Raw genomic sequence first — 115,473 nt, forward strand, 5'->3', positions numbered from 1 at the left:
AATATGAGGGGAGGGAAAGAGAAAGGATGAAAGGAGGGAGGAAAAGGCTGCTCCGACACCTGGACAATGCCAGGTAGGCAGGCTGGTATTTTATAAAAGTGAAAATATATGTGTATGTGTATATGTTTCTTCCAGAATGGCTCCTACATGGCATGACCAATCTCAACCAAACTTGGAACACATACCCATCACAATCCAACTTTTAAAGTATCAGGGCTTGGGGGTGTATCTTGACCAAACGTGCTACACATACCGTTAAAATATTGGCAGTGTTTGGGGAGACTGATAGATGATGGTAGCTGGAAAGCAGCCACATCCTGAGAGCTGTGGAAATTCCACCTGCAATAGATAGGAACAAAACAAGATACACATATCCTACATGATTCAATTCAAAATATTGTTGGGTTTGGGGGCGGGGGGTCTGATAGAGGATGATGGGTGTTGGGAGTCCAGCCACTTCCTGACTCAATGGATCAACAAGTGTTAGTGGGGTGGGGCTATATATTTATAGCCAAAAGATTCATTCTGATAAATCCATGTCCATTTCAGGTCTGTGTGTGTTCTTTCCAAAGTATGCCGACTCTGTCATAAGATTTTAATGGCAGTATTTGTTCAGGGCAAATGTGTCATGGTTTTCCTCTGAGGCTTAGAGTGCATGACTCACCTAAGCTCACTCAGTGGGTTTTGACAGCCAAGCAAAACCTTGGTCTGCAGAGCTACAGTTCAACACTCAAATCTACTGCACAACACTGGCTTCATGTTTACACAGAAGGAAATCCTCCTGAATTCCATTTTAAATACATAATTATTAGTGTTATTAAATTGGAATAAACTCATTTCCCAATTTGAAAGAAGTAAAATTGCCAAATTAGCTTATAGCTGTAACATTTCAAGCTCACATTCAACAAGCCTAGATAACAAGACAGCAGGACATTTTGGCTTTGTAAAAAAAACCCTTGTATTTTGTAAGGCAGAAATACTGGTGGCCATTTCTTAAGATAAACATGAATACTTTCAGAGAAAGATATCAGGTTATTAAGTTTTTAAGTCAATATTTTGAACTCAGTGACTCTGATGTAAAAAAGGGAACTTGTCATCCTCCAGCTTTACCTGCACCACCATGTGACAGATTTGATGGTTAATAAGGTTTCTCTTCTGACTGAAACTCTTTCCGCACTCCAGGTGGAAATGGTTTGTCTCCTTTGTGAGTTGCCTGATGTCGAACAAGGTATGCCTTCTGACTGAAGCACTTTCCACATTCTGAGCACTTAAAAGGTTTCTCTCCTGTGTGAGTTCCCTGATGAATAACAAGGTGTGACTTCCGTCTGAAGCATTTTCCACACTCAGAACATTTAAATGGTTTCTCCCCTGTGTGAGTTTCCTGGTGAATAATGAAGTGTGACTTCCGTTTGAAGCTCATTTCACACTGCAAGCATTGAAATGGTTTCTCCCCTGTGTGAGTTGCCTGATGATGAACAAGTTCAGCCTTCTGACTGAAGTTTTTTCCACACTCTGAGCATATAAAGGGTTTATCCCCGGTATGAGTTGACTGATGAAGAACGAGCGATGTCTTCTGACTGAATGTCTTTCCACACACTGAGCATTTGAATGGTTTCTCTCCTGTGTGAGTTCTCTGATGGAAAATAAGGTGTGACTTCTGGCTGAAAAGCTTTCCACACTCTGAGCACATAAATGGTCTCTCTCCTGTGTGAGTAGACTGATGACGAATAAGGTGTATCTTTTGACAGAAGCTTTTTCCACACTCTGAACATTTAAAGGGTTTTTCTTTGCTGTGAGTTGCCTGGTGAACAACAAGGTTTGACTTCTGACTGAAGCTCTTTCCACACTCAAAACATATAAATGGTCTCTCTCCTGTGTGTATCGCCTGATGAACAACAAGATGTGATTTCTGATTGAAGATCTTCCCACACTCAAAGCATATAAACGGTTTCTGTCCTGTGTGAGTTGATTGATGACGAATAAGATGTCTCTTGTGACAATAGCTCTTTCCACACTCCAAACATTTAAATGGTTTATCTGGTCTGTGAATTGCTGGATGACAGGTGAGCGGTTCCTTCCAACTGACATTCTTTCCATATTCCAAAGATTTAAATGGTGTCGCCTCTGTTTACATGGTTTGAGAATGAGAGAAGTGTGGCCATGCAATTAAAAGAAAAGGTCATATTAAAATCATCCTTGCCTGGTTGAAAAGCATACAAATTGCAATATGCATTTAGGCAAGTTATCCCTTTCCCACACTGGCTGTTAATTAAAGAAAAGATCTGTTCTGTCATAGAATCATAGAATAGTAGAGTTGGAAGAGACCACATTGGCCATCCAGTCCAACCCCCTGCTAAGAAGCAGGGGGTCTCCTTTGCTCCAAAAATTATCTTGTCTTTGCTCCAAAAATTATACAAAGATAGAAGTGTAAAAATAAATCATATCTAAACCAAGGCTGGGAAAAATATAACAGTTTACTCCTAGTCTCTCAGAAATCCCCTTACTTCTGGCACAAGAAAGCTAAAAACCTTGCTAAAAACTTAATTTCATTGCATCATGTGTAGGAGAAACACTGTGGAAGACTACTGCTATCTCAAAGAAGCAAGCCAGGTCGCATACACAGTGGCAATCAGTGGAAAGGAATGATAAGAGTTGGGTGTTGGCCACATAAATTTGACAATGAACTCCAAAGCTCTGGATGATCTCTCCCAGCAGTTTCATGTAAATATTAAACAGCATGGAAGACAGGACCGAACAGTGTCCTTGGCATTCAGTGGAAAGAAATGATAGGGTGTTGGCCGCATAAATTTGACAATGAACTCCAAAGCTCTGGATGATCTCTCCCAACAGTTTCATGTAAATATTAAACAGCATAGAAGACAGAATTGAGCCCTGAGGGACCTTGCAGGCCACAGGTCACGGAGTCGAGCAGGAGTCTCTCAGCTCTACCATCTGGGTCTGGCCCTCCAGGAAGGACCGGGGCCACTGTAACACAGTGCCCCCAAACCCCATCCTGGAGAAACAGTCCAGAAGGATATCATGGTCAATGTTATTGAAAGCCACTGAGAGGCGCAGGAGAACTAGTAAGGACACACTCCCTCTATCTAGCTCTCTTCCTAGGTCATCCACCAAGGCGACCAACACCGTCTCTGTCCCATAGGTAGGCCTGAAACCAGATTGGATACTAGCTTATAATTAATCAATTAAGTGGGATACAGTGCAGGTTTCTTCAGTAAGGGTCTAACTACTGTCTCCCTGAAGCTAGATGGCATTATTCCCTGAGTCAGGGAGGCGTTTACCAGCACCTTCACCCACTCTGCCAGCTCCTCCCTGGCTGATTTAATGAGCCAGGATGGGCAGGAATCTAGAGAGCAGGTCGTCGGTCTCATTCCACCCAGGATCTTATCCAAATCCTCGAGCTTGATAGGTTGAAAGGAATCCATAGAACCATGGCAAACAGATGCCTGAGTTACATCCACTGAGACTGCATTAACATTGACACCAATGTCAGAATGGATCTGAGCGACTTTATCTGCAAAGAACCTAGCAAATTTTTCACAAGGAGCTGCCAATTGGTCAGGGATTTCTGGCTGAGCAGGAATTAAGTGTCCTGACCAATCAAAACAACTCTCTTGGACAGTTCTATGCAGATGCAATGTTGGCAGCATTTACTTTTGGTTTCAGCAAGGTATAAAAATCTATACATTGAGCTAATGCTGAACCTTGATGCAGGCTGAAACAAGAAAGGGAGTGCTTGCTGGTGTCCTTGTTGCTGATCCAAGGGTTCCCAGCAAAAGTGAGGAAAAAATCATTTGTTTTGATGGCAAATAATTTGCTCAGAATTCAAACAATATGGCAACCTTACCCATGTGTCAACTCTCTCCATGTGGAAAATGAATGAATGCTTTCTATGGCTTCAGAGGAAAAAACCTGAAGCATCAAATGATGAACACTTGTAAATAAAATAGGTTTACCCATAAAGGACATGATCCTCAAGTTCTGCTCCTTGACTTGCTGGTGCAAGGCTCTTTGTTCGGGATCCAAGAGGGCCCACTCCTCCTCTGTAAAATCCACAGCCACATCTTCAAAAGTCACCTAAAGACAAAAACGGTTATCTGCGAGGAGGAAATGCAACCCAAGTTGGAAAGGAAAACCAAGCTATTCGTAATTGACCTCTCCTATGAAGTTTTAATTGTAACATCTTGAATGGAAGGAAAGAAAAAGAAGGGGGTTCAGTTAGACCGGGCAATACTCACAGAACATGGTTATTCATTCTTCTTTCAGGGACGCTCCTACCTACCTGATCTGGTCTCTCAGAGTCTCTTCTTAGTAAGGAATCGTGAAAAGATGTGCTACTACCACTTGGCCATGTTTCATTGCCTAAGAAAGAGATGAAACACAATGGGGAGGGTGAGACTAGGCTCCTTTCCAAGCTGGTCTCACAGTTCTTAGCCTTGGACGCCTGCCACCCTCCCTTGCTTCATGGTCCTCTTTTAATATTCCCCCCTTGGGTTTGGTTCCTAAATCTTTAAGGTGGACTACCTCGTTTTAAAAATGGTTTCCTTGCTGTGAAGCATGACCTACCCTATAATGCAGGGTTCAATATGCTGGTTAGAGTCACTTTTAGTAGACTAGCATGAACTTTCTTAGATCATGCAGAATAATTAATAATGAAACAAGTTACAGTTTGTAATTGCGAAATAAATGAGAGAATGTATTGGGACTACTACACAAGCCAGTGCTCAAACATAAGGAAAGAATCTTCCTGTACATGACTACAGCAGCAAGAATTGAATACACAAAACTATGGAAGCAACAAAGAATAACAACACCTAATGAATGTATTACATTTTTTAAATGGCTGAAATGGACAAATTTTCTTTCATTCTGCAACAAGATAATACACAAAAACTGCAAGAATGGAAACCTTTTATGGATTTTATATAAAAAAAACAGAAGGTGACTGCAATGCGATTTGTGAACTAAAAGTATTACATAATAATGAATGTATATAAACTATATAATTTGTATATCTAAGAGTTTAAAAAAGTTTTAGAAAATTGATGAGTTAATATTTTTGAATTAGAATAGAAAAGTGTATAACTTCAGGGAGGTTGAGACTATAGATATTTATTTATTTACAGCATTTATATACCGCCCTTCTCACCCTGAAGGGGACTCAGGGCGGATCACATTGGACACATAAAGGCAAACATTCAATGCCATAACATAGAACAGAGACAAGACGCAGGCACGGGCTGGCCTCGAACTCATGACCTCTTGGTCAGAGTGATTTGTTGCAGCTGGCTCGCTTTCCAGCCTGTGCCACAGCCCGGCCTAAATATAGATATATACATTTATGTAAGAAGATTTGATATGTGTAGATTCTAAGTGAATGATAGATATAATTATAATAAATATTTCCATGTATATTACTAATCTACTAACAAAAGAAATTAACTTTAGTTGGTCGCCATCAAGAGTAGGAAAATAAAATTTGAATAAGTTAATTGAAAAAATAAGGAGAAGAAATACTCAGTATGCAAGTTTGGTCTTTTCTTCTTACACAAACCAGGTTTCAAATGGCTGGTTAGGACATATAAGCTCACACAGATCTGGAAGTCACACAGCTCAGCCATTTAAGGACAATTCCCCCCAATACCTTACCAACTGTGATGTATTCTCCGTCTCCAACCACGACAACACAAATGGTGTCCGAAAGAGACTTCTCCACATCATTGTTCTCATAAGCAAAATATTCCTGCACCTAAACAAGTAGCAAAGTTTACAAAAAAGCAAGATTAGAAAAGAAGGCTTTTGGTAACAATTTCTAGCATACTCAGACTATGGTTGTGGAGCCAATTCTGATTTTGCTCATTCTATACATTGGTCTTGGTGGGAGATTTCTGGCTTTGGGGCATTCTGCTCAGCTGTATGTCTTGGACTGACCAAAAGTGCTTTCTTGTTTAAAATACAATATAATATGATATTTATTATTTACTGAGCAAAATATGTATTGTTATACAATTTGCATTAAAAATGGAATTCCCACCTCAAAGGTAAGCATTGAAAATACTCCACTAACATCTTATCTTGCCATCCTGTTAACTTATCTTAGCTAACTTTGTTATCCTACCTTGCTATCACGATATTTTTCTTAATCTTCAAAATCCACAAGCATTCTTACATTTAGTTTTTTAGAAATGCTTTTTTACTACACAGCTAACCAGCTATGATTCCACTTTATTGCCCTAACTGGGGCCTCTGGAATCATGGGATTTATTATTTGAGAGGGTGGTGTATATATGTACCTTCAAATCCCTGTTGACTTAGCCCAACCCTGTGGATTTTATTTGGTTTCTTAGGTAAAGAACACTCAGAGTTGGTTCTGCCAGATCCTTCCTCTGAAATACAGTCCACTGCAGTCATCAAGAAGTTATTGTTGTTATTGTTATTATTATTATTATTATTATTATTATTATTATGCTTAGATACAACCCACTTTTTCTCTCCACAAGAAGACTCAAAGCGGCTTACATTAAAAGCATTTCAGTACAGTTTAAAATCTACAAATATATAAACATTAAAACAGAATTCAGTATCACTGGTATTTCAAAATTAAAATCAATAAATACATAGTAAAAGTAAAAAAATCACAGCACCCTCTGGCCTGATTTCAAAAACCTTTAAAAGCTTGCCTGAATAAAAAGGTTTTAGTCTGCGCCAGAAGGACAGCAGGGAGGGGGCCATTCTTCAATCCCTGGGAAGAAGAAAGGAGTTCCAGACTCGAGGGGCATTTGCCACTCTTTCTCATTTCCACCAAGTTTGAGATGGAGGTGGGATCCTGAAGGGGATCTCAGGGTCCTGGCAGGTTCATATAAGGACACACGGTCAGCCAAATAACCTGGACCTGAACTGTCCAGGGCAGTGGTTCTCAACCTGTGGGTCCCCAAAAGTTTTGGCCTTCAACTCCCAGAAATTTAACAGCTGGTAAACTGGCTGGGATTTCTGGGAGTTGTAGGCCAAAATACCTGGGGACCCACAGGTTGAGAATCACTGGTCTAGGGCGTTAACAGTCATAACCAGCATGCTGAATTGTGCTTGGAAACAAACTGGCGGCCAGTGGAGCTGCTGCATCAGGGGGGTTCCCTGTTCCCTGAAGCTGGCCCCAGTGACCAACTGGCTGCAGCTCTTTGGACCAGCTGAAGTTTCTGAACACTCTTAAGTCAGCCCAACATAGAGTGTGTTACAGTAATCCAGACGGGATGTAACTAAGGCATGAACCACCCTGGCCAGATCTGGCTTCTTAAGAAATGGCCGCAGTTGGTGCACTCCCGGAGTCAGACCCGGCTGGACTTAATGTCAGGGGAAAACCTTTACCTACAATATAGGATACTAGCTGTGCCCGGCCACGCGTTGCTGTGGCGAAGTATGGTGGTATGGGAAATAAAGTATTGAGGAATTGCTGGTAGTTAAGGTAAAGGGTAAAGGTTTTCCCCTGACATTAAGGGGTTCTATAGCTGTGTGGAAGGGCCTTGAGTCTACACTGCCATATAATCCAGTTAAAATCAGATAATCTGTATTTTATAGGCAGTGTGGAAGAGGCCTAAGTGAGGCCTAACTCTGCTTGTCCCCTGGGCTGAGTGGGTTGCTAGGAGACCAAGTGGGTGGAGCTTAGCCTTCTAACTGGCAGCAATTGGATAAAAACAATTATTCCTCTCCCTCTAATTAGGACTTAATTTTTCTTTTCTTTTTGTTGTATGAACGTAGAGGCATGGATGAGGGTTGTGCTGCCAAGTTTAGTGTTTCTGGAATGTGTAGTTTTGTTGTTTTGTGCTAGGCCGAAATTTCATTACCCTTTTATATATATAGATTGTTAGTATATAATTAGATCCATATATTAGATCAATATATTAGATCCATAACAAGCAGAGAAGTCTGTTAGAAGTTCAAATTATCTTTCAACACAACTGTTTTTGGCTTCTTGGAATTACTAAGGTGAATCTGTCTCACCTGTCCTTCCAGCCTCTTGTCCTCTGCCCGACTCAGGAGGAAGCCTTCCGCCAGGGCCACCGCCTGGGAAGAGGTCTCTGCCCCACACTCTCGGACCCAGCTCCCCATCTCTGGGGGCAGGAGGCTCAGGAACTGCTCCAGGATCACCAGGTCCAGCATCTCAGCCTTGGTGTGTTGCTCTGGCTTCAGCCACTGGCGGCAGAGATCGTGGAGGCGGCTGCAAACCTGTCTTGGCCCACCGGCCTCCTTATAGCGAAAGCGCCGGAAGAGTTGGCACTGAAGGTCTGAGTGGAGCAGACTGTTTCCATTGCCTTTCTTCCAAGTGTCCTCTGTCTTAAAAGCAGGATAAAAGGTTTCTAACTGGGAACCAGATGACTCTTGCTCCTCCATCTTTATTCTGTGCATCTCAGAGGCCTCCAAAGTGGAAGGAGAAATCATTTACTCTTCTGCCAGATGTGACCAACAAAATGGACTGGGCCTACAAACAAACTAACAAAACAAAACACAAGATGAAAGAGCTAATGACTTTCCACATTTGAGTTTTCATTGAGAGCTGAGACTGCAGTGTCTTCCTCCTTCCTTCTCCTCCTCTGAGAAAGGAGGTTCACAGTTGCCATATCCACAGTTGCCATGGCGACACTGCCAGGAAAGCCTTCTCTCAGAGAGGCCGGAAGGGGCGGGGCTTCGCTTGTGGGCGCCACTGCTGCTTCTTCCCCTCTAGGAATATCCTCTCGTTGGCTTTAACCCTTCAGAGGTAGGCAAGAAATTAGTTTCTCTGAACTTTTTAAGGCAGAAAGGCTGTGTTGTGTCGCTTTCTCTTCCCATCCCATTAAAAAGGTAAAGGTTTCCCCTGACGTTAAGTCCAGTCATGTCTGACTCTGGGGGTTGGTGCTCATCTCCATTTCTAAGCCGAAGAGCCGGCGTTGTCCGTAGACACCTCCAAGGTCATGTGGCTGGCATGACTGCATGGAGTGCTGTTACCTTTCCGCCAGAGCGGTACCTATTGATCTACTCATGGCCGCCATGACGACCATGGGACTGTCCCAAGTGATATCTGGTCCCACTCATCAAGCTGGACACACACTTGACCTGGTTTTTGTTGCGGCAGATGGTGAGGTCGGAGTGGAAGAGCAAAATATTCTTCCGTTGTCATGGTCCGATCACCACCTGATCAGTTTAAGACTCACTGTGACCTCAAACCTCCGCAGGGGTGGTGGACCCATTAAGATGGTCCGCCCCAGGAGACTGATGGATCCAGATGGATTCTTGAGGTCTCTTGGGGATCTTCCTGTCATGGAGGCTGACGATCCTGTCGATGCCTTGGTAGATCGCTACAATAGCGAGATGTCCAGGGCAATTGACATGATCGCCCCCGAACGTCCCCTCTCATTGCGAAGAGTCACTTCGGCTCCCTGGTTCACGGAGGAGCTGGCAGTGATGAAGTGCTCGAGGAGGGGACTAGAGTGCCACTGGCGGAAAACTTGTAGCGTTTCTGACCAAGCACGGGCTAGAGCCGCTATTAGGGCCTACTCCGCGGCTTTGCGGGCAGCCAGGAAGACCTTCACGACTGCCCGCATAGCGTCTGCAACTAACAGACCATCGGAGTTGTTTCGGGTCGTCGGGGAGCTCCTTCACCCTCCTGAGGGGGGAGGGGCACCCGAAGACTCGGCAACTCGGTGCAGCGAGTTCGCGCACCACTTTGCAGACAAAGTCGCTCAGATTCGCTTCGACTTGGATGCTAGTTTTGTTGCAATGCCAAAAGAGGTAACTGAGGCACCTGTCTGTTCGAACTTGTGGGATTCGTTTCAGCTTGTTCGCCCGGATGACGTGGACAGGATCCTTGGGGCGGTGAGAGTGACCACTTGCTCTGCAGACCCTTGCCCCTCGTGGCTAATTAAATCGGCCAGAGGAGGGTTGGTAGAGTGGTTTGTGATGATAATTAATGCCTCTTTGGATCAAGGCAAATTTCCATCAGTCCTCAAACAGGCCATAGTGAGACCTATATTGAAGAAGGCCTCCCTTGATTCGGCCATTCTAAACAACTACAGACCAATCTCGAACCTCCCTTTCTTGGGCAAGGTCCTGGAGCGGGTGGTTGCCTCGCAGGGTTTCCTGGATGACACCGATTTTCTGGACCCATCGCAGTCTGGCTTTAGACCTGGTCACAGTACTGAGACGGCTTTGGTCGCCTTGGTGGATGACCTCCGCAGGGAGCTGGACAGGGGGAGTGTGACCCTGATGGTTCTCTTGGACATCTCAGCGGCTTTCGATACCATCGACCATGGTATCCTTCTGGGACGGCTCTCCGGGATGGGCCTTGGGGGCATGGCTCTGTCGTGGCTTCAGTCCTTCCTAGAGGGCCGTTCCCAGTTGGTGAAGCTGGGGGACACCTGCTCGGACCCCTGGCCTTTGACCTGTGGGGTCCCGCAAGGTTCCATTCTGTCCCCCATGCTTTTTAACATCTACATGAAACCGCTGGGAGAGGTCATCCGGAGTTTTGGAGTTCGGTGCCATCTCTATGCAGATGACACTCAACTCTACTACTCCTTTCCACCGAACTCCAAGGAAGCCCCCCAGATACTGAACCAGTGCTTGGCAGCTGTGATGGGCTGGATGAGGGCGAATAAGCTGAAGCTTAATCCCGACAAGACAGAGGTCCTCCAGGTCAGTCGTATGTCCGATCAGGGTATTGGGTGGCTACCTGTGCTTGACGGGGTCGCACTCCCCCTGAAGGCGCAGGTCCGCAGTTTGGGGGTCCTCCTGGACTCAGCACTGACGCTTGATGCTCAGGTGTCGGCCGTGGCCGGGAGGGCCTTTGCACAATTAAAACTTGTGCGCCAACTGCGACCTTACCTCGTGAAGTCTGATCTGGCCACGGTGGTCCATGCCTTAGTTACCTCTAGACTGGACTATTGCAATGCACTCTACGTGGGGCTGCCCTTGAAGACGGCCCGGAAACTCCAACTAGTTCAACGTTCGGCAGCCTTGCTTCTAACTGGAGCAAATTATAGGGAGCGGTCAACCCTCCTGCTTAAGGAGCTCCACTGGCTGCCGTTCACCTTCCGGACCCAATTCAAGGTGCAAGTGATCACCTACAAAGCCCTGAACGGTTTGGGACCCTCCTACCTAAGTGATCGCCTCTCCCCCTACGAACCTGCACGATCTCTTCGTTCGTCGGGGGAGGCCCTCCTCTCGCTCCCACCTCCGTCACAAGCACGGTTGGTGGGGATGAGAGAGAGGGCCTTCTCCGTGGTGGCCCCCCGGCTCTGGAACTCGCTCCCCAGGGAAATCAGGCAAGCCCCCACCCTGGTAGCATTCAGAAAGAGCTTGAAAACCTGGCTCTTTACTCAAGCCTTTAGATAAAGATTGCTAATCCAGAAGCAATCTGTATCTGTGACCATTCTTGTACCGGTTTGCACCTTTTACCTTTGTCAACTCGATATAGACACAGGGTCTATTCCCATCCCAATTTGCACTTCCAGAATTTGCAGCACTTTATCAGTCACCTTGTGTTTACAATATTTATATGGTGCACCTTACCCAGTCTACTTTTACAATCTCTCAGTTTTAATCCATGTTTTTATTAGTTCTTGTTTTTATTGGCTAATGTTTAATTTTTTTTTTATTGTGCAAGTTGTTGTCTATTGCTGTGTTTTATACTACTACTGTTTTTATTCGGGCTTGGCCCCATGTAAGCCGCCCTGAGTCCCCTCCGGGGAGATAGAGGCGGGGTATAAAAATAAAGTTATTATTATTATTATTATTATTACTCACATTGGCATGTTTTCGAACTGCTAGGTTGGCAGAAGCTGGAGCTAACAGCAGGCGCTCACTCCGCTCCCGGGATTTGAAGGTCTGCAAGTCCAGCAGCTCAGTGCTTTAACGCACTTCGCCACGAGACCCCAGGCAAAGGCCCCAAAGGGGTGCGGGGGGGGGGGGGCGTGGCTCACCAAGTGCCTCCAGACCAGGGAACCCCCAAAAAGAGGGACGGAGAGGAGGAACGGCAGCCTCACGGGGACCCCCAAAACCCCTGAATGGAAGCAGGGTCCCTCGAGGTCTTCCCAGCCACGAGACCCCAGGCAAAGGCCCCACAAGGTCCAGGGGGGTTCAGCCCCCGGCTTCAGAGAAGTCTCCATCCCGGGGACATCAAGTCAAAGAGCTCAGTGCCTGCCTCTGAAGGACTCCGGTGTACAAAGAAAACTGTCCCTGTGGAAGAAGATAAAAATGTTTCCAAAAGTCTGGTGGAGAAAGAATCGCATCTCATCACAGCAAGCAGGGAGCCACTTAGCACCCCCCCCCCCAATTTATGGCGGGGGACAGGAAAGGGGTCCAGTTTGACCAGCGAGAGACCTGATCCAACTTCAGGGAACCTCAGAAAGCAAGGAAGAGAAGGGCCCTGAACATGTAAATATGTTCATAAGTAAATCAGAGCATTTAGAGAAAGTATGTGGAGGGTACATAGTCTGTTTGTGAAGTTAATACAGAGGATATATAGAGTGTACCTAGAGTAATAATCATAATAAACCTTTGTTTTGTTTCTTCTGGACACTGGCTACTTTGCTTGGTTTCCTTCAGACCATAGGAATTTATTGGGCACAGCTGGGCTGACCCCACCTTGGGACCCAAAGGCTGCCCCTCCTCTCCCCGTGGAGAATTGGGTACCAGAAGCCCCCCACGCCTGGGCCCAAATTGGCTCAAGAATAGAGCAAGGGATCTCTTGGCTTTTGGACATTGAAGTTTTCCCTGATTAAAAAAAAATGTAACAAAGAGGGGGCGGAGAAAAGGATTCCCAGCGCAATGGTTCAAGACGTGGGTAAGAACGGGTGAACGTGTGATGGGAAGACGGAGCTTGAAATGGAGCAATTGGGGATCTAACGGCATGGACCTCACCAAGCAGCAGCAACGGAGGCACAATGGTTCCTAATGGTGAGGCTGGGCCACCCGTTGCTTTCTGCCCCACCTCGCCACGTTTTGCCAGCCTGACATTGGCATTGCACAGCCGGAAGGGATGCGCACATGCAGCAAGACATGCCCGGGGGCTTCCGTTCCTGCCGCCGAGCGTACAACCAGGTCCTAGGATTCCCTTTGCTAGACAGATCATCCCAAAGCTTCTCAAGGTCCGTGTGATGAGGTCCCTAGAGGTGCATTGAAAGGGGGTTAGGCTGACATTTGCACATCGCATTGGCTTCTCAGGGCAACAGTTTTGGATTGTACTGGATTGGAAGAAACCCCGTCCACTCTACCCCCATTCTGTCAAACAGGAAGATATAATCCAAGCACTCCTGACAGGTGGCCATCTAACCTCTGTTTCAAAAAATTCCTGTGTGAGCATATTTCACTGCTGAACAGCATTCACTGTCAATGCCAGCGGTCACCAAACTTTTTAAACAGGGGGCCAGTTCACGGTCCCTCAGACCGTTGGAGGGTCAGACTATAGTTGAAAAAAAAACCCTATAAACAAATTCCTATGCACAATGCACATCTCATATTTTGAAGTAAAAAAAAAAAACCAGACGGGAACAAATGCAGCCTCAATGTTAATAATATAATCATAATAAAAATAATAAAGAGGGTTGGAAGAGACCCCTTGAGCCATTTAATCCAACCCCCTTCTACCTTTGTGTCGGAACACAGGCGCCTTAAAGAGCCACACACACAATACTCAGTTTTAACAAAACTGTGGTGAGCAGCCAGCTGCAGCCAGCTGAGACCAATCACTCTGACCAAGAGGTCATGAGTTCGAGGCCAGCTCGGAGCCTGTGTTTGTCTTCTGTCTTTGTTCTATGTCAAGGCATTGAATGTTTGCCTTATATGTGTAATGTGATCCGCCCTGAGGACTCTTCGGGGTGAGAAAGGCGGAATATAAATACTGTAAATAAATAAATAAATAACTGATTTTAGTGTTTACGTATATAAACACTAGTGTTTATATACATATTAGTGTTTATGTATATGTTTAGTGTTTATGTATATTTATTATGGTTTATTTTATGTTCCGGCATATATATGTTGTGCTCTGCCCTGAGTCCTCCTTGGGGTGAGAAGGGCGGAACATAAATGTTTTAAATAATAAATAAATAAATAAATAAATAATTTATCCAGTTCCCTACCTAAACTTTAGACTTAAGGCTGCCTTAAGTCTGAAACGATTTGAAGCCACACAACAACAACAATCCTAATTAACTTCACTATCTCATCAGGCAAAAGGAGGCTCACACTTCCAGTTGAAATACTGCTAAGTTTATGTTGGTTAAAATTGTTCTTCATTTTAAATATTGTATTGTTCTTTCAGTTTCCACAATAAGATATATGTAGTATGCATAGGAACTTGCTCATTATTTTTTCAAACTATAGTCTGGACCTGCAACAGTCTGAGGGACTGTGAGCTGGCCCTCTGCTTAAAAAGTTTGAAAACGCCTTCTCTATGATAAAGATTTGTGCCCCTTCCAAGTTCCTTCATATAAAGCACTGGTTCTCAACCTGTGGGTCCCCAGATGTTTTGGCCTTCAACTCCCAGAAATCATAGCAGCTGGTAAACTGGCAGGGATTTCTGGGAGTTGTAGGCCAAGACATCTTAGGACCCACAGGTTGAGAACCACTGATATAAAGCAAAGGAGGTTTTTTTACACCATCTCTACCTGCATTCTGAAGAATTAAATAGTTGTTCCCCTGCGCTGGACACTTGATTTCTTCCCTGTGTGAGTTAACTGGTGAAGAGTAAAGTATTGTTGAAGAATGAAACATTCCTTACACTTCAGACCTTTACATGCTTTTCCACCTGCGTGGGTTGTCTGATGGAATTAATGTTTTCATCCAACTGCAGCTCTTTCCAAACTACAAGCATTAAAATGGCTTTTTTGCTGTGTGACATCTTTGATGATTAATAAGGTTTCTGTTCTGGCTGGAGCTCTTTTCACACTCCAAGCACATGACTGGTTTCTCTCCTGTGTGAGTTGACTGGTGACGAATGAAGTGTGACTTCCGACAAAAGCTCTTTCCACACTCTGTGCATTTGAACGGTTTCTCTCCCATGTGAGTTCCCTGATGAAAAACGAGGTGTGCCTTCTGACTGAAGCTCTTTCCACATTCGAAGCATATAAATGGTTTCTCCCCTGTGTGAGTTGACTGATGAAGAACGAGGTATACTTTCCGACTGAAGCCCTTTCCACACTCGGAGCATTTGAATGGTTTCTCCCCTGTGTGAGTTGACCGATGAAGAGCAAGGTGTGCCTTTCGACAGAAGCTCTTTCCACACTCTGAGCACTTGAATGGTTTTTCTCCCGTGTGAGTTTTCTGATGACAAACAAGGTTTGATTTCTGATTGAAGCACTTCCCACAATCCAAGCACACAAACGGTTTATCTCCTGTGTGAATTGCCTGATGAACAACAAGGTGCGACTTCTGGTTGAAACTCTTTCCACACTCGAAGCATATAAATGGCTTCTCCCCTGTGTGAGTTGACTGATGACGAACAAGGTCTGCTTTCTGGCCAAAGCTCTTTCTACATTCCAAGCACATAAATGGTTTCTCTCCTGTGTGAGTTGATTGATGCCGAACAAGTTTTGCCTTTTGATTGAAACTCTTGATACACTCTGAGCATTTGAATGGTTTCTCTCCCTTGTGAGATGACCGATGATGGACAATTTGTTTCTTGGGACAGAAGTTCTTCCCACACTCCAAGCATTGTGTGTGACTTGCTCGGCGACAGGTGAGCACATCCTTCTGGCTGAATGTCTTTCCATATTCCAGACATTTAAATGGAGTTGCTTCTATTTACATGGTTTGAGAACAAGGGAAGAGTGACCACGTGTTTGAAAGAAAAGGTTATGTTAGATTCAAATTTTACTTAAATGATTTAAAAATATACATTGCAATATGTATTTACTCAAGACAGCCCTTTCCCACACTGGTTGTTCATGAAAGAAAACATCCATTTTGCCTCTTCTATAAATATTATACTCAGATGGGATCTCAAAATAAATAGTATTTAAACCAGGGCTGGGGAAAATATAGTTGCTTACTCCATGTTTTTCTGGCATCTCCTGTAAAAACCCTTGATCTGCTTGATGATATGAAGTCAAGGAAACTTAACTTCATAACTTTAGGCAATAGAACAAACGTTTAATTCAGCTTTGAGGGTGGTATTTTAACAAATTATTAAATGAACTGCACAGATCTGGAGTTTGATATTTTCTCTTTGTTTTGTCACTCCTTTCCTTTTCCAATAAATGTTATCTCTCCATCTTTGTTCCTTAGTCTATTATAAAAGAGCACTCTTGTAGTGGGTTGTTGTGAGTTTTCTGGGCTGTATGGCCAAATTCCAGAAGCATTCTCTCCTGACATTTCACCCACATCTATGGCAGGCATTCTCAGAGGTTGTGAGGTCTGTTGGAAACTAGGCAAGTGGGGTTTATATACCTGTGGAAAGTCAAGGGTGGAAGAAAGAACTCTTGTCTGCTTGAGGCAAGTGTGAATGGTGTAATTGGCCACCTTAAAAGTGTTGAATGGCCTTGCAGCTTCAAAGTCTGGCTTCTTCCTCCCTGGGGGAATCCATTGTTGGCAGGTGTTAGCTGGCCCTGATTGTTTCATGTCTGGAATTTCTGTTTTCTGAGTGTTGTTCTTTATTTACTGTCCTGATTTTTTTTAAATACTGGGAGCCAGCTTTTATTCATTTTTCATAGTTTCCTCCTTTCTGTTGAAATTGTCCACATGCTTGTGGATTTCAATGGCTTCTCTGTGTCATCTGACATGGTGGTTGTTGGCCCAGCATTTCTGTGTTCTCAAATAATGTGCTGTGTCCAAGTTGGTTCATCAAATGCTCTACTATTGCTGACTTCTCTGGTTGGATTAATCTGCAGTGCCTTTCATGTTCCTTGATTCGTGTTTGGGCAATGCTGTGTTTGGTGGTCCCTATGTCAACTTGTCCACAGCTGCATGGTAGACTCCTACAGAGGTGAGAGAATCCTATTCTAGAGCATGGCCATACAGCCCAGAAAACTCACAGCAACCCAGTGATTTTGGCCATGAAACCCTTCGACAACACTCTTGTAGTGTTGAACTTTTCTACTTCATATGTAGTAGAGTCGGGAGGCAAAAATCTCAGTTTTCTAGCATAAGCATTGATTTTATTTCTGTATGGAGCATATGGATAAATACATTTTTAAAAAACTAAACAAAAATGCTTATAGAATCACAAAATCACAGAGTTGGAAGAGACCTCATGGGCCATATAGTCCAAACCCATTCTGCCAAGAAGCAGGAAAACTGCATTCAAAGCACTCCTGACAGATGGCCATCCAGCCTCTGCTTAAAAGCCTCCAAAGAAGGAGCCTCCACCACACTCTGGGCAGAGAGTTTCACTGCTGAACGGCTTTGCCTTCATGAACATAATATAGCACATAAACCAAGACATCCAGACCAAATCATTTTTTCTACATTGAGAAAAAAGTATTTATTTATTTATTTACTATTTTTATACTGAAAAATAGCCTGCAGAAGAGAAGGCTGAGAGGAGACATGATAGCCATGTACAAATATGTGAGGGGAAGTCATAGGGAGGAGGGAGCAAGCTTGTTTTCTGCTGCCCTGCAGACTAGGACACGGAACAATGGCTTCAAACTACAGGAAAGGAGATTCCACCTGAACATCAGGAAGAACTTCCTCACTGTGAGAGCTGTTCGACAGTGGAACTCTCTCCCCGGGGCCGTGGTGGAGGCTCCTTCCTTGGAGGCTTTTAAGCAGAGGCTGGATGGCCATCTGTCGGGGGTGCTTTGAATGCGATTTCCTGCTTCTTAGCAGGGGGTTGGACTAGATGGCCCATGTGGTCTCTTCCAACTCTACTATTCTATGATTCTATGATTCTATGATTCTACCCCGCTCTTCTCACCCAGAAGGGGATTCACAGTGGCTAAAAAGTAGTATTGTGGAAGAACTTAACTTCATGGCATCAGGTAATAGAACAAATATATCTATGTGTGAACCACTTTCAGTAAGACTAACAGCCTAATTTCCACACATTAGTACATAATCATTCAAGTATCAACCCCCTCCAAAAAAAAAACCAAACCAAAAACAAAACAAACACAAAACAAAACAAAAACAAAGCAATGGATCCAGGACCAAATCAGGACTGAACTCTCTCTAGAAGCAAAAATGACCAAATCAAGGATGTCTAACTTCATATATCACATCTAACTGAAAAAGACAATATTTTTTTACAAAGTGGAAAGCAGTAGGAAAAGAGGGAGATTGAATTACTGTGAGTTGATCCACTTGAGGAAATCATGGTTATTAATGCATTTGAATTTAGTTTCAAGGCCTGCTTATGGGAAAGAGATGGCTTTGATCCCCTTGGTGGATGACCTACAGAGGCAACTAGATAGAGGCAGAGAGTGTATCTCTAGTGATTCCACTGCATCTTTCAGCACTTGTGGATACAATTGACCATGATATCCTTCTGGATCAGCTCACTAGATGGGAATGGAGAACACTGTTTTTACAGTTGCTCTGTTCCTTCCTGGAGGAGCAAACCAAGAAAATAGTGCTGGGGGATTTCTGTTCAAGCCTGTTGGGGTCCCTCAGTGTTTTCTCCCCCATGCTATTTAACATACCTATAAAAACATGGCAGAGGTCATCTGGAATTTTGGCATGTCATCTATGTGCAGATGTCACCCAGCTCTGCTACATCTTTCCACCTAAAACATTACCTGTCATCAGTTATGGGCTGGACAAGGGCCAACACATTAAAAAGGCAGAGGTATTCCTGGTCAGTTGCAAGTCTGATCAGGGATTAGAAATTCAGCTGCTGCTAGATGAGTTACACCCACCCTGAATACACAGGTCTGCAGTTTGGGGCTATTCCTGGACACTAGATTTGACCTGGAGATTTCCCCAGAGGCCAGGTGTGCCTTTGCATATTTATATATTGTGCATCAACTGTGTAAGTTTCTTGAAATTCTACATCTGGCCATAACAGTACATGTCTTAATTACATCCAATTTTGATTTATTATGATGTGCTCTACTTGGGATGCCTCTGAAGAGTTTTGAAATAAGTTTCTTGCTCCAAAGAGCTGCAGCAAGGTTGCTAGGCAAAACCGGAAATAGAGAGTGCAAAACTCCTTTGTTGCCACAGCCTCCACTGCATGAGAGGTAGTAAAAGGTAAAGGTTTTCCCCTGACATTAGGTCTAGTCATGTCCAACTCTGGGGGTTGATGCCCATCTCCATTTCTAAGCCAAAGATCTGGCATTGTTCATAGACACCTCCAAGTTCATGTGGCCGGCATGACTGCATGGAGCACTGTTACCTTCCTGCCGGAGGGGTACCTATTGATCTACTCACAATTGCATGTTTTCGAACTGCTAAGTTGGCAAAAGCTAGGGCTAACAGTGGGATCTCACCCCGCTCCCTGGATTCGAACCGCTGACCTTTCAGTCAGCAGGTTCAGCAGCTCAGCTGTTTAATCCGCTGCGCCACCGGGGGTCCAATATACCAGGTAGTATCCAAGCACAATTCGAATTGCTGGTTATGACCTATAAAGCCCTATACAGTTCAAGTTCAGATTATTTGGCAGATTGTATCCACTTATATGAACCTGCCTAGGGACTTAGATCTTCAGGAGAGATTCTTCTCTCAGTCTCACCACAAACACATGCATGGTTGGTGGGAAAATCAAGACGGTCTCCTCGACAGCTGCCTCACAACTCTGGAACTCTCTGCCTATGGAAGCCAGATTGATCCCTTCCCTGTTGTCCTTCTGGAGGCAAGCTGAAACCTTTCTATTGAGGAAGGTTTTAAAGAAGACAGTTTATAGGAATTGGGGAGAGGGAATGCGTGCTGTATAATGTTTTAATTATGTTCCTAGTTTTTAATGTGTTCATGTTTATACATTGTAGACTTTAAATCAGGCATGGGCAAACTTCAGTCCTCCAGATGTTTTGGACTTCAACTCCCAGAAATCCCAATCAGTTTACCAGCTGTCAGGAATTGTGGGAGTTGAAGTCCAAAACACATGGTGGGCTGAAGTTTGCCTATGCCTGCTTTAAATTGTAGATGGTATCATATATAGTGTTGCAAGCTGTTTTGAATCTCCTTTAAGAGAAATAGGTGAGATTAATAATAATAATAATAATAATAATAATAATAATAATAATAATGCCTTAATAGTACTATTAATAATAACCTGAAAAAAGCAGCTGATAACTATGACTCACAGAGATTTCTAGCTCACAGAGTTGCCAGAAGTTGAAGTTATTTTGATGGTAAATAACAATTTGCCTAGCATTCAAATAACAAAGCAATCCCATTCAATTGCCAATTCTCTTCTGGAGCTGGTATCCATGTGGAAAGTGGAGTGAGATTGTTTTCCATGGCTTTAGAGAAAAAGAACTGAAACAGTGGATTATTGCTAACCATTGCAAACTGATTTGGTTTACCACAAACAAAAAGGATATTTACCCAGAGAAGACATTATCCCTAAATTCTCCTCCATGACTTGCTGGTGCAAGGCTTTTTGGCTTGAATCCAAGAGAGCCCACTCCTCCTCTGAGAAATCCACAGACACATCTTCAAAAGTCACCTGAAGACAAAAAATGTTATCCGCAAGATGGAAATACAATCCCAGTCAGAAAGGAAAATCAGGCCATTGATAATTGACTTTAAAAAAATATTGGATGGAAGGAAAGGAAGGAAGAAGAAAAGAAAGAGGTTCAGACAGGACCGGGACAATATTCAAGGAACACGGTGATTCAATGTTCCTCCCCTAGGGATCCTGCTGCCTACCTGATCTGGTCTTGCAGAATCTCTTCTTAATAAGGAATCATTAAAAGATGTGCTTGGCCATGTTCCATTGCCTGTGAAAGAGAAGAGACATTAGCCCCACAGTTCTTAGCCTTGGATGCCAGCCACTTTCCCCTTGCTCCATGGTCCTCTTTTAAAATCCCTGCTTGGATTTGGGTCATAGGTCTTTAACGTGGACTAATTTGCATTAAATGGTTTGCTTGCTGTTAAGTGTGATCTACCCTATCATTCAAGGTTAAGTATGCTGGTTAGATTCAGTTTCGGTAGACTACAAAGGGAGTTGAACTTCCTTAGACTACGCAGAACATAATTACAAGAGGTGAGGAAACAAACTGAACAATATCAGCCTTCCTCCTTCATTCGCTCAACATTATCCAGTATCCATCCACTTCTACTTGACTCTCTTAAATATCGCCAACTAACACCATTAGTCAAAAACAAACCCCATTTTTAATTTTCCCCTCTTTCACAGAGCCCCCTCCCTGCCATCATAATAATAATACTTTATTTATACCCTACCACCATCTCCATAGGGACTCAAAGTGGCTTACAAAATAGCACATAAAGATGCTATATATAAAATACATAATACATAAAATAAAATACATCAACATGACAACAATAATTACATTACATAAACCAGGTATATAAGTCCTCGAGCACAAATCTAAGGAACTCTGGAGAAATGTAGAAAAAAACGAGTTTGTTACTTGCAGTTTTTGCACTTTTATGGAATTCTGTGACCTAATCGAAGAGAAGTAGAGGGTTGACTATATTTCTTAATCAAATCTTTCTATATTTGTGCTGAAAGAGTACCCATCACCATAAACACCCAAAGAGAAGCAGAGGAATCAATTATCCTTGAAAGTGGCACAGATAAATGTTGTAGGGAAATGTCTCCTATCAACACCATTCTTAAGCTCCCAGGCTCCCCACTCTTTTTACAATAATAACTACAAGTGTCCCGTAGAGAGTAAGACTGTATTCCAGAACCCTGATTCGAGGTCAGTTCAGGTCCAGGGGTACCATGGACCTTAGAATAAAACAAAATGTAAAATAATTTGTGGGGCCAACAGGGATCCCGAAAAACTCACAGTATCCCAGAACCACCACCCCCAATCCCTTACCAACTGTGATAAATTCTCTGTCTCCAACCTGGATAGTGCAACAGGTGTCCAAAGAAGACTTCTCCACCGTGGTGGTCTCATCTGCAAAAGAGGCTGGCATCTGAAAAAGAAGCAAGGCGAGACAAACATGGATTTTGGGCCCGGGCTGTGGCGCAGGCGGGAGAGCAAGCCAGCTGCAATTAACTGCAATGAATCACTCTGACCAGGAGGTCATGAGTTCGAGGCCCGCTCGGAGCCTATGTTTGTTTGTCTTTGTTCTATGTTAAAAGGCATTGAATGTTTGCCTATATGTGTAATGTGATCCGCCCTGAGTCCACTTCGGGTTGAGAAGGGCGGAATATAAATGCTGTAAATAAATAAATAAATAAATAAATAAATACATGTTTGTGGGGAAGCCTAGATATTCTATTTTCTAATTAATTTTCTACTAGACTCTGCTTAAATGGATAAGGGAAATCATGCGTTGGAGTGTTTTGTGTTCTTGCCAGAGGGTGTGGATAGCTACAACTGCAGCAGGTGCAAGTTAGTAGCCTTCTTGGAAAAACAGGTCAGGTGCCTCAAGGCTCAAGTATCCACACTTTTAGGGAGGAAGACATTGCCTTGGACCCAGCAGAAACATGGGAAACACACAGGGAATCTCTCTGAGGAGGAGGCCATACTCCATACAGAGAAGGTAGATAGTTGGAGGAATATTACATACAGGAGTAGAAGGACCATGAATCATTCTGTATGTTTGGAACTACATAATCAATTTGAAGTTCTCTCCAGCATGAGTGGTGATGCAGAACAAGAAGTGCAACAGAGTTTGTCCTCAGGGAATGTGCAGGTGCCACTGCAAGACTCAGCACATGAAATGGCCCCTGGCAAAACCTCAAAGAAGACCAGTGGTGATGGCAGGGGACTCCTCGCTGAAGGGAACAGAAGCAGTGGTTTACAGAACTGACAGCATGGATCAAAATCCAAGATGCAACAGAGAGGCTGACAAGGACTGTCATATTCACAGACCATTATGCTTTCCTTTTGGTTCATGTGTAAACTAATAACATTACAAGGAATAGCCTTCAAGGGACTACAATTTCAAAGTTATGGGCAGGTTATCACTTGGTGTCTCTTCCTAGTTCAAGAGTGCAGCCCAGAAAGCAAGAGAAAGATAATAAGAGGTGAATAATTGGCTTCCCAGATGATGATGCCAGAAACACTTTGGCTTCCTTGATAATGGTCTGAAATGTAATGAAGTTGGGCCTCTGGCAAGAGATGGCTTACACCCCACAGGAACGTTTTTGCTAAAAGCTTCACAAACCTGATCAGGTTGTGAGTATCTGGGTAAAATTAAGAGGGGAAGAAAACAACAGGGATGTCATTGTAGGGGTCTATTACAGACCTCCAGGCCAGAAATTCAGAAAGGGAAGATATAATGGTAATGGGAGATTTTAACTATCCTGATATTTGTTGGGAGACAAATTCTACCAAGAGTATCAGATCCAACAAATTCCTCACCTATCTTGTGGACAATTTCATAGTCCAGAAGGTCAGCTCTTTTATCTCATCCTAACCAACAGTAATGACTTAGTAAATGGGATGGATGTAGTGGGTTCCTTAGTGGGGGTGACCATGTTCTACTAAAGTTTGTTATGCAATTGAAAAGGGAATTCAAGCATATTCTGACACACACTCTGGACTTCAAGGAAGCTGACTTCAGTAAATTTAGGGGAAACCGAGCATGATCCCATGGCCAGGAATACTAAGAGAGAAGGGGGTTCATGATGGATGAGTGTTTCTGAAAAGTGAGGGCCCTTCCAACACAGTTGAATAAAATCCCACATACAGCCCCAAAAATGCACGGCACCCTATACAGCTACTGGAACATGGAGATACAACCTGAAAAACTCACAGCAACCCTGTGAATATGGCCATGAAAGCCACGACAATACATTTTACAATAAAGGTCAAAACTATTATTCTTGGCAACTTGAAACTACCAAGATGAATCTCTCTCTCACACACACACACTCACTCACACACACACCTGATGGTTCTTCCACTTCCTCTCCTCTTCTGCCCGACTCAGGAGGAATCCTTCAGCCAAAGCCACGGCCTGGGAACTGGTCTCTGCCCCACATTCCCTCACCCAGTGCTCCATCTCCGCAGGAAGGACGGCCAGGAACTGCTCCAGGAGCACCAGGTCCAGCATCTCCGCCTTTGTATGTTCCTCAGGCTTTAGCCATAGGCGGCAGAGAGAGTGGAGGCGGCTGCAAACCTCTCGGGGACCCTGAGCCTCCTGATAGCGGAGCTCCCGGAAAAATCGGTGCGGAATATCTGAACGGAGCAGATGGCTTCCCGAGTCTTTCTTGCTAAGTTTCTCTGGAAATGCTTCATTGTTCTTTGCCCAAAAAGAGGAAGAGTAATTTCCTAACCGGAGACCAGCCGATTCTCGCCCTTCCATCTTTATTCTGTTCTTCCAGGCTGCTTGCAAAGTGAAAGAATTCCTCCTTCTTCTGCCAGGTGTTATCTGAAGGTTTGGGAGAATTGATGGATTCTACAAAGAAAAACAAGATGAATGAGGTCATAGTAATCCTGTCGAGGCTCAAATAGAGTACTTCTGATATAGAGCAGGCCTGGGCCAACTTGGGCCCTCCGGGTGTTTTGGACTCCCAACTTCCACAATTCCTAACAGCCGGTAGCAAATAGAAAATTTTTTGGAAACCACTTTATTTGTTCTTCTTTGATAAAAGTTTGGGAAAAATACAAAAAAATTATATACGATAAGACTCCGTTATGGATATCACCGATAGAAAAAAATAACAGGAAAATTTTGGGATGGCTAGAATGGCCAACATACAAAGAACTTTTAATTAAGAAAAATAGTGGATTCCAGGTAAAACCCCTCGAAGAAATAAAAAAGAAAATATAGGAATTTAACATGGTGGAAGTGAGGAGTGCCAATTGGAAGAATGGTATAAGGAGATTTGGGATATTGCGATAAATGATAAATTGACATTTAAGATTAAAATTAAAAGAGGGTTATTAAAAAAGGATGATTTTGAGAAGATATGGGGAAAATTTATAGAGTTTGTATATGTAGAAGGTAAGGGGAAAAAACCTGTAAAAGAAACAATGGAATTTTGGAAATAAATATTGTAATTGGCTGGTCTGGGGTGAAGGGATAGCACTAGGTGAGGGGTAACAAAAGGTAAATAATATGAGTATGTAATATAGAGAGTGAAAATACTATGAGCTTGATATACATAACTCTGTATTGCAAATTTGTTAAAGAATGTATAAGTTTCAAGTATAGGTAAAAATTATTAATAGGAACTTAACATGGTTACAATATGCCCAAATAAAGCAAAAATTTTCGATAGATAGTAAAATTGGCTTCAGTTTAAATGAAAATTTCTGGGATAAGATTCTCCAAAATGATAAGAAGGAAATAACAAAAATTTATGCGAGACTACTAAGATGGACGAATGCAACAAAAAAGGTAAAAATTGCATGGTAAAATGTGCCCAAAATATTGGTCGAAATATAAAGATGGATGAATGGGTGATATTATGGAAAAAGAAAAGAAAATATACCTATGCTTGGGACTTAAAGGAAAATTGGCTAAAATCGTTTCACAAGTGGTATATTACACCGAAAAAATTAGGGGAAATGTATAAGGGAACTCAAAACACCTGTTGGAAATGTAAAGTCATATTGGATCGTACTACCATGCCTGATGGATATGTCCTGAAACAAGAAAATATTGGAAGATTTTACACGCCGAGTCTCAAAAAACTTTCCGCTGAAACCAGAATATTATTTATTAGGTTTGACAGATTCAGAAGCAAACTTTAATTTAAACGAAGACAAATTATTTATGTACATCAGTACGGCAGCAAGGATTATATATGCGAAACATTGGAAATTGCAAGATATTCCGAATAAGGAAGAATGGCAAGAAAAAATTGAAGACATTAGAGATATGGATGAACTAACATTTTTTATTAAGAGCACAGAAAGGACATTCAATAAACAAGACTGACTGGAAATTATTTAGAGAGTATATTGTTAATCAGTAAAAAGAAATCTTTGATAGCGTAATTAGATGATCAAATAGATGAGATAGTGCAACCAGGGCTAAAATTATTTCAATGCAAATTAATAGGCCCCCATAAGGGAAGAATGGAAGTACAAATCATGTTTTATGTTCTTTATGTATTTTAGTATGTAGTTTGTTTGCTGGTTTCTTTTTTCCTTTTTTCTAGATTTTATGTAAAATGTATTGCTGTAATGTGATGTCAGAAACTTTAATAAAAATTATTTTTAAAAAATAAATAAATTGTGAGGTAATATTATTTGTTAAATAATAAATAAATAAATTAGACCTTAGGAGAGAGCCAGAAAACACGAGTGATTCATAACACCACCAGCAACACTTCCTGACAACCTTGACATCACCTTTCAAGGCAAGAGATTAAGACTCTCCAAATGGATTCAATTTCTTTGACCCTGACCTACCTCACAGGTGTGTTGTTGTTGTTGTGAGGACTGAAGGAAGAAGCAGGGGGGGGGGGGGGGGAGAGAGAGCGAGACCAAGACAGGCCGGAAGCGGAAGAATAGGATTCTTCCCGTCTAGGAACTCCTCTCGCTCGCTTTAACCCTCAAAGAGACAGCGGTGCAGGGAGTCCTCCAAAGGAGGAAGAGGAAGTGAGGGTGCCGCTTCCGGAAGGGAGCCAGTTGCCTGGAGACAGAGACAGAGGTGGGTCTCTTTCCTTTTCTGTCCAGAGGAGGGAAAGAGGGGGACTTCCTATATATATATAGTTTATACATATATGTGTGTGTATAGGAACATATAGTACAGGCATGGGCAAACTCGGGCCCTCTCTCCAGGTGTTTTGGACTCCAACTCCCACCATTCCTAACAGCCTCAGGCCCCTTCCTTTCCCCCCTCAGCCACTGATTGAGGTTCTGGATTTTAACCTGCCACTTTTGGGCTCTCGCTTGCTGAGGTGTTCCTGTGAGCATCTCTGTAGATGTTAGAAAGTTATTTCTTGATTTAAAGCGTTGGCATGCTATCTGACATCCGAACAGGGCATGGGACGGAGATGCCAATGCTTTGAGAGAAGCCTCCCCGCAGGATGGTACCACATCCGGGCATCCCTTGGGCAACGTCTTTGTAGATGGCTGATTCTCTCCCACCAGAAGCGACTTGCAGTATGCAACCAAACAAACAAACAGAATAGGTAAAGAGGCAGTACAATAATATATGACTACTCTAAATGAATTACAGTCTCTGGACCACTCAAATTACATTTAAAGGTATGAGAAGAACCAGCAGGAATAATTTAAAAACCACTGGCTATTATCATATTTGAGAATTCCTTGTCCCCATCTCCAAAAAGGGAGAAAAAAAGAGGAACCAAACAATTACTACAAATACCAGGAAAGATTCTGGAGCAGATCACCAAATACATACAGTAGAGTCTCACTTATCCAACGTAAACAGGCTGGCAGAACGTTGGATAAGCGAATATGTTGGATAATAAGGAGAGGTTAAGAAAAAGCCTATTAAACATCAAATTAGGTTATGATTTTACAAATTAAGCACCAAAACATCATGTTATACAACAAATTTGACAGAAAAAGTAGTTCAGTACGCAGTAATGCTATGTAATAATTACTGTATTTACGAATTTAGCACCAAAATATCACGATATATTGAAAACATTGACTACAAAAATGCATTGGATAATCCAGAACGTTGGATAAGTGAGACTCTACTGTAATTTGTAAATTTCTAGAAAGGAAAAAAAAAGCAACATGGTTTTCTCAAAAAGAATCAAGCCACACTTACCTCTTTTTGTCAATGGTCCCATCAGACAAGGTGTGTGTGTGTGTGCAATACATACATACATATATATATAGATATAGATATAGATATATTAATTACACAATTTGTTCAGAGCTACAAGCTTGATAGAAAACTGACTGAAATGTTAGTGTTACCTTGATTTCAGTAAGACGTTTTGACAAGGTTCCCTATAATGATCTTGCAACAAGCTAGTAAAATGTGGCAGAGGCAATCCTGCTGTTACATGGATTTGTAGAATCATAGAATAATAAAAGTGGAAGAGCCAGCATGGACCATCTAGTCCAATCATGGATTGGAGTTGTATGGGCCTACACGTATTAAAAAAATAAATAAAACAACCTCTACTACAGTAGACAGCTATCTTGAAAGACATGATTTGAAAAGACAGAATGAACTGGAGGAATACATAAAGAATGATAGATTTAAGAAGATTGGTAAAGGGAAGCATTCTGTAGATAATTTTGCCCTGTGAAAAGGAGAGTACCCGTCTCCCTGAATCTTAGACAAGAATCTAGTTTCAGATCTTAGTTTCTGGTCATTTCTTAAAACTTATAACATGAGTTCATTCATGTTATTTTCTTTCTAGGCCCCATGAATATTGCCACTCCTAATTTCTGGATAAAAACTGGCAAGAGAAGGAAGAATTTCTTCATTCACTCTGGAGACAGCCTAAGAAGAACAGAACCAAGATGGAAAGGCAGGAGTCAACAGTTTTGTGGTTAGGAAAATCTTCTTGCACCTTCCAGGCGGAAAGCAGTGGAGCCTTCTGGGAGAAGCCTAGGAAGAAGAGCCTGGAAAGCAATCTGCTCCATTCAGATGTTCAGAGACAGTATTTTAGACAATTCTGCTACGAGGAGGCCCAGGGGCCCCGAGAGGTTTGCAGCCGCCTCCACTCTCTCTGCCGCCTGTGGCTGAAGCCAGAGAAGCACTCCAAAGCCCAGATGCTGGACCTGGTGATCCTGGAGCAGTTCCTGGCCGTCCTTCCTCCGGAGATGGAGCATTGGGTCCGGGAATGTGGGGCAAAGACCAGTTCCCAGGCTGTGGCTTTGGCTGAAGGGTTCCTCCTGAGTCAGGCAGAAGAGGAGAGGAAGCAGAAGAAGCATCAGGTGAAAGAGATATTCATCTTGGTAGTTTCAATAAACCAATAATGATTTTATATTCATTGTCCAAATATGGATAGTCTGCCTAGCAAAAAAAAGGTAGATCCTATTTATCTTTTATGCCAGGTGCACTATCCACAGGAGCCTAGTTTCTAAGCTGAGGCAAATAATAATAATAATAATAATAATAATAATAATAATAATAATAATAATAATAATAACAACAATAATAATAATAATTTTATTTCTTATCTGCCTCTCCCGGCTGCTTGAGGTAGGTCACAGCACAGTTAAAAACACAAATACTAAAAGAATTCTATAAACACACATTACACTTCAGTTCCATTAAAGATACAGGTCAAAGCATTTCTGTAAAATACAAATTAATCACACAGGACAGAGACCAAAACAGATGACATGAGTTTAAATTCATGCTTAAAGACTGGTTGGGTAGGCCTGCTGGATGAGATGGGTCTTTACATGGTTTTTAAATTCCACAACTGATCTAGCTGTCGGAGCTCTAGCAGTAGGTTGTTCCACAATCTTGGGGCAGCTGATGAAAAGATCCTCTGGGTGGTGGTTGCCAGTTGAATTCTGGAAGGCTGGAGCAGGCTCCCCCAGAGGGCCTCAGCATTTGGGATGGATTGTACCGAAGAAGGCAATCCTGTGGGTAACCTGGACCCAAACCATATAGGGCTTTAAAAATCAAAACCAACACCTTGTACTTTGTCCAGAAACTAATTGGCAGCCAGTGGAGTGACTTTAGGGGCTAACATTTGGAGGGACTAATTCAGGAGCACTCCCCAAGCTGTGGACATAGTCTTTCAGGGGGAGTGTAACCCCGTCCAGGACTGACTGACACACCTCCATCCCCAGATTAGGACCCTTGATGGCAATCACCTCTGTTTTGTCTGGATTTAGTTTCAATTTGTTTATATTCATCCAGCCCATTACCTCCTTCAGACATTTATTCAGAGGAGACACACTATCCTTCGCTGAGGCTGTTTTTGAAGGCATGGAGAAATATATTTGGGTGTCATCAACATATTGATAACAACCCACCCCATGCCTACAGAAATATCTCTCTCAGCCAGCTTCATGTAAATATTAAAGAGCATTGGGGATAGAATGGCACCATGTGGGATACCACATAACAGCTCCTTTTTTGAGGAGCAGCTATCCCCAAACACCATCATTTGGAACCTGCCTGAGAGGTATGACTGAAACCACAACAGCACAGTGCCTCTGATTCCCATCCCCTCCAGGCATTCCAGAAGGATACCATGGTCAATGGTATCAAAGGCTGCTGAGAGATCTAGAAGCACCAAAAGGGATATATTTCCCCTGTTGGTGTTAAGACTGAGATCATCCACTAAGGCGACCATAGCAGTCTCAACTCAATATCCTGCTCTCAGAGTTGAAATGAGTCAAGGAAGGGTGCGTCATCTAAGACTACCTGGAGTTGGACACCAACCACCTTCTCAATCCCCTTGCCCAAAAGAGGAAGACTGGTCTGTAGTTGTTAAGGTCCAGGGGATCCAGGGAAAGCTTTTTCAGCAGCAGTCTGACTACAGCTTCTTTTAAACAGGATAGAAAGTTTCCCTCCATAGGAAATGCATTAATAATTTGCTGTATTTGAGATTGAATTGTATCTCCTCCCTACATGACCAGCCAAAAGGACAGGGATCAAGAAGGCAGGTTGTCCTCCTTACCTGCCCCAGCAGCTTGTCCACATCAACAGTATTTGCCAATTGAAACTGATCCAGTGTAATCCTTCTTACGGAGTTGCTGGATACCTTCTTGTTAGCTTCTGCTCCAGTGACCGCATCTAAGTCAGCTCTTATGCAAGAGATTTTATCTGCAAAATGGTTGTTAAAAGCATCACAGTGAGGAACTGAAGGATCTAGCAATGGGTTTGGAGGGGAGGGCACCTGGATTAAGCTTCTCACCACTCCGAACAGCTCAGCTGAACATGAATCTGCAGGTACAATGCTTGCAGAGAGGAAAGCTTTCTTCGCTGCAAGTATTGCCACCTTATGGGAGTAAAGGTGCCCTCTATACTGCGTCTTGTCATACAAAAGTCAAGTTTTACACTATCTGTGCTCTAGTCATCGTCCTTGTTTCATTTCCCTGCCAGGGAGCCTATTTTGTCACGGGCCAGAGAGGACGTTTGGGAATGATTGTGTCAATAGCTCTAGTTAGATTTTGATTCCAGGGATTCAACAGGTTCATCAGTGATGCCAGCTATGGAAGCCTCTAAGTTTATGCTGATCTTTTTCTTTGTGATCCTTGTTCCATCTTCAGGAGCAGGACTCTTTTGTACTTGAGACCGGAGAAGTGGAAAAGTCTTCCTCCCTAATGAAATGGCTTGTTCAGGATGGGAACAGAATATCCATCACAACTGGTAAGAGCTAGCTGGAAACCTTTTTGCTTTTCTCCTTCTCTCCATGAATTTAAGACCATGTATCTATGGGATATATGTTCCCAATCATACTGCAACTACATAAAACTGCAGATATACTATTGCATTGCATTGGAGAACCTGGAGATTCCTAGAGGGGTGTTCTCTTTTGGAATTTTCTGCAAATTCCAATGCCACTCTTTGGTAACTTCTGGGGGATGTATGACATAGAATCGCACACAGTACTTAGAGATCCTTTCCTTGCATGGTTAAGTAAACCACATATAAGTTCAACTGATTATGGGGTCTTACTGAACACCTACAACCTCTGGGTTGTGTGGACTACAGCACAATTGAAAGTTTTCTATGTCCTAGTCGACACTTTGAACCATGATGTGTGTAAGGAAAAAAATAGTGGAAGGATTTACTAAATCGTCTAATTGAAGGCTCCATCTTTCCTGTTGCTACCACCTTCGAGTAGATGGTGTGTATTACATTGTTTTAGCTATATTTGCAGACGTGTGGAAAGTTCTGAATAGAAACTAGGAAAGTAGTTAATAACCCTGCTTGTTGCCTTTTCATTCCTCACAGGAGATGACACGTGGCCTACACATACTAATCCATTTCTTCATTCAGATGCACCCACAAGAGCTGCAAGACTGGTAGGTGACAGATGTCAAGAACAGGGACCTCCACAAGTTTAGTTTTCCTTTCAGATAGGGTGTAGAGTTTCATGCATCCCAACTGCCACTGCTTCAGAGGGAGAGGAAAAGAGGCAGGCACAGCGCCACCATGCCTTGGTCCAGAAGCAGATCAGAGCTCTCCAACCCAACTTAAAAAATGAACCTATTCCAACACATACAAATTCAACTTAAGAACAAACTCTCAGAACCTCTCTTGCTTATAACCTGGAGATGGCCTGTATTGTTCATATGTTTGCTTATGTAGCTATAATTATATAATATACTTTATATTCTGCTCTATTTCCTGAGGGGATTTAAGGCAGTTACAGTCCATTATGCCCATGCTCAGAAGCAGATAAAAAGCCCTCCATCCATCCTTACTGCCACTACCTTAGTCACAAAGAGAGCGAAAATATCCCCCTCCCATACTGTCATCCCCTTTTCTTTTCATGCCATGCCTTAATTAGATTGTCAGCCTGAGGGCAAGGAGCTAGGGAGCTTTTTAGTTGGTCTTTTATTTGCAAAGCACCAATACCCTGATGGTGCTATAAAATAAACAATAACAATGACAGTAACATCATTTATTTCATCAGGTGACCTTTGAAGAGGTGGCTGTGTATTTCACAGAGGAGGAGTGGGACCTCCTGGATCCTGAGCAGAGAGACCTTCATAGGGAAGTGATGGAGGAGAGTATGGAGGTTCTGTCCTTTCTTGGTAAGGCTCCCTCTTTCTTGTAGTTCATGAAATCACTTTACATGTGCTCAAATCACTGTGGCCTATACTTCTGCCAGTTGAGGCATTCTATGCCATACAGATGTAATGGAGAGTCTAGAGCAGTGGGTCTCAACCTGTAGGTCTGCAGGTGTTCTGGCCTACAACCTCCAGAAATCCCAGCCAGTTTACCAGCTGTTAGGATTTCTGGGAGTTGGTCAAAACATCTGGTTGAGCACCACTGCTCTAGAGATTCTTAGGTATTCACTCAGATAAAAAATAGCACTTTTCGTATTCATGGTTTTTTGTGTTCACAGGGACCTTGTGCCACTAGCCCCAGCACATGTGGATGGTGGCTGACTGTATATCTTAACTTTTGGCAATGGATTTCAGAGGTTAAAAGTTGAACCACAGCCACTATGGATAGAATCCCTCTTGATACAAATGTGTGATTTCCCAAAAATACCAGCTAGCACAAAACATTCTTTGTAAATGGGGAGAACAAAGAAAACTCTACAGAAGTGTCACTAGTTGACTAATGTCAGAAAAATAAAACAGACAAAACTTGGAGTGGTCACATTTGGGTTAGAAAAACAAGGTTTAAAATATAAAAAAGAATGGAATGGGACCATGACATTTCTAATGGCCCTTCCACACAGCCGTATATCCTGGAATATCAAGGCAGAAAATCCCACAGTATCAGCTTTGGTTTATCTGAGTCCACACTGCTATATATTCCAGTTCAAAGCAGATAATGGGCTCGAGCTGTGGCACAGGCTGGAGAGCAGCTGCAATGAATCACTGCAATGAATCACTCTGACCAAGAGGTCATGAGTTCGAGGCCCGCTCGGAGCCTATGTTTGTCTTGTCTTTGTTATATGTTAAAAGGCATTGAATGTTTGCCTATATGTATAACGTGATCCGCCCTGAGTCCCCTTCGGGGTGATATGGGCGGAATATAAATGCTGTAAATAAATAATAAATAAATAATGTCGGATTTTATTCCGCTGTGTGGAAGGGGCCTTAGAAAGGAAGTTGCTGTACTGGAACCTTTCAGGACCGAGATGTTCTTCTTTAGCCAGAAAAAAAGACAGTGCAGGGGAATCCTGCAGAAGCTCAGCTAAATTAATATTTGTACATTTCCCAGGCTGGATCTATACTGCCCTATATCCCAGGATCTGATCCCAGTTTATCTGCTTAGAACTGGATTATATGAGTCTACACTGCCAGATAATCTGGGATAATCAGATAATCCGGAATCAGATCCTGAGATATAGGGCAGTGAAGATACAGTCCTGGTTTATAGAATATTTCTTCTCAGATTTCAATCTTGGTAAAACGGAGCCCCCAGTGGCACAGTTGGTTAAACCCTTGTGCTGGCAAGGACTGCTGATTGTGAAGGTTGGGTTGCTGACCTGAATGTTGCCAGTTCAAATCCAACCTGGGGAAGAGCACGGATGAACTCCCTCTGTTAGCTCTAGCTTCATGCGGGGACATGAGAAAAGCCTCCCACAAGGATGGTAAAACATCAAAACATCAGGGCGTCCCCTGGGCAACGTCCTTGCAGACGGCCAATTCTCTCACAACTGAAGTGACTTGAAGTTTCTCAAGTCGTTCCTGACATGAAAAAAGGTAAAATGTTTGGTGCTATGACAAAACAGTTTTTTAATTAATAGTGTAGAAAGAGGCTCATTCTGAAGCTCCTGGTTTGTCCAAAAATGCATGTTTGTGTGTTTTCTAAATATTTTAATGAGAACTTTAAACTGACATAACATATTCATTTTCCTTCCCCCCCCCCCCCCCCCCCCCCATGGTCACACTTTCCTCATTGTCCAGAAACTCACAAAGATGAGAGGCCATTTAAATGTTTGGACTGTACCAAGAGCTTCCTTCGTAAGGAACACCTCACTCGCCATCAAGCGACACACGTAGTGGAGAAACCGTTCCAATGTTTGGAGTGTGGGAAATGTTTCAGTCAGAAGACCCGGCTTACTCGTCACCAAGGGACTCACACCGGGGAGAAACCATTTAAATGCTTGGAGTGTGGGAAAGGCTTTGTTTGGAAGAGGAGCCTCATTTGTCACCAAGCAGCTCACACAGGGAAAAAACCATTTACATGTGCAGAGTGTGGAAAGAGCTTCATTCAGAAGATACATCTGACATATCATCTAGGAACTCACGCCAAAGAGAAACCGTTTAAATGTTTGGAGTGTGGAAAGAGTTTCAGTTGGAAGGGAAGCCTCACTTTCCATGAGACAACTCACACTGGAGAGAAACCCTTTAGATGCCTGGAGTGTGGAAAGAGCTTTAGTCAGAAGATCTACCTCACGGCCCATCAGTCAACTCACACCGGAGAGAAATCGTATAAATGCTCAGAGTGCGGAAAGAGCTTCAGTCGGAAGATGAACCTTACTTATCATCTAGCCTCTCACACTGGGGAGAAACCATTTAAATGCCTGGAGTGTGGAAAGAGTTTCTGTCGGAAGACACACTTTGTTTATCACCAAGCGATTCACACCGGAGAGAAACCGTTCAAATGCTTGGAGTGTGGAAAGAGCTTCAGTCGGAAAACACACCTCACTCGCCATCAGGCCATTCACACAAGGGAGAAACCATTCAAATGCCTGGAGTGTGGAAAGTGTTTCAGCCGGAAGATACACCTCGCTGGTCATTACAAAACCCACGTTGGGGAGAAGTCATTCAAATGCTCGGAGTGCGGGAGAGGCTTCTGGCAGAAGCAGCATCTTATAGATCATGAAGCGACCCACAGAGGTGAGAAACCCTTTAAATGCTTGGAGTGTGAAAAGAGCTTCACTTGGAAGAAGAGCCTCACTCACCATCAAATGACACACACCGGGGAGAGATCATATAAATGTCTTGAGTGTGGAAAGAGCTTCTTCCAGAAGACGCGGCTCACTACTCATCAAGCCATTCACATGAGAAAGAAACAGTTTGAATGCTTGGAGTGTGGAAAGTGTTTCACCTGGAAGAAAAACTACATTCACCATCAAGCAACTCATATGGGAGAGAAACCATTTAAATGCCTGGAGTGTGGAAAATGCTTCAGCTTCAAGAGATACCTCACTCGTCATCAAGTAACTCATGCAAAGAAAAAAACATTTCAGTTAATGGAGTATGCAAAGAACTGTCCGCAGATTTATCTCACTTCTGATCAGGTGATTCATGTAGGTGAGCAATCTTTTAAATCCTCAGTGGAAGAAGAACTATACTAAAACGAGTTCCCTTTCAGACCCAGTCAAAAAAGCATTTAGTTATTGGAATGGCTAAACTCCCTTTCTGAAAATATTCACAGGTTTATTTTGGTGGAATACAAAAGAAAGTGTAATTTTGGTAATGCTGAGGATGAAAGAATATTACATGTTTTCCTTACCAGTCTGTGCACAATAGTTACCAAACAATATTTATTGCCATGCCTATAATAACAGGCATGGGCAAACTTCGGCCCTCCAGGTGTTTTGGACTTCAAATCCCACAATTCCTAACAACCTACCCACTGGGTTGTGGTGTGTTTTCCGGGCTGTATGGCCGTATTCCAGAAGTATTCTCTTCTGATGTTTCGCCCACATCTATGGCAGGCATCCTCAGAGGTTGTGAGGTATATCATCCTCAGAAGTTGTGAGGTGTACACCTCACAACCTCTGAGAATGCCTGCCATAGATGTGGGCGAAACGTTAGGAGAGAATACTTCTGGAACATGACCAGACAGCCTGGAAAACACACAACAACCCTGTGATTCCGGCCATGAAAGCCTTCGACAGCCCACCAGCTGTTAGGAATTGTGGGAGTTGAAGTCCAAAACACCTGTAGGGCCAAAAGTTTGCCCATGCCTGTTATAAGATGTAAACAGCTAAAATAGTAATGCCCAAAATTGTTATATACTAGAAATAATACACTTTGTGTTGTTTTTGTGAAAGAGTCAAGTTGTCATTTTATCTAGTGTAGCCTGAACAATGTGTGTGTGTAAATGTCTGACCCTTATTTACATGTTGTGATCTTAATGCAATCTTTTTGCAATGACTATGTGCTCAAATTAAGAGAACGAAGCTAATCATTAACAAATACCATAACTATTTGAGATGATTGATCCTTCTGTTAAGATCCCAACATAATGGGGCAGATATATTGCAGTCCATTTCTGGTTCCTCAGCATGAAAGTTGATGTTGAAAATGAATTAGATATTGTTCTTGCTTCAAAATTAGACAACGCATATCATTCTCATATACGCTAGTTAATCACCAGCTGCATTAAATCTCACTAATCGAAAGGTTGGTAGTTCAAAGCCCGGGTCGGGGTGAGTGCCCAACCTTCAGCCCGGCTCACTGCCCACCTAAGCAGTGAGTAGATAAATTAGGTACTGCTTAAGTGGTGAGGTATTTTATGGCACCATAAAGGAAATACCAGAAATTCCCAGCGATCAAAGAAAGGAAGTCTGTAATCGTGGGCTCTTTGACATGGAAGATGGAGTGACAGCACCCTCCTGTGGCCGGAATCAAGCATAACTTCCAGGACGCCGAAGAAGGGAAATGCCTATAAATACGTCTATCTGTTGTCTGTCTTGTCTGTATAACGGCATTGAATATTTGCCATATATGTGTTCTGTGATCTGCCCTGAGACCCATTTGAGGTGAGAAGGGCAGAATATAAATGCTGAAAATAAATAAATAAAATAGTACTCTTCTTGTCCTTTAGAAGTGTCTTTCCCAACCTGGAAACCTTTTCTTAATCAACCATAAAGTATATAATACAGTGTTTTCAAGGGAAAATTGGAACTTCACAATATCTAAAAACTTCTAAATTGGAAATGGCTGACCTAAAGTATAGGGACTCGTATTGAAGTCAGTTTAATTACATTTCTGTGACTGAATGTTATGTTTCCAATGCTTTCTACTTGCTCCCATCGTCTCCATCATAGATGCAGTTTTTGTATTTAAGATGATCAAGAAGTGGTATTAAAAGGCTAGTGAGGCATGGTTTAGTGATTTCAGATATAGGATATACAGCTCTTCTGTAAACATATGAATCTAACTACTTGTTTAGTGCTCCAAGAGTGGGATATGTTTATATTTGTGAGAAGTACAAAGCAGGAGAACAGGAAATTTGGTGCACAGGTATGTTAATGACTGCCAAATCTGCTTTGAGTTATGGTGACCCTATGAATGATAGACCTTCAAGTCATCCTGATATCAACCCAGGGCTAGATCTTCCTTGACCAAGTCTATCCATCTGAAATATGGTTTTCCTTTTTTCTTCCATCCCTCTACCTCGTCAAATATTATTGTCTTTCTGAATATGCCATGTCTTCCTATAATATGTCCAATGCACAACATACGCAAGTTAATCATCTTGGATTCAGTCTTAATTTGTTCATTATTTTTAGCAGGCGACAGTATTCTACTGAAGCACATTATTATCAGCTTTAATTCCTCTCCATCTGTCACAGCCATGCATAGAAAGTGGAAATTGAACGGCATGGACAATCTTGGCTTTGGTGTTCAATGAGACACACATTTTCACCATACTTCTACATGTGCCTAACAGTGGATAAGCAACACTAAGTCCAGCTAAGCATTGCAGGTGGTTTTAATGGGATTTACTGATGTATATTGTGGTAGAGTGGTTTAAGTGTTAGACTATGAATCTGGAGATGCGGGTTTGAATAGCCATTTAGCCAAGAAAACCAATGACTGGCCTTGGAAAAGTCATTCTCAGCCTCAGAAGAAAGCAAAGACAAACCCTCTTTGAATAATTATTGCCAAGAAAACACTGTAATAGGTCCTCCAGCGCAGGAGGTTAGTAGCCAGCTGTAATAAATCACTACTGACCGAGAGGTCATGAGTTCGAAGCCCAGCTCGTTGTTGGCCTAAGCAACCCGAAAGATAGTTGCATCTATCAAGTAGGAAATTTAGTTATCGCTTTATACGGGGAGGCTAATTTAATTTACAACACCATAAAAATCGCCCAGCAGCATGCAGAAAGGAATGAGGAAGTATCCATTAAGGTGTCACAGTGGATGATGAAGCAGCAGCTCCCCCTGTGGCGGGAATCGAGCATACCCTCATGAAGCCAGAAGCTGGAAAATGTTAAATTGCCTCTGTGTCTTTGTCTCCTTCTCTGTCTGTATGTCATATGGCATTGAATGTTTGCCATGTATATGTACATTGTGATCCGCCCTGAGTCCCTTTCGGGGTGATAAGGGCAAAATATAAATACTGTAAATAAATAAACAAATAAAACATGACTTGATGGTACACTGCAATAGACATGAAGAGGGCATGTCCTTAGCTAAATTAATAATCTTTTGCCTTTTGAATCTAAACAAACAATTTTGGGTTTGTGTCTAGATTTTAAACGAGTCATAAAGGGGAGAATGCACTAAACTACATTCTATCCAAAACAGGAGAAACCAAAAAAAAAATGTTTGCAACTAGATGTTGTGCACTCATGATTCTAAAATATAAAAAGGAAAAAAGCCCTTTCAATTTACATACAAAACTGTATTTTATTTGTCTCGTTTGAAACAAAATCCATTTGATCTGCTGCCATGGACGTCGCCTTCTCAGCTGTAAAAGGGCAGTGCTTTTGTTTGTTAGCACAAAATAAAAGACGCGTTGGCACCGAGGACCGTAAGATAGGTAAACATCACAAAATATTTTACTAAATAAGGTATTTTCACAAAAATAGTGCGATCTCTTTTAAGCCGTCACTTCCAAATCAGTCTTTTATTATGGATTTTGCCATCAAGAAGAGATAACCTAAATAAGATGAAAAAACAAGAAGCGTCAGAAGTGATGTATCTTCCAAAATAAGTATAATAACAACATAAAATTTCTCAGTATAGTTTTATTATTTGGGCGGAGGCCACAAGGGGGTGCTAGAGAGAGAAGGATAGTCCAATTTACAAGGGGGAAGTTGAAGAAGGAAAACCATTTCCCCCATTTTCACTGGTTATTCCCTCTCCCCACTTCCCATTTCATAAACAAGGGTTGTTTCCATGATGGGGACATGGGTAGGGGAATTACAGGAAAACGGGGAAATGGATTTCCTCCTTCAACCCACCCTCCACCCCAGTAAAATGGATTATCCTCTCTCTAGCACCCCCTTGTGGCCTCCGCCTAGATCAGTGATGGCCAACCTATGACACGTGTGTCAGCACTGACACGCCTAGCCATTTTTGCTGACACACTGCCGCATGCAGATTGATTGGATGACTTTGTCTTTTGTGGCCAAATTTGGTGTAATTTGGTCCAGTGTTTTTGTTGTTTACTCCATGGGAATTATGCATATTACATTTTTATATATATTATATCATTCTATTATTATTGTAGTATATTATCATATTATTACTATTGTATTATTATTATATTATTCATTACTCATGACTACACTGAAACTAGAATAGAGAGAAATCAGCATGGAAACTGCAAGAGGTACCATAGATTGTTGTACATGGAAATAATGATAATAAATAGTTTTTGATTTATTAAATACAGTTATATATTACAATTATACATTTTTGTTATTTAAACTATACATATTGCGAAATTATGTTTTTTTTCTCAAAATGACACACCACCCAAGTCATGCTAGGTTTTTTGGTGAATTTTGACACACCAAGCGCAAAAGGTTGCCCATCATTGGCCTAGATCAGTGATGGCCAACCTATGACACGCGTGTCAGCACTGACACGCCTAGCCATTTTTGCTGACACGCTGCCGCATGTAGATTGATTGGATGGCTATGTCTTTTGTGGCCAAATTTGGTGTGAGTTGATCCAGTGGTTTTGTTGTTTACTCCATGGGAATTATGCACATTACGTTCATTCATATATATATATATATATATATATATATATATATATATATATATATATATAATTATTCTATTATTATTCTATTATTATTATAGTATATTATTATATTATTCATTATTCATGACTACATTGAAACTACAATAGAGAGAAATCAGCGTGGAAACTGCAAGAGGAACCATAGATTGTTGTACATGGAAATAATGGTAGTAAATAGTTTTTGATTTTTGTAAGCCGCTCCGAGCCCTAGGGGAGTGGCGGCATATAAGTTTGAAAAATAAATAAATAAATAAATAAATAAATAAATAAATACAGTTATATATTACAATTATATATGTTTTGTTATTTAAACTATATATATTGTGAAATTATGTTTTTTTTCTCAAAGTGACACACCACCCAAGTCATGCTAGGTTTTTTGGTGAATTTTGACACACCAAGTGCAAAAGGTTGCCCATCATTGGCCTAGATAATGAAACAGCACCAATTATTATATTAATTGTTCTGTTAATACTTCACTATAAATCTCAGGTTGATCTCACTACTACTTCAAATAAACAATGTAACTTAAATAGGAAAGGAAGCACTTTTTTCCACTGTAATGAAAGGGATTCTCTTGATGGGTGTTAACATGTGCCTGTATCTAAAGTCAATAACACCTTGCTCTTAAAAGACTCCCTCTTTCTGAATTTCAGCTAGGAATAAAAACAGATTTTCTACACCCACACTGCGGATACTTCCAGGCAGCACCAAATTGCAGGTTTTATAAGTAGGACAAAAAAACCCGGGACCTCAACAGATCCACACACAGACCTGTTGGTCCAAGGATTTATGCCTGTGACATCCAGGCTTGCTGATTTGTTCCAGGAATTCGAAGCCTGCCATGGAACATCAACCAGAAATTTCGGCATTTTTTTTAAAAAAACTTTAAATGTGCAGATTCGAATATGCACATCTTTCATACGAGTTTTGTTCCTGGGTCATACATATCTGTTCCCCATTTGCTTTTATTCCGAAAGTTGACTAGAGAGCGAAAACTTTGTCCTGGCAAGAGAAACTTTGTCCTCCACATGTCGAATGAAGTTTGTAACACACAAACAAAGTTTGTGGAGTAGAACCACTACTTTCAAAGTCAGTACTACACCTTTAAATAGGAACTGACACTTTCAAGCTGGGTACATAACTTTGTCATTACAGTAGTCTCTCACTTATCCAACATAAATGGGCCAGCAGAACGTTGGATAATATGAAGGAATTAAGGAAAAGCCTATTAAACATCAAATTAGGTTATGATTTTACAAATTAAGCACCAAAACATCATGTTACAACAAATTGACAGAAAAAGCAGTTCAAGACGCAGTAATGCTATGTAGAAATTACTGTATTTTCAAATTTAGCACCAAAATATCATGATGTATTGAAAACAGTGGCTACTAAAAGGTAGACTGCATTGGATAATCCAGAACGTTGGATAAGCGAATGTTGAATAAGTGAGACTCTACTGTATTATCATCATTCAGAAGCTGCATGGCCATCTATCTAGACAGGTATGGTTGTGTACTTCGGCCTGGGAACAACGGGGTGATGTTCTTGGGTTATACATGTTTGTTCCTCATTACTTTTATCACAAAAACATGAGGAAAGTTGATTACATGGCAAAACCTTTGTTTGTGTGTCAGAAAAATTCATTAAACATGTGGAGGGCAAAGTTTTTCTTGCCAGGATAAAGTTTTCACCCTCTAGTCAACTGTATTCATATTTTTAGGATACAATCAATCAGGAACCTGGGAACAACCCAAAATTAAAAATCCCGTATTTTCCAATTGTAAGGACAAAGATTTGAATATCTGCATTTTCCGATCAGAACCAAGATATTCCCACAACTGAAACTTTCGCGTTTTTAGCGCTTTGTAGCAATTCCTCCCATGTTTTCAGGGGATGTCATTTGGACACCCTTGATTTTGAAGGGAGCTCCTGGGATAAAGGTACTGTGTGGATGGGTCCTAAACTATCATAGCTTTACCTTTTAAAAAAATCAGTTTTATTATCTTGCCAAATTGGGATCTGATCGGTTGTTGAGTGCCTAAATCCACTAACCTGCTCATAGATTTTCCTCTGTAATGTAACTATTCTTTAACAGGTGTTCTTTCACTTCCTTACTTTCAATGTAAATCTCGGATACCATATGGCAAGGAATATACCCTTGTTTTTCTTCGCATTCGCCTCTATAAAATCCTTTGGCGTCTTCGTCTCCAAACACCTTTAGGATTTGTCCCTCTTTAAAGGATAATTCCTCTCCAGCAGCCTCGGAGTTAGGAGACATTGTTAGAGGATCATAGTCAACAAGGGCTACAAATAATCTTTCTGAGTCATCCTTAAGCGTACTTCCTGACATTAAGTTCCCTTGAGGGCTTGAATTAGGCAGCGAGGGAACGGTTTGGCGGGTTATCATTTCGTTTTCTGCCGCTTCTCCAGGAGACATGGGCCTCCCCTGCATCCCAGCAGCTTTTGAGCAAGTGAAATGTATTTTATACTCTTCCTCTTCCGAGGAATCAGAATTATTATTGTGGTGACCACGAGGAGACCGCCAACTTCCAGGTCTTGATATTTGCTCTGTTTCAGCTGTAGCCTCCTTCGTGTTAGAGAACGCTTTGCACAACTGCTTTATCTGTTTACTGTGTTTCCTCTCCAACAAGCGATCAGGTTCTTCCTCGGGACAGATATTGCTTGGTCCCGTGCGTCTCGAACCACCTTTTTGGGGTAGAAACTCTACTGAAGGAACACTGGACTTGGGGGTCCAAAAACATTTGCCAGAATTCTCGACGTAGCGTTGAGAAAATGAATCTTTTGAAATATTCACTGGATGAACACTGCCCTTTTTGCTGCCTGGTTGGCTTTTAAGTGTGGGAGTTTTTTTACTCAGTAAATACTTTTTTGACCTTTTCTTTTGAGAGTCTTGTGATTCCGCTTGGGCGTAATGGGCTGATTTGTCCCACCTTGACGCTGGAAAAACACACTCGGAAGACTGCTTCCAAACAGAGGAAGACAGATTGGAAAACACGTTATCTTCGTTTTGAAGAGTTGCCCAGGTTGACAAGGACTCCTGATTCTGAGAAACGTCCACTGGCGTGGAAGGGTCCGACTCTTTGCAACTTGAAGTAAAGTGAATGGTGAAATTGTTATCCTCGTTGGACGTAGACAGGTGGGAGTGAAAAGGCAGAGATGCATTGCTTGCCGTAGCAATGTGCCCATCGTCATGCTCAGCAACAGGGATTGGCAACGAAGAATGAGTGGAGTCCAACAGAGCGGCTGGGATTAACGCTGGCACAGACCCCACAGATTCTCCATATGGGGACAAGGTTTTTACAAACACCATACAGGGTCCGTGAAACATAGGTAGCTGAGTTGTTTCTAACGAGACGCTTCCAGCTGTCGGTGACATGACTTCTGTTACCTTCCACCCATTTATATAAACAGCATAGCCAGTGACCTTCACTCCATTGGATGATCCTGCTGCATCGATTGTTACTGGCAACCAGTTAATATTCAGAAACTCTGCAGAAGAACCTGGATGAACCTGGACATCGAGGGGAGGATTTGGCAGTCCTACTAATAAGGTAGTAAATGTCATTTCTCTTGATTTCTGTTCCAGCTCTTCAAAATGAGCCCGAGCTTCCACTTTGACATGGTACTGGCTGTTAGGTTTCAGGTTCCGGAAAGTGTACCAATAGACCCCCGTTTCTGTGACATCATATTCTTTCTCATTGAGATAAACGGTATGGGTATAGTTGCTGCTGCTTGGCAACCAAGTGATTTCTGCTGACGTTGCCGTGACACTCCGAAGCTCCAAGAGGGTGGGTGCAATACGGAAACCGTGTCCTACGAGGAAAGTACATTGCAGCTTATCAGAAAGTCCTTTGTCGGTCACACTCTGTACTGATATCCGATAGGAATGGAACTTCAGAGCCAGGTTTTCAATCATGGCTTTCATCTGCCTGCGGTGCTTGACATTACAACATAAATCGGCATTGACATAAATATTATAGCTATGTACCTCTCCGCGGTTATTTGGTGCCTGTGGTGGATCCCAGCCAATAATGACAGATGTATCAAACTTCCTGATAAGAGTCAGATTCCGGGGATAAGGCACGACTGCCTGGTCATCGCACATTTCCCCTCTGAATTCGTTAGACAAGAGATTAATGCACAGATCTTCCTCAGTGTTGTCATTCCCTTCCTCGCTGCTGGCATTTCGGTACGGGCAGCCTATTTCATGGTAACAATGATAGGATGCCTCCAAAGGATGGAAACTTATTAGATCGTTACCCGAAACTTCCTCGACCAGATTGGAGGGAATCATCCCTCTCCTGCCATCCATCAGTTCCCCTTCATAGAAGCCATCTTCGTCCATTTCCCCACAGATGTAAACATATTCTCCGGCTGTAAGCGGAAGCTCCGTCTCCGGATTTTTATTTGGGCCGTCAAAAGGGTCGTAGCTGTAGCGTGCTAGAAAGACACGAAGTTTTGTAGGATCTCGATTTTCTAACTCAAGATTCATGGATATTTTATCAGTTTCTGGTTCTTGTATTTCATCTGTTGTGTCTTCTTTTGGATTCGAACGAGACCGGGAGCTATTTTGTATGGAATCTGATTTAGATGCACTTGAGTAAGTTTCAAACACTTTGGCGTTTTGCAGCAAAGCAACTGGAGGGCTTTTATCACAATTTTCACTTTTTCCACTGATGTGAAAATTGTCTTCATTCCCTTTTGGGGGATAGGTTATTGATTCGGAAGTGTAGCTTGCACGTGATGACTCCAGTTCTAAGATTTCAGATTTCTTCTTTTGTAATTGCCCATGTGCTCGGGACAGACGGTGAAAGCATTCGGTTTGGCTGTGACGTTGGTTTTCTAATTCTTTCACTCGAGCTTTAAGCTGTTCTACCGTTTCTTCATTTTCTTTTTTCGTTTTTGCCTGGATTTGTTGGAGCTGTTGTATTTCTTCATCTTTTGTCTGCAGCACTAGCAGGGTTTGCTCGTGTTCGGAGACTAGCTGTTGCCTTCTTTCCACGATTTCTTTTAAATTTCTAATGATTTGTTCCAAATTCTCCACTTTGCTCTCAAGTCCCTTGGTCAACTGAACAGCAGAATTACGAGCATCAGTTGCCTGCATTAGTTTCGCATTGATCTCCGTGTTTTCATTTTCCATTTTCTGTGCCATTTCACTCTTCTTTTCGAGATGGGAATTTTCCTCAGTAATCCTTGCATTTTCGTCTAGTACTTCTTTGAGCTGTGTTTCCAGATCATCACATCTCTTTTGCTTCTCCTCCATTTCACGTCCGAGGATTTCACACTCTTTGCTTTTACTAGAAAGCTCTTCTGTTAATACTTGAAGGCGATATTCGGTATCTGGGTCTGTTTTTAAAAGGCTGTTGCCTTTGTTCTCGATGCCATTTCCCGCTGGCAGCGATTCTGATTCTACATTATTTACCAATATATTTTGTGTCTCCTTTGGCAAAGACGTCTTCTCTAAAAGTGTATCTAGTGAGGTTTCCTGTGTGCTAACAGATGAAGATATAGAATCTGAATTCATTTTAGAGTGCTCAAGAGAGTCCCTCAGGTTCTTAAGCATAATCTGTCGCTGTAATCGCAGAACTTCTTTCTGAGATTCCCGCAGCAAGCGCTCAAAATCGCAGATACTCAGCATATACTGGCTCTCTTTGCCTGCAGATCGCTTGGAATGAAGCTCCCAGCATTCCCTCCGTAAGGCTTCTAACTGTTGATCTTTAGCCAGGATGACACTGGTTTGTTCGCTCAAGTCTTTGGCCCTTTGCCGAGCAAACGATGTCTTGTACAGTTCCATATCCGAGCGACTCATGGCCACTGGGATGGAGCTGCTGCCAAATTTGAGGCTGGATTCTTGGAGCCGCTTGGCTCCTTCCTCCAGCCTCTTGGCAATGCTTGCCAGCTCCACATTCTTCTTCTTTAGCCGCTTCACTTTGTCCTGCATTTCTGGGAAGCTGCTCTTCCTCAGTAAGGTGTTTTCGTTCTTGAGGTGAGTGCATCTTTGCTCCAGAACCACCAGCGCTTTCAAAAACTCTGCGTTCTGCTTCACCAGCTGGTCATAACCACTTCCAGACAGCACTTCTTGCGCCTGCTGGTCTTGAGGTTGCTCCTGTCCTCCAGTTTCTTCACTGGCTTCTTTCTCTTCAAGAGGCACATCCTCACCCTCCCCTTTATTGACTCCATTCTCCATGGACATCTCTTCTCCCAAAGTAATGTGAGGCGTCTTCTGTTGTTCCTGGGAGCTGCGGTTGTTGGTCTCCATGGACGTCTCCTTTTCCAAAATATGTTTGGGTATCTCTTGTTCCATGGGCTTCTCCATGGGCTTCTCCATGGGCATCTCCATGGGCACCTCCATGGGCTCCTCCATGGGCATCACCATGGGCACCTCCATGGGCACTTCCTTTCCCAAAATATTTTTCAGTGTCTGTTGTTCCTCTGGAAAGTGGCTCTTGTCCTCCACGGTCGTCGGCTTTCCCAAAGCATTTTCAGGTGCCTGCTGTTGCTGCTCCCGGGAGCTGTGGCTCTTGCTCCATGCACAGCAGCTCCGTCCTTGCTTTTTGGGAGACTCGCAGCTGTGGTTCAGGCCGCCTTCCAAGGAATGAGACCTGGAGGCTCGGCAGGCGGCCATGAGGCTGCTCAGGGAGTGAGGCCCGCTCTTGGGGCCCCTCGGCGAGAAGCCCAGGGTGGGCTGCTCCCCCTCGAAGCGCTGCAGGATGTATTTGAGGAACAGGCTCCGCTCCAGCTCCAGCTCGGCCTTGAGGTGGCGGATGCGGGCGGCCTGTTCACCGTCGACCTCCCAGCGGAGCTTGCCCAGAACTTCCTGGAGCTTAGCACGGCCTTCTCCGCTCAGGCCTTGTCCTTGTCCTTTGCATCGGCCCACCAGCTCCTCAGCCAGCTGGCGTTGGAGGTCCCGGGCTTGACGCATAGCAGCGTCACGCTCCCGTTGCAGCAGCTCCTGGGCCTGGCGTAGCTCGGCTTCCTTCCAGCGGAGCAGCTGCCTGATCTCGGCCTCGCGCTCCCGCAGCCCAACCTCCTTGAGTTGGTGAAGCTCGCGGGCCCGTTGCTGCTCCCACTTGGAGCGGAGTTGGTCAACCAGCAGCTGCCGCTCCTTTTCTGCCGCCTCACGCAGCTCCCTGGCCTCCAAGGCGAAGCGGCGCCGGGCCTCCTGGGAACGGAGACGCTCGGCTTCGAGCTCTGTCCTCAACGCCTCCAGCTCCCGGCGGTGGTCTTCGTGGAAAGGGGCCGAGGGTGAAGGCCGAGGCGGGGGAGGCGGCGGAGGGCAGCCACCTCCCGCTCCATTACCTCCTCTGCGAGAAGAAGGGCCGGGCGAGGCCTCAGGCACAGGCCCCTCGCCATTTTTGACGAAAGGACCATCTTTGGTCATGATCTCAGGGGGAAGATAGCTCCTGAGGAGAAATTGGTGGGAAGACCCTCTATACACGTGCAGCCACCAGCTCGCACATGTTGGCCTTCAAAGCAATGGAACATTCAGGATCTCTCTTTTCTATGACCTCAACTTGCCATTGTCTCTTCCTCCTCCATTCTGCTCTGCCCACAACTCCATTATAGTTGTCATGGCATGCTCTAGTTGTCACGGGCTCTCTTATTGAATCACAGAGTTGGAAAAGGCCCCAAGGTGCCGTCTATTGGGGCATCTTTATCCCAGTGTTTGTGTTGCCAATTTTAAATCAGTCATGGGCAAACTTTGGCCCTCCCTCCAGGTGTTTTGGACTTCAAGGCAGATAAATATTTTCTAGGGCTGTTATTTTTCTGAAACATACACACACACATATATGTTTTTTTCTGAATTAAAAAATATTTAAAAGAAAAAAGAATACAATGCTGGGTACCCAAGCTAGTAAATAAATAAGGAATAAATATACTGTAATACCGTGTTTCCCCAAAAATAAGTTAATTTTGCTCCCAAAGATGCGCTAGGTCTTATTTTCAGTGGATGTCTTATTTTTCCATGGAGAAGAATTCACATTTATTGTTGAACAAAAAATGAATATTTATTAAATACTGTACAGTATAGTAGAGTCTCACTTATCCAGCATTCACTTATCCAACGTTCTGGATTATCCAACGCATTTTTGTAGCCAATGATTTCAATACATCATGATATTTTGGTGCTAAATTTGTAAATATAGTCATTAATACTTAGCATTACTGCGTATTGAGCTACTTTTTTGTCAGATTTGTTGTATAACATGATGTTTTGGTGCTTCATTTGTAAAATCATAACCTAATTTGGTGTCTAATAGGCTTCTCCTTAATCCCTCCTTATTATCCAACATATTCGCTTATCCAACGTTCCGCCGGCCCGTTTATGTTGAATAAGTGAGACTCTACTGTAGTTGTCATCACAAACCAGCATAACCAGACAAATTGTGAATCCTATCAATAATTTCTTGTTACTACCACTATTTCAATGTACATTGAATGTACATTTACGTACATTGGCTAATCCTGCATGCTCTGTTTGGCAGGCATGCTTCCAAACAAAAACTTTGCTAGGTCTTACTTTCGGGGGAGGCCTTATATTTAGCAATTCAGCAAAACCTCTACTAGGTCTTATTTTCTGGGGATGTCTTATTTTCGGAGAAATGGGGTAGTAACAACACTCTAATCCAGTTTTTTACCCAGTCCTTAAAGGAGCTCTCCAGGGTGCTGAACCTTATTCTTAACCTACTCCTGGGAGGAAAAGGGACCTTCTGTTCCATTGTAAAATCTCAGTCAACTATGGCATGATGAATTTTTAGTACCACATTAGCAATGTGTTTGTTTATGGGGGGAGACCACACACAATGCAATCTGGCTCTGAAATAGGCTTCAGGCAACATAGCAATTAAATACATTTCGCAGAATAAATAGTAAAGGTAAAGGGTTAGGGTTAGGGTTAGGGTTCCCCTGACGTTAAGTCCAGTCGTGACCAACTCTGGGGGTTGGTGCTCATCTCCATTTCTAAGTTGAAAAGCCAGTGTTGTCCATAGACACCTCCAAGGTCATGTGGCCAGCATGACTGCATGGAGTGCCCTTACCTTCCCGCCGGAATGGTACCTATTGATCTACTCACATTTGCATGTTTTCGAACTGCTAGGTTGGCAGGAGCTGGGGCTAACAGCGGGCACTCATTCCGCTCCCGGGATTTAAACCTGGGACCTTTCGGTCTGCAAGTTCAGCAGCTCAGCGCTTTAACACACTGCGCCACCATGTAAATCAGAAAACCAAAAGCAGGAAACTCGTCCCTGCATTCAGAATACATATACACACACTCTGAACAAGGGTGAGCAACTGCAGCCCTCAAAGTATTATTGGTCTGTAGCTTTCCAGAAGCTCTATCCAGCGAAACCAAGGTTGAGGAATGCCGGGAGCTACGGTTCAAGAGCATTTGGAGCGTCATCAAGATTATGGATTTAGAACAACAGAAGCAAGGCAATAACATGCTTCTTGCCATCTTGGACTTGAGCAAAGGTTTGACGTGACTACAAGAAGAGAGAATATCAAGCAGTCATAGAAGCAAGTTGAAAGAGACCTCATGGGCCATCCAGTCCAACCCCATTCTGCCAAGAAGCAGGAAATCACAGTCAAAGCACCCCCAACAGATGGCCATCCAGCCTCTGTTTAAAAGCCTCCCAAGGAGGAGCCTGCACTACATTTTGGGGCAGAGAGTTCCACAGCTGAACAGCTCTCACAGTGAGGAAGTTCTTCCTAATATTCAGGTGGAATCTCCTTTCCTGTAGTTTGAAGCCATTGTTCCGCGTCCTAGTCTCCAGGGCAGCAGAAAACAAGCTTGCTCCCTCCTCCCTATGACTTCCCCTCACATCTTTATACATGGCTATCATGTCTCCTCTTAGCCTTCCCTTCTGCAGGATAAACATGCCCAGCTCTTTAAGCCTCTCCTCATGGGGCTTGTTCTCCAGACCTTTGATCATTTTAGTCACCCTCCTCTGGACACATTCTAGCTTGTCAACATCTCCCTTCATCTGCGGTGCCCAAAATTGGACACAGTATTCCAGGTGTAGTCTGAGCAAGGCAGAATAGAGGAGCAGCATGACTTCCGTGGATCTAGACTAGTGGTTCTCAACCTTTGGGCCTCCAGATGTTTTGGGCTTCAACTCCCAGAAATCCTAATAGCTGGTAAACTGGCTGGGATTTCTGGGAGTGGTAGGCCAAAACACCTGGGGACCTTTGGGTTGAGAACCACTGATCTATACTCCTGCAGACCAAAATCCCATTGGCTTTTTTAGCTGCCACTGCACATTGTCCTCCTTCAAATGTTGTGGGACCATAAGTCACAGAAAGCTTAGCTAGTATAGTAGTGGCAAACAATGATGGGAGTTGCAATTCAAAAACATCTAAATGGTCACATGTTGGCCAAGCCCTTTAGTTTAGGATTGTAGAACATGCAGCCTTCTGAATATTACTGTGCGTATATACTTGAGTATAAGCCTAGTTTTTCAGCCCTTTTTTTCAGACTGAAAAAGCCCCCCTCGGCTTATACTCGGGTAAGGGTCCTGGTTGGCTTATATTTGGGTCAGCTTATACTCGTGAATATGTGGTACATTTACTATATTTCTCTATTATTATTGGTATTATTACATTTATTATTTTTATTATTGTTGCTACTATTATATTTATTTTACTCTATTTTTATTATTACAGTAGAGTCTCACTTATCCAAGCTAAACGGGCCGGCAGAAGCTTGGATAAGCGAATAACTTGGATAGTAAGGAGGGATTAAGGAAAAGCCTATTAAACGTCAAATTAGGTTATGATTTTACAAATTAAGCACCAAAACATCCTGTTATACAACAAATTGGACAGAAAAGGTAGTTCAATATGCAGTAATGTTATGATGTAATTACTGTATTTACGAATTTAGCACCAAAATATCATGATATATTGAAAACATTGACTACAAAAATGGCTTGGATTATCCAGAGGCTTGGATAAGCGAGGCTTGGATTTGTGAGACTCTACTGTATCATGTCAGACTACACAGAGAAGCCATTGAAATCCGCAAGAATGTGGACAAGTTCAACAAGTTTAACAAGCTTGTTAAAAATATATATTTATAGCCTTACCCACCAAAATGAAACCTTCAAAGGGTTTCTAGGAGGTCATAATGCTTTATTCATGCAAGACTCGTTTTTTGCATTTGATACGTGTCTTTGTAAGAGGCGGTCCATACAGAAGAATCACAAGTCTTACGATCAACTAATGCCAGAGCAACCTGACATTAGTGATAAGCTCTTGGCTACCATGTTAGTAAAGCAGTGAACCTTCATTGGGCATCAGTCTGAGCCTGAACAGAGCTGGTCAAATGCACCTAACTTTATCCAAACAATGTCAGGGAGGAGCGTGGTCATTGTGCCATGGTTGTAAAAGTCAATGCAGAACAGTCACAAGGCTGTAAATCTAATTCACCTCATTGCTAACTGCATGAGAAGATGGTACAGATAGCAATAGCAGTAATAACTACTACAATGTTATTGCGTTGTGTTGCCATGCAGTTCTATAACTTGGGTTGGCTACCATGTAGAGGTTCAGCATTGTATTGATTATACTGGCAAGGAATGCTGTGATTTGTAGTCCAACATACAATACCCAACCGTACTGATCATATTGAAGTAGAAGTCCCATTGAATGTTAGTTGGTTGCAGAGAAGAAAGGAAACCCAAAATAAGGCTGGATCGTTGTCCCAGAGCTGGGATTAGAGCCCTGCTTAATATAATAAAAGGTGAAGGTTTTCCCTGGACATTAATTCCAGTCGTGTCTGACTCGGGGGGTTGGTGCTCATCTCCATTTCTAAGCCGAAGAGCCGGCATTGTCCGTAGACACCTGCAAGGTCATGTGGCTGGCATGTCATAAAATATCTAATGTTATGAAATATATATTATGTATCATTTGAGTGAGAAAGGTGTATGAATGTGGCCTAATTAGGCTGAAGATACCATCCTAAGGAATAAGGCCTGGAAACTACAATTCATGGACTTGCTGATGAGACCTGTGACAAATGATTAACTCTTGACATTGCTGGCTTGATTAACTCTTGGTGGAAAACCAACTTGTTTACATTGTGAAAGACAATGGTTCTTTTAAGTAAGGAGGTCAACATGGTGGCTCCTTATGTTTGTCAACATTATTAAGGAAGCAAACAAAGCTCCTTGATAAGGAAAGCTAATTAAGCAATGTAAACATCTGTCCAGGAACTGATAGAATCAACAGATTTTAGCTGTCACCTTCCTGCTGGAACAGTACCTATTGATCTACTCACATTTGCATGTTTTCGAACTGCTAGGTTGGCAGAAGCTGGGGCTAACGTGGGTGCTCACTCTACTCCCCGGATTCGAACCTGCAATCTTTTGGTCTGCAAGTTCAGCAGCTCAGTGCTTTAATATGCTGTGCCACCGGGGCTCTGGTATTATTATTATTATTTTATTATGACACAGCAAACAAGATAGATATGTTGGATTTCGTATCACAAAATCACAAGTCGAACACTTCCCAAGTGTCTAGGACTGTGCGATGTATTTTCGGATGATGCCTGCAGATCCCAGTAGGGTGGCCTTTTGCAGTTGGCAGATCGTGATTTTGTCAATGTCTATTGTTTCCAAATGCCGGCTGAGATCTTTTGGCACGGCAACCAATGTGCCAATCACCACTGGGACCACCTGTACTGGTTTCTGCCAGAGTCTTTGAAGTTCAATCTTGAGGTCCTGATAGCGGCTGAGTTTTTCCTATTGTTTTTCGGCAATGCGACTATCACCTGGGATGACAACATCAATGATCCAAACCTTTTTCTTTTCCACAACTGTAATGTCTGGTGTGTTGTGTTCCAGAACGTTGTCAGTCTGCATTCGGAAGTCCCACAGTATTATATTATTATTATTATTATTATTATTATTATTATTATTATTATTATTATTATATATATTTATCTGCCTCTCCCCATGGTTCAAGGTGGGTAATAAAAGCCAGAGGGTCCTTTATGAAATGGATCACACCAAACTAAATCTTTCAAGCTCAGCTAAACTCTGTTGTCTGTGTTGGCTCCAATCATGGTATCTACTTACCCAAACCTATGTTATTACAAGACATTGGAAAGATGTGATAAGCTTGTTTATTCATGCTTTTTTTGTCTCAGGATTCTACAAATCTACCCAACGGGGCTTACAAAATAATAAAAGAATGTGTGCTATACAGCAGAGTCTCGCTTATCCAACATAAATGGGCCGGCCGAACGTTGGATAAGCGAAAATGTTGGATAATCAGGAGGGATTAAGGGAAAGCCTATCAAATGTCAAATTATGTTATGATTTTGCAAATTAAGCACCAAAACATCATGTTTTGCAACAAATCAACAGAAAAAGCAGTTCAACACATGGTAATGTTATGTAGTAATTACTGTATTTACGAATTTAGCACCAAAACATCGCAATGTATTGAAAACATTGACGACTAAAACATTGACTATTAAAGGCAGACTGCGTTGGATAATACAGAATGTTGGATGAGCGAAGGTTGGATAAGTGAGACTCTACTGTATTATTTTTAAAAGTCAGAATTGAGCTGAAGGATGGTCCAATCAAAATCACAAATAAAAGAAGCAAGCGACTGCAGGAATGCGACAAGCTAATTTATGTTAATGTAGGATTTGTGTATTGATAGTGTTTAAATGCAATTTGTGCCGTGCTTGTATTGCAACTGATTGCATCATCCAGAATGTACCATAGTATGGAAAGAGTTAATTGCCAAGAAGCTATGATGACCTTGATGCGTGGCTGGAACTAGGGAGTATCCAGACACAAGTGTTTGTGCATAACGATTGCGTCAGTTCAGTTCAGTTGAGTTCTGTCTGCCTAGAGTTCAAGTCAAGTTCTGTTGGAGAACAGAGCAGTCCTGTGTTCGTCTGTCGCCTGCAAGTTTGTTTGTGTTGATTATTGCTGCATACAGTAAAAATTTGTAAATAGTTTTACCAACGTCTCTGAGTGTCTCTTCGTTTTGCGTTCCACTGCTTCCATCCAACTACTGCTGCGCTGCAAATACTCTGACAATTTACAAACTCATTGAACAATAATACAGATTAGCTGGATCAACAAAGGGCAGCTGGGAGGTTATTTAATCTCTCTTTGACAGGGCAGTCTGTACAGTGTCTTAATGCCACCACACTCAAATGCCACATTGTACCACCTCAGAAGATGATGTGAAGGGTTGGCAAATGGGATTCTTATGGAAATCTAGTGGAAAATGCTAAAACACATGGCTAAACACAATACTATCAGAGAGCAGGCTGTATCTGGTACCTCCAGTACAGGGGCTCTCAACCTGTGGGTCCCCAGGTTGCTAAACAATATCGTCTTTGGGTTGTTGTATGTCTTTCGGGCTGTGTGGCCATGTTCCAGAAGTATTCTCTCCTGACGTTTCACCCACATCTATGGCAGGCATCCTCAGAGGATAATCTAGGCAAGGAAAGGAAAAATATATATCTGTGGAGAGTCCAGGGTGTGGCAAGAGTCCTTTGTCACTGGGAAGCCAGCATTAATGTTTCAGTTAATCATCCTAATTAGCATTGGAAAGGTTTTGTCTCTTGCCTGGGGGGCATCTTTTGTTCAGTCATTAGCCATCCTTGGGGCTCCTCTGCCCTCAGAGTGTTGCTTCCCATCGACTGTTTTGATTTTAGAGTTTTTTTTTTAATACTGGTAGCCAGATTTTGTTCATTTTCATGGTTTCCTCCTTTCTGTTGAAGTTGTCCACATGCTTGTGGATTTCAATGGCTTCTCTGTGTAGTCTGACATGATAGTTGTTGGAGTGGTCCAGCATTTCTGTGTTCTCAAATAATATCCTGTGTCCAGGCTGGTTCATCAAGTGCTCGACTATGGCTGACTTCTCTGGTTGAGTGAGTCTGCAGTGCCTTTCATGTTCTTTGACTCTTGTTTGGGCAATGCTGTGTTTGGTGGTCCCTATGTAGACTTGTCCACAGCTGCATAGTATCTGGTAGACTCCTGCAGAGGACAGACAAAACCTCCTCTGCAGAGGAGAGACAAAAGCTCTCCTGTCGCCACTGCCGATATCCCAGACCCGCCTTGTGGGAACAAAGGAGAGGGCCTTTTCTGCTGTGGCCCCCCGATTGTGGAACTCACTGCCCATTGAGATTAGGCAAGCCCCCACATTAGTAGCCTTCAAAAAAGACTTGAAAACATGGCTCTTCCGTTGTGCCTTTGGAGAATAACTATTTTATATTTCTTTTCCGTTGCTCCCTCTAATATCTATCCTCTAGGCTACACCACTTCCTTATGACCCTGTTCGCTATGGTTTTTATTCTTATGTCTTTCTCACCCCGAGTTTTAACTTAATGTTCATGTGGTCCGCCCTTGTTTTCATTGTTTCCTTGATTTGTATTGTAATGGATATTATTATTTATTGTATTGTTCACTGTGTTGTGATGTGTTGTTCTTTTATATGCTGTTTATATTGTATTGTTCTGGGCATGGCCCCATGTAAGCCGCCCCGAGTCCCCGTTGGGGAGATGGAGCAGGGTATAAATAAATTATTATTATTATTATTATTATTATTGACACAACGATGTTGTATGACACAGCAAACAAGATAGATATGCTGGATTTCATATCACAAAATCACAAGTCGAACACTTCCCAAGTGTCTAGGACTGTGTGATGTATTTTCGGATGATGCGTGCAGATCCCAGTAGGGTGGCCTTTTGCAGTTGGCAGATCGTGATTTTGTCAATTTCTATTACTTCCAAATGCCGGCTGAGATCTTTTGGCACGGCACCAGTGTGCCCATCACCACCGGGACCACCTGCACTGGTTTCTGCCAGAGTCTTTGAAGTTCAATCTTCAGGTCCTGATAGCGGCTGAGTTTATTATTATTATTATTATTATTATTATTATTATTATTATTATTATTATTATTATTATTATTTCCACACAGCCTGAAAGACATACAAGAACCCTGCGATCCCGGCCATGAAAGCCTTCGACAACACAATATAGTCTTTTGTAACAAAAGTAACATCTTTTGAATCAAATTTTGACAAAAAGTCAAACCCTGAAACGTGAAGGGCTGACAGTACAATCCTTGGACGCTTATGATTTCTCCTCTGTGGATTCTGTAATATCTACTGAAGATTTGGCTTCAGCGGAAGAGCTTTCTACAATCTGCGCACTGATGGACTGATGTGTCTTTTCCATGTGTTGGGTCCTTTGATGCTTACGGAGACTGGTGCTCACACCAAAGCCCTTCCCGCACTCCAGGCACTGGTAGGGCTTGACTCTTGTGTGCGTCCTCTGATGATTGCTAAGGTGTGCCCTGTGCCCAAAGCACTTCCCGCACTCCGGACACTTGTAAGGTTTTTCCCCAGTGTGGGTCCTCTGATGCGAAGTCAGGTTTGTTTTGTGGCTAAACCACTTGCCACACTCCAGACACTTAAATGGTTTCTCCCCAGTGTGGATCCTCTGGTGAGAAGTGAGGTTCGTACTCATGCTGAAGCTTTTCCCACACTCCAGGCATTTGTAGGGTTTCTCTCCGGTGTGAATGCGCTGGTGGGAAGTCAGGGATTTTTTGCTGCTCAGGCTTTTTCCACACTTGAGGCACTGATACGGTTTGGCCCCGGTATGGATGGCTTGATGCGAAGTCAGGCTGGTGCTCTCGCAAAAGCTCTTCCCGCACTCTAAGCATTTGTACGGTTTCTCGCCTGTGTGAAGCCGCTGGTGTAAAGTAAGGGAGTTCGCCCAACAGAAGCTTTCGCCGCACTCCGAACATCTGAATGGTTTCTCTCCAGTGTGGATTCTCTGATGATAACTCAGGTATTTGCTCGTTGTGAAATCCTTTCCGCACACCAAACACTTGTAAGGTTTCTCTCCCGTATGAAGCCGCTGGTGGTCGGTGAGACTCACAATGTGTCCAAACCTTTTCCCGCACTCTGAGCACTGATAGGGTTTTTCCCCCGTGTGGATTCTTTGGTGATACGTCAGATTAGTCTTCTGGTGGAAGCTCTTGCCACACTCGGAGCATTTGTGCGGCTTCTCTCCGGTGTGGGTCCTTTGATGACAAGTGAGGTTTGTCTTCTGGCTGAAGCACTTTCCACACTCTGAGCATTTAAAGGGTTTCTCTCCCGTATGAGTTCGCTGATGGACACTGAGGGCTTTGCTCGTACGGAAGCCCTTGCCACACTCAGGACACTTAAATGGCTTTTCGTCAGTGTGGATTCGTTGGTGGAAGCGGAGGTTTCTGCTGGTGCGGAAGCACTTCCCACAGACGGGGCATTTGTATGGTTTTTCGCCCGTGTGGATTCTTTGATGCGAAGTCCAGCTGGGCCGCTCACGGAAGCTCTTCCCACATTCCAAGCAGGTAAACGGTTTCACCACTGTGTGAATAATGGAAACACAGAGTAAGTCAGTACAAGTTACTGTATATACTCGAGTATAAGCCGACCCGAATATAAGCCGAGGCACCTAATTTTACCACAAAAAAACTGGGAAAACATTGACTCCAGTATAAGCCGAAGGTGGTAAATTTCAGAAATAAAAATAGATACCAATAAAATTACATTAATTGGGGCATCAGTAGGTTAAATGTTTTTGAATATTTACATAAAGCTCAAATTTAAGATAAGACTGTCCAACTCTGATCAAATCATTATTCTCATCTTCTTCAATGTAAATGTGCTTATGTGTCCTTTTAATAATAATAGAGTAAAATAATACATGTAATAATAATCATTATATATTATATTTTACATGTAATATTACTAATAATATTACAATATATTGATACAGTACAATATAGTAATTTATTGCCAGTATTGCACTGACACCCTGCTCCCCGCATTCGAACCGCCGACCTTTTGGCTGGCAAGTTCAGCAGCTCAGTGGTTTAACCCACTGCGCCATTGGGAGCTCCATGGTACACATTATTTTCATAAATACCCCTATTTAAATGAATTCTCTTCTGTGTGATTTCACCTGGAAAAAGAACTACTCCCTATTCCTGAGGATAAAAACATAGATACATAGAGTTGGGCCAAGGTCCATGCAATGTATCTCCTTGCTCTTGTGCAGGAATGTACAATCCGAGGACTTCAGTGCACTGCCAGACAGCAGCCAATTTCATTGCAGAACAACTCTTACTATCAGGATGTTTTTCCTAATGTTTAGGTGGAATCTCTTTTTCAGCAATGTAAATAATTTGCTTCATGTCCTAATTGCTAGAGCTGCAGAAAACAAGCTTGCTCCATTCTGCCAAGTCCTCATGGAATCCTCATGGACAACAAGTTAAACATGAGCCAACAATGTCATGCAGCAGCAAAAAAAGCCAATGGGATTTTGTCCTACATAAATAGAGGTATAGCATAAATAGGGGCCGGGCTGTGGCACACCTGGCTAGTAACCAGCTGCAATAAATCACTACTGACCGAGAGGTCATGAGTTTGAAGCCCGGGTCGGGTTAAGCCCCCGACCATTAAATAGCCCGGCTTGCTGTTGACCTATGCAGCCCCGAAAGACAGTTGCATCTGTCAAGTAGGGAAATTTAGGTACCTTTTATGCAGGAGGCTAATTTAACTAATTTACAACATAATAAAACTGCCAGCAAAACACGAGGAAAGGAATGAGGAAGTACAGCCACTAGTGGATGGTAAAGCAACAGCTCCCCCTGTGGCCAGAATCGTGAAGCTGGAAAAATGTTAAAATGCCTCTGTGTCTATACTGTATGTTGTTTGTCTGTTGGCATTGAATGTTTGCCATATATGTGTTCATTGTAATCCGCCCTGAGTCCCCTTCGGGGTGAGAAGGAAGGGCAGAATATAAATACTGCAAATAAATAAATAAATAGCATCTAGATCTAGGGAAGTCATGCTCCCTCTCTATTCTGGGTGAAACATCAGGAGAGAATGCTTCTGGAACATGGCCACACAGCCCGAAAAACTCACTGCAACCCATTTGGGGTAATTTTAACCATTCCTAATCTGATTCATATCCATTCTAGTTAAAAGACCATCACTTTGCTATGGAGAGTAACAAAATAGAAATGACATCACTGGAATGGAACAATACACTCCTATGTCTGTTAATATAATAATCGATGTCATGGCCACTAAGAGTCAGCATTTCCCAGCATTTTTAATTTTCAGGAGGCTGGGAAAGGATTTAACAGAACATGTTGAAATGAAATTGGGTTTTCTTCACCGGATACTCATGTTTAGGTTCTCATCCGAGGGTCAAGGGGAGCTTACCCACTGGCACCACAATCTCTTCTATGTCTTCGTCTTCCTCTTCTGTCTTTGGGCCCTGGTCTCCAAAATTGTCTAGATGATCGGGACGATCAAGCTCTGAAAAAAAAAAAAGGAATATATTCAGTGAAAGGACTTATTCATCTCGTTGAGACAGGACAATATCTTGTTATTCTATTCCAGGGAGTGACTAGATTTTTCTTCCCAAACAAAAAAGGAATTGATGTCACTGTTAGATGGAAATAGCAAAGCATTTCTGATCATGGAATAAAATGCTGTTTGATGAACAGTATCCTGTATGGGACTATTTCATGACTCTGATTGTTTGCAAGTATAGTAGAGTCTCACTTATCTAAGACTCACTTATCCAAGGTTCTGGATTATCTAGTGCATTTTTGTAGTTAATGTTTTCAATACATCGTGACATTTTGATGCTAAATCCGTAAATACAGTAATTACAACATAACATTACAGCGTATTGAACTACTTTTTCTGTCAAATTTGTTGTATAACATGATGTCTTGGTGCTTAATTTGTAAAATCATAACCTAATTTGATGTTTAATAGGCTTTTCCATAATCCCTCCTTATTATCCAAGATATTCGCTTATCCAAGCTTCTGCCGGCCCGTTTAGCTTGGATAAGTGAGACTCTACTGTACAAGGAAAGTGGATCTGCATATCCTGCAATTTGTATATTTGGCAACTGTGAAAAAAATTTTTAAATACTTTTTATTAAGATTTCTTGTATAATACAATAATAATGTAATAGTAATAAAGAAGAAAAAGGAAAGAGAAAAAGAAAGATTAATATATAGATATGAAAAAAGAGACATAAATAGAACCGATTTAAGACTGCAAGTTAGAGTATCTATTTTGCTATGTGTATTACCTACACTAAATTGTGTATATTCTGGAAAAAATTAATTAAAATTTTTGTCATTATTGTTATAGTTACTTAATCGCAGTATATAGAAGAATATATCTATATATATAAAAGAGTGATGGCATCACGGCGACCCACAAAACAACAAAACTACAGGCCCCCCAACCTCGAAATTTGACAACACAACCCGTCATCCACGCCTCTAGGTTGATACAACAAAAAGAAAAGAAAAATAAAGTCCTAATTAGAGAGAGAGGAATAATTGCTTTTATCTAATTGCTGCCAGTTAGAAGGCTAAGCTCCTCCAACTTGGTCTCCTAGCAACCCAATAAAAATAATAAAAAACACTAAACATTAATACAATAAAATACTATAATAACAGAAAATAACTAAAAATAATACAAGAAAATAATAAAATATAATAAATAAAAATATAACTTACAATAAAATTAATAAAAAATTACAAATAACATCAAATAAAAATTACACAACAATTTTTAACCAATACCACCACCACTTTGCCACAGCAATGCGTGGCCGGGCACAGCTAGTATATATATATATATATATAGCGCATAGGCAAAGAAGAAATTGAAATATAAACATAGGTTAAAATTATCAGGATAGAGAAACAATGTTACATAGAAAAATGATTAGTTGTTTTGACTTCCTGGTATCTTCCAGAGGTCTATTCCTTTTCTATTTTTCTGTTCTATTCTTGTTCTTTTCTCCCTTTCTTCTCCTTTGTTTTTGTACATAGTTTTGTTTTTACGAATAGTTCTTATCATATCAATTTTTTTTTATTCTTTAACATTAGATATTCATTTACTTGTTTCCAGTTGGTTTCCTTTATTTTCATTCCTTTATTCTTAGTCATGGCAACTGTGAAAATGAAAGCCTTCAAGTATTTTGGATGAAACCTGAATCTGTGAGTTTACTAAACAGTGTGTGTAGCTAAGGTGAGATGCTGGCAGATGGACTCTGCTGATAGACATGTTTTGTTGTAAAGGACTCTGCTGTGTTTTTGCTTGCTTCTGCGACACTTGCTATCCAGCTTGCAGTGGTTTGGAGAGGTTGTGATTTGGAAACTATTAATCATTTCACATAGCGGTCAATCCTGCAGCACTCACTGCTGCACACTGTTCTGACGTATGTCAGCCCTAAGGTGAGGTTTTCCTCAGAGAGGGTTAGATTTGCCTTCCTCTGAGGCTTGATCAAGGACACCCAGTGAGTTTCCATGGCCAAGTGGGGATTCAAACCCAGATCTGCCAGTCTTACACTGAAACAACTATATCAAACCTAGGAAAAAGAAATTTATACCAGCATGAAGAAAAATGAGAGACGGCCTTCTTGGTGGCTTCCTGCAGACTGTGGGATATTATTCTGAGAGAAGCTCAAATACCTCTCTGCTTGCTGTACATTTGTTGACAGCTGAATGTTATTTCATTCCAATATGCTTTTGAGAACAGATTGTATTTACAGGGGAAAGATTTTTTAGTCTATCGTACTACGAGGGTTGAATGAAAAGTAATGCCTCCACCTTCGTTACTTGGGTTTGGATGGGAATATTTTAATAAATCAAACACAGAAATAATCCTTAGAATGTGCTCTTCAACTACCACTATTCACTTTTTCACATGATCACCAGACAATTGGATACATTTCTGCTAACGATGAACAAGTTTTCTGAAACAGTCACAGGAGAAGTCGACACTCTGTTTCTGCAACCGGCGTCTCACAGGACCCATTGTGCACAGATCTTCCGATAGCCATGCAAAGCAATAATGTGACCCACATGTTCTTGTTAAATGCCGATTATGCTTGAAATTTCTCTCTGAGTGATACGACAATCATCCTGAATCAATCTGTCAACCTTTTGCTTGTGAAACTCGGTGGTTGCTATCACAGGACGTCCAACTTTGTTTGTTACACAAGTCAGATGTTCTCACCTCAACATCTTTAAACTTACTCACCCAATGACACACAGTACTCACATCAACACCATCACCACAAACAGCTTGCATTCTCTGATGAATCTCCTTTGGGGTGACACCTTCTGCTGTCAAGAATTCAGTGGCTGCACGTTGCTTAAGTCACATTGACCGACCGTCTGTGCAGGATTCTATACTTTGCACTTTAACAACACAACCGTTCAATGCTAAGGCTTCCCGCCAAAAGGGACTGTAGAGGAGAGTCTACTGAACTAGCCAGGACCTGCCGCAGACCAGGACTGCCATCTGTTGAGGAGTTACGAAGGTGGAGGCATTACTTTACATTCAACACTTGTACTTTTTCTTTGAATAGAGATAGATTAGGCAGTTTTAATTCTGTTGATCATTATGCCATTTTTTCATATTTAAAAAAATAATTTTACGTGTACAGTCAGGCCTTCAGGTTTACTGTATTTGGGATGGAGGTGGTGGTGGGGGAGAGGAATGCTCAGTAATTTGGATAGTGCTTCTAAAGTGCAGCCTAGAATCCAAAGTGGATTTGCTGCCCATGGTAGGTGAACTATCTACTGTTGCTGACTCTATGGTTTTTTTGTTTGTCAGTTCAATATTCTTTTATACTTGCAAAGAGTGTATTTATCTGCTGAGAAGAAGACCCTACCGGATGAGCTGACCATCCCAGAATTCTCCTCCATGACCTCCTTTGGGTCTTCCTGGTCCATCTTTGGTCTGTGATCTGAAAGAAATGCCACCAATTGGATCAAACCCTGTGGGGGGTGCATCAGTCACAATTAACTCTCTTAAGTGAGACAAGGTTTAGGAAGTGCTGGTTACGTCCAAAGTACCTGAAGGGCCAAATAGATGATCCTTAAAGGCAAATAACAACTAATGTCTTTGGATGCAGGCAGTGATATCTCATTTGACAGGTACAAGTCTTGAATGGGCAGGATGAAGGTAGATGAATATAAATGCAAAAGTTTGTTATCTTAACACTGATAGTTGAACAATTTGTCCCTTCAATTGTCATTTAATGAAGTTGATGCTTTTAAGATAACCTTCCATGCTTTGTCTCTTTGGCTACCCTCATTGAAAGCAAATGTATCATCTCTAATATATAAAAATTCCAGTACTGATAGGAGTCTATATATAATCTCTAGCTGTCTCCAAACTCTATGGGTTTATCTATACTACACAATTACCACAGTTTGGGACCACTTTAATTGCCTTGGATCCATGCTATGGAATTCTGGGAGTTGAAGTGTGCTAAGGCACCAGCACTCTTTAGTAGAGAAGGATAATAATAATAATAATAATTATAATGCATCACACAGTCCTAAATGCTTGAGAAGGGTCTGACTTGTGATTTTGTGATGCAAAATCTAGCATATATATCTTGTTTGCTGTGTCATACTGTGTTTTTGTGTCAGTAAGATAACAACAACAACAACAACAAGTTTTTGTGTCAGTAAGATAAGAATGATAATAGTAATGATTATTATTTGCCGATACATCACACAGGGAAGTGTCCGACATGTGATCCAATACAACATCCAGCAGAGTGTCTGTGGAGTCATCTTGTTGTGTTTCAAAAAATAATAATAATTTTGGTTCTTATCTGCTTCTCAAGAGGTTACAGAATAATTAAAACACATAAACATTGTAAAAATACCACAAATACACATATTAAAATGCATTTCTACAAAAGTTACATATTAAAACGTATTTCTATAAAATGAATGAAATAAAATACACAAAACAAAGAGATTAAACAAAGGAGGTAAGTTAAAAATTCATGCTAAAGACCTTGATTCCCATGATTCCATAGCACTGAGCTATGACAATTAAAGTGAAGTCAAACTGCATTCATTCTAGTGTAGATACACTGTATGATTTCACTTCTCACACACACACCCCGAAACAGCTACCAATTACAGCAATTTTCAATGCTTCGGATAATGAGCTACAACCCGCAAAAGTTTCTGCCAGAATAAAAATAGGAGATTTTTCTACACAGGCAACTCTATGATGCAAGAAGGCAAAAATGTAAACATTTCTTGGTTCCCTAAAGACACACAGGAGACAGAGAAAAGCTTACCTGGATTGGGGTCTTGTTTACTAAATGCCTATCAGGAGCTGCACTGGGCCTAGAAGGAGGCAACAGACACAAGGCTTTTTTGCAGCGGCACATTGAAGCAGCCCTGATATTGCAAAAATAAGACTTTATCTAAAGCTCAGACATCCCCATCTGGAATTTTCCCAGCCTCGGAAACCCCTGCCTTTGTTCCTTTTAAGCATTTCCAGACGACAAACTCTGCTGGCTGTTTCTCTTTGTTCCTCCAGGTCTAATTTACATCATAAATAGAAGGTTCCTGCTCCTAATGGTTTCCCCCCAAACAGACCCCATTGCTGTACCCCGTTTCCAACCTGAAAACATTTCCTGATTTTTTGGGGGAAACCTTGAGTAAATCTTTCAATGTCCCCTGGCATTGATATCTCGGACCCAGCCTCTGTTTGGATATCAGCCAATGCCTTAAATCAAGAAATGGCTTCCTAAGATCTACTTGCAGGAACACCTCAGCAAGCGAGAGTCCAAAAGTGGCAGGCTAAAACCCAGAACCTCAATCAGTGGCTGAGACTGGATGAGAAATTTCCTCCCGAGCACACAGAAGACGGGGCAACTTGGAAGGCGATGAACAGACCATGAGATGCAGAGCCAACCTTAAGAAATGGGGCCACAAAGTGGAGTCCGCAACATGTGAGTGTAGAGAAGAGCAAACCACAGATCACCTATTTATTGTTTTATGAAGTTATAATATTTTTAATTTATTGTTCTGTGTTTTAACTTGTGTTGTTGGGCTTGTCCCCATGTGAGCCGCCCCGAGTCCCTTCGGGGAGATGGAGGCGGGAAACAAAAATAAAGTTGTTATTGTTGTTATTGTTATTATTATTATTATTATTATTATTAATTATGCAGTCTGAGCCCTGCCACATGCACTCCAAGTGGCCAGCTTCTGGTCAAAGGACATTTAGTATAATGACAAGATTTTAACTTTGTGGTTTTTCTATACATTATAAACTGTATTCTCAATTTGATTCTGACACAAGAAATAAATAAAATCCCCAACCCAAAAGGATAAGGCAAAGTGCTGGAGGCATCTGAGCTCCAGGGTGGATATAAATAAAGTAACTTCTCCAAGGATTGCTTGCATAACCTTTAGTATTACAAGATAATCAGCAAACCTTCAAAACAATGAAGGTTTCATAAATATGTGAGGGGAAGTCACAGGGGACCCCCAAATCCTAGCTCGATATCAAAACAATCAGAGCCAGCTAACATATGGCTGTGTGGAAGGGCCCTAAGAGTTAACTCAGGCCCCTTCTAACACAGCTGTATACAATCCTGATTATCTGTTTGAACTAGATTATATGAGCCTACATATAAAGAGCAACACTCTGAAAACAGGGGGATTCCAGACATGAAACAATCAGGACCAGCTAACACCTCCCAAAACAAAGGATTCCCCTGGTCAGGAAGCAGCCAGGCTTTGAAGCTGCAAGGCCATTCAATGTTGATTCACTCTTGCCTCCAACAGACAAGAGTTGTTTCTCTCACCCTGGACTTTCCACAGATATATCAACCTCATGTACAGTAGAGTCTCACTTATCCAAGCCTCGCTTATCCAAGCCTCTGGATAATCCAAGCCATTTTTGTCGTCAATGTTTTCAATATATCGTGATATTTTGGTGCTAAATTTGTAAATACAGTAATTACTATATAACATGACTGCATATTGAACTACTTTTTCTGTCAAATTTGTTGTATAACATGATGTTTTGGTGCTTAATTTGTAAAATCATAACCTAATTTGATGTTTATTAGGCTTTTCCTTAATCCCTCATTATCCAAGATATCCGCTTATCCAAGGTTCTGCCGGCCCCTTTAGCTTGGATAAGTGAGACTCTACTGTATTATCATGATAAAGGGCTATAGGGACTATTGAAGCTGCTTCAATAAATGCTAATCAGGTGATTAATTGCAACATCCACACTTGCCTCAGGCAGACAAGAGTTCTTTCTCCCACCCTGGACATTATGCCACAGGTATATAAAACCTCCCTTGTGCAAAATCCCCCTGCCATAGATGTGGGCGAAACGCCAGGAGAGAATGCTTCTGGAACATGGCCATACAGCCTGGAAAACAACACAACCACCTTGTGATCCCAGCCATGAAAGCTGTGCATTCCTTGCCTAAGACAACCCCTCTTTGGACTTGGGTGCAATTGCAAATGGGTTCCAACAATGCCCAGTTTTGCACCCACCTGCAATTGGGGACCTCACACACCTCTGAGGGTGCCTGCCACAGATGTGGGCGAAACGTCAGGAAAGAATGCTGCCGGAACATGGCCATACAGCCTGGAAAACACACAACCACCTTGTGATCCCAGCCATGAAAGCTGTGCATTCCTTGCCTAAGACAACCCCTCTTTGGACTTGGATGAAATTGCAAATGGGTGCAAACAATGCCCAGCTGCAATTGGGGACCTCACAACCTCTGAGGATGCCTGCCACAGATGTGGGCAAAACGTCAGGAGAGAATGCTTCTGGGACATGGCCAGACAGCCTGGGAAACATACAACAACCCTGTGATACCGGCAATGAACGCCTTCGACAACACAATGCACAGCCTGGCCTTTCTCTCCACCTTTTTCGTTCTTTGATCCCAAAGGATCGACTCACCAGATCTTTCCAACCCAAGGGATCCTTCCTTCTCCCCCCAAAAATGGGGGTGAAGCCCAGCAGGAAGGAAGGAAAGAGCTGCTCCTCCAGCCAGTCTCCTCCTCTCCTCTCCAAGGACCCACCTCTTCTCATCACCCACTATTATCCCCCCTCCTCTCTTCGCCTTCCTCCCAACCTCTTGAACTACAACTCCCAGAATTCCTCGCACGCCACTCCCCCACGTTTCCTCAGCAGGGGCTGATGGGAGATGCAGTCCAAGCCTGGGAGAACAAAGCCTTGGGAAGGAAAGTCGGGTTTAAAGGGTTGTGGTATGTTTTCCGGGCTGTATGGCCATGTTCCAGAAGCATTCTCTCCTGACCTTTTGCCCACATCTATTATTATTATTTTATTATGACACAACAAACAAGATAGTTATGCTGGATTTTGTATTTATTATTATTATTATTATTATTATTATTATTATTATTATTTTATTATGACACAGCAAACAAGATAGATATGCTGGATTTCCTATCACAAAATCACAAGTCGAACACTTCCCAAGTGTCTAGGACTGTGTGATGTATTTTCGGATGATGCGTGCAGATCCCAGCAGGGTGGCCTTTTGCAGCTGGCAGATCTTAATTTTGTCAATGTCTATTGTTTCCAAATGTCAGCTGAGATCTTTTGGCACGGCACCCAATGTGCCCATCACCACCGGGACCACCTGCACTGGTTTCTGCCAGTGTCTTTGAAGTTCAACCTTGAGGTCCTGATAGCGGCTGAGTTTTTCCTGTTGTTTTTCGTCAATGTGACTGTCACCTGGGATGGCAACATCAATGAGCCAAACATTTTTTTTCCACAACTGTGATGTCTGGTGTGTTGTGTTCCAGAACTTTGTTAGTCTGGATTTGGAAGTCCCACAGTATCTTTGCGTGTTCATTCTCCAATACTTTTGCAGGTTTGTGATCCCACCAGTTCTTTGCTGCTGGGAGGTGGTACTTGAGGCATAAGTTCCAATGAATCATTTGAGCCACATAGTTGTGCCTCTGTTTGTAGTCTGTCTGTGCGATTTTCTTACAGCAGCTGAGGATATGATCCATGGTTTCGTTGGTTTCCTTGCACAGTCTGCATTTTGGGTCATCAGCTGATTTTTCAATCTTGGCCTTAATTGCCTTTGTTCTGATGGCTTGCTCCTGGGCTGCAAGGATCAGGCCTTCTGTCTCCTTCTTCAAGGTCCCATTTGTGAGCCAGAGCCAGGTCTTCTCCTTATCAACTTTTCCTTCAATTTTGTCAAGGAACTTTCCATGCAATGTTTTGTTGTGCCAGCTGTCAGCTCTAGTTTGTAGTGTGGCTTTCTTGTACTGGTTTTTTTGTATTATTATTATTATTATTATTATTATTATTATTATTATTATTATTATCTACATTTCTATACCGCTTTTCTCACCCCTGGGGGGACTCAAAGCGGTTTACAACATATTAAATGGCAAAATTCAATGCCTTACAAATATATAAAAATATATAACATGTCTAAATAAAATACATACAACTGTAGATTAAATCCATTAAAACTATAAAAACATCAAACAAAGACATATGCATAATATTGGGGTGCAGTGAAAGGACTGGGTGTGAATAATACCTCATAATAACAATATCATAATATGTTGTTGAAGGCTTTCATGGCCTTGTATGTATACAACATGGTTGTTGTATGTTTTCCGGGCTGTGTGGCCATGTTCCAGAAGTATTCTCTCCTGACGTTTCGCCCACATCTATGGCAGGCATCCTCAGAGGTTGTGAGGTATGGAGAAACTAAGCAAGGAAAGGCTTAATATCATAATATATAATACTCATATTATCATATACAGTAGAGTCTCACTTATCCAACATAAACGGGCCGGCAGAACCTTGGATAAGCGAACATGTTGGATAATTAGGAGAAATTAAGAAAAAGCCTATTACACATCAAAATAGGTTATGATTTTACAAATTAAGCACCAAAACATCATGTTATACAACAAATTTGACAGTAAGTAATTACACATTAATGCTATGTAGTAATGACTGTATTTACGAATTTAGCACCAAAATATCACGATATATTGAAAACATTGACTACAAAAATGCGTTGGATAATCCAGAACGTTGGATAAGTGAGTGTTGGATAAGTGAGACTCTACTGTACTAATAATATAATATATTATATATGCATATAGTATTGATAATAATGTTATAATGTAATACAGCACCCTCAGAGGTTGTGAGGTATATTGGGAAAAACTAAGCAAGGAAGGTTTATATATCTGTGGAATGAGGTCCAGGGTGAGAGAAAGAACCCTTGTCTGCTTGAGGCAAGTGTGCATGTTGCAATTAATCACCTTGATTAGCACTGAATAGCCTTGTAGCTTCAAAGTCTGGCAGCTACCTGCCTGGGGGATACTTTGTTGAGAGGTGTTAGCTGGCCCTGATTGTTTCCTGTCTGGAATTCCCCTGGGTTTGTTTTTTAGTGTTGCTCTTTATATTGTTGTTTTAATTGATATATTATATTACTGTTTTATCTTTTTATGTTGTGATTTGTACTATATTTGTTGCTTATATTTTGCCCTTTTGTTGTTTGGGCCGTTGCCCCATGTAAGCCGCCCCAAGTCCCCGCGTGGAGATGGTGCCAGGGTATATAAATAAAGTTTTATTTATTTATTTATTTATAATCCAGTTCAAAGCAAATAATGAGCTGTGTAGAAGCTGTATACTCTTAGGACCCTTCCACACAGCTATACAACCCAGAATATATCAAGGCAGATCATCCACAATACAGTATATGCTTTGAACTGGGTTATCCGAGTCCACACTGCCATATAATCCAGTTCAATGTGGATTGTATACAGCTGTTTGGAAGGGGCCCATGTAGATTAGAGCTTGGGAAACGACTATGGGTTAAATCTACACTGTTAATGTTCACGGTTCAATGCTAAGGAGTCCTGGGAGTTGTAGTTTTACAAGAACTGCAGCCTTCTCTGCCAAAAAATGCAGGTGCCTCGCCAAACTACAGCTTTCAGGCCCGGGCTGTGGCGCAGGCTGGTGAGCAGCTAGCCAGCTGCAGCCAGCTGCAACAAATCACTCTGACCAGGAGGTCATGAGTTCGAGGCCTGCTCGGAGCCTATGTTTGTCTTGTCTTTGTTCTATGTTAAAGGCATTGAATGTTTGCCTTATATGTGTATTGTGATCTGCCCTGAGTCCCCTTTGGGGTGAGAAGGGCGGAATATAAATACTGTAAATGAAATAAATAAATAAATTCAGGACTCCATAACACTGAGCCATGGCAGTTCAATTTTAGTTCAAATTCTGCATTAATCCTGCACCTTGTAACTTCCAGAATCAGTTGGAGAAATCTACGTTTTGGAATGAAAAGCAGCAGTTTTATTCACAGCTCATGGGTAACATCAACATTAGCTAAAATGTTTTCCACTTGTCGAACATGGCACCCTCCCACCCTGGAGATGTATAGTTCTCCAGGGGCACCAAACAAAAATGTGTCTTTTCTCTCCTTTCCACTGAACTCCGGCGATTCTGGCAAAGGACTATATCGGCAGATGAATCAGTCGCCACCAACCTCCCTCAAAAGTTCATTTATATATATTTTTTATTTAAGGTCTGCAGATATGCGCTGGTACACATTAGCACACCTATGGACCAGATCTGCAGCAGCAAATCTCATCCAAACTATTTATTGTTCTCCAACTATTTAATAAAATGTATCTTTCCTTGCAACTTTTGCCTCTCTTGTATCCTTTCTATCCTATCAAGTTATGTATCAAATACAGTAGAGTCTCATTTATTCAACATTCTCTTATCCAACATGCCTTTTAGTAGTCAATGTTTTTGTAGTCAATGTTTTCAATACATCGTGATATTTTGGTGCTAAATTTGTAAATACAGTAAAAAAAAAGGTAAAGGTTTCCCCTGACATTAAGTCCAGTCGTGACCGACTCTGGGGCTTGGTGCTCATCTCCATTTCTAAGCCAAAGAGCTGGCATTGTCCGTAGACACCTCCAAGGTCATGTGGCCGGCATGACTGCATGGAGCGTAGAGTCTCACTTATCCAAGCCTCGCTTATCCAAGCTTCTGGATTATCCAAGCCATTTTTGTAGTCCATGTTTTCAATGTATCGTGATATTTTGGTGCTAAATTTATAAATACAGTAATTACAACATAACATTACTGCATATTGAACTACTTTTTCTGTGCAATTTGTTGTATAACATGATGTTTTGGTGCTTAATTTGTAAAATCATAACCTAATTTGATGTTTAATAGGCTTGTCCTTAATCCCTCCTTATCATCCAACATATTCGCTTATCCAACATTCTGCTGGCTCGTTTATGTTGGATAAGTGAGACTCTACTGTATGTAAATGAGCTGGCAGAACGTTGGATAACTGAAAATGTTGGATAATGAGTTATTAAGGAAAAGTCTATTAAATGTCAAATTACATTATGATTTTACAAGTTAAGCACCAAAACATGATGTTTTACAACAAGTCTGCCACTTGTTTGGGAGCGTGGCTACACTAGGAGCCGGGCTGTGGCGCAGGCTGGTGAGCAGCTGCTGCAATAAATCACTCTGACCTTGAGGTCATGAGTTTGAGGCCAGCCCATGGCGGGGTGAGCACCCGTCAATTAAAAATGGAAAAAAAATAGCCCCTGCTTGTTGCTAACCTAGCAACCCGAAATATAGTTGCATCTATCAAGTGGGAAATAAGGTACCACTTATAAAAGTGGGGAGGCAAGTTTAACTAATTTACGATGCCGGAATGAGGAAGTGAGGAAGTGCCATCAGAGTGGATGATGAAGCAGCTGCTCCCCCCTGTGGCCAGAATCGAACATCCCTCAGGAGAAGGTTAAATTGCCTCTGCGTCTGTCTGTCTGTCTATCTCTGTCTCAGTTCGATGTGTTTATGGGCATTGAATGTTTGCCCTATATGTACATAATGTGATCCGCCCTGAGTCCCCTTCGGGGTGAGAAAGAAGGGCGGAATATAAATACTGTAAATAATAAATAGTGTTGTTATTGGGCATGTTGACCCATTGTGCATTGCTGCCTAGAGAAGCAGCTGTGGATCTGGGTGGGAGGCAGACTGCGTTGGATAATACAGAAGGTTGGATGAGCGAAGATTGGATAAGCGAGACTCTACTGTACTCTATTCAAGCCTTGGTAGGATTACTATAGAGCCCCCAGTGGCGCAGTGTGTTAAAGCGCTGAGCTGCTGAACTTGCAGACTGAAAGGTCACAGGTTCTAATCCAGGGAGCAGAGTGAGCACCCGCTGTTAGCTCCAGCTTCTGCCAACCTAGCAGTTCGAAAACATGCAAATGTGAGTAGATCAATAGGTACCGCTCCGGCGGGAAGGTAACGGTGCTCCATGCAGTCATGCCAATGGCCACATGACCTTGGAGGTGTCTACGGACAACGCCGGCTCTTTGGCTTAGAAATGGAGGTGAGCACCAACCCCCAGAGTCAGACATGACTGGACTTAACGTCAGGGGAAACCTTTACCTTTACCTTTTTTAGGATTACTATGACCTCATTCAGCCATTGTCCATGGCTGGTGTAGAGATGCATCTTATTAGTTTGTGATTGACAACTTAATCATTCCAACTCATGACGTATACTTTCCACTTTATTATGTGCTGCCCACTATTTCTTTGCGATCCCACCGTGAGCTACAGAGGTGTATCATTTCAGGGTCCATTTCCATCCAACGCTGGTTCTCCATTCCTTGTGTCTCTACAGTTTCTCTGCTGGGTGGGTTCTTCGATGCCTGGTGAGGTTGGTCTTCTGGTTGAAGCTCTTGTCACACTCCAGGCACTTGTACGGCTTCTCTCCTTGGTGGATCCTCTGGTGCGAGTGGAGGTTCTGGCTGTGACTAAAGCACTTCCCACATTTCAGGCATTTGTAAGGTTTCCCTCTCGCGTGGCTGCGCTGGTGCCGAGTCAGGTAGGACTTCCGGCTGTACATCTTGCCGCACTCCGGACACTTGTGGGGCTTCTCCCCGGTGTGGCTTCCTTGGTGGAACGTGAGCGTTATCTTCTGGCTGAAGCTCTTCCCGCACTCCACGCACACGTACGGCTTCTCGCCGGTGTGGATCCTCTGGTGAGAGGTAAGGTGTGCGCTCTGGCCAAAGCTTTTCCCGCACTCCACGCACATGTACGGTTTCTCCCCCGTGTGCGTCCTCATGTGCAGGTTGAGGCTGGATTTACTACTGAAGCTTTTCCCGCATACAAGGCACCAACTCCCTTCCTTTCCTTTGTTGGTTTTCTCCTGGGTGGAGCTTTCCGAGACATTGCCGCCCTGAGCAGCAGACGTTGGGTCCTTCTTTTTCTCTTTTGCTTCGGTTTTACTGCTCTTGTCTTCTCCGTAGCCTTCCAACACCATCCTATGTGGCTCTTTTTTTGCATTTTCCTTTCCATCTGTACCTGAGGGAGGAAAACTAGTTTAAAACTAATGGACTATGAAATCACCTGGATACTATATATACAGGGTACGCATACTGGATTGTATTTTGTTTGAATAGATACCATAACTATCTATTGGGCTCGGGCTGTGGCGCAGGCTGGAGAGCAGCTGCAATGAATCACTGCAATGAATCACTCTGAGTTCGAGGCCCGCTCGGAGCCTATGTTTGTCTGTCTTTGTTCTATGTTAAAAGGCATTGAATGTTTGCCTATATGTGTAATGTGATCTGCCCTGAGTCCCCTTCAGGGTGAGAAGGGCGGAATATAAATGCTGTAAATAAATTAAAATAAATAAACTAAGTTTGAGACTATTATTTAGACCAGGGGTCCCCAAACGTTTTAAACAGGGGGCCAGTTCACGATCCTTCGGACCATTGGAGGGCCGGACTATAGTTGGCCACCGAGCAATAAATAACAATAATAATAACAACAACAACAATAATAATAAATAGGAGGGTTGGAAGAGACCCTTTGGGCCATTGAGTCCAATCCCCCTTTGCCTTTGTGCACCAAAAGCACAAGCAAAGCACCCCTAACAGATGGCCACCCAGAATCAATGTTATTATTAATAATAATAATAATAATAATAATAATAATAATGAGGGTTGGAAGAGACCTCTTGGGCCATTGAGTCCAACCCCCTTCTCCCTCTGTGTACCATAAGCACAAGCAAAGCATCCCTGACAGATGGCCACCCAACCTTAATGTTAATAATAATAATAATAATAATAATAATAATAATAATAATAATAATAATAATGGTTGTAAGAGAAGAAGAGACCCCTTGGGTCATTTAGCCCAACCCCCTTCTGCCCTTGTGCCATGGGGGCCGGATAAATGGCTTTGATGGGCCGCATCTGTCCCCCGGGCCTTAGTTTGGAGACCCCTGATTTAGACAAACGACAGGAACGGGTTTACAGTCAACATCCGGGTTAGCTTAAACCCAATCAAGACCCGAGATGGTTTAAAGCAGTGATGGCCAACCTATGACACGCGTGTCAGCACTGACCCGCCTAGCCATTTTTGGGGCCGGGCTGTGGCGCAGGCTGGTGAGCAGCCTGCTGCAATAAAACACTCTGACCAAGAGGTCATGAATTTGAGGCCAGCCCATGGCGGGGTGAGCACCTGACAATTAAAAATAAAAAATAGCCCCTGCTCATTGCTGACCTAGCAGCTTGAAAGATAGTTGCATCTATCAAGTAGGAAATAAGGTATCACTTATAAAAGTGGGGAGGCAAGTTTAACTAATTTACGACGTTGGAATGAGGAAGTGCCATCAGAGTGGATGATGAAGCAGCTGCTCCCCCCTGTGGCCAGAATCGAACATCCCCTCAGGAGAAGGTTAAATTGCCTCTGTGTCTGTCTGTCTCTGTTTGATGTGTTTATGGGCACTGAATGTTTGCCCTATGTGTGTATAATGTGATCCGCCTTGAATCCCCTTTGGGGTGAGAAAGAAAGGTGGAATATAAATACTGCAAATAAATAAATAAATAAATAAATGGCCATGCCTGCTAGTGGATTCTGGGAAATGTAGTCCAAAACATTGCTTTCCCCAAGCCCCTTAATTGTTTATCTTTTGTAAACAATGCCAATTTGCAAGATTCCAGGATAAAATATCTTACCCGGAGAGGCTGTGTTCCCCCACTTTTCCTCCATGACTTCCGCACGGCGGGCCCCTGGGTCCAGATCCAAGTGGCCCCATTCCTCCTCATTGAAATGCACATCTTCCTTCTTGCATGGCCTCGGGTCCTAAAGGAGAGGAAAACAACACTCATAGACAATGGTTTATAAAAAAAATCCAAAAGGCCTTGGTTTTGCCATTTTATATAATTGGCATAATTTTACTATGCCATTGTCTATAAATGGACTTGAACACCCATGGATGCCAAAATTGGTAGATGCACAGGTCAAATGATATACATTTTATTCATTTATTTACAGTATTTATATTATGCCCTTCTCACCCCAAAGGGGACTCAGGGCGGATCACATTGTACACATATAAGGAAAACATTCAATGCCATATACACATAGAACAGAGACAGAGACAGACACAGAGGCAATTTAAACCTTCTCCAGCTTCCAGCTTCCTGAGGGTATGCTTGATTCCGGCCACAGGTGGAGCAGCTGCTTCATCATCCACTGCGATGGCACTTCCTCATTCCAACGGCAGCTGGGTGATTTTTATGGTGTCATAAATTAGCCTCCCCACATATAAGTGGTACCTGAATTTCCTACTTGATAGATGCAACTATCTTTCGGGTTGCTTAGGTCAGCAACGAGCAGGGGCTATATTTTATTTTTAATTAATAATAATAATAATAATAATAATAATAATAATAATAATAATAATAATAAACTTTATTTATATACTGCCCTGTCTCCCGGATGGGACTCAGAATGGTTTACAGTCATAAAAGGCCAGGCTGTGGCGCAGCTGGCTAGTAACCAGCTGCTATAAATCACTACTGACCGAGAGGTCATGAGTTCGAAGCCCGGGTCGGGTTAAGCCTCCGAACATTAATAGCCCCGGCTTGCTGTTGACCTATGCAGCCCCGAAAGACAGTTGCACCTGTCAATTAGGGAAATTTAGGGACGCTTTATGCGGGAGGCTAATTTACAACACCATAAAACTGCCAGCAAAACACGAGGAAAGGAATGCGGAAGTACAGCCACTACTGGACGGTGAAGCAACAGCTCCCCCTGTGGCCGGAATCGTGAAGCTGGAAAAATGTTAAAAATGCCTCTGAGTCTGTCTAATGTATGTTGTTGTCTGTTGGCATTGAATGTTTGCCATATATGTGTTCATTGTAATCCGCCCTGAGTCCCCTTCAGGGTGAGAAGGGCGGAATATAAATACTGTAAATAAATAAATAAATAAAAGCAACACCAACATTACATAACAACATAATAACACATGATTAAACAAAGTAAAATAATACAATTATAACAATAAATAACACTTACATTACCAGATCAAGGGGACGGGAACCATAAACCCAATATATTAAAATGCATCATTTTAGGCTAGGGAAATCTTGTGCAATATATTCATAGACGATATTAATTGTCGGGTGCTCACCCCGACACGGGCTGGCCTCGAACTCATGACCTCTTGGTCAGAGTGATTTATTGCAGCTGGCTGCTAACCAGCCTGCGCCACAGCTCGGCCCTCTGTATAGCCTTTTTAAAACAAACAGCATTAACAATATCTTATATTGACAGCTTCAATAGAAAGAAAGACAGATATTTTGGGTGGGGGAAGAGATGCAAAGGGCATTCAGGCTGCTCCTCTTTCAACCCACTGAAGTTATTTTCCTTTCCCGATCCATCAGTTCAGAAGCCACTTCTGATCCACTGCTACAAAGGGACGGTATCATCGGCATACAATGAAGCTTCTCCGGCTCTGGAAGATTGGCGGACACAAATGTCTCTGGCTCCTGAGAAGACCAATGAGCATCATCACAAGGGGCAGAGAGAAAGAGAGAAGGATTAGAAAAGGGATGGTTACAAGTCATAGGTTTGGTGGGCTATCTCTTTTCACGTAAGTGTGTGGTCTATAGTACAGAGACAGGAGAGGATCGTGGAAGGCTATACAATTGCCTCCCCACATTTTGATTTTTGTAGATTTCATTATTCATTGATTTAATTTTTAAAAATGTTCATTATCCCACGATATTTATTTATTTATTTACTATCTATCTATCTATATATATATATTGTGCATAATTCCCATGGAGTAAACAACAAAACCACTGGACCAAATCACACCAAATTTGGTCACAAAAGACATTAGCCATCCAATCAATCTGCATGCGGCAGCGTGTCAGCAAAAATTTATTTATTTATTTATTTACAGTATTTATATTCCGCCCTTCTCACCCCGAAGGGGACTCAGGGCGGATCACATTACACATATAAGGCAAACATTCAATGCCTTTACATAGAACAAAAACAAAGACAAACGCAGGCTCCGAGCTGGCCTCGAACTCATGACCTCTTGGTCAGAGTGATTTGTTGCAGCTGGCTGCAGCTGGCTGCTCACCAGCCTGCGCCACAGCCCGGGCCACGATATATCCAAAGCATAATAATCTCAGTACAGTATAATCATCCTGGATTCTATTTATTTATTTATTTACAGCATTTATATTCCACCCTTCTCACCCTGAAGGGGACTCAAGAAAGAATTAATATTTGATTTGCTTAAAGAACGATTCGTAATACGGTACTGGAATCATTTTAGATGAAGTGTACATTTGTGCTGCTCCGAAGCTAAATACAGTCACCTTGGGAAAAATAATATTTGGACGACAACTCCCAGAATCTCCCCTAGACTAAAAAAGGGTAACATTTATGTATTTATTTATTTACAGTATTTATATTCCGCCCTTCTCACCCCAAAGGGGACTCAGGGCGGATCACATTACACATATAAAGCAAACATTCAATGCCTTAACATAGAACAAAGACAAGACAAACATAGGCTCCGAGCTGGCCTCGAACTCATGACCTCTTGGTCAGAGTAATTTGTTACAGCTGGCTGGCTGCTCACCAGCCTGCGCCACAGCCCGGGTTCCAAGAACAAGCTGCCGAGCTGTAAAAATATCTGTCTGTCTGCCTATCTGTCTCACCCATTGGATTGTTAGGATTTCTGAGAGTTGAAGGCCAAAACATCTGGGGACCCACAAGTTGAGAACTACTGGCTTAAAGAGTTGGGTCTGTTTAGAGTGCTGAAGAAAAGGTTGAGAGGAGACATGAGAGCCATGTATAAAGGTGTGAAAGTAAGGCAGGAATGAAGGGGTAGGAGGAAATGGCCATATAAGGAGGTACGAGCAGGCCAGGAACACAGCCGATGGGTTATCACATGGTTTCCCTGAAATCATGTGTTTTGAGAGAAACGAAAGTAATGAAATGTAATACTGCACCACAAATATGCACCAATGGTTTGATATGTGGGCGGTCGTAAACTGAACCCACTGAATTGTATAAATAGACACTCGACCCTGTCTGCGGGGTTCTCCCTTTTCAGCATCTAGTTGTGCGTGGGATGAACCTCTGCAGCTGCAGGAACTTAGTAAACTGCTTTCTTTGGAAAAAACCTCCAGTTGTCTGTCTCCTACTTCCACTGCGTCCGCTCAGACACACGACAAGCTGAGAAGAGGGGAAGTCTGGCTTCCGCTACATTTTCTGGTGACCCCGACGTGATTCCACAATAAGACGGGCCAGGAGATCGGAGACGGATCCCGTTGGCGGGACGGTCCCAACTCGGCGGTGGGGGCCAGAGGCAACTACCGTGAGACGAGAAGGAGCCCCTGAATATTGTAAGACCGGCTGCGGTACTTGCCTCTGATGCCAACGCCGGCCGACGGTGGGAGCCGCAACGACAGCGAGGTTCCAAAGAAACCAGCTAGGAGGAAAAGGATCCAGGGAAAAAGCCCAGGGGCGAAGGTTGGTCCGACGTCTACAGCAATCTGGCAAGTATAGTGGTTAAAATGAGACACTAAGGGAACAGCGCCGGGAGGGACACAAAGGTTCCCAGGGAGATATAAAGGGGTTCTGTCTTGTGATTCCTGACACACACCGTTGAGTGTCCAGGTGCCCAGTCCAAGGCAGTCCCCTCTATTAGGCAGGATGGGAGGCAGTGGGTTCAAATCCACCACCCCATTACAGTGTATGTTAGACAATTTCGGCTCAGTTGCAAGTAGAGCCGTAGAAGGAATTCCCCAGAGAACAAGACTTGTGAGGGTGCCCCAAGACCAAGTCGTGCAGGGCTCATGAGGAGTCGCAACTCCCGGGGAAAGGAAAAAAAAAAACTGTTTGATTTCTTTGTTATGTGTGGGGAATAATGAGTTTCAAGTTCTGCATGTTTCGTGGTAATATTGAAGTGAAAATGAAAAATGAGTCTATAGATTTACACAAAAAATGTTGAGCACAAATATCTAGAAATGTTTTATTACGGTTGAAAAAAAATCTGATCCGAAGAGGGTCTGTCTGTGCTAGTTTGCTTTTGCTGACAAGCTGCAGAGGCCAGAAAAAGGGAGGGAGGCTGTTAAAACTGTCTTTCAAAGGAGTTTTCCTTGTTATTTCTGAGGAACAAAAGCTGTTTTCTTAAAAAGTTTTCCTTTGCACCTGGGCCTCATGCCAAAAAGATAGTGGGAAAATCTTGGCAGACAGTCCAAGGTAAAAACGCCCTGTCATTCTTGTTAAACTCAGGCGAAATGCCCAGAGAAAGATAATGGAATTCCAGTGGACAGCCAAGGTCAATGAAAGCCGCTGTGAACTAGTGAAGTTTTAAAAATGTAATGTGAATTTAATATGAAAAAAAAAGAAAGAAAGAAAATGATGATGTAAATGTGTGTATATATATATATATATATATTGGGGTTCTGTCTTTCACCTGGATCTTAAATCCTTGCTTTGGACTATTTTGGGACAACTGGGTGAGAATGTTTCATGAGCTGAGAGAGAGTGTGTGACTTTATCTAAACAACTAACCACTAATCAGAATTCCTGTGGACCTTGTGTGAATGAGATGTATGTGTTGAATTCAAAATGCATAAAGAGTTATAAACAATGTTAGTAGATTTGTTCAGAAGCAATTCGGAAGCTGTAGATATTTTTTTGGGGGGGGAAAAAATGGTCTTAGGCTTGAAAAAAAAAATTCCTTGTTTTGAAAGAACAATGCTTCAGTGTTTTTAGAGAACATGGTGATACAACAGATAAGAGCTGGACATCTGCCCAGAAATTGAATCTCAAGGAAAAAAAAATGAGCCTGAACAAGTGCACTTTTGAAAACTCAAGCCTCTGTGGGCTACTCCCCCTTTTTCTGTTCTACAGACTTTAAACCCCTTACAGGTTATAGGGAAATGTTGGAGGTTCTTTTTTTTTGCAGCACTTTGGAATACAAGGAGAGGAGTTATTGGTTGTAGAGACTTTGTATGGAAAACTGTCACAAGTTGGCAGTGCAAAAAATAAAATAAAAATAAATTATTTTTGAAAAAAAAAAATTGACCCCATATTCCTGACACAGAAGGATTAAGAACTGACATTGATTTTTAAATTTTTGATTGACATTTTATTAAAAAATGGAGCTAGTGCCCAAGTGATAAAAAGTTATCCTTTTGAGAACCAAAGACATGATATAATTGGCTACGTCTCATGTTGCTTCATAATAATTTTGTGAGATTTGGATTCTGGACTTTGTGATTTTGGCCCAACTCTTTCTAAAGGTTACGGAAAGGAAGGACTAGGACTTTTGTAAACGGGACATTAGATCATGCAAATAGGGGCATTTTTTCCATCGCCCCCAGCCTGGATTTTGCCAGATTTGAGAAGCGGCAGGAGGCTTTTCAACGTGTGTTACTAACAAATTTTGAGCTGTTCAACGAGTCGGTGTAAAAGGGGAATTGAGTAAGTTTAACACTGCAGCAGGACTGGAGTGGAAGATTGCATTGCAGCAAGTGCACGATTGTTAAATCGTTTGCGGAAAGGAAAAGAAAAAGATGCGGAGAAGAAAGATTTTGTTGGATTTCAAGACAGATGAGTGTGTTGTCAAAGGCACAACCTCTGAGGAGGCCTGCCTTGGATGTGAGCGAAACGACTAGAGAGAGTGCTTCAAGAGCCATACAGCCTGGAAGGATGAGTATTTCCCTCCCCTTCTTTTCCCTCTCATTGTTTTTTTTTGCTACAGGTCCTGAACTCCTGTATGGGATAAACCCAGAAGTCTATGAGACATGTTTATTGAGAGGCCTGGGAGGGCCTATAGGTGTTGCTGAGTGTTAAGGCTGTGATGGAGTGTGGCATCAGGCTGGAGGCTGTAAGGGCTGACCAACTCAACAACATACAATTTTCTATTTTGACCCAACTCTCCTGGATAGGACCTTTTGTAATGGGACATTGCAAATAATTCGGATTTTTGACGGATTTGAGAGACAATGAGGGACTTTTTCATATGCCATCTAACAACCTTGCTTTTTAAGCCAAAAGGAGGATATAGCACGGAGACAATGTGACAAAGAATAAAATAAGTTAACCATTGCAGCAGGACCAGAGTAAAAAGGATTACTGCAGATCGCGAAAGAAGGCCCATGGAGGAATCATTTCTCAAGAGGCCATGGAGGGGTCGTTTGGGAGCTGAATAGTGGCCTACCTGCCTCACCCGTGGAGAGACAAGGGATTTCAACAAGATTGGCTGAGACAAAAGTGATGCCGAACAGGATGATCGACAGATGGGTAATCCGTTCCCCCTCCCCCATTCTCTCTCACTGTCTTCCTGCTTTCTTTTTCAGCTTTTTTTGGACTCCTGTTCCTAAATTGGAGATCCATAAGGCATTGTTACTGAGAGGCCTGTTTTCCAAAATGGAGATCCATAAGGCATTATTACTGGAAGGCCTGTTTTGGAATCCAAAACCTGTAGGAGTTTAAGTCTACCCCACGCCACACATACTGGGTATGACAGCTAAAGCCCTGTGAGAGATGGAGATTTTCTTTACAGACTTTTCTTTACACAGAGACAATTCTTAGAGACTAGAGACTTGATTGGACAAAGAGACTTTCTTCAAATTAACTGAACATTATTCCTTTGATCAAGGAAGAGGAAACACACCCCCAGTTTGACTTTATGCCAAAGACTGAAAAGACCTGAAAGTTGGACATGTATGTGAATGGCCACCTCTGGCCATAGCAACAAATCCATCATCGGAAGAAGCCAAATGACTGGGCTAGATCAGAATTCTACTGTGGACTATGTCCTTTCTAAAACCTGATTAATATTTTTAATCCTCATGTGTTGTTTACCTCTGGTGATGAAACTATGTACAAATGCTATTCTGCGCTCATTTTCCACTGAAAAGATAGCTTGGCTGCAAGCTAGAAGGGATTGGAGGGACCCATAAGTCTGCTCATTTAGTTTGCTTCAGCTTTTGTATACACGCTTCGCAAAAAAAAAAAAAAATGGGGGAATAAGGCAGGAATGAAGGGGTAGGAGGAAATGGCCATATAAGGAGGTACGAGCAGGCCAGGAACACAGCCGATGGGTTATCACATGGTTTCCCTGAAATCATGTGTTTTGAGAGAAACGAAAGTAATGAAATGTAATACTGCACCACAAATATGCACCAGTGGTTTGATATGTGGGCGGTCGTAAACTGAACCCACTGAATTGTATAAATAGACACTCGACCCTGTCTGCGGGGTTCTCCCTTTTCAGCATCTAGTTGTGCATGGGATGAACCTCTGCAGCTGCAGGAACTTAGTAAACTGCTTTCTTTGGAAAAAACCTCCAGTTGTCTGTCTCCTACTTCCACTGCGTCCGCTCAGACACACGACAAGCTGAGAAGAGGGGAAGTCTGGCTTCCGCTACAAAAGAATATGTCATAACGAAGCGGGAAGAGGCTTGTTTTCTGTTGCCTTGGAGGCTAGGACTCTGAGCAATGGGTTCAAACTACAGGAGAGGAGATTCCACCTGAACATTAGGAAGAACTTCTTGACTGTATGAGCTGTTCAGCAGTGGAACTCTCTGCCTCAGAGTCTGGTGGAAGCTCCTTCCTTGGAAACTTTTAAACAGAGGCTGGATTGGCCATCTGTCAGGGATACTTTGATTGTGTTTTCCTGCATGGCAGGGGGTTGGATTAGATATCCCATGTGGTCTCTTCTAACTTAATTACAGTAGAGTCTCACTTATCCAACATAAACAGGCCGGCAGAACCTTGGATAAGCGAAAATGTTGGGATTAAGAAAAAAGCCTATTAAACATAAAATTACATTATGATTTTACAAATTAAGCACCAAAACATCATGTTTGACAACAAATTGACAGAAGAAGCAGTTCAATACACAGTAATATATTATAATTATATTATAATAAATATATTTATTATAATATAATAAATTATAATTATATTATATTATAACATTATAATGGAATACAATATTATACCACTAATAATACAATATAATGATATTAATTATATATTAAATGTAATATTACTAATAAAATTACCATATAACGATATAGCACAATATGGTAATTTAATGCTTATATTGTGCTGTGCTAATAATATATTGTATGTTCATTTGATTTGTAAGCCGTAATATTATAATGGAATACAATATTATACTGCTAATAATACAATATAATAATATTAATTATATATTATATATTAAATGTAACATTACTAATAATATTACCATATAACGATATAGTACAATATGGTAATTTAATGTTTATATTGTGCTATGCTAATAATATATTGTATGTTCATTTGATTTGTAAGCCACACTGAGTCCCATTCGGGGTGAGAAGAACGGGATATAAATGTAGTAAATAAATAATGTTACAGTAGAGTCTCACTTATCCAACATTCTGGATTATCCAACGCATTTTTGTAGTCAATGTTTTCAATATATTGTGATATTTTGGTGCTAAATTCGTAAATACAGTAGAGTCTCACTTATCCAACATAAACGGGCCAGCAGAATGTTGGATAAGCGAATATGTTGGATAATAAGGAGGCATTAAGGAAAAGCCTATTAAACATCAAATTAGGTTATGATTTTACAAATAAAGCACCAAAACATCATGTTAGACAACAAATTTGGCAGAAAAAGTAGTTCAATACGCAGTAATGCTATGTAGTAATTACTGTATTTACGAATTTAGCACCAAAATATCACAATATATTGAAAACATTGACTACAAAAATGCGTTGGATAATCCAGAACGTTGGATAACCGAGTGTTGGATAAGTGAGACTCTACTGTACATTAATTACTACATAGCATTAATCTGTAATGAACTACTTTTTCTGTCTAATTTGTTGTATAACATGATGTTTTGGTGCTTAATTTGTAAAATCATAACCTATTTTGATGTTTAATAGGCTTTTTCTTAATCTCTCCTTATTATCCAACATATTCACTTATCCAACATTCTGCCGGCCCGTTTATGTTGGATAAGTGAGACTCTACTGTATATAGTAATTACTGTATTTAGCATCAAAACATTGCAACATTGACTACAAAAACGTTGACTACTAAAAGGTAGACTGTATTGGATAATACAGAACCTTGGATAAGTGAAGCTTGGATAAGTGAGACTCTACTGTATTCCATGATTGTAAGTGTGCATAAGCTGAACATAAGTCATAGAGAATATTTACCAACTCCAAAATTCCCCATGCACCTCCTAGGATGAGTTGTTCTCACCTGCTTTACTCCTCTTTCCAGTTCCTGCTTCTTCTCCTCGGCCTGACTCAGGAGGAAACCTTCTGCCAGGGCCACTGCCTGGGAACTGGTTTCTGCTCCACTTTCTCTCACCCAGCTCTCCATTTCTTGGGGAAGGATGGCCAGGAACTGCTCCAGGATCACCAAATCCAAGATGTGCTTTTTGGTGTGTCGCTCCGGCTTCAGCCACTGCCGGCAGAGGACATGGAGTCGGCCGCAGACCTCTCTCGGTCCCTCGGCCTCCTGGTAACGGAATTGCCTGAAACGCTGGCGCTGGATATCTGCGGGATCCGTGTCATCATCCGAGGCTTTTCGAACCAAGAAATCCCTGCTTCTCCCGACCTGAATGATACGGAGCCCTACGCCTACATCGGAGCAAGCCTTGTCGTGCTGCTCCATCTTTAACCCACAATCCAACGTAGCCTCCAACATGGCCACGGGATTGTTTTCCTTTCTTTGGACAGATTTTCCAGCTGCAATAATTTTCCAGAGCGAGGATACCATGCACTGCAAAGAAAAGAAAAAATAGAATTCTTATCAATACAGTACAACTGCCATGTTAAGAGGAGGAAACAGCTTCAGCTGGCCCTGAAAGAACAGTGAACGAAAAGGAAATGTGTGAACTTGATTCTTCCTTATGGAGGAGGACACGATTCCACATGTGAATCCACCATTTAGACAGCAATTGGGTCCGGTAAGATGTGATGTTAGGAATTGAAGGAGTTGAAGTTCAAAACACCTGGACAGCCAAAGTTTGCCCATACCTGTTATAAACATATCTTGGAGTAATAATAATAATAATAATAATAATAATAATAATAATATGTAAAGCAAAGTGAAGAACCTGCTTTGATTGAAGTCAAAAATCAGAAACTCCTCAAAGCACAGCAGACAAAAAACCAGTACAAGAAAACCGCACTACAAACTAGAGCTGACAGCTGGCACAACAAAACATTGCATGGAAAGTTCCTTGACAAAATTGAAGGAAAAGCTGATAAGGAGAAGACCTGGCTCTGGCTCACAAAATTGAAGGAAAAGCTGATAAGGAGAAGACCTGGCTCTGGCTCTCCCCTGACGAAGGAGACAGAAGGCCTGATCCTTGCAGCCCAGGAGCAAGCCATCAGAACAAAGGCAATTAAGGCCAAGATCCAAAAATCAGCTGATGACCCAAAATGCAGACTGTGCAAGGAAACTGACGAAACCATTGATCATATCCTCAGCTGCTGTAAGAAAATCGCACAGACAGACTACAAACAGAGGCACAACTATGTGGCCCAAATGATTCATTGGAACTTATGCCTCAAGTACCACCTCCCAGCAGCAAAGAACTGTTGGGATCACAAACCTGCAAAAGTATTGGAAAATGAGCACGCAAAGATACTGTGGGACTTCCGAATCCAGACTGACAAAGTTCTGGAACACAACACACCAGACATCACAGTTGTGGAAAAGAAAAAGGTTTGGATCATTGATGTCACCATCCCAGGTGACAGTCGCCTTGACGAAAAACAACAGGAAAAACTCAGCCGCTATCAGGACCTCAAGATTGAACTTCAAAGACTCTGTCAGAAACCAGTGCAGGTGGTCCCAGTGGTGATGGGCACATTGGGTGCCATGCCAAAAGATCTCATCCAGCATTTGGAAACAATAGACATTGACAAAATTAAGATCTGCCAGCTGCAAAAGGCCACCCTGCTGCTGCGCATCATCCGAAAATACATCACACAGTCCTAGACACTTGGGAAGTGTTCGACTTGTGATTTTGTGATATGAAATCCAGCATATCTATCTTGTTTGCTGTGTCATAATAAAATAATAATAATAATAATAATAATAATAATAATAATAATAATAATAATAATGTTGACCGGCTATATCTGCCTAGAAGATAAGGTGGCAGAGGATTCTTGAGAGTAAAACAAGCAGTCAAAGAAGAAGAACATGCCCTGGCAGAATATGTAACGCAAAGTGAAGAACCTGCTTTGATTGAAGTCAAAAATCAGAAACTCCTCAAAGCACAGCAGACAAAAAAACCAGTACAAGAAAACCGCACTACAAACTAGAGCTGACAGCTGGCACAACAAAACATTGCATGGAAAGTTCCTTGACAAAATTGAAGGAAAAGCTGATAAGGAGAAGACCTGGCTCTGGCTCACTTATCCAAGCTAAATGGGCCGGCAGAACCTTGGATAAGCGAATATCTTGGATAATAAGGAGGGATTAAGGAAAAGCCTATTAAACATCAAATTAGGTTATGATTTTACAAATTAAGCACCAAAACATCATGTTTAACAACAAATTTGATAGAAAAAGTAGTTCAATACGCAGTAATGCTATGTAGTAATTACTGTATTTATGAATTTAGTACCAAAATATCACAATGTATTGAAAACATTGTCTACAAAAATGTGTTGGATAATCCAGAACATTGGATAAGCGAGTGTTGGATAAGTGAGACTCTACTGTATCACGATGTATTGAAAACATTGTCTACAAATATGTGTTGGATAATCCAGAATGTTGGATAAGCGAGTGTTGGATAAGTGTGACTCTACTGTAGTTATAAAGTACTGTGGGATGAACGACAAGATGGAAAAAAATTTAATCGTTTGCAGGAGATGGACGTCCGGTTAATTATAAAGTGGGAACAGTGCGTGAGAATTAATTAATTAATTAATTAGAGTATTTATATTCCGCCCTTCTCACCCCAAAGGGGACTCAGGGCGGATCACATTGTACACACATAGGGCAAACATTCAATGCCCATAAACACATAGAACCGAGACACAGACAGACGCAGAGGCAATTTAACCTTCTCCTGAGGGGATGTTCGATTCTGGCCACAGGGGGGAGCAGCTGCTTCATCATCCACCGTGACAGCACTTCCTCATTCCAACGTCATAAATTAGTTCAACTTTATAAGTGGTACCTTATTTCCTACTTGATAGATGCAACTATCTTTCGGGTTGCTAGGCTAGCAACGAGCAGGGGCTATATTTTTTATTTTTAATTGACGGGTGCTCACCCCGCCATGGGCTGGCCTCGAGCTCATGACTTCATGGTCAGAGTGATTTATTGCAGCCTGCGCCACAGCCCGGCCCCAAATTAAACCCAAAGTCCAAACTGCAAATGTGGAGGATTGAATATATTTCTCACACATGTGCATTTTATGATTCCAATGTTTCTCAACATGTGATGGGGAAAAAAGCCAAGTGCTTGCTGCATAAGCTGCACAGAACATCACATCTTACGGGAGCCAATCGCTGTTTAAATGATGGATTCACCTGTGGCTTATCTATTATGTAAAATATATCTTTCTATTAAAATTGGAAAGCAGGGAGACCCGTACAGGAGCCCTCTTCAGTTTTCATTCTGGCAGTCCTACGGCTCTTAATTCCCTTCTCATGGTATCTTTTTCCAGCAGGTCTGTGGTCCCGCAAGGCAACTCACCAGCTGTTCCTGAAGAAAGGGAAGGCAGAGCAGAAAGGGTTAACCAGCTCTGGAAGAGGATGGGCTATTATGTACCCACAGGCATGCCCTCCTCTTCCTCCCTCTTTCCTAGATCTCTAGGAAAGCCTCTCCTCTCTCATTTTAACCCTTGAAAGACCAAGTAGGACAAGAACTGTCAAAGAACGCAGAACCACTGTCATCTACCTATCTATCTATCATAATCTCTCTATCCACATCTATACACATAATAAAGTGAAAATATGTATTATGTGTGTGGCCAAGGTGTCCACTTACACAGACAGGCTCCCTGTTCCCTCCCCCAGAGGTTTGGTTTGCATTTTTTCCATAGCTGTAGAAAATAGCACCTATCTGCATTTGCTCCAGGGTTGCTGCAGATTCTGCAGCAGTCTGATAGTTAGGCTATTAGCAGAGTTTGTAGCCAGCTCAGCAAAGTCTTTGCTGCTTGCAGCCTGCAAATGTATCAGTTTGTTCTGGAGACCGCCCCTTTTCCTGGGGAAAGAAGGCTCCATTTTGAGAAGCCTCTTCTGCCTTCTAGACTGAAGAAGAAACAACTTAGATGTGCTTGTGTGGCCAAGCCAGGCCAACTCTGTAAAGGCCATCGTAAGTACTGACTTGCCTTTAAAACCAGTGCCGAGCATAGATAGGGAAAGACCTGTTCTTTCTACAAATAGTAGCTTGGCACTGGGGCAGAGAACATCTCCGGATTTCTTTGCCACTGGAAGAAGCCCTACCAACTTCGCCTCAAAAACTAGCTTTGAGCTTAGATATTTATAGACCTTTTTGATAGCAGGTCAGGGCTAGGGTAAAGAGGATCTCAGGATCTCTTCGCCTTTGGTGGAAGTTAACCCAGCAACAAAAAGGCAAAAAGCAAGAAAGTGATGACCGAAACCCCGGCTTTCAAATTAATTTGAACCCGCAGCGGAGGGTTCCGCAGATCTATCACCAAAGGAACGGAGCGGGACCGCAGCAGACTATTATTAAAAGATCTTTTTTTTTCTTCACTTTCCCCTTCCCTGAACTATGTAACAAATCCCCCAATAAAAGTAGCATTTATTTTAACAGTAACACTCTCTATCTGGTTATTTTGTGTCATTCTCTGACTCCTTCCTTTGCATGCAATTTCTCTCTCTCTCCTTCTCACTAACCCGTCTGATCTTTAAACCCTGGCGGAGGCTTCTCCGCCATAGATTAATACGGCGGACGGTACAAATTGGCTCATATCTTTATCAAAATTACCCCTAGCACACTCATCTTTTAGTCCCAACCCTTTCTAAGACCCCTGACTCAAGGACCACCAGCGGAACCGAAATCGGTCCAGTTCTCGGCACCTCAACAGCTGACTGTCAAACGGGACCGACTGCTCCTTTCAAGCCAGGCTGCTGCCTTATCCCGGACTTTCCTCTCCCCGCGACCCGCGGAATGGTTTTAGGAGGTCCCTGACCCCCTTTCTGTGAACTGGGGATGGGGGGTCGCTCTCCCACTGGGGAAACATAGTTCTCCAAGGACCCTCACCCTCTCTACAGCTGCCAGGAGGGTGCCTGGACGGGTGCCCCTTCACGTTTCATTCATACCTTCATAATTTTATGAAGGAGAAGAACATTCTTCCCCAGACCTACCCCTGAACTTATGAAATCTTATACTTCCAAAGACTGCAACCCACATGTGCCTCTTCCCCATGCCATCTCTACGAATTCCTTCCACCAACAGATGAACTCTTTTCCTCATGTATGTACCTGGACACCCTCATGACCCACTGTTGTATGAATTTCTAATCGTTGGGCTAACTTCATGAATTGTGAAATCATGCTGCTAGAACTCCACTTCTATGACTTTCCATATTGGGTTCCCCAGATGTTGTAAACCTCGTTCTTATCAAATGTTTTCAATTGTTTATATCATCCATGATTCCCCTTTATGCAATGTAACCCACCTCTATGGATTCTCCCTTACTTCCTTGAAATCTATCCATCTGCCTATATGTATTTGTACTCTTTGGGATCCCCGGAAAATATGTGTTTTTCCCAGCTGGGTTTACGCTCCAACTTTATTTTATTTTTCATTTTATTTCATATAATTGTCAATTCATGAAATCAAATGGGAAATATTTTGACCCCAACATGAACCCCAGCTTCTATGACCCAGGTTTACCTTCCCCAAAACAAAAGGTTAATCCGCTGCCACATAACCTAATCAGAATCAGATTGCATGGACAATATAGGACTTGAGTCGCCGAATAAAAGGTGATTCGCCCTCAAGGCAAACATTGTCATATCTCCTCCAAAGGGAAAACCAGGACGTCTCAGGAAGACGCCCTGCTGAGCCCATTGCCACCCATCCTTACTCCCCCCTTGACACCTCAAGGCATATCTGAAATCAGTGTACATGACAGGAACCCCTGATGGCTGTCATTAATCCCTTTAGAATTCGGCCGGACAAAAAACTAATCCGATCCTTCCTGCTCAGTCATTTCATTGTTTCAATAGCTCCCGCCTTCTCCTCTCTGATTGGCCCGAGTGGGGACAAAAAGCAGCTCTCCATTGGGCCAGCCGAGCCAGGCGGGAAACGAAAGCCAGCCTCGTTCAACCTCCTAGCCTATCCGCGATCAGATGGGCGGGGGAGCGGGGCGGGAAATTCAAGGGGCTGTCAGACCGAAACATTGTATAAATATGGCTTTATTTTGAATGGATGATACGCTAGTAGACTGAATGATCGCTACTAGTGTCCTTTTCAGCTGAATCGCTCAATAAAGACTCCTTGGCGGATTTTCCTTCAACTTTGGCGGACCTTCTTCATTTCGGCTCCAGGTTGTATTGCGGCTTATATTCTCCTATTGGCTCCGCCAAGGTCCGTTCTCTCAGGACCGGATCGGCTCTCTCCTTAAGGGGCCCAATCCCCCAGAAACGCGGTCTCCCAAAGCTCAATCCATATTATGCACATATATAGGATTTCTTCTTTGTGTGTATTCTTTAGGACCTTATACAATTATAGGAGTTAGTGAAACTCCTTGTACATGCCATACTTACTTGGAGCTCTGCTTTTGTCCTGTGTTTCTCTCTATTTGGGATGTTGGGCATGTGGTGGATTCTTTGGTCACAGCACCATTTTTCAGAGTCCTCAAGTTTTCATTTGGTATCTCCTTTGTGAAGATTTTCAAATGATCATGAAGACTTTCCTCAAGTGTTTTTGCTATTTGTTATTCTTGTTCAAGGTAGGTGTTACCCAGATATGGAACAGATTTGTTTCTTCTGTCCTCTGGAAGGTTTGTTCCTTGCACCTTCGATTCATCTCTACTGCATATGTTCTCTTCCAGTTCTTGGTCACCTCCATTTTTGAATGATAGCCCACATTGTTCTTCCTTTTCCTCACTATCTTGATAAATATCTGCCAAGAAAAAAATAGAGAAAACGTAAAGACACAAAAACAATGAATTTCAACACTATTATTTCTCAGTTCAGATGGGAAGGAAGGTTTTTGTGTGTGTTAGGAGCAACTTGAGAAGCTGTAAGTCACTTCTGGTGTGAGAGAACTAGTTTCCAAGAGACCACATAAACTCTGAGGATGCCTGCCATAGATGTGGGTGAAACGTCAGGAGAAAATGCTTCTGGAACATGGCCATACAGCCTGAAAAACTCACAGCAACCCAAAAGTACATTTTGATAACACTTTCTCTTTTTAATACTGTTCTGCAGTAATTTTTCTTTGAATTCACTCTCCTACTACAGCTACAGAATGTTTAATAGACTATGGTTTCTGTTCTGTCACGCGCTGGGCCTGTAGCTATTGTCTTTGTATAGGACGTATACTTTATGCCCAGCGGGAAGCCAGGGCGCCTAAAGAGAGGTTCTTGAGGATTTTCCTGAAAAGGATAGTCCTTTGAGTCTTTAATGAGATAACTAAGTCTTTATTATTGAACAAATAATAAATCTTCAAGGAGTCAAATAACATTTCAAGGTTTCCTTAATAAACTGTTGGCCTTTTCAGTCTTGTCCCCAGGGGACAGGCAATTGGCTTTGGATAGCTGTGCTTTCTCTATAAGAAGAAAGCCCCCTTATAACCTCTCCCAGGCTGTCTATTATATGGGCCTAGCTGATGTGGGACCCACTACCAATTCCAAATGCGTCTGGGTATCAAGTGGACCTACCCACCAAGGCTTGAAGATGTTTCAGCTGGGGTTGCATGGATATGTGGTGCTGTTCCCTCTCTGAGGTTTCTTTGGAAACTTTAGGGCTGTTTCCCTCAGGAGCTGTGAGGCTGAGGGGCTGTGAGCTCTTAGCCAGAACCTTTGGGATCTTTCCCCTGGATTTTCTGTTTGATTCCTCGGATGTTCTATATCCCCGGATGTTATTGAGATATGAAGCTTTTCTACGGGATGAGCTGGTCTACGTCCTATAGCTTAGCTTCCTTAAGTGAGACTGACTTAAAAATGACTCTTTCACTCCCAGAACCCTGAACAAGGGGCGGAACCAAACTTAATAATGATGGACAGGCAGCCTGCCCTATGACTGCAAACATTAGCAGAAAGAAAATAAAGTTGGAGCTTCTGGTACAGCCGTACCAGCACAGTTTCTGTGTTTCTTGTACTTCATACCTCTTCCATCTTGCAAGCCTTCTGTGCTCCTTTGTACGATGGAGCTCAGCCAGGAACTTTGCTCAGATGAGATCTCTTGGTCCTCATTAGCATCAGCCATCATGAAGCCTCTGGTTTCACTGTGGCCGTGGTCGCCACTATAATAGCAAACAAATGGTCCGCCTGTGTCTTCCACTGTGTCTTTTCTTCCTGGATTCAGGGAGGCATCCACTTGTTCGTTGTACTGGAAAAGGGTGTCACCCGCTTCTGAGAATGAAAGCTGGTGGAGTTCTGATTCTAAGATTTTTTCCCAACTTCCTGGGATCTCCCCTTTTTGGTCTGCCAAGGAAAAGGAGAAAATGAATTCATACTCAAATTGGCTTTCTCCAATCAAACATTCCAAAAACCCAAGATGATGGCAATCAGACTGATCGATAACTGGCAAATAGAGGGAGAAAACTTGGAGGTAGTGACAGACTTTGTATTTCTACGTGCGAAGATTACTGCAGACACAGGCTGCAGCCAGGAAATCAGAAGACATTTACTTCTTGGGAGGAGGGCAATAGCCAACCTTGATAAAATAGTGAAGAGCAGAGACATCACACTGTCAATGAAGGTCCGCATAGTTAAAGCAATGATATTCTCCATAGTAACCTATGGATGCAAGAGCTGGACCATAAGGAAGGCTGAGCGAATAAAAAAGAGACGCTTTTGAACTTTGGTGTTGGAGGAAAATGCTGAGAGTGTTTTGGACCGCAAGAAGATCCAACCTGCCAGTCCTCCAGGAAATAAAGCCCGACTGCTCATTGGAGGGAAGGATATAAGAGGCAAAGATGAAGTACTTTGGCCACATCATGAGAAGACAAGAAGACCTGGAAGAAGAGAATGATGCTGGGGAAAATGGAAGGAAAAAGGAAGAGGGGCCAACCAAGGGCAAGATGAGTGGATGTTATCCTTGAAGTGACTGGCTTGACTTTGAAGGAGGTGGGGGTGGCCACGGCCGACAGACAGCTCTGGCGTGGGATGGTCCATGAGGTCACGAAGGGTCGGAAGCGACTAAACAAGTAAACAAACAAAAACCTGAAGGGACCATAAGCCAGAAAATAGTAAACTTTTGCCTATGTGGCTTTTCTTCTGCATATGCCTCTCCCTTCCTGTGAGCTGGTGCCTTTCTCCAGAAAGTTCCAAGGAGAGAAGAAAGCTCAGAGTAAACAAGTGAGGTCACAGGTATCATTTATGCCAAGTAGGTGTGGAAGGTGAGGAAGACCCTCAGCCATTGGTCAATTTTAGATAAGCCAAAGGTATATATTCTTTGTTTGCTGCGACATGCTTTTGCGGCGGCCATTTCCATGATACAGCTCTTTGGGGTATGTACGGCTGTTTTGCCTTATCATTAGTCTTGTTTTATTGCTCTCTTGGAATTCTCTCCTTTACTTCCCCTCCGGGCTAGTCCCCAACAAACCAAACATCTGAACTGCTTTGTCTCTGTACATCTCTCATCACAAGCTACTCACCTTATGAAAACTATTTAATGTCTACTACAGCTTCCTATCTGGTTGTATTTCTATTTATACATGGAGCATACATGCACTTTCTCACCCACACCATACTTTTCGCATGCACATTGATTATATTAATGGTGATTTTGTGCCAATCAGTCTTTTGTGCCATGACTTTGGTAGAGGTGGGTAAGAAATGAAAAGTATTGTTATTATTACACATTGTGACACTACCTGTTCTATCTTGCGGGTTTTCAGTACTCTCTTGGATGATGACATTCTGCTGGAAGTGTTCCTCAGATAAGATGTCTTCGTGTTTTGCCTCGTTAGCCTTGGCAACCAACTGAATTCTGGATGCATTAGGGGCTTCATAAACAGTACGGCCAACTTCAGCTTCAATCACCGCAACTGCTGGCAGGGTTTTGTTTTGATAATTTTCTTGGTCTTGGTACACTGGAAGATTTTCTTGCTCACTATGTCCAACAGAGTTTTCCTCTTCCCACGATAAACATTGGTGAATTCCCCTTGCTCCCAAGATTTCCAGAAGGTATTCTTCACAGCTGTCTGGGGTTTCCATTTCTTTATCTGCTAGGAGAGGAGAGAAACCCAAGATTTTTTTTAAAAAAAAATTAAATTTATTCATTTATTTATAGTATTTTTATTCTGCCCTTCTCACGCCGAAGGGGACTCAGGGCGGATCACAACACACATATACACGGCGAAACATTCAATGCCGTTTTTAGACATACAATACATACAGACAGAGGTAATTCAACATTTTCCAACTTCGGCTTCGATTCCGGACACATGGGGAGCTGTCGCTTCATCCACTCTGACGCCGAGTCCTTTTTTGATCATAGTATTTCCTCCTTGCTTTCTGATCACCGGCAATTTTATGGTGTCTTAAATTAAATTAACCTCTCGGTTTAAGCAGTCCCTAATTTCTCTACTCACAGCTGCAGCTATTTTTGAACTGCTTAGGTGGACAGTAATCTAGGCTGGGCTGTGGCGCAGGCTGGTTAGCAGCCAGCTGAAATAAATCACTCTGACCAAGAGGTCATGAGTTCGAGGCCAGCCTGTGTCAGGGTGAGCACCTGACAATTCAAAATAAAATATAGCCCCTGCTCGTTGTTGACCTAAGCAACCCGAAAGATAGTTGCATCTATCAAATAGGAAATTTAGGTACCACTTATATGTGGGGAGGCTAATTTATGACACCATGAAAATCATCCAGCCACCGTTGGAATGAGGAAGTTGCCGTCACAGTGGATGATGAAGCAGCTGCTCCCCCTGTGGCTGGAATCAAGCATACCCTCGGGAAGCTGGAAGCTGGAGAAGGTTTAAATTGCCTCTGCGTCTGTCTCTGTCTCTGTTCTGTGTTATATGGCATTGAATGTTTTCCTTATATGTGTACAATGTGATCTGCCCTGAGTCCCCTTCGGGGTGAGAAAGAAGGGCGGAATATAAATACTGTAAATAAATAATAAATAAATATTGGCAATCAGGTGCTCAATCCGACTCAGGTGTTGAACTTGCCACCTTCCAGTCGGCAGTGATGTATTGCTGCTGGTGATTAACCAGCTGTGCTACAGCCTGGCCCTAATTTAAACATAATGTAAATGTTATTAAGTGTTTAACAATACACCATACTGATATAATGCAATTTTTTTACAGAACAATCAAGAAATGTACCGGGCATTGCATACTGTGGTCAGCATTTCACATTTGCAGGCTTGACATTTGTGGATTTGATTATTCATGGATTTGAACAATACTTTTTCTCTAGAAATCTGTAAGTCATCTAGCACATCTGTAAGGTTACCTTCTGGCAGAACTTTGGATCAAGATATTTCTAATAATAAGGCAAGACCCAGTGTGGCATAGTGGTTTAAGTATTGGACTACAACTCTGGAAATTAGGATTCAATTCTGCTCTGGAAACCTACTGGGCAAGTTACATACTCGCAACCCCATAAAATCTCTTGATTGGTTTGCCATAAATCAGAAATGACATAAAGACACACAACAATAACAAACTTCCTAGAGGGTTGTTGTATGTTTTCCGGACTATCTGGCCATGTTCCAGAAGTATTATCTCCTGACGTTTCACCTACATCTATGGCAGGCATCCTCAGAGATTGTGAGATATGTGAGGTATTGTACCTCACAACCTCTGAGGATGCCTGCCATAGATGTGGGCGAAACGTCAGGAGAGAATACTTCTGGAACATGGCCAGACAGCTTGGAAAACATACAACAACCCTGTGATCCCAGCTATGAAAGTCTTCGACAACAAACTTTCTAGACTTCATATGTTCTGGCTAGAGAACCCCAAGAGCTACAACACAAAATACATTTTCTACCTTTTCCTCATCAATTGATTTTTTTTCCCGGTGAGAAAAAAAGAGAAGGCATTGCAACCTGCAAGACAAAATTGTCAATACCTGTCTGAGTTATGGTTCCTCTGGGAGATTGACAGTTCGGCCAAAGAAGGAGGGATTCATCTATTTTTTCCGCTGAACCGACTTCCAGTTGACTGTCACTGTTCTTTCGAGTGATGGAGTCCAACCAGACGCTTCTCTTACATACAGCACATTCAGGTTGTTTCATATCCTCACAAATAAATGTCAAGTCTGTAGTTTCAATGGCTTTTCTGAGACCACCACAGGAGAATACTTGTCCATCTGCTTCCTGAGTTTCCTGCCGGCACTCTCCTTTCTCTTGATTCCTGGACGCAAATCCCTGCTCACCATACGGGAGAAGATGCTCGTCTGCCTCCCGAGGTAATCTTCCAGGTTCCAAGATTCCCAGAAGGATGTTGTTCCAACTGTCTTTTTCTGAAAGTGGAGAAATTAAAGCAAACAAGAGGAGAAACAGCTGTTTTTTCTCATAGTCAGAGATAATGACTCTTTGAGTTAAGGATGTCAGAAACAATGACTCCTTATGTTAAGGAAGAAAAACAACATCTGTTCCAGAATGGATGGAGCATCAGCAAGTCTTAGCTAAATGACAAGTTGTCAAAACAATCCAGAACAACAGCAAAAAAATTCTACACAAGAAGACCCTTTTCTCTTCAAAATGTGAAATTTTGAACACCTGACGCCTCCTTCCAAGACGGACTGACTGAAGAAGGATGGTTAGTATGAATGTTGAATGTATGTGGAATGAATGCTGAGTAAATGTAATGTTTCCACTTCATCTGTGCAATCCATATAGCTATTACAAAACCAGTACTGTAGCACAGCTGGTAAATCACCAGCAGTACAGTAGAGTCTCACTTATCCAACACTCGCTTATCCAACGTTCTGGATTATCCAACGCATTTTTGTAGTCAATGTTTTCAATATATCATGATGTTTTGGTGCTAAATTCACAAATACGGTAATTACTACATAGCATTACCATGTATTGAACTACCTTTTCTGTCAAATTTGTTGTAAAACATGATGTTTTGTTGCTTAATTTGTAAAATCATAATCTAATTTGATGTTTAATAGGCTTTTCCTTAATTCCTCCTTATTATCCCAGATATTTGCTTATCCAACATTCTGCCGGCCCGTTTATGTTGGATAAGTGAGACTCGACTGTATTACAAAACCAGTACTGTAGCACAGCTGGTAAATCACCAGCAGTAATAAGATCTACCAACCGAAAGGTGGCCAGTTCGAGGCCTGGTCAGGGTGAGCACCTGACCGTCAAGCCCAGCTTACTGTTTACCTACTGTTTGAAAACAGCTTAGAGCTGTAAGTAGAGAAATTAGGTACTGCAAATTGCGGGGGAGGTATTTTATGACACCATAAAGAACAAAACCAGAAATGCGGTGACCAAAAGGAAGGTGGAAGGAGGAAGTCCTGATGGCTCTACGTCGGTAGTCCCCAAACTTATTTGGCCTACTGCCCCCTTTCCAGAAAAAATATTACTCAGCGCCCCCTGGAAAGGGGGGCGTGGCTTAGAGCGGTGGGCGTGGTTCCTGCTCAAGAGGGCGGGGCTGAGTCCCCTAGGCCAAGATGCAGGGCAAGGAGGGGGAGGGGGAGGTGGGCGGGGCCACAAATGGGCAGCCAGGACTGGGATGGGCGGAGTTACAAGCTCTGAGGCAGGGCTGAGCTTCTATCCCTGTCCTGTGTCCTGAAAACATGGCTATGTGCCCAGGCTTTCAAAGATTAAATGATAAAAGACGACCCCGGACTGATTTACGGCTACAGCACGAGGATTTTGGAGGAATGGATTTTAATCATATGTTTTATATTTTTATATTGTTTTAATTGTTTTATTGGATTTTCATTGCTGTTTTAATTATGTGCAGGCATTGAATTGTTGCCAATTTGTACGCCGCCCTGAGTCCCTTCGGGTGAGAAGGGCGGGATATAAATGTTGTAAATAAATAAATAAATAAATAGGACACAGGGGCATGGCTAGAGGTTGGGTGGGGCCTCTTTCCAAGTGCCTGACGGGGCTGAATCTTTATACCCCGCCCCGTGTTCCAACAAGTGCCTCAGGGGAGGCATACAGAGACTCAGCCCTGTCTCACGCTCTTGGGAAGAGGCCTCGCCCCAGCCTCCTAAAAGGCCTCTCAGGAGAGGTGTAGAGGCTCAGCCCTGTCTCGGGCTCTTGGAAAGAGGCCCCTTTTTTCCCTAGCTCCGCCCTCAGTGTCCCAACAAGCACCCCTGGAGAGGTATAGATTCTCAGCCCTGTCTCAGGCTCTTGGGTAAGAAACCACGCCCACTCCTCTAGCTCCATTCCGTGTCCTAACAGGCGCTTCAGGGGCTCAGCCCTGTCTCCGGCACTTGGGAAGAGGCCCCTCCCCTCCCCTGGCCCCGCCCCATGTCCTAATAGGTGCCATCACCGCCCCCCTGGTCGCTGCAGCGCCCACCAGGGGGTGGTAGCGCCCACTTTGGGAATCACTGCTCTACGTCATAGAGCAGGGGTCCCCAAACTTTTTAAACAGTGGGCCAGTTCACGATCCTTCGGACCATTGGAGGGCCGGACTATAGTTGGCCACTGAGCAATAGATAATAATAATAATAATAATAATAATAATAATAATAATAATAACAACAACAACAACAACAATAAAAAAGAGGGTTGGAAGAGACCCTTTGGGTCATTGAGTCGAATCCCCTTCTGCCTTTGTGCACCGAAAGCACAAGCAAAGCACCCCTGATGGATGACCACCCAACCTCACTGTTAATAGTACTACTACTAATAATAATAAAATAAGATTGAACTTCAAAGACTCTGGCAGAAACCAGTGCAGGTGGTCCCGGTGGTGATCGGCACACTGGGTGCCATGCCAAAAGATCTCAGCCGGCATTTGGAAACAATAGACATTGACAAAATTACCATCTGCCAACTGCAAAAGGCCACCCTACTGGGATCTGCGCCAGCATCCAAAAATACACCACACAGTCCTAGACACTTGGGAAGTGTTCGACTTGTGATTTTGTGATATGAAATCCAGCATATCTATCTTGTTTGCTGTGTCATAATAAAATAATAATAAAGAGGGTTGGAAGAGACCCCTTGGGACATTTAGTCCAACCCCCATCTGCCTCTGTGCACCAAAAGCACAAGCAAAGCTAAAACTGTATAATGTACATGTGATCTTTTCATCCCTCCTCCCCGTTGTAGGACATGGCTCTACAAGGGCTGGAAAAATAGTACAGGTCAATAACTGGCTCAGAAAATGGTGTCAAGAGGAGCATTTTGGCTTCCTTGACCATGGTCTACTCTTCCAAGAGGATGGACTACTGGCAAGCGATGGGGTGCATCTCACACAAGTAGGAAAACATCTTTTTGCACACAGACTCACAAACCTCATCAGGCGCACTTTAAACTAGATCCACTGGGGGAGGGGAACAACAGCCTGGCGAACACTATATTACCCACGACCACAGGGAACCGCCGAAAGGCTAAACGGAGGGCTGCACAAACACAGCAAGGACCAAGTACAGAGAGCACAATAATCCCAAATAAACAGTTCGAGGGGAGGTCACAGGGGCTTACATGTCTTTACGCTAATGCTTAGAGCATGGGAAATAAGCAAGACGAACTCCAACTCCTAGCACAGCACCACACATACGATGTCATAGGCATCACTGAAACCTGGTGGGATGACTCCCATCACTGGAATTTAACCATTGAGGGCTATAACCTCTTTCACAGAAATAGAACAAAGGGGAGAGGAGGGGGAGTAGCTTTATATGTCAAAAACAGTTACGTTGCAGAAGAAATGCAAGACTGTAATCCGGGAAACCACCTTGAAAGCATCTGGATAAGAATCAAGGGAACCGGGACTCAAAAAGATCTTGTCGTGGGTGTCTATTACAGACCTCCGAGTCAGGATGAAGGACTTGATGAAGCCTTCTGTCAACAGCTGACCAAACAGGCACAAAGAAGAGATATAGTAGTCATGGGCGATTTCAATTATCCCGATATCTGCTGGAAAACAAACTCAGCCAAGAGTACAAAGTCCAACAAATTCCTCACTTGCCTTGCAGATAATTTTATGGTCCAGAAGGTAGAAGAGGCAACAAGGGGATCAGCAACTCTTGATCTAATCTTAACAAATGTGGAAGACCTGATCAATACAGTTGAAGTGGTTGGATCCTTAGGGGCAAGTGACCATGTGCTCCTGCAGTTTGCAATACAAAGGAATGCTGAAACTAAGACAAGTCAAACATGCATTCTGGACTTTAAGAGAGCTGACTTCCAAAAAATGAAGGAATTACTGAGCGGCATTCCATGGACGCCGATATTAAAAAACAAGGGAGTTAAGGATGGATGGGAGTTTTTCAAAAGTGAAATACTCAAGGCGCAAATGCAAACAGTGCCAACAAAGAAGAAAAATAAGACAAGTGCAAAGAAGCCAGAATGGATGTCCAAAGAACTTCTAACTGAGCTAAAGCTCAAAAGTGACATGCACAAGAAGTGGAAAAGGGGAGAAATCACCAAAGAAGAATTCAAACGTATAGCCAACACCTGTAGGGAAAAGATTCGCAAGGCTAAAGCGCAAAATGAGCTCAGGCTTGCCAGGGACATAAAAAACAACAAAAAAGGCTTTTTTGCTTACGTTGGTAGAAAAAGGAAGAAAAAGGAGGCGATAGGGCCATTGCAAGGAGAAGATGGGGTGATGGCGACAGGGGACAGGGAAAAGGCAGAACTACTTAATGCCTTCTTTGCCTCGGTCTTCTCACAAAAAGAAAGCCATCTTCAACCTCAGCAACATGGAATGGACGAAGGATTGGGGAAAATCCAACCCCAAATAGGGAAACAAGTTGTCCAGGAACACCTGGCCACTCTAAACGAATTCAAGTCCCCAGGGCCAGATCAGCTACACCCAAGAGTACTGAAGGAACTAGCGGAAGTTATTTCAGAACCACTGGCAATTATCTTCGAGAGTTCTTGGAGAACGGGAGAAGTCCCAGCAGATTGGAGGAGGGCGAATGTGGTCCCTATCTTCAAGAAGGGAAAAAAGAACGACCCAAACAATTACCGTCCGGTCAGTCTCACATCAATACCAGGCAAAATTCTGGAAAAGATCATTAAGGAAGTGGTCTGCGAACACTTAGAAACAAATGCGGTCATTGCTAATAGTCAACACGGATTTACCAAAAACAAGTCATGCCAGACTAATCTGATCTCTTTTTTCGATAGAGTTACGAGTTGGGTCGATACAGGGAATGCTGTGGATGTAGCGTACCTGGATTTCAGTAAGGCCTTCGGCAAAGTCCCCCACGACCTTCTGGCAAACAAACTAGTAAAATGTGGGCTAGACAAAACTACGGTTAGGTGGATCTGTAATTGGCTAAGCGAACGAACCCAAAGGGTGCTCACCAATGCGTCGTCTTCATCATGGAAAGAAGTGACAAGTGGAGTGCCGCAGGGCTCTGTCCTGGGCCCGGTTCTGTTCAACATCTTTATTAACGACTTAGACGAAGGGTTAGAAGGCACGATCATCAAGTTTGCAGACGACACAAAACTGGGAGAGATAGCTAACACTCCAGAAGACAGGAGAAGAATTCAAAACGATCTTGACAGACTAGAGAGATGGGCCAAAACTAACAAAATGAAGTTCAACAGGGACAAATGCAAGATACTTCACTTCGGCAGAAAAAATGGAATGCAAAGATACAGAATGGGGGACGCCTGGCTTGACAGCAGTGTGTGCGAAAAAGACCTTGGAGTCCTTGTGGACAACAAGTTAAACATGAGCCAACAATGTGATGCGGCTGCTAAAAAAGCCAATGGGATTTTGGCCTGCATCAATAGGGGAATAGCGTCTAGATCCAGGGAAGTTATGCTCCCCCTCTATTCTGCCTTGGTCAGACCACACCTGGAATACTGTGTCCAATTTTGGGCACCACAGTTGAAGGGAGATGTTGACAAGCTGGAAAGCGTCCAGAGAAGGGCAACTAAAATGATTAAGGGTCTGGAGAACAAGCCTTATGAGGAGCGGCTTAAAGAGCTGGGCATGTTTAGCCTGCAGAAGAGAAGGCTGAGAGGAGACATGATAGCCATGTACAAATACGTGAAGGGAAGTCATAGGGAGGAGGGAGCAAGCTTGTTTTCTGCTGCTCTGGAGACTAGGACGCGGAACAATGGCTTCAAACTACAGGAAAGGAGATTCCACCTGAACATCAGGAAGAACTTCCTCACTGTGAGGGCTGTTCGGCAGTGGAACTCTCTCCCCCAGACTGTGGTGGAGGCTCCTTCTTTGGAAGCTTTTAAGCAAAGGCTGGATGGCCATCTGTCGGGGGTGCTTTGAATGTGATTTCCTGCTTCTTAGCAGGGGGTTGGACTGGATGGCCCATGTGGTCTCTTCCAACTCTACTATTCTATGATTCTATGATTCAAAGCATCCCTGACATATGGCCATCCAGCCTCAATGTTAATAATAATAATAATAAGAAGAAGATGAAGATGAAGATGAAGATGAAGAAGAAGAAGAAGAAGAAGGAAAAGGAAAAGCTGACAAGGAGAAGACCTGGCTCTGGCTCACGAATGGGACCCTGAAGAAGGAGACAGAAGGCCTGATCCTTGCAGCCCAGGAGCAAGCCATCAGAACAAATGCAATCAAGGCCAAGATCGAAAAATCAGCTGATGACCCAAAATGCAGACTGTGCAAGGAAACCGATGAAACCATTGATCATATCCTCAGCTGCTGTAAGAAAATTGCACAGACAGACTACAAACAGAGGCACAACTATGTGGCCCAAATGATTCATTGGAACTTATGCCTCAAGTACCACCTCCCTGCAGTAAAGAACTGGTGGGATCACAAACCTGCAAAGGTTGTGGAAAATGAACACGCAAAGATACTGTGGGACTTCCGAATCCAGACTGACAAAGTTCTGGAACACAACACACCAGACATCACAGTTGTGGAAAAGAACAAGGTTTGGATCATTGATGTTGCCATCCCAGGTGACAGTCGCATTGATGAAAAACAACAGGAAAAAATCAGCTGCTATCAGGACCTCAAGATTGAACTTCAAAGACTCTGGCAGAAACCAGTGCAGGTGGTCCCAGTGGTGATGGGCACACTGGGTGCTGTGCCAAAAGATCTCAGCCGGCATTTGGAAACAATAGACATTGACAAAATTACGATCTGCCAACTGCAAAAGGCCACCTTACTGGGATCTGCACGCATCATCCAAAAATACATCACACAGTCCTAGACACTTGGGAAGTGTTCGACTTGTGATTTTGTGAAACGAAATCCAGCATATAGATCTTGTTTGCTGTGTCATACAATGTCGTTGTGTCAATAATACAGTAATAATAATAATGGTTGTAAGAGAAGAAGTGACCCCTTGGGTCATTTAGCCCAACCCCCTTCTGCCCTTGTGCCGTGGGGGCCGGATAAATGGCTTAGACGGGCCACATCCGGCCCCCAGGCCTTAGTTTGGGGACCCCTGTCATAGAGAATGGAGCAACAGCACCCCCTGTGACTGAATCCAAGCTTAACCTCCAAGGCACCAAAAACTGGACTTCAAGACAACATACTTCCTTTCTGTCTGTTCTGGTCTGTCCTGTCTGTCCAAACAGCATTGAATGTTTGCCGTGGATGTGTACTGTCATCCACCCTGAGTCCCCTTGGGGAGATAAGGCGGAATATAAATAAAGTGTTATATTGTTATTATTATTGCTATTATTATTGTGTGTCACTGTCTACTTCTTTCTCTGAAAGTGCCTGATGCACACTGTCCCACTGAAAATGGATTAAAGAACGTTTTTAACGTTCAAACCATATTCATGACATTTAGCCTTCTCTGCCAATAGTGCTGGTGCCTCACCAAACTACAGCATCCAGGATTCCATAGCATTGAGCCGAGGCAGTTAAAGTGGTATTGAACTGCATTGACTTCATGATAGAGATATACCCAGAGTAACAAGGACTTCATTTGTTAACTCTCTCAGTAATGCTCTGAATGGTGAGTTCACCAGGAACTTGGCATCTTGCTCCATAAATAGCAAGCTCACCTTTTTCTTCTCCTGGGAGAGTTTCCTGGCCATTTTCAACCCCTCCTAAACTTGCTGATGGAGATTTCTGTTCACAGTAGAGAGAAAGGATTTCTTCAACGTCCCATGCCGACATCACAGGAAGTGCCGCCGTATCTGTTTCTGCCCACGAAAACACGAAACACGAAAGAGTCTTCCTTGACTGACTTGAAAGAGAATCTTAAAATGACCTACTCATAATAAATTGGGCTGAATCGAACAGGATCGAAATGGAGGAAGGACGTGTGAGTTTAGAAATATCTAGCCCTCCATTGGGGTTAAGGGCACAAGACCCGCCAAAAGTGAGAAACAGCCAATAATAAAATTGCCATTTTTTAATTCGAGACAATGCCTCCCTAGGAAAATCTAGTTTCTCCAGCATGACTCCATAGTCAACTTCCATTGAATTGTAGAGACCTACAGACTCCAAGACAAGTGATTTCTAGGTCCTTCAACATGACTCTGTGAACAACATTCGGTAGAAGTTGACTATGAAGTCACAGTGGAAAACTTTAAGATTACTATAGAGAACATTTCAATCAAATATGTGAACAATCAGGTCCACAAGTCAAGTCCACAAATTTGGCCAATCATATCCTAGACAAATATACATATTGGAAAGTTTGTTGGTCTTATTTTAACAAAGGCCTCTCCCAGCTTTGGATCTCCACGTGTTGATGGTCTACAATGCCCATCCTCACCAATCATCTTCTTACCCAACAATGTGGTCTCATCATCTTGTTGCATCTTTGGGCATTCTTGCTTGGTAGCAGACCCTTCAAGGATTGCTCTGGATGAGCTCACAGCTACTTCAGAGTAGTGCTCCTACACCGGGAAAGACAATCATAGGCTATATTGATAGAACCCACAACTAGTCTCCATCTCTGTACTAGTCATCCCATTGTCATACAGGAAGGAAATGTTCAAATAGCTTTTGTCAAAGTATTCTGATATTTTTGAGGATCTTCCTTTAAAAGGTGTCCTAAATATCCTAAAACTACCTGATCCCATCTGATGAGCACTGGTTATGTATTTGGGAGCAAGATCACCAACGAAAAGCAAGTGCTGTGGACTATATTTCAAAGAAAGAGATTAAACAAAATGCCTAAGAGAACCCTATAGAATCCATGGGATCACGCTGAGTCCACAGGCAATATCCATCAGGTTTGCTCTTGAGGCCGGGGATGAGTAAGAGATCAAAACCATACCAATAAATGGGATGGCATGTGAGTGGATGAAGGTCAAGGGCTTTGAACCCATGAACATACAGGGAAGCTATGAATAGGTTGTGTGGGAATGTGGTGGCCTCCCCTTCTCTGATTCTTTATCTTGTCTTCGTGAAATAATTTGTTTATTTCAGCAACATATCTACTTAGAAAAGACTCTTATGAGAATGGCCAATATGTTGCTTCAATAAGAAGTTCTAACTGATGTTTCTTAGCTGTCAAGGACAGAACGCCACAAGATTCAAAGTAACAGAGTTTATTAGATTACAGAACTCAAAAATGCCCGTAAAAACACAAGGGCCAGGCAATTTTTGCCTTTAGGAGCAAAAAGGGGACAAAAGTAAATGTTCAAAAGATAAACCGGATTAAACCGGAGTTTAATCCGGGTAAAAACAAACTGCTTGCTTCAGCCTAGGTATTAACAGAACGAAAGCCAAAGAACAAAAGATACAAAGAATGCAAATAATTGGCAGCAGATTCCTCTCTGCTGCCAGCACTGTGCTTAGAGTAACTTGCGTCGCTCCCACACACACACAGTAGACAGGATCTCCAACACGAGCAAATCAGCCAAGGATTGTAGAAGTAGAGTAGACCAGTTCCGTTCCGTAGATCAAAGCCAGAAGCAGACGTTTGTAGTTTTTCCAAGTCCAAGAAGGGGGGAAGACAAGCCGTGGTCAGTTCAGTCCGGGTTCTCAAAGCAGGAGATGGCGTCCGTCAGAAAGACGACGGAAGGTCAAGCTAATAAGAGTAAGCACAGGTTTGCACAAACAAATGCCCACACAATCCCTCCCGCCGTCTGACCCTGGATTCCAATCAACTTACGTCTCAGCACAGGAAAGTACACAAGTCTTCAGGGAAGCGTCCCACACACACACGGATCCCAAGCGTTTGCCCAGATTACCTTGCCCGACGCAATTTGCAATTGCTCCCAAGCCCCATTTTATGCCAGTTACAAATCTTCATCACTGTCAGCTGTCCTCCTTAACCCGGGCGTTTCCTCATCACTTTCCTCGTCAGAGCTGGAACACCTCTGACTACGCCCAACAGCATCTCCAGCTGTGGATCCCGTCCCATCCCTCCAGCTAAGCCATGGGTCTAATCCTGAAGGTCCCCATTCATCTTCTGTCCCATCATGGCCAGTGGCACCCAATTCCTCCCTTACCCGAGTCCAATCCATCTCATCCTCCTCTGAGCTAACCAGCCCCTCCTCCATTCTCTCCGTAAACCCTTCGAAAGATTCTTCGTCAGATGGTGCTGCAAATATGTCTCGCAGTCTTTTCCTCTCTCGCTCCTCGAGAGTATCTGACTCTCGAGGAGTCTTACGCCCACGTCTGTCAGTAACAGAGCCATGAGGCTCAATCATAACACTATCCCCTCTCACAAAGGCCTCCTCCCCCGATGGCGGAGAAGTGGCAGTGATACCCTCCGCTATAGCACCACGACGACTAGAGGTATCAAGTTTCAACAGCGAACGATGAAAGACTGGATGGACCTTTAAACTAGACGGTAAACGCAAACGAAACGCAACGGAAGAAATCTTTTTAACGATAGGAAAGGGACCCAAATACCGAGGCGCAAACTTTCCCCCAGCCTGTTTAATATGTTTGGAAGATAACCACACCAAATCCCCTTCTTCCAACTCCTCCCCTGCCTGCCTGTGGCGGTCAGCCTGAGTCTTCTGCGTTGCCTTAGCTTCCAGCAGTAAGCGACGGGCAACATCATGCAATGCAGCCATTTCCGTAGAGCGGTACACAGGGTCCGAAGAGACCACATTGGTCGACGGCGCCACACCTCCCCGTGGGTGAAAACCATAAGTTAGCTCAAACGGCGTATGCTGACTAGATGTGTGCACCGCATTGTTGTAAGCAAATTCCGCCACCGGTAGCCACTTCACCCAAGCCGTGGGTTGATCTAAACAAAAACAACGCAGATATTGCTCTAAGAGCCCATTAACCCGTTCCGACTGTCCATCCGTTTGCGGATGGAAAGCTGAAGACACGTTTAACTTAGTCCCCAAACACTCATGGAAATGTTTCCAAAAGCGTGACACAAATTGCGGAGCCCTATCTGAAATAATCACCTCGGGTGCTCCGTGCAAACGATAGATGTGCTTAGTAAATAGTAAGGCCAACGTAGGGGCCGCCGGAATGGTTGAACAAGGAATAAAATGAGCCAGTTTACTAAATAAATCCACCACCACCCAAATACAAGTATAACCCCCAGACTTAGGCAAATCTGAAATAAAATCCATGGAAATGATTTGCCATGGCCTGTCCGGAACAGGTAAAGACGACAACAACCCTCTAGGGCGCCCAACAGGCGTCTTACTCTGCTGGCAAACGGCGCAGCTGTCACAAAAGCGCAGAATGTCTTGCCGCATCTTTGGCCACCAATAGCTCCTGGTAATGAGCTGCACGGTCTTGAATCTGCCAAAGTGCCCAGCCATGGGTTCGTCATGGTGGGCTCTAATCACCTCCAACCTGAGGGCCCCCACTGGTACGTAGACCTGCCCCCTGCGTACCAATACTCCGTCTTGATCTTGCAGATGCGGCAGTATGGTACGGTTACCTGCTGAGAGCAGCATCAGTTGCTCCTGTGTCCACACATCATCCCTCTGAGCCTCAAGGATCTGGTCATGTAACCCGAGCTCATTATCTACAACACACAGAGAGGCAGTAGGCAAGATGGTCTGACATACAACCTGCTCATTGGTCTTAAACTCCGGCTTGCGGGATAAAGCATCGGCCCGCAAGTTTGCCTTCCCCTCTACGAACTGCACCTTGAAGTTAAACCTGGAGAAAAACAAAGCCCATCGGATTTGACGCTGGTTTAACTTCTTTGCTGTTTGCAAGTGCTCTAAGTTCTTGTGATCAGATCTGACCACGATCTGGTGCCGTGCCCCTTCAAGCCAGTGCCGCCACACCTCAAACGCCACCTTAATCGCCAACAACTCCTTCTCCCATATGGTATAGTTCTGCTCGAAGGGTGTTAGTTGCCGTGAGTAAAATCCACAGGGACGCAAGGTCCCTGAGGAATCCTTCTGAGACAATACAGCCCCCAACGCGTAGCTAGAAGCGTCCGCTTCTACCACGAACGGTTTGTCAACATCAGGATGGGTTAGTATGTTGTCCGATTGAAAACTAGACTTAAGTTGTAGAAACGCCTCGTGAGCTTCCCGCCCCCACACAAATGGCTGTTTCTTGCGCAGAAGCTGCGTCAAAGGTACCGTGAGCTTTGCAAAATTCGGAATAAACTCCCGGTAGTAATTAGCAAAACCTAAGAACCTTTGTACATCCTTCTTAGTTTTCAGCTCCTGCCATGAGTTGACGGCGTCAACCTTATGTGGGTCCATTTTAAGTTCCCTACCTGACACTACATGACCTAGGAACTCCACTTCAGGCACATGAAAGACGCACTTGGAAGCCTTGGCGAAAAGCCCATTAGCCCGCAGTCGGTGCAGAACCTGCTTGACATGTTGACGATGTTCTTTCTCGTCCTTAGAAAAAATCAAGATATCATCCAAATAAATCACTAAAAATTGGTCAATTAGGTCCCTGAACACATCGTTCATGAACCTCTGGAAGACCGCAGGAGCATTACAAAGCCCAAAAGGCATGACTCGGAACTCGTGGCATCCGAAACACGTGTTAAATGCCGTCTTCCATTCATCCCCTTCCCGTATACGGATTAAATTATAGGCCCCCCGCAGGTCAAGCTTGGTAAAGACCTTAGCCCCTTGCACCCTTGATAACAGTTCCGAGATTAAAGGGAGCGGGTACCTATCCCGAATGGTGTATTTGTTTAGGATCCGATAGTCGCAGACCAGCCTAAGTTCCCCAGTCTTTTTGGCTACAAAGAATACTGGTGCCGCAGTTGGAGAACTAGATGGGCGAATAAACCCCTTGGCTAAATTTTCATCTAAAAACTCCCGCAAAGCTTGCCTTTCCGGTACAGTCAAGGCATACAGCCTCCCTGCTGGCAGTTTCGCACCTTCTGCCAACTTGATGGCGCAATCATATGGCCTGTGCGGTGGTAATTTGTCCGCTTCTCTTTTACAAAATACATCAGAGAACTCCCCATACTCAGCAGGCACTCCCTCCATATCAGCATGAGTAACGTTTAGAGTGCAACAATCCTGCCTCTTTAAGATCACTTTACGTGTTGCCCAATCCACTTGTGGGTTTACTACAGCTAGCCAATCCATCCCCAGGATCACATCATATCTAGGCAAGCTCGTAATATCCCACACAAACGTTCCCGTTACTCCCTGCACCTCCCACGTTACTGCTGAGGTTTCCTGGTTAACCACCCCAGTCTCCAGCAGTCTCCCATCTGCTCCCTCCACCCACACGTCGCATGCCTTGCGCACTCTAGGAATGCCATGCTTCTTAGCAAACTCAATATCTACATAGGAGACCGTAGCTCCTGAGTCCAGCAGTGCCAGAGTAGAAACAAGTTCCCTTCCCCCAACAGATAATGTAATGGGTACGAAAACATGCTTCCTCCCCTCAGTTGACTGCTTGAGGAGCCCTAGTGCGTTGGACTCACGTCGCACTAGGGCTGGCCTTTTCCCGAAAGCTGGGAAGGTTTCACATTACAATTTTTGGCAAAATGCCCAGCATTCCCACAGTACAAACACAAGCCCAGCTGCCTCCTACGGCTCTTTTCCTCTGTAGACAGCTTTTTAAAGACCCCAAGCTCCATGGGCTCTTCCCCCATCACCACAGGTGCCCTGGTTACATGCATGGGTGGCGCACACATTGCTTTTGAGTGTTTACGAGCCTCGAACCTTGCGTCTAAACGCAGCACCTTAGCTACTAAGGCGTCCCAGCTTTCAGCCGGCTCCAAGCGTGCTAATTCATCCTGGAGCATATCACTTAACCCGGCAGTAAATAAAAGCATGAATGCATTTTCCCCCCAATCCAGCTGGTGGCGATACAGGTTAAACTTATTTAAGTAATCCAAAACAGTCCCTTTTCCCTGTTTCAACCGATACAGAGCCCACCCAGCGTTCTCCGTGCGGAGAGGATCCCCAAAAGTATCAGTTAACAACTTTTTGAAATTATTTAAATTGTCCTTGACTGGGTCATTTCCCAAAATTAAATTAGTGGCCCATTGTCCTGCGGGACCGGTCAACAAACTCAAAATAAAAGCCACCTTGCTAGTGTCAGTAGGAAAAGCATGAGCACTGAGCTGAGAAAAATAAAGCTCCACTTGTGCCAAAAAGGTTGGCAACTTGCACCTGGTTCCGTCAAAGCGTTCAGGAGTCAAAACATGTCCTTTCACAGCAAAAGCTGTTTGGCTTACGGTAAAGGCCGTTTGCAATTGGTCTACTTTGGCTCTTAACTCATCCATCGTCTTCCTGACGGGTTTATTGCTGCAATAAACTTTTTATGGGCGTCGGGCAATCTGTCAAGGACAGAACGCCACAAGATTCAAAGTAACAGAGTTTATTAGATTACAGAACTCAAAAATGCCCGTAAAAACACAAGGGCCAGGCAATTTTTGCCTTTAGGAGCAAAAAGGGGACAAAAGTAAATGTTCAAAAGATAAACCGGATTAAACCGGAGTTTAATCCGGGTAAAAACAAACTGCTTGCTTCAGCCTAGGTATTAACAGAACGAAAGCCAAAGAACAAAAGATACAAAGAATGCAAATAATTGGCAGCAGATTCCTCTCTGCTGCCAGCACTGTGCTTAGAGTAACTTGCGTCGCTCCCACACACACACAGTAGACAGGATCTCCAACACGAGCAAATCAGCCAAGGATTGTAGAAGTAGAGTAGACCAGTTCCGTTCCGTAGATCAAAGCCAGAAGCAGACGTTTGTAGTTTTTCCAAGTCCAAGAAGGGGGGAAGACAAGCCGTGGTCAGTTCAGTCCGGGTTCTCAAAGCAGGAGATGGCGTCCGTCAGAAAGACGACGGAAGGTCAAGCTAATAAGAGTAAGCACAGGTTTGCACAAACAAATGCCCACACAATCCCTCCCGCCGTCTGACCCTGGATTCCAATCAACTTACGTCTCAGCACAGGAAAGTACACAAGTCTTCAGGGAAGCGTCCCACACACACACGGATCCCAAGCGTTTGCCCAGATTACCTTGCCCGACGCAATTTGCAATTGCTCCCAAGCCCCATTTTATGCCAGTTACAAATCTTCATCACTGTCAGCTGTCCTCCTTAACCCGGGCGTTTCCTCATCACTTTCCTCGTCAGAGCTGGAACACCTCTGACTACGCCCAACAGCATCTCCAGCTGTGGATCCCGTCCCATCCCTCCAGCTAAGCCATGGGTCTAATCCTGAAGGTCCCCATTCATCTTCTGTCCCATCATGGCCAGTGGCACCCAATTCCTCCCTTACCCGAGTCCAATCCATCTCATCCTCCTCTGAGCTAACCAGCCCCTCCTCCATTCTCTCCGTAAACCCTTCGAAAGATTCTTCGTCAGATGGTGCTGCAAATATGTCTCGCAGTCTTTTCCTCTCTCGCTCCTCGAGAGTATCTGACTCTCGAGGAGTCTTACGCCCACGTCTGTCAGTAACAGAGCCATGAGGCTCAATCATAACACTAGCCTTTCAAGACCACAAAGGAAATGTCTAGAGATGTTCTCATGTAGGCTGATGGTGGAAGTGGCCACTTCATCAAGCAACTCCATTTCTTCATTAACATAGGATTTTAATGGCTGTCCCATCACTTAACTTTGTATGCATAACAAAATACACACTGAAAGAGGGAAATGTTCTCACCTGGACAACGTGGCAGGGTTCTCCTGCATTTTCCAAGCTTTCCTCTAATGTGGGTCCTGTGGAATTTCGGTTCTCCATGGGACACCTCACAGAAAGAATATTGCCATAGATAGGACTAGAATAAACATATATGATCTAGATCGGTATCCACAGTTAGTGCCGCCAGAGAAAGATCTGGAAACACAAATTAATAATAAAATGGTCAGTCTCTAAACCAGAAGGCATATCTTATCTTTTATCTATCTATCTATCTATCTATAGATAGATAGATAGATAGATAGATAGATATAGATATAGATATAGATATATAGGATAATGGCATTACTCCACCGGGCAAAACAACAAAACTAAAGGCCTCCCTACCTAGAAAATTGACAACACAATCCCTCATCCACATCTCTACATTCTTACAAACATACTACACATCCCCAACCTCATGGGAACCACCTAAAAAAAGCCACAACAACGCGTGGTCGGGCACAGCTAGTTAATATAATATGGGCCTATCATTTCATCTTTCACTGGACCTACTGAGAAGGGCAAGGTTTTCCTCTCTTTTCCTCCATGTAACAACCTTTGTGCCCTTTGAATTCAGTTTGCAGCAAACGAAGCAAGCTGGGGAATAAGAAGGAAAATCAAAAGAGGAACGGAGACATTTCAAAAGCAGCTGTAGAAGTGGGATGAGAGGAGATTCATGGGGGGTTACCTCTGCTGATTCATCAGGGGCTGCCTCTGATGACCCAAGAATAGCAAACAGACCCTCTGAGTGTACAGAAAGGAAACCCAGACAGAGCTTAATTTCCCACTCCAGTTGCAAAGTATTCCCCTCCCAGGACAGTGAAGACAGAAGCAAAACAATCCCCTTGACTGCTTGCCCTTCCATTGGAAAATGGGTTTTTACACTTCTTTCTCTGCCCAGTCCTATTCCTCTTTTTCCTTCACCCCTTTCTCTCTTTAAAGTCCCATTACCTTTCTTGGGTTCAAACAGACCTCCTTCTTAAAACCAAGGAAGGACCACAATCCGACACCAAACCAACGATAATGCAAAGCAGGAGAAATATAAGCTGGAGCGGCACCATGGAATTTACAAACCCAAGACTGAAGAAAAAGGATTTACCTCCTTTTACCTCCCAGCTGTGTACTGCTCAGCTAAATGGGGCCAGCTGTTGGATAGGTCTCTCCAAGGCTACTGATAGCTGAGTGTCAGAGTAAGGCAGGAGGGGATTCATGCTTCCAAGTTCAGTAGATTACCATGGAGTACCTTCCAAAGTTTCATGGTTGAAAACCGTTATGCAGGGGTCCTTGAACTTTTTAAGTGGAGGGCCGGTTCATGGTCCCTCAGACTGTTGAGGGGCCGAATTATCATTTGAAAAAAAAAAAAATGAACAAATTCCTTTGCACACTGCACATGTCTTATTTGTAGTGCAAAAACCCCACCAACAATTATTTGTTTATTTATTTACTACATTTATACCCTGAAGGGGACTCAGAGCGGTTTACAAGTTGTATGTACATACAATATATTATATTATTAGCATAGCACAATATTAGCATTATATATTACTATATTGTACTATACAGTGTTCCCTTACTTATCGCGAGGGTTAGGTTCCAGGACTGCCCGCAATAAGTGAAAATCTGCGAAGTAGGGACGCTATACTTATTTTAATATTTATACATTATTTTAGTAGTTATACACAATTTTAAGTCTTTATCAACCAATTGTGTGTTGATAAATCGCCTCCTCCTCTCCTGTTGCCGCTTGGGCTCCTTTTCTCTCCCTTTGGCTTCTCCTCCCTCCCTCCCTTAGGCTGTAAATTGTAATTTTTTATGATTTATAAGTCTTTTAGGGTTTATTGAAAAACCACGAAACAGCGAATCCATGAAAAGTGAACCGCGAAGTAGTGAGGGAACACTGTACCATTATACTGTAATATTATTAGTAATATTACACCTAATATATAATATATTAATATTATGATATTGTATTATTAGTAGTATTATATTGTATTACATTACATTATTATCAATATTATATGTATACACAATAAATTATATTATTACCATAGCACAATATTAGTAAATGAAAGAACAATACAATATTTAAAAATAAAAGCAATTTTAACCAGCATAAACCTATCAGGATTTCAATGGGAAGTGTGGGCCTGCTTCTGGCTAATGAGACAGTCAAGTTAAGTAGGATTGTTGTTGTTGTGCCTTCAAGTCATTTCGGACTTTGGGCGAGCCTAAGTCTAAAATTGAGCGTGGGGCCAGGTCAATGACGTTGGAGGGCCACATCCGGCCCACAGGCCTTAGTTTGGGGACCCCTGATCTAAACGGTCCCATAGGA

The 115,473-nt window shown here is 42.8% G+C and overlaps 5 protein-coding genes and 1 long non-coding RNA gene across 8 annotated transcripts; 2 read left to right on the top strand and 4 right to left on the bottom strand.

Moving 5' to 3' along the window:
* Positions 1 to 945: 945 nt before the first annotated feature.
* Positions 946 to 88,680, bottom strand: LOC103282849 (uncharacterized). Its single transcript, XM_062969278.1, is given in 21 exon segments — positions 946 to 1,183; positions 1,185 to 2,124; positions 3,975 to 4,095; positions 4,301 to 4,380; positions 5,668 to 5,767; positions 8,014 to 8,441; positions 12,904 to 13,148; positions 14,867 to 15,788; positions 21,939 to 22,038; positions 24,353 to 24,474; positions 42,677 to 47,966; positions 56,695 to 57,971; positions 59,838 to 59,933; positions 63,329 to 63,434; positions 64,763 to 64,811; positions 66,987 to 67,209; positions 73,173 to 73,859; positions 75,521 to 75,645; positions 77,220 to 77,338; positions 85,104 to 85,628; positions 88,572 to 88,680. Coding segments are annotated over 20 exon segments (11,673 nt in total). The 5' UTR covers positions 85,626 to 85,628; positions 88,572 to 88,680; the 3' UTR covers positions 946 to 1,062.
* LOC134297030 (zinc finger protein 24-like) lies at positions 8,354 to 26,583 on the bottom strand. 2 transcript variants are annotated; one of them, XM_062973516.1, is made up of 5 exons: positions 26,439 to 26,572; positions 23,965 to 24,474; positions 21,939 to 22,038; positions 20,470 to 20,590; positions 8,354 to 8,491 (listed from the first exon to the last, which is right to left on the bottom strand). In XM_062973516.1, the coding sequence occupies exons 2-4, from the start codon at positions 24,379 to 24,381 to the stop codon at positions 20,580 to 20,582; spliced, it is 528 nt and encodes a 175-aa protein (XP_062829586.1). In that variant the 5' UTR covers positions 24,382 to 24,474; positions 26,439 to 26,572; the 3' UTR covers positions 8,354 to 8,491; positions 20,470 to 20,579. The 2 variants fall into 2 exon arrangements, with proteins under 2 accessions (XP_062829586.1, XP_062829585.1); XM_062973515.1 differs by lacking the exons at positions 8,354 to 8,491; positions 20,470 to 20,590 and having other exon boundaries at positions 21,354 to 22,038; positions 26,439 to 26,583.
* LOC134297042 (uncharacterized) lies at positions 8,652 to 12,559 on the top strand. Its single transcript, XR_010003779.1, has 2 exons — positions 8,652 to 8,850; positions 11,812 to 12,559. It is a non-coding gene; the product is annotated as an uncharacterized LOC134297042 (long non-coding RNA).
* On the top strand, positions 26,577 to 37,381 carry LOC103280099 (oocyte zinc finger protein XlCOF6). Its single transcript, XM_008117981.2, has 6 exons — positions 26,577 to 26,679; positions 28,379 to 28,898; positions 31,197 to 31,296; positions 31,885 to 31,955; positions 32,570 to 32,690; positions 34,524 to 37,381. The coding sequence occupies exons 2-6, from the start codon at positions 28,482 to 28,484 to the stop codon at positions 35,918 to 35,920; spliced, it is 2,106 nt and encodes a 701-aa protein (XP_008116188.2). The 5' UTR covers positions 26,577 to 26,679; positions 28,379 to 28,481; the 3' UTR covers positions 35,921 to 37,381.
* Positions 39,189 to 48,104, bottom strand: LOC103280124 (peripheral-type benzodiazepine receptor-associated protein 1-like). The gene is made up of 2 exons (XM_008118042.3): positions 42,614 to 48,104; positions 39,189 to 39,461 (listed from the first exon to the last, which is right to left on the bottom strand). Exon 1 carries the CDS (start codon positions 47,961 to 47,963, stop codon positions 42,618 to 42,620), a length of 5,346 nt encoding a protein of 1,781 aa, XP_008116249.2. The 5' UTR covers positions 47,964 to 48,104; the 3' UTR covers positions 39,189 to 39,461; positions 42,614 to 42,617.
* A 2,825-nt stretch (positions 88,681 to 91,505) lies between the features above and the next one.
* LOC103281207 (uncharacterized) lies at positions 91,506 to 114,449 on the bottom strand. 2 transcript variants are annotated; one of them, XM_062973475.1, is made up of 8 exons: positions 114,093 to 114,449; positions 113,124 to 113,297; positions 105,874 to 105,982; positions 105,140 to 105,280; positions 97,102 to 97,494; positions 94,893 to 95,243; positions 93,181 to 93,498; positions 91,506 to 91,973 (listed from the first exon to the last, which is right to left on the bottom strand). In XM_062973475.1, the coding sequence occupies exons 2-8, from the start codon at positions 113,199 to 113,201 to the stop codon at positions 91,786 to 91,788; spliced, it is 1,578 nt and encodes a 525-aa protein (XP_062829545.1). In that variant the 5' UTR covers positions 113,202 to 113,297; positions 114,093 to 114,449; the 3' UTR covers positions 91,506 to 91,785. The 2 variants fall into 2 exon arrangements, with proteins under 2 accessions (XP_062829545.1, XP_062829544.1); XM_062973474.1 differs by having other exon boundaries at positions 94,893 to 95,246.
* Between the last annotated feature and the right edge of the window lie 1,024 nt (positions 114,450 to 115,473).

This window comes from Anolis carolinensis, chromosome 2 (assembly GCF_035594765.1).
Source record: "Anolis carolinensis isolate JA03-04 chromosome 2, rAnoCar3.1.pri, whole genome shotgun sequence".
Classification (NCBI taxonomy): domain Eukaryota; kingdom Metazoa; phylum Chordata; class Lepidosauria; order Squamata; family Dactyloidae; genus Anolis; species Anolis carolinensis.

What these genes read in the sequence shown, in the direction of transcription:
- LOC103280099 (XM_008117981.2), top strand. Translation starts at nt 28,482, where the DNA reads ATGGAAAGGCAGGAGTCAACAGTTTTGTGGTTAGGAAAATCTTCTTGC. An exon ending in GGAAGCAGAAGAAGCATCAG is followed by an intron (nt 28,899 to 31,196) that starts GTGAAAGAGATA and finishes TTCCATCTTCAG; the next exon opens with GAGCAGGACTCTTTTGTACT. An exon ending in GGAGGTTCTGTCCTTTCTTG is followed by an intron (nt 32,691 to 34,523) that starts GTAAGGCTCCCT and finishes CTCATTGTCCAG; the next exon opens with AAACTCACAAAGATGAGAGG.
- LOC134297030 (XM_062973515.1), bottom strand. Translation starts at nt 24,381, where the DNA reads ATGGAAGGGCGAGAATCGGCTGGTCTCCGGTTAGGAAATTACTCTTCC. An exon ending in GGAAGTGGAAGAACCATCAG is followed by an intron (nt 22,039 to 23,964) that starts GTGTGTGTGTGA and finishes CTTCTTTTTCAG; the next exon opens with ATGCCAGCCTCTTTTGCAGA.
- LOC103281207 (XM_062973474.1), bottom strand. Translation starts at nt 113,201, where the DNA reads ATGGAGAACCGAAATTCCACAGGACCCACATTAGAGGAAAGCTTGGAA. An exon ending in TCTCCCAGGAGAAGAAAAAG is followed by an intron (nt 97,495 to 105,139) that starts GTGAGCTTGCTA and finishes CTCCACTTTCAG; the next exon opens with AAAAAGACAGTTGGAACAAC. An exon ending in AAACCCGCAAGATAGAACAG is followed by an intron (nt 93,499 to 94,892) that starts GTAGTGTCACAA and finishes TTTCCTTGGCAG; the next exon opens with ACCAAAAAGGGGAGATCCCA.
- LOC103280124 (XM_008118042.3), bottom strand. Translation starts at nt 47,963, where the DNA reads ATGACCAAAGATGGTCCTTTCGTCAAAAATGGCGAGGGGCCTGTGCCT.